The sequence below is a fragment of the Crocuta crocuta genome, unplaced genomic scaffold (assembly GCF_008692635.1).
Source record: "Crocuta crocuta isolate KB4526 unplaced genomic scaffold, BGI_CrCroc_1.0 scaffold72, whole genome shotgun sequence".
Lineage (NCBI taxonomy): Eukaryota > Metazoa > Chordata > Mammalia > Carnivora > Hyaenidae > Crocuta > Crocuta crocuta.
Window position 1 is genome coordinate 5,022,446 of NW_027529427.1, and position 134,748 is coordinate 5,157,193.

Consider the following 134,748-nt stretch of genomic DNA (forward strand, 5'->3'; position numbering starts at 1 on the left):
GTTCTTAAAATAGACTTTACTTTTAAGGACAGCTTTAAATTTACAGAAAACATTGAGAAGATAGTGCAGAGAGTTTCCATATAGCACCTGACCCCACTTCCTCTATTTTTAATATCTTACACATGTTAGTTCACTAAGCCTTGTTGATACATTATTATTAACTAAAGTTCATAGTTTAATTATTTATTTTTTAATGTTAATTTATTTTTGAGAGAGAGAGACAGAGAATGAGTGGGGGAGGGTCAAAGAGAGAGAGAGGGAGACACAGAATCAGAAGCAAGCTCCAGGCTCTGAGGTTTCAGCACAGAGCCCTACGTGGGACTCGAACTCATGAACTGTGAGATCATTACCTGAGCCAAAGTCGGACGCTTAACCAACTGAGCAACCCAGGTGCCTCATAGTTTATTTATATTTCCTTGGTTTTTACCTATTGTTCTTTTAGTTTTCCAGGATTCTGTCTGGAGACCACATTACATTATTTAGTCATCACGTCACTATGTGCTTTTCTTGGCTATGATAGTTTTTCATAGTTCCCTTGTTTTTGATGACCTTGGCAATTTTGGGGTGGAGGCGTCTAGACAGGTATATTGTAAAATTTCTCTCTATTGGAATTTGTCTGATATTTTTCTCATGATTTAACTTTAACTATTGTTATAAGTTAGGAGAGGAAGGTCATGGGGGTAAAATACCATTCTCATCACATAATATCATTGGTACATATTATCAGTATAACTTATGACTCTCAACGCTGATTTGTGTCACCTGGCTGTGGTGGTGTTTCTCTAGTTTCCCCATTGGAAAGCCATTATTTTTGCCCCTCTTTCCATGTATACTCTTTGGAAGCAAGTCACTATGCATAGCCCACACCAAAGGAATGGGAAGTTCCCGTAGTGTTTTAAACACTATGATTTTGAACAGTAGAAGTTTCCTAAAGGAAGCTACAGTAATATGATTAACCTACCCTCTTATTCTAACAAGAATACTAAGTATATCACACATTGAATACTCACTGATTGTAGCTACTGTCTAGGACGCCCGCATTATTCTGCTCCTACTTATTGAGTTATACACCTACCAGTCATTTCTATTTATTCCCAAACTTACAAATGCTAATTGTATTGGCCATTGTAACTACATTATTTAATTACTAGGAAATTCAATAAACTGTGAGTGATAAAATCTATATACCAATGAGTGAACCAGCCTAACTGATATTCATTAAGAAGCTTCTATGGTAGAGGTACCTGGGTGCCTCAGTCGGTTAAGTGTCTGACTCTTGATTTCAGTTCAGGTCGTGATCTCATGGTTCGTGAGATTGAGCCCCATTTTGGGCTCTGTGCTGACACAGCGGAGCCTGTTTGGGATTCTCTCTCTCCCTCTGTTCCTCCCTTGCTCGCTCTCTCTCTCTCAAAAACAAACAAATAAACAATTAAACTAAAAAAAAAAAAAAGCCTCTATTGTAATATTGTTTGTCCAAAAAGTTTTGCCTATATTCATTTATTTTCTCTGCTAGATTAATTTTAGAATCAGTTTGTGATTCTAAAGATACATGAAAAATTCTGTTGCGATTTTCAATTTTGTTTCTGTGAGGATGAAATTGGATGATTTGGAAAGAGCCAATAAAAAGGTCATTTTAAAATCACTAGTTAGGGGCGCCTGGGTGGCTTAGTCGGTTAAGCGTCTGACTTTCGCTCAGGTCATGATCTCGCGGTTCGTGGGTTCGAGCCCCGCGTCGAGCTCTGTGCTGACTGCCAGCTCAGAGCCTGGAGCCTGTTACAGAGTCTGTGTCTCCCTCTCTCTCTGACCCTCCCCTGCTCACGCTGTCTCTCTCTCTCTCTCTCCTAGGGGAAAAAAAAAAAAAAGATCTTGCCTTAAAAAAAAAATAAAATAAAATCAATATTTAATTAGAAATGGTTGGGACAAGCTTATCCCCTTATAACTTTGTACTATTATTGTTGGTAAATTGATTTCATATCTATTTGAACCTAACAAAATTCTATTTTATGCAGTTAATATTTATTTCCATTTGCCCATATATATTTCCTTTCTATGGCTCTCATTCCTTTCTGAATCTCTGTGCTTCCATTTAGAATCATTCCCCTTTTACCTGAAAAATTGCCTTTTGTTTCTTTTAGTGTAGGTTTGTTAGTAAATTTTCTCCAATTATTGCTTGCTGAAATTTCTTTACTTCACCTTTATTATTTTTAAAAAGATTTGTTTAATTTTGTAATGTTTATTTTTGAAGCAGAGAGAGAGGCAGAGAGACTCTGAAAATCAGCATGAAGCCTGTCGCAGGGCTCGAACTCATGAACAGTGAGATCATGACCTGAGCCGAAGTTGCATGCCTAATCTACCGAGCCGCCAGGTGCCCCTCAACTTTTGAAATACATAGAATTCTAGATTGCCAATTATTCTCTTTAGCCCTTTGAAGACATCATTCAATTATCCTCTAGCTTTTAAAATTTGTGTTGAGAAGTAAGGTATCAGCGTTGTTTTTGCTCTTTTGAATGTGATTTTTTCCCCTCTGTTGTTTTTAAGATCTTTACACCTTTAAAAAAAAAAGATTTCCTATAATGGCCCTAGGTGTGGATTTCTTTGGTTTGTTCTGTTTAAAGTTCAAAAGGTTTCTTAAACATGTGGCTTGATGTTTTATTTCCCTGGGAAATTATCATCCGGTATCTTTTCAAATACTATTTTTGCCTCATTTTCTCTCTCCTGGGATTTCAGCTAAATGTATACTAGCTCTTTCACCCATTTCAGTAGTCATATATATTCTTTTATTTATTGTCAATCCTTTATTCACACTTCTTCAATTTGGATTTTTTTTTACCTACCTTTCAATTAATCAGTTCTCCCTTTAGCTGTGTTCATCTAATCTAATTTGCTGTCCAATCTATTGCACTCTTAATTTCAGTTATTGAATTTTTCAATTCTAAATGACTACTTCCCATATAAAATCTTTTTTCGTATGTAGTTTTCAGGTCTCTTCCAAAGTTGTCATCTTTTCATTTGCTTTATTTTACATAATTTTTTAAAGTAGGTTCTACCCCCTATGTGGGGCTTGAACTCACAACCCTGAGATCAAGGGTTGCATGCTCTACTGACTGAACCAGCCAGGTAACCCTAATTTATTTGACATATTATTCATCTTTTTCAAAAAAAAAAGTCTGATAAATCCACTATCTGAATGCCTTGTGGGTCCAATCATATTGTCTGCTATGTCTCTTTCTGTTATTTTGAATGCTCATTTATTTGACAGGAGATGGGGATGTAGAGTACTAGGCAGATTTTTGGATAAAACATTGGAGAGATAATTTGACTTCCTAAATGCATAGAATTTATTGTTGTTGTTTCTTATCGACATTTAGATTAGGGCTGATCAACTAGTCCAATAAAAGGGTTAGAAGGCTTGAAGATGGGCTAGTGTTTGTGAGGGCTGGTCTAATTCTGGTTCACTACTATTCCTAGTGTATTAGCCTTTTGATATAACTAAAAACCTAATTTAAGTTTTTAGGCTAATTTACACTTCCCATTTGGGGAATTCTGAACTTCAAATACCATTTTCCAAAACTTAGATGCTGCTGAAAGTTCTTTACTTGGCTTCTTAGCCACAATTTTTGATGAAATATTTCTAGGGGAAGAGCCATATAAAATGTTGGGCTCATCAGTCTGGACTTCCTTTTTTCATAGGTCCTTATTGCTATAAATATTTGCTGCCCTGGTAGCTTTCCAGTGCCTTGAGTAGATTATTTATTTATGTGATGTTTAACCTAGCCCTTCTAGCTGTTCTCTGGGACAGGTTTGGTCTAAAGTAGGCTGGTAGAAGCTTCTGTTGTTCAAAGTAGGGAAGTTACAGCATTCCCTGATGCCATTAAAATAATTTTTTAAAAAATGATTTTATTTTATTTTATTTTGAGAGAGACAGAGCACGAGAGGGAGAGGGGCAGAGAGAGAAGGAGAGAGAATCTAAAGCAGGCTCCAAGCTCTGAGCTATCAGCACAGATCCCATTGTAAAGCTAGAACTCAGGCCAGATCATGACCTGAGCCGAAGTCAGATGCTTAACCAGCTGAGCCACCCAGGCACCCCACCTCCCCATTCCTGATGCCATTTTAAAAGTTATCTTTCACTGCCTTCTCAGTGTTTGATGTGATCATTGCTCTCAGTCAGGTTTTCTACACTTTTTGAGTAAGTCTCCTAGAGTATCATCCGTTTTATTTAAGTTAAAATTTATTGTTATAAAATGACATACAATATTCTCTTATAATTAAAATGTTAGTGTATCTTTTTGCCATGTTTCCTTTCTCATTCTTAAGTTTCTATAAATATATACTTTTTTCTTTATCAGAGTTGGCAAATATTTATCTACTTTATTCTGTTCAATAACCTGGTTTCTTGTTCTGTCAGTTAAGTTTGTGGTTTAAAACAATTTTTTAATGTTTATTTATTTATTTCGAGAGTGAGAGAGCACAAAGAGAGGAGGAGCATAGAGGGAGGGAGAGAGAATCCCAAGCAGGCTCTGTACTGTCAGAACCCACTTGGGGCTCGATCCCATGAACCTGAGCTGAAATCATGAGTCAGATGCTTAACCAACTGAGCTACCCAAGGGCCCCTAAGTTTACGGCTTTAAATTTTTTAAAAAAATTTTGTTCTCTAGAGGATCTCAGTATTTTTGTTTGTTTGTTTTTGTTTTTGTTTTGTTTTTGTTTTTGTTGTTAGAAAGTGAGCATGAGTTGGAGAGAGGAGCAAAGTGGGAGAGAGTGAGAGAGAAAATCTTAATAAGCAGGCTCTATACACAGCGTGGAGCCCAAGCAGGGCTGATCCCATGACTCTGGGATCATGACATGAGTCAAAATCAAAAGTTAGCTCAACCAACTGAACCACCCAGGCACCAAAGATCTCAGTTTTAGGCCAAATCAAGATGGCAAATTGAAAAATAATAAACAAATAAGCCTTCCCTTTGTTGTAAAAGAGTCAGGTTTCAATCCTAACTCTATCTTTACTATCTGTTTCATCTTAGGCAACTTGCTCCAAGTCTCTGAGCTTCACCTGTGAAAGGGGAATAATAATATCTGTTCTATAGGATATTGTGAGATAGTGTACAGTGCAAGTTATTATTTGACATGTGAACAACTGAGTAACAATATAATTAGAATTGTCATAGGGCAGATATCACAACTGCTGCCAAATATTTGAGATGTCATGTAAAGTGATTACTCTGACAATAATGGAATATGGAAGATAAGAGCTAAGATTTAATTAGACAGACTTGGATCCTGCCTCTACCACTCAGCTGTGTAAACTTGCACATGTGCCTAACATCTCTTAGCCCAGTTTTCTCATCTGTAAAATGTGAATAATAATAGGATCATTTCAAGGGCTAATCAATATAACACACACAAAGTTCTTAATGCAGAGCCTGGCAACATAGTCTTTAATACATTTTAGCTATTGTTATTAAATTGCTAATTCCAGAAGGCAGGGCTAGAAACAACAAATAGAGATCTCAATATAAGAAGGATGTTTCCAAAGATTAAAGTTATCAAAAAATGGAAAGATCTAGCATTGCAAGTAGTAAGTTACACATGAGCTAAACGCTCAGTCTCCAAGGTGTTTTCAGCTCTGAGATTCTATGACAGTATCAGTGTTCCAGATCTTCCCCTCTTTCCAGATTCCTAAACTCTCTGCCTTTGCTGTCTCACTTGGCAATTACTTTGCTATGCTACGTCTTCTTTTTGGCTCGTTTGTCTCTTCATTCATTTAATCACAGTGCAGGAAGCCCCATGGCAGATGTTGAGAATAAAGAGAGAAGTAACACCAGGATCCCCCTCCCCCAGGCTACTGATCAGCAGGCAAGAGAGACATTAATCAACCAGCCTTACTTACTACTGAGTGTGTAACTACAGCCTGAGATAAAAACCCTGAATATGAGAGAGCATGGAGAACCTGACCCAGACCCGCAGCTCAGGATTTCCCTGAGTAAATGACAGGTGAAGTGAGATTCACATGAATCTCAGGATGACTCATGATGACCAGGATGGCTGAAGTAAAACAGGGAAATGAGCAAGTCTTGTCTTAGATGTTCATCCACTGCTCCTAAATCTCACATCCCTTGACTTGGGCTTGTGCTGTTCTCACACCATACCCATTGCTCAGGCAATTCCTTAATGTGGGGCATCTCTCCCAAAACCATCCTCCCTGACTTGCCCCCACTAGTCAGAACCTACACATCTGGTGTCCCATTTCCTTAAGCTTGGCTCAGAGCTAAGCTAAGGTTAAGATGACACTTTTCTGCCATTAAATCTTCATATTTTATCAGAGGCTTTAATGTATTAAAGAAGTAGAATGAATAATGAGGTCATTCCAGCCATTCTGTCAGGCTTGTAGAAGGGATATTTTGGGGCAAAGAGCTTTTCTCTTCCTCTCAACTACCTCATGCCATGGTTGTATACTTGACCTACCCTGAAGTTCCACTCTGCCTCTCCACACCCCATCCCCCACCTCAAGCCCCTCCATCTTCCCACACCCACAGACTCACCACAATCAGCCCAGGCTCCCTCCGACACAAGCATTCACACTCACAACGTGCTTTCTGCAGGGTTCCAGGGGAAAACAGCAGACAAAGGAATCTCTTCCACCTGACCCAAAGAAGGAGACCTTGTCAAGGAAGGGGAACTTGTTCTGTTCAGCCTCTTTTCCTGGGTAGCAATTAGTATCAGCCACTGTCGACTCCTCCTTCAAGGAAGAGAGAACATAAGAGGAACCGAAGGGTGCCTGCCCTGTCACCTCTGTGTCTGGCTCAGTCAGCTTAAATCATCTGCCTCAAACCTCTCTCTTAGGCTTTGGAACACACAGAATTGTTTTGCTTTTGGAGCAAATTGACTATGAAATGATCAATCAATCAGAAGTGTTCTACTGAAATAGATGTGAAAGACTTCTGTCTGCTCTAAATCGCGCTATGATATTAACTGTTTGCTTTTTTTTCTCTTTCTCCTCATAAAAAAGAAATACAGGCAGTACCATTTGGTGGTGGTGGTATTGCTACTAATATTTTTATAAAGTGTCACGTTGGCAATGATTATCTGTGCACATGTATGTTCTGCCTAGAGTCATGGAAGAATCATTTTGTGTCACCAATCGCAAATTGACTGATGGGTGTGAGGGAGAGGAGCAAGGCTTGTAGTCTCAGAGAAGAAGTCAACCAGGGCTATTTAAAAAAAATAGGGGTGCCTGGCTTGTTCAGTCAGAAGAGCATGCAACTCTTGATCTCAGGGTTGTAGGTTTGAGTCCCACATTAGGTGTAAAGATTCCTTAAATAAATAAAAATCTTAAAAAAATAAATACAATTAAAAAATTAAAAAATATATTCCCAGGGTGGATAACCTACCTCTGGAGGATTTCAATAGGCTATCAATATAGGAATTGAGAGAAGTGGTAGGCAGTGTGGTGGACTAATGGTTTGGAGTGCTGGTTTGTAAAGCAGTGGAAGATATTTCATCTATATGCGGGATGAGGGCCTACAGGAGTTCTAAAAGAAAGCTCCAGAATTGATCTAATATGCAGAACATGGGATTTTGAAAGCAAGACATCAAAATCACTCAGTTCAGAGAAGAGATGATTGAGAAGTCTTCAAGGATGTGAATGAGCCTGTAATCACTGATGCATTACTGCTGTTCTGGAATCCAATATTGTTTTGAGATTCCATCAGTAGACATTTAATTGAGACATTTATGACCAGAATTTGTGCTTGGACCCTAGCCTGCACTGACAAGGCAACTAACAGCAAACATCGGAATTGTTAGTCACATCTTTGCTTAGAAGTAGGAATATGGAAGGATGCCTGGATGGCTCAGTTGCTTGAACGTCTGCATCTTGATCTCCACTCAGGTCATGATCTCACAGCTTCATGAATTCGAGCCCTGCATCCGGTTCTGCACTGACAGTGTGGATCTTGCTTGGGATTCTCCCTCTCTATCTGCCCCTTACCTCACTCTCTCTGTCTTTGTCTCTCTCAAATAAACGTATAGACTTTTAAAAAAGTATAGAAAATGAGAAATTATCTTTGGTTTTAAAAAGTAGGAGGGCATCACAAAGGAAACATCTGGGATGGGTTTTGAAAGGTGACTAAGAATATGCCAGGTAGTAAAGGAAAGAGAGGGGACCAGGGGTTTTAGGTAAAAGAAAGAGCATATGCAAAGTATAGCTGCTCTGAAGAACATTATTTGTTTGGAGATGAATAAGCAATTCTGTAGGTGAGTTCAAGCCCTGCATCGGGCTCTGTGCTGCCAGTGTGGAGCCTGCTTGGGATTCTCTGTCTCCCTCTCTCTCTCCCTGGCTTGCATGTGTATGCTTTCTTTCTCTCTATCTCTTTCAATAAATAAATAAATAAATAAATAAATAAATAAATAAACAAATAAACATTAAAAAAAAAGAAGTAGGGATATGGAAAAGCCACTTTCATAGCAGTCATTCTAAACATTCCTGAAGCAGGATTGCCTACAGGATGGGCTAGTGGAGAACACAGGTGGAAGAGTCTAAAGCCCCTCTAGACAGCAAAGAGCTGCCCATCTTCCTGTCTACCTGCCTGACATCCCCATCTCCTTCAAAATTTTTTGCAGATATGTGTTCATATATTAAAACGTCAAGTTGTACACCTTAAATCTATACAATTTTTATATGTCAGTAATATTTCAATAAAGTAGTTAAAAACTATGGATAGATCTTAGAGCTTAGAGCTAGGGGCACTGGGTGGCTTCGTTGGTCGAATGTCCGACTTCAGCTCAGGTTATGATTTCGCAGTTCACGAGTTCAAGCTCCACATCAGGCTCTGTGCTGGCTCAGAGCCTGGCGCCTGCTTCAGATTCTGTGTCTCCCTCTCTCTCTGTCCCCACTCTGCTTGTGCTCTGTATCTCTCTCTCAAAAATAAATAAAAATATTGAAAAACTTAAAAAAAATAAAGGCTTTGAGTTGATGGGTTATCAGACAAGTAAGGGATAAGAGGAGGTTCCAAGTCAGAGCAATATTGAGAATGACAGGCCTAGAGGGTAGGGATCCCTGAGCACGCATAAAAAATGTAGATATTGGGTGTCCAGAATATGCCTCAAATCTGAGAGACATGTTCCAGGAGGGAAGGCAGTGAAGCCAACAACCACTGATTTCAGGACTTTTCTGTGGACCCTGCAAGCTAGTGGGAGCAGAGTCCTTGCTGGCTGCCACTGGGTCATCATTCCAGGGCTAAGACTTGCAGCGTGCCCTTCCAATTGAGACCTCTTTTATCATTTGTGAGCACCTCTTGCCCTCTTGTGGGCATTTCTTTATAATAAAGTCTAAAGTTAACCCTCTCCCAGATTGCAATCAGATCATTTTGCTTTCTATCCTTTGTCACTTCATTTTACCCAATAAACATTTTTTTGCATGACTTCCAGATGTCATGGTTATGTGGATGCATAGTTCATTGCTTGGCTGAATAGATTCTCAGTAGTAGGTGGTAAAACCATGACGGAGGTATGCGTTGAGTGCCAGAAAAGTATAAAAAGTGATGGGGTGCCTGAGTGGCTCAGTGGGTTAAGTGTCTGACTCTTGGTTTCAGCTCGCATCATGATCTCGTAGTTTCATGAGTTCGAGCCCTGCATCGGGTTCTGCACTGGCAGTGCAGATCTTGCTTGGGATTCTCCCTCTCTATTTGCCCTTACCTCACTCTCTCTGTCTTTGTCTCTCTCAAATAAATAAAACTTTAAAAAAGGTTTAGAAAATGAGAAATTATCTTTGGCTTTGAAAAGTAGGAGAGCATCACAAAGGAGACATTGGGATGGGTTTTGAAGGATGATTAAGAGTTTGCCAGGCGCTAAAGGAAAGAGAGGGGACCAGGGGTTTTGGGTAAAAGAAAGGGCATATGCAAAATATAGCTGCTTTGAAGAACATTAGTTGTTTGGAGACTAATAAGCAGTTCTGTGGGCCTGTGTCAAAGGCTAATGTAGAAACTTAATAGAGACTGCTACTTATTGTACATTTACTAAGAACCAGGCACCATCTAAGTGCTTTAAGCATATTAACTAAACTAATTCTTACAAGAGTCATGTAAGTTTTACAATCCCCTCCTAACTGGTAAGGAAAAGAAGATAGATTAGAGAATAAAGTGATTGTATCTTTTCATGTAATTTTATGAGGAGAAGGATTAGATGGAGGACAGCGGGCAATGAACAGCTTCATTTTCAGGAAAGAAAATGCTTGTTGTTTAGTATTCAGGAAGCCCCTCTTATCAGATATTTGCCAATGGCTCTTAATACCTTCAACTTCCAGGAAAGGCGTCTTCACGTTTATGATCTAGGCTTCATAACTCTGATAAATCCAAAACATACACATTTAGGAAGAGTAGCTATTCATCTCTTGTTTGAATTAAAAGTGGAACAATTTGGGTACTAAGTAAGATATTTGTAAAAGCAAAGATACGTTTTTCTTTAAGTACATTGCTATCTCCCTTATTCAGAATTACTTGTTCTACAACTTCCACACCCTAGAATCAGGAATACTTCAGAACAGTGAAAACAGACATCATATTGACTATGTACTAAAAATGCATGGATGTTATTCAGACCCATTTCTTCTTACCGACATACAATTCTTATAAGCTATGATGCTTTATAAACTGCTTTCAAGTATATTATTTCATTTTAATTTTCACTCACTTTAATTTTGTGTACTTCCTTACTTTCTGGAAATATAAGATGTACCAGGCTCATTTGGGATATTTCTTGACCCAGTGCTAAAATTGACTATGTCTTCAAGAAGCCTGGCTCCTTTTTGGATCACCTGGGTGGCTCTGGTTAGGCCTCTGGTTTCGGCTCAGGTCATGATCTTACAGTTCATGGGTTTGAGCCCTCTGTTGGGTTCTGTGCTAACAACTCAGAGTCTGGAGCCTGCTTCGGATTCTGTGTCTCCTTTTCTCTCTGCCCCTCTCCCATTCACACCCTGTGTCTCTTTCTCTCTCAAAAATAAATAAACATTAAAAAAATTTTTTAGAAAGTAGCCTGGTTCCTTTTATTGGAAAGTGGTATTAGAAGCCAAGGTCTGGACACAAGATGTACTAATTGTTCCTGGAGCACCATTTTTTTTAGGCAGACCAAGGAGATACATGTGTGTATGCTAGCCCATGCATGAATACATGTCTATAAGTGTTTCTATGTATAACCATGCGTGAACATGAGTTCATACTAATGTCTCCAATTCTAATCCATTACCACATGATGCATTTAGCCCCCCCTTTTTGCTTGTCTGTAATCTCTCACTCCGATAGTAAAAATCTGGCCCCCACCACTCACTTTCCGTTTACTTACTTGTTCCTTACCAGGATACATGTTTAGCAGAGTCAGGATACAGTGTTCAGGTACAGTTTCTTCTGCTATTTGTCTTATAGAATCCATTTATTTCCCAAGTTATTTAAAGTTGTACATTACTTACCTTCTTTAATAAGGTTGTTTCATTCATTTGTTACAGTTATATTAATTTGATCACATATGGCATTCTGAAACCTCTGGAATGATTTTTAAAAATTTACATACATTAAGATTTATTCTTTGTGCTATAAAGATCTATGGGTTTTTTGACAAATAGTGTCATGCATCCACAATTAGTGTCATACAGAATAGTTTTACTGCCTTAAACAAACCAAACCAAACCTGGGCTTTATCAATTAAACCTCCTCCTTTTTCCCCAAAATCCCCAGAAGCCACTGATTTTTTTTTGTTTGTTTTTATCAGTGCTATAGTTTTGCCTTTTCAAACTGGCTGCTTTCATTTATGCAAGTCTTTAAGTATTTTTTAATGTTTCTTTTTGAGAGAGAGAGAGAGAGAGAGAGAGAGAGCGTGAGCAGGAGAGGAGCAGAAAGAGAGGGAGACACAGAATCTGAAACAGGTTCCAGGGCCTGAGCTGTCAGCACAGAGCCTGATGCAGGGTTCCAGTTCACAAACTGCAAGATCATGACCTGAGTTGAAGTCCGACGCTTAACCAACTGAGCAACCCGGGTGCCCCATCCATGTGTCTTTAAACTGAGAGGTTCATCCATGCATTTTTGCCACTTTTTGTCTCATTGGTTTTTTTTTGTCACTGATTACTATTCCATTGCATGGATGTACTATAGTTTGTTTAAATCATTCATCTATTAAAGGGCACTTTGATGTTGCCAGTTTTTGATGATGATAAGTAAAACTTCTACAAATATTTGTGTGCAAGTTTTGTCATAAGCATAAATTTCAAATCAGTTGGGTAAATATCCAGTAGCATGAATGTTTAGTTTTGTAAGAAACTGCCAAACTGTCTTCCAAAGTGTTTGTACCATTTTGCATCCTAACCAGCCATGAAAGAAAGCTCTTACTGCCCCACATCCTCACCAGCAACTGCTATTGTCAGAGTTCAGAGTTTCAGGCTTTCAAGTATGTGTGCAGTGGCTTCTCATTATTCTTTTAGCTGGAATTCTCTAGTGATAAATAATGTGCAGCATTTTTAATATGCTTATTTGCCATCTGTATGTGTTCTTTAATGAGGTGTCTGTACAAATCTTTTGCCTATTTTTAATTGGGTAGTTTGTTTTCTTATTGTTGAGTTTTAAGTGTTCTTTGTATATTTTGCCTATAAGGTTTTTTTTTTTTATCAGTTACATGTTTTGCAAATATATTCTCTCTGGTCTGTGGCTTTTTAAAAAATCTGAACGTAGTTGACACACAATGTGACATTGCAGGCATACAACATAGTGATCTGACAAGTTTTTACATTATGCTATATGCACCACCAAGTGTAGCTACCATCTGTCCTGACACATTACTATTATAATAACAGTGACGATATTCCTTATGCTGTGCTGTCGCCTGTCCTTTGATTCAACAATGTCTTCTATGGAGCAGAAGATTTTAATTTTAGTGAAGTCCAAGTTACCAATTTTTTTTTCATGCTTTTGGTGTTGTACTGTTTTATATATATTAAAGGATTTTCTATATAAGCAAACATGTCTTCTAGAAAGACATATCATTTTCCATTTAGCCAAACTTTATATCCTTTATTTCTTTTTCTTGCTTCTTGAGACTTCTGGTACAATGTTGAATAGAAGGGGTGAGAGATGTTAATTCCATCCAGTAAATTTAAAAATTCATATATATTTATTAAATATATTTCAATTTTGTTACTTCATTTTATCTTTTAAAATGTTTATTTATTATTTTGAGAAGGCAAGGGGCAGAGGGAAAGAGAGAATCTCTCTCACATTGTCAGTGCAAAGTTTGAGCCCACAAACCATGAGATCATGCATTACCTGAGCAGAAATTGAGAGTAAGACACTCAACTGACTGAGCCACCCAGGTGCCCCACAATCTGGCTATTTTATATAGTTTCTACTTCTCTGCCAAGATTTCCTGTTTGTTAATGTATTATTAGCATATTTTTCTTTATATATTTGAACATAGTGGCTTTAAAATTCTTACTTGCCAAATACAATGTCTATATTCTTTTGAGGTTGATCTCCATTGATTGCCTTTCTTTGGAAAATGGGTCACACTTTCATGTTTCTTTGTATGTCTACTTGTTTTGTATTATGCCCTGGGCATTGTATGTGGTAGAGATTCTGTATTCCTTTGAAGAGGGTTTAGTATTTGGTTTTAGCGGACAGTTAACTTAGGTGGACCCACGCTCCATGCCATGTGGCCCCTGAGTGTTGGCCAAAACCACTGATAAGTTATTTCAAGTTTAGCAGGAGTCTTTGTACCCTACTACATAGATTTGTAATTCAGGGACCAGCCAAAATTTATACAGATTTTGGGGCTCTTTCTTTGTGATTCTCTCCAGTCTTGGTTTTCTCCCTTCAATTTTCAGATGCTTGGGATTTCCCAAATTATATCTTCTGGTACTTTAAGCTAGTTAGGCCAAAGGCTGTTGATCCTAGTTTTAGCTGCCCTGATTGGGTGCTGACTGAGACTTTCCCTAGGACAAAAATCTGTAAAAAAAAACAAAAAACAAAAAAGGAGACATCCAAAGCAAAAGTAGACAAATGAGACTACAAAGAAATTAAAAGCTTTTGTGCATCAAGGAACGCGATCAACAGAGTGAAAAGACAATCTATGGAATGGGAAAAAATATTTGCAAATAATATATATATATATTATATATATATAAACATATATATTATATATATTTCTTTTGAGAGAGAGGGAGGGAGAGAGAAAATTGCAAACAGGCTCCCTGAAAGCCATGGAGCCCAATGTGGGGCTCAAACCCATGACCCTGGGATCATGACCTAAGCTGGAATCAATAGCCAGATGCTTGGGGTGCCTGGGTGGCTCAGTTGGTTAAGCATCAGACTTTGGCTCAGGTAATCATCTCATAGCCCGTGGGTTCAGGCCCTGCATTGGGCTCTGTGCTGGCAGCTGAGTCTGGAACCTGCTTTGGATACTGTGTCTCCCTCTCTGTCCCTTCCCAGATCATGCTCTGTGTCTCTCTCTCTCTCTCTCTTAATCTCTCTCTCTTTCTCTTGCAAAAATAAATAAACATTTAAAAAAAATTTTTTAAGTCAGATAATCAACTGACTGAGCCACTCAGGTGCCCCTGCAAATAATATATTTTATAAGTAGTTAATATACAGAATACATAAAGAACTCCTAGAACTAATGAGCCAAAAAAATCAAATAAACTGATTAAAAAATGGGCAAAGAACTGGAATAGCATTTCTCTAACAGAAATCTTGAATAGAAATATTATGCCATCTTTTCGCTTTGGGGCATATTAATGTAAATGGTATTGTGTTTTTAATTTCACATTCTAATTGTTCATTGCTGGTATATAGGAAAGCAATTGGCTTTTGTATATTAGCCTTATACACTACCACCTTGCTGGAATCACTTTTCTCGCTTCCCCCCCTCCCCCTAGGCATTTTTGGTGTATTCTTTCAGACTTCTTACATTGGCAATTTATCTTTCGCAAACAAAGACAATTTTATTTCTTCCTTCCCAATCTGTATACCTTTTATTTCCTGTCTGTTTATTGTTTTAGCTAAGACTTCCAGTATGGTGTTGAAAGGAGTGAAGAGAGGAGACATTCTTTCCTTTTTCTTGATTTTAGGAGGAAAATGTCCACTTTCTCACCATTAAAACATGATGTTAGCTGTAGGGTTTTCATAGATGTTCTTTATCAAGTTGAGGAAGTTCTCCTCTATTCCTGACTTATTGGTAGTTTAAATCATGAATGGGTGTTGGATTTTCCCAAATGCTTTTTCCTCATCTGTTGATGTAATCATGTGCTTGTTGATGTGAATGATTATATTAATTGGTTCTCTGATGTTGAACCAGCCCGCACACCTGGGATAAATCACATTTGGTCATGGTGTATAATTTTTTTTAAATACATTGGATTAAATTTGCTACTATTTTGTTGACATTTTACATCTGTGTTCATAAGATATATTGATCTATAGATTTTTTTTCCTATAATGTGTTTGTTTGGTTTTTGTATTAGAGCAATGCTGGACTCAGATTGAATTAGGAAGTATTCCTTCTTCTTCTTCTTTGAAGAGATTGTAGAAATTGTATAATTTCTTCCTTAGATACTTGGAAGAACTTACCAGTGATCTCATCTGAGCCTAGTGCTTCAGTTTGAGAAGGTTATTAATTATTGATTTAATATTTTAATAGATGTAGGTCTATTCAGATTGTCTATTTCTTCCTGTATGAATTTTGGCAGATTGTGTCTTTCAAGGAATTGGCCTATTTCATTTAGGTTATCACATTTGTGGTCATGGGGTGGTTCATGACACTTTATTTTCTTAATGTCCATAGGGCCTGTCTTCTCTTTCATTTCTTATATTAATAATTAGAATCCTTTTTTTCTGAACTAGCGTTGCTAAAAAAGATAAACTATATGATATTTTCAAAGAACTAATATTTGATTTTATTGATTTTCTCTATTGATATCCTGTTTTAATTTCAGTAATTTCTGCTCTGATTTTTATTATTATTTTTTCTTCTGTTTCCTTTGGGTTTAGTTTGTTCTTTTTTCTAGTTTTCTAAGGTGGAAGCTTAGACTACTGATTTTACATATTTCTTCTTTCTTTCATCTAACATATGCCTTCACGCTATAAATCTCCCTTGAGGCATTCCGTTGCTTTTTCAGCATCCCCCAAATTTTGACTAGTTATATTTTCACTTTTATTTAGTTCAAAAAAATTTTTAAATATATCTTCAGATTTCTCCTTTGACCCTTGCATTGTTTAGAAGTGTGTTGTTTGATCTTCAAGTATTTGGGGATTTTCCACCTATTTGCTATCAATTTCTAGTCTAATTCCATTGTGGCCTGAGAATAGATATTGTGTTAATTCTATTCTTTTAAATTTCTTAAGGTGTATTTTATGGCCAAGAACGTGGCCTATCTGGTGAATATTCCATGTGAGCTTGAGAAGAATATGTATTCAGTGTTGTTCGATGAAGTAGTCTATAGATGTTCATTCTATCCGGTCAATTTAGAGTGCTGTTGAGTTCAATTATGTCCTTACTGATTTTGTCTTCTGGATCCATCCATTTCCAAACAAATGGTGCTGAGGTCTCCAACTTTAATGGTGAATTTATCTATTTCTCTTTACAGTCTATCAGTTCTGGTTTCATGAATTTGATGCTCTATTGTTAAATGCATACACTTTAAGAATTGTTATGTCTTCTTATTATTTGCAATTCTTAGAGAAGTGACACCTTTTTCATTATGTAATGCCACTCTATATTTATGACAACTGTCCTTGTTCTGAAATCCGCTATCTCTGAAATTAATGTAGTTATTCCTGCTTTCCTTTGGTTAGTGTTAGCATGATGTACCTTTCTCCATCTGTTTGGAAAACTGAGGTTTAAAATGACTATTGACATAGTTGGATTAATATCTACTACATATGTTACTGCTTTCTATACATTGCTCTTGTTCTTTATTCCTTTTTGTCTTCCTATTTTTTCTGTCTTTTTATCTATTCCTATTTTTTTCTGCATTTTTTGCGATAAAAACATAACATGAAATCTATCTTCTTACACATTTGTAAGTGTACAATACTGTTAACTATATGCACATTGTTGAGCAGAAGCTCTCTAGAACTTTTCCATATCGCATGATTAAAAGCATAGACCCACTAAACAGCAAAGCCCAGTTCCCCCTCCCCCACACTCTGGCAACCACCATTCTACTTTCTGCTTCTATGGGTTAACTATTTTAGACACCTCATATAAGTGGGATCATGCAATAATTTTTCTTCTGTGACTAGAGTATTTCACTAAGCAAATATATCAGCATTCATCCATGTCTAGCATATGACAGAACTTTATTCTTTTATAAGACTGACTAGTATTACATTGTATGTGGATATCAGATTTTCTTTATTCATTCACCTCCTGCCTATTGTGAATAATTCAACAATGAACATTGCAAATATCTCTTCAGACTCTGTTTTACATTCTTTTGGATGAACACAGAAGTAGGATTCCTGGGGGGCGCCTGGGTGGCTTAGTCGGTTNGATCATACGATGAGTTCTATTTTTAATTTTTTGAGGATCCTCCAGTTTTCAATGCCAACTGCACTTTTTACTATCCCATCAACAGTGCAAGAGATTTCCAATTTCTTCCCACCCTTAGTCACAGTTGTTCTTTTCTTTTTATCACAGCAATCCTAATGGGTATGATGTAATATCTCATTGTGGTTCTGATTTGCATTTCTCTGATAGTTATGCTGAACATCCTTTCATCTACCTATTGGTCACTTGAATGCCTTCTTTGGATAAATGCCTATTCAAGTTTTTTGCCCATTTTTAAATCAGGTTATTTTGTTTTGTATTGTTTCCTACTTAGTTGTGAAAGTTCCTTTGGATACTAATAATTATCATATAAATGGTTTGAAACTATTTTATCCTATTCCATAAATTGTCTTTTAAGTTAATTATTTTCTTTGCTGCACAGAAGTCTTTTTTTTTCTGATGTAGTCCACTTGTCCAGTTTTATTTTTCCATATTCCTTCCCTTTTGTGTTTTCTATTATTCCATTTTCTATCCTTTCTTAGCATATCAACAATACATGTTTTTTGCTTGTTTTGTGGCTGTCTTAGAGTTTGCAGTATACATTTACAATTAATGCAGATCTATTTTCAAATAACACTATACCACCTCACCCGTAGTTCAAGTACCCTATAATAGCAAAATAATCCTAATTCCTACCTCCCATTTCTTTTTTATTTCTGTCACTCATTTCATATTTATATATAATATTATATTATATATACTCATATATTAATATTACAGATAATACAGTGTTGCTATTCTTATTTTGAGCAAACTGTTATCTTTTAGACGAATTAAGAAGAAAAATAAAGGCATTTATTTCACTTTTACTTACTTCTTCTCTAATGCTCTTCCTTTCTTTATGTGATTCCAAGTTTCTGATCGGCATAACTTTCCTTCTCTCTGAAGAACTTTTAACATTTCTTCCAAGATAGGTCTACTGTCAATTAATTCCCTTAATAATTGTCTAAGAAGGTTTTTATTTATTCTTTATTTTTGAAGTATAATTTTGCAGTATACAGATTTCTAGATTGGGGTTTTCTCTCTCAACCCTTGGAATGTTTTACTCCACTCTCTTCTTGCTTATGTGGTTACTGAGATGTAATTCTTATCCTTGTTTCCTTATACATAAAGAGTTTTCCTCCCTCTGGCTACTGTGAAGAGCTTTTTCTTTATTTTTTATTTTCTGCAGTTTGAATATGATATGCCTCGGTGTAGTTTTCATGGCATTTATCCTGCTTGGTATTCTTTAAGTTTCCTGGATGTGTGGTTTGATGTTTGATATTAATTTGGAGAAATTCTCAGTCATTATTTTTCAAATATTTCTTTTGTTCCTTCTTTCTTTTTCTTCTTCTTTTGGTATTCCCATTACACATACATTATACCTTTTGTGGTTGTCCTGAAGGTCTTGAATATTTTTTTACACTCTTTTTTCTTCTTCTTTTTCTGTTTTGGAAATTATTTCTATTGAGATAACCTCAAGCTCAGAGATTGTTTCCTCAGCTGTGTCCAATCTACTAATGAGCCCATCAAAGGCATTATTCATTTCTGTTACAGTGTTTTCAATCTCTAGCCTTTCTTTTTTATTCTTTCTTAAAATTTGCATTTATCTGCATACATTTCTGATCTACTTTATTCATTAGAGTCATTAGAATATTAATTGTAGTTGTTTTAATTCCCAGTCTGATCATTCTAACATCCCTGCCACATCTGAGTCTGGTTCTGATGCTTGATCCGTCTCTTTAAACTTTGTGTTTTGCTTCTTAGTGTGTTTTGTAAGTTTTCCTTGCTAGTTGAACATGATATCCTGGGTAAAAGGAATCGTAGTAAACAAATTTTTAATAATATGGTGGTGAGTGGTGAGGTGTGAGGGGAGGGGAAGACTCCCATAGTCCTATGATTAGGACTGTATTTTAGTGAGCCTGTGCCCTGGACTGTGAACTTCATAGGTGCTGTTTACTCCCCCACTCCCATGCCTTAGGTGGGACAGGATGTCTGGAGTAGCTGGAGTTTAGTATTTTTCTTCCCCCATGTGGAAAGTTAGTGTAAGTGGAGTTGGCTATTTACCTTCCCTAGATGGAGAACCAGAACAGGTTGTAGTTAGGTATTTCCCTTCCCCCACTGGATCACCTCTGATAAGACCTCAGTAGGCTAGACTCTGGTAAAATAGTTTTTTTTTCCTGAGGATAAGCCTCGAAGAACAGAATTCTCTGGTACATCTCAAAATGATCCCTTTCCTTTCCCCATGCCAGATGCATGAGGGGATTTTCCTCTGATACTCACTGTGAGTACCTGGTCAAGGTCCTGGATGTGAAACTGACAAAAAGGAGGGGCCCCCCTCTGAGGTTTTTCCTCTCAGACTTGTCCATCCTGAGCCTTTAGCAATTCATTGGTTTTAACATGTCCAACTTCAGTACTGACTCCCATGTATGTTTCTACTCTAGTAAGTTGTGATTTTCTGTATTTGCCTGTCCATCTCTCCAATTCTGAGAGTGGTACCTGGCCTTGTGACTTCGTTTCTCTGATGAATCTAAGAAGACATGTTGATTTTTTAGGTTGTTCAGCTTTTTCTGGTTGAAGGGTTGGAGTAATGACTTCTAAGCTCTTTACATGCCAAATCAGAAATCAGAAGTTTATGATACCCTTTCCATTCTTCATATGCACAAAGATCTGACTCATATTCCTTTTTGGTCTTTATAGTAGTCCTTAAGCAAGGAACTGCTATTCTGCTAGAGTGTTAGGTAGCAGATGAAATATAAGTATCACATGCCCACAGTGCATGGAGCTCACCAGGTTACTAATCTGCTTGCCCAGAGGAAATTATCTTAGATCAGTGATAGTTCTCAAACAAGAGAGATTTTTATCCTCTAGGGAATATTTGCAAATGTTACATTTCTGATTGTTACAATGGGGGAAGCTGCTATAGGTATCTAGTAGGTGGAGGATGCCACTAACCATATCTTCATTGAGCAGAATAGCCCCCCACCCCCAACAACAAATTATCCAGTCTCAGATGTCTATAGGCAAGACTGAGAAACCTTGTCCTGAGTTACCCTTGAAGTTTTCTTCTCCTACTCCCTCCCCATCTTCTGTCTTCAATAAAACCAGTGTTGAACCAAGCTGTTGCCTTGAATGCGTTTTACAGCCTTGAAATTCAACTATACTTTTGATTATTTTTAGGTCTTGTCACTATTATTAGGGTATGAGTCAAGATTCAACCAACATTACACTGATTATCTATGGCCTACCAGGCAGCATGCCTATTAACTTTCTCTTTTCATCCTGATCCATTCATCTTCATTAAATATTAATTGAGCCCTTAATACATGCTAGGTACACTACTTCAACATGAGGGAAGGACCGTTTTCCCTTTTACAGATGAGGAAGTTAAAGCTCAAAGGGGTTAACTGATGTAACCCAAATCATATAGCTCAGAACTGGCTTGTCAGTCAGGTACATATGCTGAGAGAAGCCACCATAGCCTCTCATCTGGGAGTTGTGGGTGCCCAGATGCTTTGGCTAATTGAGGCTAGCTAGTGTCAGCATCTGTCAAAGTTTGGGAAACTGAGGCAAGGTTGAGGAAGTGACACCATGAGCGGCAAAAAGAGGAATAGAACCCAATGTTCCAAGTCCCCACCCAGGTGCTCTGCAGGCCTCCCAGAGAGCATGAATGGGTTTTGATGGGGATAATAGTCTCTCTCCAAATACACTCACTGCTAGCCTTTCTTATTGAGCAATTCAGCTTTCAAATGCTCAGTACATTAGACCAAAGGATGGGTGTTTTGTCTTCTTTTTCCCCCTGGCTTTTTCTTTTTTGGGGAAAGCAATTTGCTCCTTTCTGATTTAGAATGAGATCTGGCAAGTAAGTGCTTGTTCTCCCTCCTTCCCTTGTCTCCCCACTCCCTCCCCACCCTTCAGTTTAAAAACAAGTTGTGGGGAGAGGGAGGGGGAAAAAGAACACAGGATCCATGCTAAGCAAAACTATTTGCATAAGCTGTACACTTGGTTCTCAGAGCCTGAGCTGATCTAACCTATGACAAATTCCTCCGTCTCGGCCACCTGCCAGCTGCGTTTTCATCGGGGCTGGCAGGACAACTGAAGTCTACATTCTGTACTAATTAACGACCTTCGGGGAGAAGACCACCAATTGCAATGCCAGCACACTTTGCTTGTTAAAGGGGACAGGGGGCCGTGTTGGACAAGGCCCAGGCTTTTTTCTTTAGGGTGGTGGGCGGGTAAGCAGGCCAGGAGGAGGGAGGGGTGGACAGGGGGGGGGGGGGGGGTNAGACAAACTCTAAGTTGTAGTAACAGTTGGGAAGACATCTGCACGCGCCAGAACATTGTCATGAACCCTGGCTTCTTCAAGGTAACTCTGTAGCAAGTAGGAAAGGGGCCTAGGAGTGTGGGGCTATCTTTTGGGGAAAAGACTTCTGCTGGCCCTGAGAGTGGCAGGCAGAGCCCATGCTACACAGGGCAGCCTGGTTTGAAAACATCAGGATTGCCTTATCTGTGCCTGCTAGTTACATCCACAGCGCAGATAGTCATCAGCTTTTGGTAGCATCACCTTGTGGTACAAGGAATAGAGATGCGGGTCTACAAGTCACGCTTCAAGAAAACATCTTCTCCCCCAGGATCCCATCCATTTCATTTTTCTTTACTATTGGGACTTCGGGGTATGATAAGAGGACATTCTCAGAGAACATTGGGATGAGGAGAAGACTCATCCATAATTTCCCCATCTAACCTGGCTGCTCATTTGTATATTGGCGAATGTCATATTGTCTTTGGCCACTTTGTGTGAATTCTTGTAGCCATTCTTCGTTTTCTTCTCCTGGATGGAGGAGGCCTCCAACTATGACATATTAGGGCTGAGGAGAGTCTATGAGATCATTTCACAGACCCTCTTGGCTCCAAGAATTACTCCTTAGACACTAACCCTAGATGGGTGATGGATGACACAGTAAGCTTTTAAAGAATGAAGGAGTGTTCCCCAGGGGCCCTGTTTGCCCACTCATATGTTGGATGGTGTAGGGAATCTCTTTGTCCAACAGAAATGCTTCTTGGCCTACGACCTCCTGCCCACCTGCCCAGCAGTGTCACTCCTTGATGGAGAACAGAGTCCTTGGTCTTCCAGCTCACCTCCTCACACCTCAACCTCCAAAGTCTGTGATGTGGAATTAGTTCCTTTCTTACAGGCACATCCATTTGAACTGTGGGAGGTAAAAGAAGGGCCAGTTGTCCTTTCTCTCAGGAGGAGCCTGGAGTAGAAAGATGGGGTGTCCCTCTGCTTACCCTTACTCCCTGTAGGCCCCCAACCACCCCCATAACACCAGCCCCATGCTTCATTAAGGGAGCACAATGTGTCCCCGTGGTCGCCTGCCAGCCGGGATGTCCTGTGTGACAGCAGATGCAAAGAGAATGAACAGGCGGCTGAAAGAGCTGGGGACAAAAAGAGCACATTGTCCAGAGCTCTGAAAGGGCTGCCTGAGAGGGGACATATGCATCTGAAAAAAATACCCCAGTGGGTCCCCCCCTTGCTGGCCTCAGCCCGCCCTCACCCAAACCTTCAACTGATGCTGCACAATGGCGTCTCCAGACCCAGCAGGGCCAGGCCAGCTCCAGGCTAACGGCAGACACAGAGGTTAGCCGGTGAGTGTGAGGCACAGGTTCTCTCCGGGAAATTCCCCATCCCTGTCCCCTGTCTGTCACCAAACTGCAGAAGACCAGAGCTGGGAGTGTCTGGAGAAACCACCTTGCCTCCCTCCCCCACTTTGTAGGTGAAAGAGGCTGAGTCTCAAGATAGTTGAGGTCAGGATTCCTGGGCACACAGGTCTCCCACTGCCTGCTCGGCTCTGCTTTGGGTGCCACAGCTATGGATCCAGAGGTTAAGGGTGGACTTTCCAAAGGGGTTAGATATTCTCACTAATCCTCCCCTCTGTTGCTCTGCCAGGGTATGGAGCCAAAACTCAGCTCAGGAAGTGATTGTGTCATACCCATAAGAATCCCAGGGCTTGGTTGGATTTCTGAGTCTGGGGCCTCAAAAAATGGGAGAAGAAGTAAAAACTAGCTTACAAACAGGCTGATACTTTGTGAGAGATGACTTCATGGTTTTGCAAAAGGAAAAGTGCATGGGTTTACAAGTCAAATGTAAGAGTCCATGTCCTCTATTCTGTTTTGTGAACTCGGACAATCCATGGAACTGCTGCAAGCTTCAACTTCAAAGTTAGAAAATCAGGACTAAGGCCAATATCAGTATCTTTGCTGATAACCAATTCTGGTACTAACAATCATACTAGCAATATCTTTCCTGTCTCTCCCAGGGGGCCACTTGAAGATCAAATGTGATACCATGAGTGAAAGCTCTTTGTAGACAATACGTCACTGAATAAATTAGAATATTATTTTTAACACTAGAAATCTTAGGGAAAGCTGTGATACATGGCCCAGGACCATAATCTTTGGAAGATATTTTCTAAGCAGAAATTGCTTCTTGACTTTTCGGAGGAGGGGAGGAGGACTTGATAGAAGTCAAGTTTCTTTTTAAAATCAATTATAAATTGATAATAACTCCTTTTAACCATAATGGCAAAGAAACTTTCTGTAAAACCAACTCTCCTAGTCAAGGAAGGTGTCCGTGGAAGCACTCAACCTTTAGCCTGTCTCCAGTGAATTTTATGACATGAGAAAGTTCCCCTCCACCTGGGGCCACTTCCTTTTTCCTTCTCAGCCCCTCCCAAGGTGTACTTAAGTGGACCCCACAGACTCAGACTGCATCCCCCGGAGAAATGAGCTCACCGGCTGTATGCTAGCAGATGTGGGGAAGTCTGTGTGGTCTCTCACAACAGCTGTTCAGAATTCTTTTCCCCTGAAAGTTTCCATTCTGTATATGGGGAGGTGGGCAGGGGGGAAGGGCAAGCCGGCAGGCAAGGAAAGAATGTCGGCTCTCCACCCTGTTTTGGAGCTGTTTTGTTTCTTTGAGATTTCAATGTTTCAGACACAGTGTACATGCTGGAAGATGTCATAAATGAGTTTGTTTTGTTCCAGATGTATGACACCAGGATCTCCGACTTGGATTATACATATTGTGTTGCCATGCCAACACACACACACATGCACACACATGCTAGTATCCCAAACCATGCTTAGCACTGGGGAGGGAACGAGGGGCCTCAGAGAAATATTTTTTTTGTCTCAAAGGAATTTCCCATTGTGAAGTCAAGTAACATAGTCCTGAATCAATTAGAGGCCTGGTAAACGTCAAGCTGCCCAGAACCCAGAAGGAGTGTTCTTTTTGCACAGGGCTAATCAGAAGAGTGTTGAGGTGAAGGTGGGACTTGAGCTGGCTAGAAAGGAGGGTGTAACTTGGGCAGAAAGGCAAAGGCTGAGCACCCAAACAGGGTAAAAGGATGCACAAGAAGGCAGAGGTGGGAAGAGCCACTTTCTCTTACCCATGAGCATTCCACATATGTCCAGAAGTCTACTTAAAGATTCCTAGAGCAGAGAAGACCAACTGGTCTATTCTTATCTCCAAATGGGTTCATGACCAAGTCATCCCCTCTCATTCGTAAAGCTTATTCCAGAATCTCTAGTAAGTTGTTCTGGAGTTTTACAACTGTAATTGTCAACAAATCTTTCCTCATATTTGCTTTTAATTCTTCCGGCAGCATGGTATTCACAACCTGAAAGCAAGTCTTAAATTCGCTTAAACCCATGGCCCCAAAGAGGTACTATGTATAGGGTGAAATGACCTCACTCAGCAAACAGGCTGTATGTTAGGCTGTAGGCATTCAGAGGTAAGTTAGGATTTTCTTTCCCTTAAGATGCTCATAGTGTAGTAAGTAATTAACGCATAGTGTCAGAAAGTCTATTATAAAATATAGGCAAAACGAATTCACCTGAAAATTACTAACCGTTTGCAGGTTGGGAGATGATAAGGAAGGTTGGATGGAGGAGGTTATAGCTGTGCTGGGCTTCAAAGGACGAATAGGGGTTTGGCAGGTAGACAAGGGAGAAATTGGCATTCTAGGCACAGGGGTCAGTAGGTATGAATATATGAGGGATGGACAAGCATCCCCTCCTTATTTCCTCCTTTACTGTCATAAAGACAATTTAGTATAAGCTAAAAGAACAAAAAATGAATGTCCAAACACATAAATAGCACAGCACTTCATAGAAATAAACCTTACAGGTGCAAGTGCACACAGGGTTTTTTATTAATTGGTTGGTGCCCAAGACAGTGTCTGAGACTCATGGTGAGGCTAAAATTCTTACCAGCAGAGTGTCCAGGCCTGTGAAGGCCATTTGATCATTCACTTAATTATAGACCACTCTGAGAAAAGGGATTCCTTTTTATTTATTTATTTATTTATTTAATAAATATTTTATTGTCAGGTTGGTTTCCATATAACACCCAGTGCTCATCCCAACAAATGCCCTGCTCTATGCCCATCACCCATTTCCCCCTCTCCTCTACCCCCTATCAATCCTCAGTTTGTTCTCAGTATTTAAGAGTCTCTTGTGGTTTATCTCTTTCCATCTCCTTAACTATTTTTTCCCCTTCCCTTCCCCTATGGTAGGGATTCTAGTGGAGGTTATGAAAGCTTTAGCTAAATCCATGAAAGATAGAATCATAACAAGAAGAGGGGTATAGGGTTGGTATAATGAGAAGGAGACATGTTTGTCTAGTGTGGCCCCTGGTCTCTTCTTAAATGTTTTTGTTACATAAAATAAGTCTGGTTTCCCTTCCTCACTGAGCTGGATGAGAAACACACTACAACAATAGTAACTATGATGGCAATAGTGACAATGGAAACTTACCACGGGCCACGCTCTGCTCTACGCATTTTGTATTTATTAACTCACTTAATCCTCACAATCCTGTGAGGTAAGTGTGATTATTAGCTCCTTTTTATAGACAAGGAAACTGGAGCGTCAACTCAAGCAATTTACCCAGGTTCACCTAGTTAAAGGTTAGCAGAGACTAGAGTTGAGCTTAGGTGGGGCAGTTCTAGAGCCCAGATCCCAATCATGACCTTCTGGGTCTTCTTCCAGTGATATAGGGCAAACCAGAGCCCTTTCCCTGCACCCTTGATGCTTATCTACTGAGTTTCAAATAATAAAAATCATTGCTGTTCTTATTATAACTGCCTTCTAGAAGTCCTTTCCTCCCACCCTCATTTCTCCCAAATATCAGAATAGGGGTGGTGGCAGAGGAAAAGTGGACACCCCAACTAAGATGCTGTTTGACGATTTGAAAGGAGTTCTGGGCATCTCTGTTTCCCTTTTTCTTTTGCTGTGGGGATTATAAGCCCCATTTTGACCTTTTGCTTTACCTCATCAAAGCCTTGAAAGAAAGATGTCTCCTTATATAGATGAGAAACTGAGGCATGAGACAACAATTCATGTACCAGTCATAAGACCTGGAGAATATCAAGGCAAGATGAGACAGGGACTCCTATTATATAGTCCCACTGACCACACAGCTCATGTCACTAGCCAGTGCAAGGTGAGAACAGATGGTGGCCATGTGGCGCATGTGCCTCTGTCCCCTGTTCCTGCTCCAAGACAGACTTTACACATCCATGAAGGCATTCTCTTCCACTGAGTTTGGATGCTGCTTCAGAAGACTTATTTCTCAGATGAGTGCTTCAAGTGGTCACTACATCTCAATCTGATTTGACCCATGAGGTAAAACCCCTTTGATACCCAATTAGCCAGCCATTAGCTGTTTGAAGACTAAGAGGTCCTTGGGCCCCTCCTAGATCTAGACCCAATGCATCATCTCTGAGGAGAGCTGGACATTTTCTCACTGCAAGGCTGTTGGGCTAACTAGTGTTTCTTTCCTGTTTTATGGGACTTGAGCTAGTGGGACAGAAGTCTGAACAGTGTCCTTACCTGAGGTTAGATAAATGAACTTTGACTGTGTGTCAGTCCCTGTTAAAAATAAGATCTAACTATCCCCAAAGCTTCTGCTTAGGAATGTGCAGAGTATATTCAGACTACAATGCAAATGGCACCCCAGAGGCTTGAGCAGTGCACAGTCTGTACCACTGTCCCTTGAGGCCCTCATGATTCCTTCCTCAGGCAGCACATAGTCTAGTTGGAGTAATGATATCTAAATAAACAACCATAATTCAGTCTCATCAGCACTATCGCGGATGCACATCCCGAGAATACAGCTAAGAAGGAAACCAGTATCTCTCCATCTGAGAGCTGGGAAAGTCTTCAAGCATAATTGCCCTTATAGCTAAGCATTGAACAATGAATAGGAGTTTCTCCAAGACGGCAGGAAAGAAACAGCATTCTGGGTAGAGGGGTCGGAATGCGGAAAGGCGTAAGTGCATGGCGAATGGTTTATTATGTGTGTAGAGAGAAGGGGGGTGGGGGGCTGCTGGGAGTTTGCTCACTCTGTTCTCAGACCACACGGGTGATGCCTGGGTGCCTGCAGTTAGATCAGGCCACTCCCAGGAATCTTCTTGTCTGTACCGCTCAGGGCTGTCTGGAGAGGAAAGGTCCTCAGAGACAAGCATGTCCAGTCAGAGAGGAGATGGAGGGATTTTTTTTTTTTTTAAGGCAAAACCCCCACACCTCAGTCCCACAGTACATCAGTGTATGAAAGTCAGAGCACCGATTCACGGCTTTCTGGGAGTGAGGTGAGAGCAAGGCTGTTCCCAGAGGCTCCAGTCTCTGTTTGTACAGACAGCATGGAATCTTTTCAAGCCATGACCATGTGGCATCCGCTGTTTCCCTCCAGGAAAATTCATGACATGGTGAGGAATGGGCCAGGCTGGTGTGCCAGAGAAGGGCAGCAGCTCTGAGGCCCTGCCCATTGTGGTGGTCAATCCACTTGAGAGACCGTAGCAGTTCAAAGCTCAATCTCAAGCTAAACATAAAGACAGGAGAGCGAAGCGAGAAAGGGCTTTTAGGGACCACCCCTTCCTCAAGTAAAACACTCTAAGGACAAATAAATCTACTCCTAAGCCAGATAAATCCCCAGGCACTTGGCCACTGAGGGAAGTGTCCAGCACTGCTGGCAAGGGTTCGCTTTTCTCCTGCAGCCGTGGGGGAAAGTGCAGAGGGCAAATGATGGCTGACCATCTGGGCCAGACGAGTCCATCAAAACTAGATTTGGGGTACCTGTAGCTGTTCCAAACGCTTCAGTGACTGTTCTTGTCTATGAGTAGAATCCGAAATCCTCAGTGTGGCTTATTTAGATCCATAGCTACTTCACTCCATCTTACCCCCATTTATCTGCTGCTCTATTGGCCTGTTCTCTCTCCCCACAAGCAGCTCTCCATTCCCTGAGGAGCTCAGTATTTCCTGAGCTCATTGCAGCCGCAGCGCTGCGCCGCCAGCCGGCAAAGCCCATCCCTCCCTTCTCTGCTGTTGAAAATGCAGTCTACCCCCCAACCCAGAGCTGACTCACATATTGCTCGTTCTGTACCATTAAGCCATGATCTTTCCCCTTGTTCTTCCACGTGACTGCATTGTGTTAGTTCCTACCTTATTTTGATCTAAGATAAATTCAATTTATAGCATAAAATTATGCATGGCTATATACCTTTCACTGGATTCCAAACTTCTTAAGGACAGGGACCAATCTCCCACAGTGCTTGTGTAAGTGTCTCACACTTAGTCATCATGTGCCTACCAGAAGAAAGGAGGGAGGGATGGGAGGAGGAATAGGTGGAAAGAAGAAACGAAGGAAGGTATATATATTTTTTGAAGATTATTATTTTTTTAAAAAATTTTTTGATGTTCATTTATTTTTGATAGAGAGTGTGTGTGAGTGGGGGAGATACAGAATCTGAAGCAGGCTCCAGGCTCTGAGCTGTCAACACAGAGCCTGACATGGGGCTCAAACTCACAAACCACGAGATCATGACCTGAGTTGAAGTTGGACGCTTAACTGACTGAGCCACCCAAGTGCCCCTGAAGACTACTGTTTAATGAGGTGATTTCTTTTTTCCATTTTTTAAGTTTATTTATGTATTTGAGAGAGAGAGAGAGAGATGAGAGAGAGTACAAGTGGGGGGAGGGGCAGAGAGAGTGGGAGAGTGAGAATCCCAAGCAGGCTCTGCAGAGCATAGAGCCTGATGTGGGGCTCGAACCCACAAACTGTGAGACCATGACCTGAGCCAAAGTCGGATGCTTAACCAACTGAGCCACCCAGGTGCCCCAAATGAGGCGATTTCTTATTCTTGAAGGCAGGCCTTACAAATACTGCCTTCTTGTATCTATAGAATCAATTCTGTCTGAAAGAAACCCAGTAAGCCAGATGTTTTCACAAAGATATCTATGTGTGATGTGGCATTATATATTGGAATACATGAAAAATGGCAGATGCTTTTCATAAAATGTTTCCTTTTTTTTCTTCAATAAAGATTTCTCAACCCCCTACACTGTGTGGGGCACTACACCAAAAGAGACCGAAACATGGGGGCAGATAGGAGCTATGTCCTCTAGCAGCTCCACGTCTATAGAAAAGGAGAAGGCATGAGCCAAAGATCAAATGCAAGGTCAAAATCCTTACACGTGGTGAGGGATGGTGAAGAGGGAGCTTTACCTCCAGTCTGCAGAGATGGGAAAGCGGGGCTTTCTGCCTTGAAGGTCTGGGGAGGAATTGCAAATCTGTTTGTTTATTGCCAGAGAATGCTTGCCTTGGAAACTGGAGAGTGCCTGAGATTCAGTCCCAATGATAGAGTGTCTCTAAACTGGGTCAGGGACAAAGACAAAAGACAGACGATACCATAAATAACAAACTTATAGGGCAGAAGGTGTCAGCTCAAGTATTTAGAGGCTCTCTCTGCAAGAGAGAGGGAACCAGGGATATAATCCTTGGACTAGAGGTTTAGGAAAACTTCAAAACCCAAAAGTCAATTAATTATTGAGTTCGGCATTTTTCTTTCTTTCCTGGCATATTACAACTTCTTCCAAATTGATTTCTCCAACTTCAGTCTCTCCCTGGTCTTACCTACCTCCACAGTATTGCAAGGTTAATTTCCTGGGACAATGCTTTGATCACGTTATTTTTCTTCTTACAAATGTAGCATCGCTCCACTGAAAAAGAATAGAAGTAAAATTTTGGTGGGCATTCAAAATCATTTTAGCTGCAGCCTGTTTTAACAAGACCTCCAAGTGATTCTGAGGCATGCTAAGATTTACAAATTATTGCCATATGGCTTATCTCTTCTCCCAAGGAAGTATATGGATCTCCTGAGGCAAGAGCCTTCCCTAGTATATGTCAGAGTTCCTCAGCTCAGAGGCTGGCACATGGTAGATGTTTTAGAATGTGGAAAGGTAACATGTATCTTCAAAGGTAGCTTGTCAAGTGGAGTACTGGGTGCAGAGTAAAATAGAGCAGAATTAGATGTGTTAATGGGCATTTGTTCACTTTTTCTATTTCCCTCCCTTTTATACCATGACTTATTTATTCCATAACTGGAAACCTGTACTTCCCACTTCTTTTCACTCATTTTGCCCATCACCCCACCACCCTCTCCTCTGGCAACCATGAATTCTCTGTATTTATGGGTCTCTTTCTGTTTTATTGTTTGTTTCTTTGTACTTAAAAAAATTCCACATGTAAGTAAAATCATATGGTATTTGTCCTTCTCTGACTTACTTAACTGAGCATTATACCCTCAAGATCCATCCATGTTGTCACAAATGGCAAGATCTTATTCATTTTTGTGACTGAGTAATATTTATTTTATATATACATACCATGCCTTCTCTACCCATTCATCTTTCGACGGGCATTTAGGTTGCTTTCATATTTTGACTATTTTCTTTCTTTCTTTCTTAAAATGTTTATTTATTTTTGAAAGAAATTGCCAGCAGGGGAGGGGTAGACAGAGGGGGACAGATGATCCGAAGTGGGCTCTGCACTGACAGCAGCAAACCCAATATGGGGTTTGACTCACAAACCGTGAGATCATGACCTAAGCTGAAGTCGGACACTCAACCAATTGGGCCACCCAGGTGCCCCATATTTTGGCTGTTTTAAATAAAGCTACAATGAACATTGGGGTGTATGTATCTTTTCAAGTTAGTATTTTCATTTCCTTTGGGTAAATAGTCAAGAGTGGAAATCACTGAATTTCTATTTTTAATTTTTGGAGGACCGGCCATCCTGTTTTCCACAGTAGCTGCTCCAATTTGCATTCCCACCAGCAGAACACACGGGTTCCCTTTTTTCCACACCTTTGCTGACACTTGTCATTTCTTGCTAGCCATTTTTGATGCTAGCCACTCTGACTGGTGTGAGGTGATATCCCATTGTGGTTTTGATTTGTGTGTCTCTGATGATCAGTGATGTTGAGCATCTTTCAGTGTGTCTGTTGGCCATCTGGATGTCTACTGTGCATTTGTTTTGAGTCTATTGGAGGAGACAGAATTGACGCATGCAGCAAGTGAGACTAATACAGTGCTAGTCTGCAGGGGGCAGTTCCTAAAAGCAACACAAGCAGAGAAAAGGGGATGAGCCTGGGTGGCTTACTTATATGTCTTTATACGACTGAACTCTTCCTTCACGGTGCTCGTTTTATTTCTTATCTGTCCAGGAGTAGGTGGCCAGCAAACCAGAGGAGGAGGAGGAGGAGGATGATGATGATGACGACGACGAAGATGATGATAATGATGATGATTATGATGATGATGGCAATCTATTACTACTTATGATAATAATAGCTAACCTGTATGAGGTGTCATAGTACTTTGTGTCATGTACTATTCTCAGCATTTTATATATTAGCTTATGTAACCCCCACAACAACCCAATGATAGATATCAGGGAGGGTTTGGAGTTGGAGAAATCAATTCGGAAGCTACTGCAGTGTGCTAAGTAACCCGATAGATAATGTTATTAAGCAGTTTTACAGGGGTAGAAACTGAGGCACAGGGAAGTTAGGGAAGATTCTACTGATTTGAAGCAACAGTCAGGTTTGAAACCCTCTGTGGACCAAAGGGGTTGAGAAGAGAGATCTGGGGTCCCAGCAAAGTGCAGGATGGGGCTTGAGACTAAACAGAAATTCATGGTGTCTTCAGCAGGATTCTTTCTGGATGGCTGCTGCTCCGTATTTGGGCTTCCATGAGCTTTCTGGCTCTGTGATTAGCTCGCTTTCCCTGCCTCCATGGGAGACCTTCCATTTTCTTTATCCATTCTGTTTTCACCTGTTTCCACCATCCCTGCCCCTTTAGAAACTCCAGATACTTCTAGGAGTGATATACTGGTGTCTCATCACCATCTTTTTCTTCCTTTGCCCCTGAATTGGATAGGCTCACCTTAACACTGAGGATCTTTGAGGACTCTCCTCCATCCTAGAATATTCTTTTCATTTCTTTTTTTCTATCCCATGAGGTATGGAACAACAAGGTCCTATCGCTCTTGTAATGGCTGGATTTTAAAAACAGATGCACAGAGAGTTAGAGTTCAGCGTGATCCCGCGGGGTGGATGCTTTGGGAGACTTGCAGCAGCTAAGTTTTATGCCATCTCTGACTTACTGTGTGACCTTGGGGCCAGACACTTGCCCTCTCTGTGTCTCAGTCCCCCGCGGTGGGATCATAATATCTACCGCCAAGCAGTGCTCGGAGCATGAATGAATTATTATCCTGAACGCCCTCTGAGCTTCTGGGACAAAGGTGCTATGTTAATACACAGTATCCCTCTTCTTCTTCTTCTCATTAGTATTATTCAAACCCAGATGGCATTATTATTGTTGTTGATTGACAGCCCCGCATAGCCCCATTCACGGGTGTCAGAGAGCCAGGCGGTAGTTAACACAAGCAAAAACCATGTTTAAAACAAAGCCCAAGGAACACTCCAATAGTGTGTGCCTTGGGTTGCTATTAAAGCCAGAGCAGCTGCATGGCATCACGGAGGGACAGGGCAAGGAAATGCATCCCAGAGCACAAAGAGGGGAAAGTGGGTCTTGACACTGATCATATAATCGTGCTGGGCTTTTATAGACACTGGGAGGCCTCAAACAGAATAAATGCTTGAACTTTATCCACGGTTTACAGGCAGCGGCTGTAAAGGTCTTTGTTTCTGTTGCTGCCATGTTAATGACCCAGCTTGGGGCGCTGCCGCCGCCGCCGGCCGCTTCTTCCAAAGAAAACAAATCAAAGTGAGTAACTCGATGTCCAGCAATGAGTTTTCCATTATATAAAAATAAGTATAAATCTTTCCCAGTTGGGCAGCCGTACTGCGACGTCGGAGGCTGGTAAAGGGGTCAAGGGAGCTAGACGCTTTGAACCCCTGAACCAGCGCATCAAAAAGAGGCTCCTTCTCTTTGTTAATTGCAAAATAAACAGATAAAAATAAACCGCGGTGTTCTGGCTCTGTGGACAGAGTTTGCACCAAAGGAGAGAGGATCGGAGGCAGCTGGGGAGGGGTAACAAGGTCCCTCGCTCTGGTTCTCCGTTCCTTTTCCATCCTGCCTACACTGATAAAACCCCAGGAGTAATTGACCCTCAACCAGCAGATACATTAATCTTCAGCTACAGGGCCCGCCTTGCAACACTGGAAAAGTTCAGTCAAAGTGGTATCGGGGGCAGATACAATTTAGTGCCTCCGAGGCTTTGAAAAATGATGGTCCATAAATATTCTGATTGTTTTAACAGAACTTGGGAGTCCTTGGTAGCATGAGGAAGCTGAAAAGTGGAGGCAGCATGCCTTTGCAAAGGTTTGGACAAAGCGGGAACTCCTAGCACATGGGAACACGGATGAACCAGCGTAGCTGGGGCGAGGAGAGGCGAGCATGTGAAAGAAAGCAGGGTGGAAGAAGAGGGAGAAAACAGGGGAAGCAAGAGAGAAGCCTAGGGGAGCTTGTCCCTGGTGGCGGGGGCGGGGGAGGGCCGTGAAGGGAGGGGCAGGGACAGAGTTAGTATCAAGGGAAGGAAGCTGCACATCTGTGGGCCTTGGATGGGGAGACGGATGATTCCTGAGGGGTGCTGGCTATAGGGTCTGGGACCCATCCCCTTCCCACCCCTATTCGTCCTTCAGACACAGCAGAAAGAACTCAATGTGCTCCTTGAATGTGGTAATCTCCCAAAACAGAATGCATCACCCCCAACAAAAATAAATGTGTTCCTTTTACCTGCACATTTATTGATTTTTCATACTCTTCTTCCTCATCAAATCTCTTTCCTTCTCTGGATCCTCCAGACTATCTCTTCTTTGCCACCAGGTGGGCATTCCACTATCCATCTGTTCACTCAGTCACCATAATGGAACCCTTCCTGTGCTACCTTCCAGAATCCAACCATACAAGGTGTTCTAGATGCTAATAAGGTAGGGTCTCTGTCCTGAAGCTGCTCTTTTCCCAGCGTCAGAGACAAACTGGTGCCGTGGTAAGCGCTTGAAGCATGGGGTGGGTCAGGGACAAGATCAGATGAAAGGGAGGTCATTGGATTGTGGGATGAGGAGACTGGAGGGCAGGGTGTGGGGTGAAGACCAGCTGGTTAGGAGGCTTTGTCATCTCCGAGGCAAAATACCACCTGGCCTAAGCTATGCCAGAAGGGAGCAAAGAAGACAGACCATCTAAAAAGGTGGAATCAGGGGCACCTGGGTGGCTCAGTCAGTTAAGCGTCCGACTTCGGCTCAGGTCATGAGCCCATGGCTTATGGGTTCCAGCCCCGTGGCAGGCTCTGTGCTGACAGTTCAGAGCCTGGAGCCTGCTTCGGATTCTGTGTCTCCCTCTTTCTCTGCCTCTCCCCTGTTCATGTTCTCTCTCTCTCAGAAGTAAATAAACATTAAAAAATATGATAAAATAAAAAGGTGGAATCACCTAAAGAGGAAGGTGTGGGAAAGGCAAGGCAAGGAAGCCTCTCAGAAATCTAGCAAGTGTAATTACCCCCTCCTCACCAGAAGCGTGTCTCTAACCCCTTCTTTATGTCTCTGCTTTTGCTGTCTCCAGCCCCATTTTTCCTCCCCCAGGCATGTTCCCAGCAATTGCAATCATTGTTCTCCATTCCCGAGCATTCCTTCTCCTTCTCAGATCTCACTTTCACCCCCATTTTCTCTCCTTTTCCACTTCCCTGCTCTTCCCAGGGGGCACCGCAGTGAGGGCCTCCTGCTCAGGGCTGCGGGAGCGAAGGATGGAAGCATTCTCCTGGGAAGCACGGACGAGGCAGATTGGAGCCCAGACAGGAGACAGACCCAGAGAGATGAAGTCAAGGGTGGATTTGAGGCAGAAATTAAATTAAATTAAACTGGTCTTGTTTCTTCTCTGACATAGTCCATTGGGAGCTGATTCAATGTGGTCCCTGGAGATTTCCACATTCCACAGTCCTAAATTTGGGATATCTTATAGTATGGGAGAGAATCTAATTCCCAAGAGGGCAAGAGGGAAGCTTCTCTTCCTCTTGTCCCCCAAGGAGTGGGAGCCTAGACTCCTGGTTCCAGACATCTCAGGAAAGGCCAGCAGAGGCTTCAGAGGGATGACAAGGAGTCATGGTTTTCCACATGGGTGGGTTCAGAGTGGTTTACTGATCATTTGCGAGATGTTCTGCTTGGCTATTGCTCATACATTATGTCTCTTCTACCTCTGACATCAACTTGTGAGGTAACTGTAATTAGAATTCCACCTCAGAGATGGAGATACCGGGGCTGGCAGGCTTAAGAAACTCAGGCATGTTCACAGGAGGCCTCAGCCAGCAGCCTTTCCCACTTGGCTGCGCACTCCTTCTGCGGCCAGCTCATGCTCTTCAAAAATAAAAGTAAAGCTCATAACCCACATTAGCCTAACGTACCTTTAATCTCACATTTTTTTCATTCTCTCTCCTAAAATGTTGGAAAAGGATCTCACTCTGTGGATCTTGCTCTCAGAGCATTTAAAATGTTCACCATATAATTATGATATTCTTCCCCAGATGAATGAAACATTTGGTATCCTGGAAAGGGTTGGTTGGTTGGTTTTTGGAGGATGACATCACATAAAGTCTTCCACTAACTTCATCTTCCAGAACCTTCCCAAGAGAAGCTCCTCTGAGGAACTGATCTCTGGGCTGATATGTCAGAACTCTTTCCCAGGATGGCCCCAAGGGGCAGATGTTCTGGAAGAAAACTGTCTGCCCCGCCCCTGCATGGAAGGGGACCAGAAGCGGCCTTGATGAGCAATGGCTGGAGGTATAAAGGGACAAGGGGGTTTAAAGTAGGGGTACAGAAGGTGACAGACAAGTGAAACACTGCTGTAATTAAAAAAATAAAACACATTAAAAACTATGAGAGCGGCTCTGGTACAGCAGAAGACAGAAACTAGAAGGAACTTGAGGAGAGTACTGCTAAGAATCTAAAAGATCTCCAAGAGACTATTAACAGCAGCCTGATGTCACTTGAGAAAGCTGTTGAAGATTAAAGACAAATGAGGCAAATGTAACTGGAAACTAGACAGAAGAGGACCCTTCTCCTGCAGTGGCAGGAATTTCAGCCACACTCTGGCCTGCAGTGATGCGGAAAATAGAAAAGGTACCTCGTGAACTGGGTGGCCTGGCTGAGATTTCCAGGCAGCGTTCAAGGTCCCCCGGGGCTTCTTCTTGCTGCTTGTATTGCAACCTGACAGAAGAAGGATACACTCGAGGGGGGAAAAAGTTAAATATAAAGGAAGCAGAATCTGCACAGTTTGACTGTCCCTTGCCTCCTCGAGCTGAAAAGCAATGTTAAACTAAGAACAGCTTCTGGACAAAAAATACAATTCAGGGAATAGTCAGAATAACACGCTGGAAAGATCAACTTGAGATAGTGGTGATAAAGTCCTTTGTGAAGACCCTGGAGAGGTTTAAACTTAGAAAACTGGTCAAAACCAAAAGCAAACAAAAACACAGAACTTTTAAGGACCCTTGGCTGCTTCAGCAAAAGCCCGAGGTACAGAATGGTTTATCATGAAGAGATTAGTGAATGTGGCCTCTTTTCTCCCCCTAACTGCATGAACCACAATAAGATTCACAGGAAGCTCCCACAGATTTAAAGAGAATTGTATAAACAGAAACATCACCAGTTTGGACTAAAAGAGACAAAGAAAAGTACCTCCCCAAAAAGTCTTTGGATCTCCAAACTTCTATACAGCCAAGAAAATTCATTAGCAAATATGGGCTACCTTTTACAGAAATGGAAGAATGTGATGGAGGGCAGAGCCAAGAGCCACAGAATAATTCCCAGGGCTTCATCTCTCATGAGGGGACTGGACATGTGTACCTTGCCACATTTCAGAGTTACTTTCAACTTTGCACTCCTATTTGCCTCCTGTTTTCCCCCTTTCTGGGTGGGAGTATCTATAGAGGCTATCCCACATCTGTGTGTAGGATTGAATGTTGGGTGTGGCAGAGAGGTACAGATAGCTGGTCCCTTTATTCTCAGGTTTTCAGATAGAAATGAGCTGTGCTGGAGGAATGGTGTCTATCTCTCTATGGAATATACCTTCCTTGGCACTTTGCACACTCTATTCCCCCTCCCTAGAGTTGTCTTCCCTTACTTCCCTACCTGGCTAACTCCTTCTCATTCTCTAAGATTCAATTCAAATATCAGCTCCTCCATGAAGCCTCCCCAGTTTCACCAGTTAAAGTTAGTGGCTAGGTTTGCTTTCTTTCTACAGCACTTAACATGGCCTTAATTTCTGTCTTCCCCACTGGCCCATGAGTTCAAAAATGGCAGGGACGTTTTATCACTTTTGTTGTTTACAGAAACCCATTGCAAATTAGTACAGATGCTCAGCACATATGTGATGGTAAATAAACGTGAGGCATATATATTTAAACAGATAGCATACAAGCTTTGAAGTGAGAGAGCAAGTTAAGAAAACCTAAATGGTGTGCTTAATAACCAAGGCATGGATGAGAGAAAGTTTGGTAAGTGTGGAGCTGCAGTCCTGTCCTGGAGGTCAGTGTCTTTGGTTTGGTGTTTGGAAAATCTGAATGTACTTGCCACATGGTAAGAGTATACAGTGAAGACATAACTTCATGTCTTTGAGGGGAAGGTGAGGCCCTCTGTTTTCCTCGGCATACAATCCGTGACTTCTAACTCATTCTCAAGTTCACAGAACATGGGAGAATCCCCACCAAAGATTTGGGAAATGTGAACATCAAATTCCCAAAGACCACCTCAGACCTAAAATGTTCTTTTTGGAGAAACCAACTTGAAAACAAACTTGTGTTAAGCTCCATGTGACCAGAAACTGGCTGTGTCTTCCTTTGTCACCAATGGGACATAGTATGCATTAGGAACATTTTGTTAATGGTTGATTATTGGCATATGGGAAGGAGGAAGAAGGGGAGGGAGAACGTTAAGGGATATTTTTGGGAATTTTCTAATGTAACTTAAATGAGAAGGAATTTTTAAAAATGAATTGCTTGGATTTCTGGAGTGGTTTTACATCACCAGAAGAGTGATCTACAATAGCCATGCTCTCAGACTTTTCTCCAGAAGGACCCTTACATTTGGATGTGACTCTTCTCCCCTAATTCTTAGTAAGGCTCATTCCTGAGAGCGTATGAAACAGAAGCCCCTGTCTCCTGCTGTCATGGAAAACTCCATCTGAATGCCAGGGAACCGGAGTCTTGAGGGCAGATGATTCATGTTGGGCCCAAAATAAGATTTAGTGAAATGATTGATATTTCTGTTCTTTTTCTGTTTCTCCCCATGAGAATCTTATAGCCAAGATGTAAGATTTATCACAAATATAAAAACTTCTATTTTGTTTGTGTATCCTAGACTACATAGAACTTAAAGTCAACGTAAGGAGTCACTCGCAAGATATATTTTAAGAGGGACTGATGAGGGCTCTTCCTTCACCCAAAAGTGCCCTGCAGCACAGAGCTGGCACTGTCCAATACAGTGGCTTTGTTAAAAGTTAGAAAGCCCATTCTTTCCTTCGGTAAGATGAGGCTCCATGCCAGGGTGCATGGCTTAGTGGATAGAGGGCAGAATGGGTTTACGGTGTCACCCACCCTGTTGGCTCTGAGTTCCATGGTGAGAACAATCTACACATTCCCGGATGAAAGTCCTGTTGTCATGGAGTCCAAAATTCCACCATTTGGATTCCATTCTTTATGACTGGATGAAAGTACTGTTCCCTCCTTCATCAAGCGCAAACGCCCTGCATCCTGACTACACACCTGGCTCCTATCAGCCATCGCTGCATTATTCTACCAGATGACAAGGATTCGTAGCAGAGACAGGGGAGGAGCCACCAGGCTGAGGCATGAGCTAGTGGAAGGCCCAAGGGGAAAGACGGGCTTGGAGGAGGACTTCAGTGGCCCTGTGAGGCTGAAGTTCACGGACAGAGAGTGGGAGTGGTAGGGTTAAATTGAAGGCTGGTCGGACCAGCCCCACATTCACCTATGTCCTTGTGATGGTTTTACGTGGCTACTAGCAACTTTAAAATTACATGTATAGCTTACATTATATTTCTATTGGACAGTGTTACTCTAGAACTTAACGCAGTGCCTAGCACCTAGCAGGTGCTCATATATAGGACTTGAAATGAATGAAATTAAATGTACCACAATTACATGTCTAAGAACTATGACTGATATGTTTTCCTTCGGCAGTACTTCTTTCTCTATTTCTTAGTCTCCTTTAATTTTTTCCAGTTCTATTGAGATATAATTGACATACGTCACTGGGTAAGTTTAAGGTGTACAGTATAATGATTTGATTTACCATTATTGTGAATCTTGTTCTCCTTTGCAAAAATTCATAGATACTCAGCATAAAAAATGAATAAGCCAAAAGATAACCCAGATATTTTTTCTGTAAATAAAAAATCCCCACGGGATGCCCAGGTGGCTCAGTTGATTAAGCGTTTGACTTTGTGGGTTCGAGTCCCATGGGTTTGAGCCCTGTGTCGGGCTCTGCTGACAGCTCAGAGCCTGGAGGCTGCTTCAGGTTCTTTGCCTCCCTCTCTCTCTACTCCTCTTCCACTCACACTCTGTCTTTCTCTCCTTCAAAAATAAATAAATATTTAAAAAATCCCCACATCCTTCTCCCTTTGCCCCTTCTCTAGGACATGGCCACAGTCTCTCAAGTATAGTGAGATAATTGGTCATACAACTTTGGATCCTTTCTGTAGATGGTGAAATTGATTCAGAATTCTAAATTGTCTAGGGGCACCAGCTGGCTCCATCAGTGGAGCATGTGACTCTTGGTCTTGGCATGGTGGGTTTGATCCCAGTGTTGGATGTAGAAGTTACTTAAAAATAAAATGTTTGAAAAAAATTCTAAACTATCTAAACTCTAAATCCTTTCTGAGGGCTTATCATGGATTCAAAGTTAATATCTATAGGAAATACAGCAGAGAGCAGAGGAAGTAGTTAGTGGTTTTCTGTTAAGTGAAATTGAACGAATAAAGTCTTGAGTCTGAATTAGGAATGTGCTGGGAAATAGAGATTTGGAGAAATTTTTAGGCTTCCCCCGCCCCGAATCACCAGGGAGATGAAATCTCCCATAAGTTTCATCTGGAGTTTTCAGGAAGCTGGGATGACTAGTGGAATCAGGAACAAAGTTGTAATGTTAACATGGGACGATTGCTTCTCCTCCTCGGCTCTTTTACCCACGGTTCCCACATGCAGCTTTGGGGTGACACAGCCCTGTGTCCCAGAGCAAGCCCTCTGTGACAGGTGGGAGATGGCACGTGCAGGAGTAGGCGGCCCCTCTGGGGGAGGAGGTGCAGGCAGGAAGCGGGTGTAGACGGCGCCAGAGGAGACTGTGGTTTTAGGGGATTTTTTGTTTGTGTGCTTAATTACTTGTTAGAATGGGTTTAGTTTCTCTCCCCAGAAGAGATACGGATTTGAGATGAATTTTAGATACTTTTAGAACAAAAATGCTACTCAGTTGAATTTCTGTTTTTGCCATAGCCATGCAACTGAGCTGGAGGAAAAGAAAGCCCAAGTATCCCGCACCCAGACTGAAACCCTTTTTTGTTTCTTCTGTGTCACAGAGCCTTCATTCTGTTCCTGAGGAAGAAATAGTATCCTGAAGGATTCCAGAAAACTTGGACAATTAAGTAAATATTTTTGCTCAAAAAACATGCCATTTGGTGCCATTTTCCTTGATAAATTATCTTCTCGTAGTCAAAAAGGGACCAAAAACACGTAACCCTTCTCCCGAGATAGAATCGTAATGAAGAGAAAGATACAATTGGGCTTTTATAGATGTTAAAGCATTTAAACATACTAGATCTTGAAGTAATTAAGCTTTTTTCCATCATATTTCTAATGTTCCTGAAATGAAAAAAGAAAATAATGCCCAGGCTAACATGTCTTCTCTTTTTAAAAGAATGCTGTGAAGTTGAGGAAGGAAATGATGCAGTTTGTCCCTAATCGTCTTGCCTTAATAGTTGTAAAGGCCACACTTTTACAAAAGTATGTTAGGCTGTCTTAACTGGCTTCATGCAGAATTAGCTTAATGGCTGTGATACAAGACAACCTTCACGGAAAACCTGTGTCCACTGCTTTCCCCTTACATTACAGTTGCTCAGACCAGACACTTAGATAAACAACAATTGACCGCAGAGGTAGCACTATGGCAATAAGTCCCATATCCTGTGTGCTCACTCAGTCTTGCACCTCAAATGATTCATTCATTCTTTCCTTTTATATGTATTAAGTGCATTGTGCAGAGAAGAAATAGAAATAACTGAGCCTGTAGGATCTGGAGCCAGCTTCCCAGTTGAAATGAGTTTTGATCAAGGTCTTAACGTTAAACGTGTGGCAGGAGAGCCATGCTGACAGAAGGAACAGAGGTGTGAAGACACAGGAGCATGAATGTTCAGGGAACAGCAAGTAACCCCATGTCAATGGAGTGCAGGATGCCTGGAAGTGGAAGTGGAGTGGATCTGAAATGCAAAAAAATGTTGAATGGCAGCCCAAGGAGTTTATATTTTATTTTTTATTAAAATTTTTAATGTTTTATTTATTTCTGAAAGAGAGAGAGAAAGAGAGAGAGAGAGAGAGAGACAGTGTGGGCAGGGGAAGGGTCAGAGAGAGAGGGAGACACAGAATCTGAAGCAGGCTCCAGGCTCTGAGCTGTCAGCATAGAGCCCGACGTGGGGCTCAAACCCACGAACCGTGAGATCATGACCTGAGCCGAAGTCGGACACTTAACCGACTGAGCCACCTAGGCACCCCATATATTTTAATTTTTAGGGAGAAAATTATAGGAAATTGATAGCCTGTCAATTTGGCTTTCCTTAATTTTGTATTCTCATACATTTCCTGTTCTCTAAACACAAAGCAATAAAAGACAAAGTGTAAAAACAAACATGATAAGATGCAACCAAACTCAAAAACAAGAAAAAAGTATCTTTATGGGTCACTGCAGAGCAGGGAGAGGGGATGAAGCCATGGGGTCGTGGGGCTCTGGGTCCAAATTAGGCAGCAGCAGAAAAGCCTAACTCCTTTGGGGCACAGGGACTGAGCATCTATGCACAAGATGATCGTGGCAGGCTAACTCCCTGAAGACAGGGTCTGACTCAGAAGCTATGGGGCCAGGGAAGGCAGATCCTTAGATCCCAGCCCCCAAACTAGGAACTTATCCAGGTTCTGCTACTGATTCTGTAATAATACTCTCATTATCACCATAAACCGGTGAAGGACCGAGGGTGCAGGGTCCTGGGTGAAAGCATCCACAAAACTTCTCAGCTGGGTGCAAGAGAGATTGAAACAAACAAAACAGAAATCCTTCCATGCAAAACGAGTCTGCAAACTTTCCAGAATATGTGTAGAAACGAGACAATCAACAAAATCAATACTTAACTCATGAAAAAAACAATTTTTTGAAGCAATCTGATAAGAACTCACTTAGGATGATTAAAGATGCTAAAAAGAAATTAAATACATTTACAATGAGCAGAAGTTGTGACACATAACAGGGAGAGATTGAACATGATAGAGTCAGTATCAATTACCTTTGGTTTCATCATAAACCACCCCAAAACTCAGTGGCTCAAAAAAACAAATCTGTATTATATCTTACAGTTTTGTGTTGACTAGACAGTTCTGATCTGAACTGGCTTAGCTGGAGCTGCGTGGTCCAGGGTGGCCTCATTTGCACATTTGGGGCCTCCGCTGGGATCACTGGGACAGCTAGGTGGCCTCTTTTTGTGCTTTCTCATCTTCTAGGAAGCCAGTCCAGGCTTGTGCACATGGTGATGGCATTTTCCTGCAGCCAGAAAAAAGGACAAGTTCCACTGTACAAGCTCTTCTCAAGCCCTTGTTTAAATCATATTTGCCAATGTCCCCTGGCCAAAGTGAGTCACAGATCTAATCCTAGATTCAAGGATGGAGAAAGAGACTTCACTTCTTGATGAGGAGAACATCAAAGTCACATTTCAAAGGGACATGCATGTAGGAATGGAATGAATTTGAGGCCGTTTTGCAAACCACCACATGTAGGAATGCAAAAGGATCTTCTGAAAATCTTGGACCTGAAAATATATTACTGAATCAAATAAGAAACTCAATAGGCAGGATAAATTCTTTGCACACAGTTTAAGAAATCATTAGTAAATTAGAATATATTACTGACAAATTCACCCAGATTTAGTAAAAGGAAACAAAGAAATACAAAATTTAAAAGAGAATAATAGTCACAGGCATAGAAGATTAAATGAGAGGTTGCAACACACATCTCTAATTTGAGTACCGGCAAAAGGAAAACTTGAAGGAGTGATGGAGAAGCCATTTATTGAAAGATAGTAGCTCGGAATTTTCCAGAATTAAAGGAGAACATGAGATTCAAATCAAAAGTGCACTTTGGGTGTCTAGCAGGATAAAGATATATCTTTATCATCCTGAAACTGTGTAATGTCATCAATTACCAGAGAAGATAAAATAGATTACTTATGAAAGACTAACAATTAGACCAAAGTTGTGTCTTAAACTTTATATCAGTAGCAATAGAAACCAAGAAATATTGGGGTCATATCTTCAAAGGGCTAAGAAAATTTATATTCAGCTCTCAGTCAAAATACAGTATAAATTTCAGAAATGAAAGGGCTGAAAATCTTGCCACCAGCTAATCCTCACTGGCAGAACTTATAGTCAGTTATATTTTGACAAAAAAAAATGGAAAAATTAATCCAGTATACAGAAATTAATGAAATATGTTACTAAATATAGTGAAGTATTGACAGTGAAAGTAATACTTTTTTTGTTTATAAAATAGTGAAAGTAAAGTTCAAAAGAATAACAAAATGATAGAAGAAGGAGTTTTATAGACAAATTTTTTACGTGATCAGAAAGAGAATAAAAATATTGAAAGAGTTAAAAAATATTAAAAGTTTAGATTTGTTAATTTTTTAAAAAAGTATATTATTGTTGACTGTTTAAGGATACATAGAATCATTTAAAGGATAGAAATGCATACTACAGGCAGAGGAAAAAATAGTGGTAAAACTTTATCAATCTAAAAGCACATAGAAAAACAAAAAAGCAAAGGAAAAGCAAATTTTAAAAAGATAAAAGAGGGGGTGATGGGCATGGAAGAGGCACTTGTGGGGATGAGCACTGGGTGTTATATGGAAACCAACTTGACAATAAACTACTTGTAAAAAAAATATTTTAAATGGAGCTTCTACCCAAATGAAGTGAATTTCTTAAATTATATAATAAACACCTGACCTTTTAAGATAAAAAAATAAAAAAAATAAACTATGAAAGAAAAAAATAAAAAGATAAAAGAAGGATAATAATAATTCATACTACTTACAAATGGATTAAAGCCAACAACTGAAGGCAGAAACTATTTAAATGAATGAGAGAAAGAGAGAGAGAGATACAACCAGAAATGACTAACAAGAAAGATGTACCTAAAACAATATCAAAAGGCTTGAAAATAAAAGCTGGAACAAAAAAAAAAAAAAAAAAGAAAAAGAAAAAAAAAAAAAAAAAAAAAAAGAAAGATTGTTCAAATTCCAAAACAATATTGAGCAGCAGTGTTAATATTATACAAAGTGGAATTTATGGCAAAAATAACAAATAGGGAAAAAGAGAAACACTATATAACAATAAACTGAATGATCCTCTAAGATATGTAGCAGTCATGATCTTGTATATACTGAACAAGATTAAAATTATATGATAGGGGGAAACTGATCATTACATATGTACATTAGGAGATTTTTAACATTTTTATAATAGAAAATAATAAATCAAATGGACAAAAAGTAACTCTAAGACGTTAGAAGAATATTTGAAGAAAAAAGTCTATCACTTTATCTGATATCTATATGTAGAGCCCTGAACACAATAAACATTATAATTTATTTTCATGTTAACATGGAGCATTTGTGAATTTGACTATATAACAAAGAAGATTTTAAAAATNGAAAAGAAAAAGAAAGATTGTTCAAATTCCAAAACAATATTGAGCAGCAGTGTTAATATTATACAAAGTGGAATTTATGGCAAAAATAACAAATAGGGAAAAAGAGAAACACTATATAACAATAAACTGAATGATCCTCTAAGATATGTAGCAGTCATGATCTTGTATATACTGAACAAGATTAAAATTATATGATAGGGGGAAACTGATCATTACATATGTACATTAGGAGATTTTTAACATTTTTATAATAGAAAATAATAAATCAAATGGACAAAAAGTAACTCTAAGACGTTAGAAGAATATTTGAAGAAAAAAGTCTATCACTTTATCTGATATCTATATGTAGAGCCCTGAACACAATAAACATTATAATTTATTTTCATGTTAACATGGAGCATTTGTGAATTTGACTATATAACAAAGAAGATTTTAAAAATATTTATTTTATTTTATTTTTAGAAAGAGAATGCAAGCAGGGGAGAGAGAGAAAAAGAGAGAAAGAGAGAATCTTAATCAGGCTCCATGTTCAGCACAGAGCCCAATATGGGGCTCGATCTCATAACTCTGGAATCATGGCCTGAGCCAAAATCAAGAGTCAGATGCTCAAGTGACTGAGCCACACAGGTGCCCATAACAAAGAAGTTTTTAATATTTTTCAAAGAATTTATATTATACATATTTTCTGATCATTGTGTGATTAAGTTAGACACCTGTAAGCCAGAGGGAGAGGATTTTTTTTAATGTTTGTTTATTTTTGAGAGACAGAGAGAGAGAGACAGAGTGTGAGAGCAGGGAAGGGCAGAGTGCTAGGAAGACCTAGAATCTGAAGCAGACTCCAGGCTCTAAGCTGTCAGCACGGAGCCTGATGCAGGGCTCAAATTCACAAAAGAGAAGATCATCACCTAAGCACAAGTTGGACATTTAACTTACTGAGCCACCTAAGTGTCCAGGGTTTTGTTCTTTTTTTTTTTTTTTAATTTTCGTGAGTTTATTTATTTTTAGAGAGAGAGAGAAAAAGAAAGAGAGAGAGAGAAAGAGAAAGAGAGCCCACAAGCAGGGGAGGGGCAGAGAGAAGGAGAGACAGAACCCCAAGCAGGCTCTACACCATCTCAGAGCCCAAGGGAGAGCTCGAACCCACAAACCCTGAGATCATGACCTGAGCTGAGATCAAGAGTCAGATGCTTAGCTGACTAAGCCATCCAGGTACACCCCAGAGTTTTTTGTATTTTTTTTTTTTAGTTAAAAACAAACAAACAAACATGTTTGGAAGGTTAAAAATGTCCTCCTATTTTAAATAGTTTTTGGGTTCAAGAAGAAATCACAGTGAAAAGTCCAAAATATTTTAAATTAAATGAAAATGAAAGGGTCACATATAAATGTGTGATACAGCTAGAGTGAAATTAAAGGGTATAATTGTACACAGATCTACATAATAATACATACTCAGCCCCTTCAAACCCATTACTATATCCTTTTTTCATAATCATTAAGGGGTTTGTATTTAATTTTCATGAATTGTTTTGTGTGATATTCTTTATTCTAATTTTGAACTATTCATCAGTGCTATGTAAAAAAAAAGGTGCAATTAGAACCTACAATTAATTTATAAAAAGAAAGATGAAAATTACACAAATATACAATCAATTCAACTCAGAAAAAGGCTAAAAACACTGGAAGGAAGGAGATAATAAAGCTAAAGCAGAGATCGATAAATTAGAAAACGAATGGTATAAAAAGATCGATGAGTAAAATTGGATTTTTTGAATAAAAAAGAAAACATCTTACAAGGCCAACCAAGAAAAAAAGGCATAAATAAACAATATTGTGAAGCACAACAAAAAGAACAAAAAAGAACAGAAGCACACCACATTAGGATATGGAATAAATAAACCATGGGAGAAAATACATAAGTGTATGCAAATTAATTTCAAAATTCAGAAGAAAAGGTTGAAGTTTATTTTTACAATGAGAGAGGGGAGAATACATACTGGGCGAAGTCAACGAACTTGGCCATATATTCTAGTCCTAGTTTGTTAAGGTTTAAAAAAAAAAATCTCAAGTCTGTGATAAATTATTTTCTTTTTTAATTTTTTAAAAAAATGTTTATTTATTTTTGAAGGAGAGAGAGTTAGATCATGAGCGGGGAATAGCAGAGAGAGAGGGAGACACAGAACCCAAAGCAGGCTCTAGGCTCTGAGCTGTTAGCACAGAGCCCGAAGTGGTACTCGAACTCACAAACCGTGAGATCATGACTTGAGCCTAAGTCAGATGGTTAATCGACTAAGCCACCCAGGTACCCCATGTCTATATGCTTTTTCTTCACCTATTGGGAAAAGCTTACCTTTTTCACCTTTCCCGTGAAGATGGTGGAATTGTAAAAGTAGGAACCAGAATCTCTCAGACTGAGATGCGCTCACTATCTGTGTGTTGAGCTGACCACCTCTGGACATCTTGAACATGAGAAATACATTTCTATCTTGTTTAATCGACTGTTATTTAGACTTTTTGTGTTATTTGCAGCCAAGCCTAATGCAAACTGATAGAAAAAGGAATACTTTAACCAAATGAAGAATATTTATAAAAATATATCACAAAATCACACATAATGGCACAGTAATGACATGGAGTCCCCTGGAGTCATGCCATGATGAGGCCTAAAAGGTAAAACTTCATAAAGATTCCTATCAGAGCCAAGAGGAGCCAGGACTGCTTACTGTAACTCCTTCTTTTCAATACTTTGCTGAAAGCCTAAGTAATACATTAAGATAAAGAAAATAAGTAACAGATACAAGAATTTAAAAGCAAAAGGAAAATTGTCCTATATTTGCAGATGATATGATAGAGATTTTTTTTTTAATGTTTTTTATTTATTTCTAGGAGAGAGATAGAGACAGCATGAGCAAGGGAGGGTCAGAGAGAGAGGGAGTCACAGACTGAAACAGGCTCCAGGCTCTGAGCTGGCAGTCAGCACAGAGCCCGACGCGGGGCTCGAACCCACGAACCGCGAGATCATGACCCAAGCGAAAGTCGGACGCTTAACCGACTAAGCCACCCAGGCGCCCCTGATAGAGATATTTTAGACAGACTTTTGGAACTAATAAAAGTGTTAGCTGGATATAAGACCAACAAAAAAATTAGTAGCCTATTTCATCATCAGTAACAGATAATAAGAAATATAATTTTTAAAATGTTTTATTCATAAAAATGTATGAAGTGCCTGTGGCAAAAATGAGGGAATAGTAGTGAAGGAAATGAAAAAAATGCCTGTTACATTCATTGGGTTGCTTTCACATGCTAGTAACAGATACCCACCCCAAAAATTTCTTAAATCGGACAATGTTTATTATTTTGCATAAGAAGAAACCCAGCATAAGTAGGGCCGGAGTTGGTTAATTCTGTCACTCAAAGATGTCAGCAAACACTCAAGCTCTTTCCATCTTTCTGCTGTATCATCTCCAACAGGGCTCTTATCCTCAGATTTGTCTTCTTGGGGTTGCAGGTTAGATGTCCTAGCTCTAGCCCATATGCAAGGTCCTCCTCACATAGCCCTGTTCTGAAGGAGGTAGAAGTATCTCTCCACACATCCATTATTATCAAACCTTTCTCTTTTTTAAAAAAAAAATTTTAATATTTTTTTAAATTTATTTTTGAGAGAGACAGAGACAGAGCATAAGTAGGGGAGAGGCAGAGAAAGAGGTAGACACAGAAGCCAAAGCAGGCTCTAGGCTCTGAGCCATCAGCACAGAGCCCGATACAGGGCTTGAACTCAAGCTGTGAGATCATGACCTGAGCTGAAGTTGGAGGCTTAACCAACTGAGCCACTGAGGCACCCCTATCAAACCTTCCTCATAAAGCTTCACCTTATGCCCCACTGCCCAGGAGGAAGTCATGAGTCATGCCTACCAGTAAGGGAGCTGAGGGAGCATCGCCTGTCTGCAGCCTCTATCATGGAGGCATGCTCTACCAACAAGGAAGGCATGTTGGTCGGGAAGGTTGCTGGTGAGTAGGCAACCAGCATACCCTGCCACACCTGGATAAATGGATGGAAGAACTCAATATCATTAGGTTGTCATTGTCAGCCTGCACCCCCCCTCCCCAATTTAAATCCATAAATTCAGTGCAGTGACAGTCAAAATCAAAGTGAGGATTTTTTCAAGGAACTTGAAAAGCTCATACTAAAATTAATATGGAAGAAAAAGGAGCCAAAAATAGCTAAGACAATTTTGGAGGAACAAACACTGGAGACACTTGTCTACTAGAGATCAAAACGTATTATCAAGTCACAATAATTAAGCTGGAATTGCTTTGAGGAGTCTGGGTGGCTCAGTGGGTTAAGCATCTGACTCTTGATTTTAGCTCAGGTCATGATCTCACAGTTGTGGGATCGAGCTCTATGTTGGGCTCATGAGGAGCTTGGAGCCTCCTTGGGATTTTCTCTCTCCCTTTCTCTCTCCATCCCTCTCCCACTCATCTCTCTCTCCCTCTCTCAAAAATGAATAAACTTTAAAAAATTAATTAAAAAAAAGATGGAATTGCTTTGACATAGAAACCTACACCAGTCGAAGATAGTCCAGACGTAAGCCTGAATGTTATTAAAAAACTTGATACATGAAAGAGGTGGCATTAATTCACCCCTTACATCACTGTTTCTCAAACATCAGCAGCAAAACCTATCACCTCCTTTGATAAAAATTAAAATCCCATGCACTCTTCTGCACTCTCAAAATAATATGCTCTCCCAAAAGGACTGACAGTAAACATATTGCCTATATATCACTACCAAGCAGAAATGTATTTACAAGCAAAGTGCTTTAATTTTTCTTTTCAGATAATGTCTGATGCTTTGAACCATGCTTCATTTCCTCCTAAGATTCTGAAATGTCCCCTCCCAACTGTGTTCGGAGTCTTCGTGGGAGACAATGGAAGCTAAAGAAATCTAAACCGGGGGCTGACGTGGTCAGATCTGCATTCTAGAGACAATGTTGAGTGGCAGAAGGATGGCATGGGAAAAGAAAAATAACATAGAACCCTACCCGAAGGGGTGTTTTTTTTTTTTTAATATTTTTATTTATTTCTAGGATAGAGAGAGACAGCTTGAACAGGGGAGGATCAGAGAGAGAGGGAGATACAGACTCTGAAACAGGCTCCAGGCTCTGAGCTGGCAGTCAGCACAGAGCCCGACGCAGGGCTCGAACCCACGAACCGCGAGATCATGACCTAAGGGAAAGTCAGACGCTTAACCGACTAAGCCACCCAGGTGCCCCCCAAAGGGGTTTTTAAAACCTAGCATCCTAGATACAAAATACACACGGTTGTAAAAGACAAAAGACCTTCCTATGGGAGCCCATAAAAGAGCACCCAGGGACTCACACCAGAGGAGTGACATCTTATTGTGGAAAGTGCCAGGAAACGTGAGCTGGAGGACTGAGCCGTGTCACTTGAGCACTTCAGGCTTCGATTTTCTCACTTTTAAATGTGGGAGAATGACAATACCTACTTCACAAAGCGGTTACAAGAATGAAATTACAAGGTCTATATGAAAAGTGCATTGTTGACTGTAAAGTGCTATCTAGATGAGAACCAATACAGAGCACAAAGATGCATATTGTATCTCTGAGCTCCAGGGCTCACTCTAGCAGTAAAATTAATGACATCAACTTCTGTCCTCCTTACCTGCCATAAATTCTTCATGTGAACAAGGTCACCGAAGGGCAGTTTTGTGACTTAGAAAGCAACATCAAACTTTCCGGTAGGAAAGAATCTTTGAGGTTATTATTTTTGCCTCCCACTCCACAGAGGAATCTGGTCCACAAATTCCTGCCCCGGGTGACCATCCTGCCTGGGCGTGAGTATTCCCCACGATGGCCATTGGTAGGCAGCGGGAATCACGATAGATGGAGCTGTGATCAGACTTTCCCCAGCCCCTTTCTATGCTCTTTATTCAACCTTCTGGAGCCAACACAACACTAATTCCCTCCCTTTCCCTTGTGACAGCTCTTCAAGGATTTAAAGACAACTCTAAGGACTCTCTTATCTGCCCTTCCCTGGGACAAACATTCTCATTATCTAACTGTCCCTTTCATGACAGGATTTTCTAGAGCCTTCACTCAACTCACTGGCCCCCATGAGCTGCTCACTGCTTTGTCGGTATCCTCTATAAAATCTGGTGTCACCTCCCTGCCACACCTCTAAATAGAAACAACCTAAATGTCTAAGAGTGAATCAGTGTAAACAGATTAAGACATATCTGTATGATAATAGATTGTCTAACTATTAAAACTGTGTTTTTAAAGGATATATAATGACTCGGTGAGATAATTCAGGATACAATGTTTCTTTTTAAAAACATATAAAACTACATAAGCCACATTTTTAAAAAGTTTATTTATTTTGAGAGAGAGAGAGAGAGAGAAAACGCAAGCCAGGGGAAAGGGGCAGAGGGAGAGAGAGAATTTGAAGCAGTGTTCACACCATCAATGCAGTGCAAAAGCTGCCCCGGGGCTCGAACTCACAAACTGTGAGATCAAAGCCTTGAGGCAAAGTCAAGAGTAGGACATCTAACCACCTGAGTCACCTGAGCACTGACTGGTGTCTCACATAAACCACATCTTTAAAACATTTCCCCCTTGCCTCCTTCTTACACTAAAAAAGACCTGAAGGATGCATACCAAAATGAAATCAGTAGTGATTCCAACTTATGAGAGAACTAGATTGCTTTCGTGTTCTTCTTTTTTTACTTCTCGACATTTCTAAGTTTCTTTTTTTTTAATGTTTTATTTATTTTTGAGAGAACAAGAGACAGTGTGAGCAGGGGAGGGTCAGAGAGAGAGGGAGACACAGAATCCGAAGACAGGTTCCAGGCTCTGAGCTGTCAGCACAGAGCCTGACACGGGGCTCGAACCGACGAACTGTGAGATCATGACCTGAGCTGAAGTCGGATGCTTAACCGACTGAGCCACCCAGGCGCCCCTCGACATTTCTAAGTTTCTAATGATTATATTTTGATCTTATAACTAAAAAAAAATTACAAAGGCCCACAAAGCTTAATATGAAGGAGAAATCTGGTGCCTAGGGCATACCTTGATGCCCTGAGGGAAGTGGCCCAATGGCACTCTCATGAGCCACGGGTGGGGAACTCCCATGCTTCCCTCTCTGTTGCCTGATGAACATTAGTCTCTTGTAGCCATGTCAGAACTTTTGGCTTCTGTTGAGCTTTTTGAGTTCAAATCCTCCAGACTTCTTCACATTAACCCTTGTCAATAGTTTGAATAACTGAGTTGTTGTTTTCTTTAAATCAAAATGAAAAACCTTCATTCCCCCCCACCTCACCCCTGTTAAATTCCATTGTGTTTGTTTTGGCTCCTTGTTCAGGCAGACCATATCCTGTTTCTGTCATGCAGTGTATTATTTATATTTCGTTTTGTGTCAGCCCACATTTATACATTGTCACATTGTGCATGTCATTGAAAGATTTTTAATGGAACCGGTCCCAAACAGAGACCAGAGGCATCTCATCCTATCTACCTCTCCTTGGGTGACTTGGCTCAATCATTTGAGGCTTTCTGGATGCCATGGTGTGCCCGGTTGTGCCTTCATCCAACTGGAGAGCATCTGGTCCTTATCTATTCATCTTACCATGAGAAACTTTGTCAAAAGCCTGGCTGAAAGATTCGCTCCCTTTAGAACAATCTAGTGAGCTTTGGTAACCTTGCAAAAAAATGTAAAAAAAAAAATGAAATGATGTCAGCATGATGTGGTTTATTCTATATGAATTTGTGCTGGCTTCTTGAGAGCACCACTTCCTTTTTGATGTGATTACAATCTAACTCTTTAATAACCCAGGTTAGGGTTTGCTGGGATCAAAAGTAAACTGAACACTGCAAACTTTCCTGAACCTACGTAGTCTCCCTTTTGACAACTAGGATAGTTGCTTGTCACTGTCACTTTGGCATCCCTCCAGAGATTCCTGAAAGATTACTGACAATGGTTCTGTGATTAAATCTACAAGCTCTTTCAGTCCCCAGGGATGTAATTTGTCAAGGCCTGGAGACCTGAGCTTATTTAGAGAAGCCAGGTATTTATTTTCTAAGGAGCTTCACACCTAGAGCTGCAATTTCCTCTTCACCATGTTTTTACTTTTTCCAGTTTAAAGATCCTTCCTGGAGATAGAGAAGATGGAAGTTAAGTAGGAATTGAGTAATTCTGCTTTGTATCACTCATCTGTTAGCATGACACCTTCTGCCTAAGCACTGGACCTGCCCTTCCCTAGTCTTCCTGCACAGAACATATTTGCAAAAGCCCTTTTTGCTGTTCCTGAGCATTTTTTGCAAGTCTCAGCTCCCTCTGAGCCCTGGACATGCTAACGTGGTGGCTATAAGCAAGTGACACTCTTTGCTTTTCTGCTCTGATTATGTGCCCCTCCTTCCCACTTTTGTAAAGGCTCTTTGAAAACCTCAAGAGTGTTGTGGAGCTTTCTCTTCTGGCTGGAGCGGGGGGGGGGGTCTTCCCTTTGCAGCATAGTCAGGATCACTGGACATCATGTTGTCTGAATTTGATTTAATTTGGGGAAGAATGTTTCTTTAATATATCCTCTGTCCTCCTGTCCTTAAAAAAATAAAACACAACAAAATAAAATAATAACCAAAAAATTCCTCTTCAGGTTTGCTTCCTGTCACAGATGCAAATGAGGTCTGGTAAGCAACTGGTATTGTAATTTTAGGCTCATTGTGTCCAATTTTCCTAGAAAAATGTATGATAAATGATAGAAATGTTGCTTAACTTGCTTCAAATAAGAATGTGGAGGAGCTGTTCTTTCCAGTTTATTGTGCAATGTGAAAGAGGGGAGAGGGCAGAGAATAGAGAAAGAAGGAAAATTAACACTGAGTGCCAACTACACTATTTCATTTAATTTGTATATCAATCCTGTAAGCAATGTCCTGATTTTGGAGATGGAAAAAATGAAGCTTAGTTTAAGGAACTTGAAATAACATTGTTTGTGATCTAATAGGTAGAGCTAAGAGTAGAATTCAGTCTGTATGATACTACTTCTCATTCTCTTTTTCCTGCATTATAGGTTGTAGGGAAAGCAGCTCACAGGACCAATTTAGCCCAGAGATGCGTTTTGTGGACCACACATCATTTAAAAAATTTTGAATATATTGCCAACATTTCCAATTTAGGAGGTTTTCCATCATCAAATTCCAGATTTCCAGCTTTGGACCTACATTTTCCCCCATGGCAACCACTGGCCAAGCTGAAGAGTGGTGATCCCTTTAGAGAGATCATTTCCTCTCAAGATCTCCATGATCTGCACTTCTTCCCTCATTTTTATTCTCTACTTGATCCTGCTAGGTATTTGGGTTTCCAATGCCCAGGGCCATGCTGCTGCTCCATTGTTTTTCCTGGTTTCGGAGAGAAAACCTTCAGCCACATGGAAAAGGAGCAAACGTTATGAAAATCACAGATATGTCTCTTACCCTCAATTCAGCCTTGTTATTCCCCTGGAATAGGGGCTCCCAGAAACTCAAGAGGTTCCAAAAAAGAATGTGCTATGTTACTCAGCTTGTCCAGGCTCCTACATTCCCAATAATGTATTCACTTTCTGTGCTGTGGTTTTTTTTTAACAACAAAGTCTAACAAGAATATAATTTAAGTCCTTAGAACCTCTAAGAATGGGGGGGGGGTAGATTGTTCTCATGACCGCTTACACAGGGCTCTCAGGTATAATCAAAGCTTACGCTCTCCACGAGTTTCTGGCTAAGCCTGCCATTCTAGATGGACACTACTAACAGAACATTAAAAATATTTAGAGGCTGGAATGACCAGGTAGTGGAGGTAACCTAGGCCGAGAATCAGGAAACCTATTTCATAGTCTTGATTCTGTTATTAAAGGACACCAGCGCATTGGTATTATAGTAATACAGACTTGAGAAAATAAGTTCTAAACTAGGGCTGGTAGATGAAATGAAGAATATAGGAGGATATCTGAAAATCATCTTTAAAAAATTATTTCAGAGGAAGAGAGACAGAGAGTGAGGGTGGGAGAGGGGCAGAAGGGGGGATGGCGAGAAGGGGGGGCAGAGAGAAACTTAAGCAGGCTGCATGCCCAAGACAGGGCTTGGTCCCATGACCCTGGCATCATGGCCTAAGCTGAAATTAAAAGTCAGACGCTCAACTGACTAGCCACCCAGGCGCCCCTGAAAATAATCATCAAGGGAGAAATCCATTCACTCATTCAAGACACAATGTCCACTAAATGTCAGGCATATTTTAGGCAATGAGGGTTCAGAAGTGAACAAAACAGACAAAAATCCCTGCCATCACAGGGCTTACATTTTAGAAGGGAAAGGTAGACTATAAAAAGAAAAAAAAAAACCAAGTAAATATACATAATGACAGTTGGTGATTAGGCTGTGGAAAAAATCCAAGCAGGGTAAGGGAGTTGGGGAGCTTTGAGACTAGGAATGGGGCTGTTTAAATAGAGTAAGTGGGACATCTTCAATAGGAAGACAATATTGGTATACAAACCTGAAGAAGTAAGCAAGCAAGTCATAATAGATATTTGGAAAAGAGTACTTGGGTAGAGGAGAGAGAAAGGGAAGATCAGAGGTAGGACTATGCCCAGCATGTTTGAGATGGAGCAGAGGCCAGCATAGCTCGAGTGGAGAAGGCAAGGGGGAGAGCATTTGGAAATGGGGTGCGACAGGCAACAGGGTTTCAGACCATGGAGGGACTTGTAGACCACTGTGGACACTTTCATCTTTGTTCAAATCATCATGGGAGGCAGGGAAGTGACAAGCTCAGTCTATACAGGATTGCTCTGAGAGCTCTGTTGAGAATAGCATGTAGGCAGCCAGGAGTTAGGAGCAGGGAGTTAGGAGGCCATTACATGGTGGCTGGACTAAGGAGGTACCTTGGAGGTGGTGGGTCATGGTTGTATTGTGCACATTATGTTGAAGGTAAAGAGAAGAAGATTTGCAGAGGATCCCAATAGAATGTGAGAGAAGAGAGGAGGAAGTGGTGGGAGGAGGGAGATTGGTTTCTAAGATTTTAAGCACCAGCAACCAGAAGGATTCCATAAACTAAGATGGGGAAGGCTGTCAGGAGAGCAGGTTTTGGTATTGAGATCAGAAGTTCAGTTTTGGATGCCTTCAGATGTCTCTTATACATTCAAACAGAGATTGTGAATGGGCAATTGGATATGTGTACATGCAATTTCAAATGTGGGCATTATAGGCATATTGATTATATTTAAAACCATGGATGAATGAGGTCACTCAGGGAGTGAGAGTAATTAGAAAGAAGTCTAGGGACTGGGCCCTGGGCATTTGAACAGTAAGAAGTGGGGAATAAGGTGGAATCAACAAAGCAGGTTGAAAAGATGTATCCAGGAAAGAAGAAGGAAAATCCAAAGAGGGTGGCTTCCCAGAAGCCAAGTGAAGAGAGTGTATTAAAGAAGGATGGAGTGATCAATTCAGTCAAATGCTGTCAAGGGGTCAGGCACAATGGTTACTTGGAATGACCACAGACTGCAGTGGTGAGGCAAGTATTGGTGATTTTGATAGGAACAGTCTTGGCAGTGGTGACATGCTTTGGAGGGTGCCAGAGGGTAAGATGCTGTGAAATTCTAATGAGACCAAGTTCAACAGAGAATATGGGAGAAGAAAGATCGGAGACTATGAGCATAAACAACTATTGAAAAGAGTTTTGCTATGTAAAGAAGAGAAATGGGATGGGAGCTGGAGGAGGAAGTGGGGTTAGGGAAGGTTTCCGGTGTGTGTGTGTGTGTGTGTGTGTGTGTGTGTTTTAGGTGGGGCCATGTTTGAATGCCCATGGGACAGTTCTAGTAGAGAGAAGAGAAGTGATTCTTCAGGAAAGACAGGATAATTGCTAGAACAATGTCTGAGTAAATTTTCAGGATAGGATCTGGTGTGTACATGGAGAAGGTGGCCTTTGCAAGGGCCAGGGCTAGCTCATCCATGGCAGTGGTATAAAGATGAGATACAAGGGCACTTGGGTGACTCAGTTAAACATCTGATTCTTGATTTTGGCTCAGGTAATGATCTCAGGGATGTGAGATCAAGCCCCATACTTGGTTCCACATTGATAGCACAGAGCCTGCTTGGGATTCTCTCTCTCTCTCTCTCTGCCCCACTCTCCCTCACACACACAAATACTCTCTCTCTCTCAAAAATAACTAAAATAAACATTTTTTAAAAGAAAAATAAAGGTGAGATACAGATATGTCAGTTCATGGGGTGACAAAGCATGTAGCTATAGCTGGCCTAGTCACCAAACTGAAAATGTGCAGGACAGGGAATACTTAGAAAGCCAGGCCCAAAGGCCCATGGAAAGGTTGATAAAGGATAGATGTGTTTTACTCCAGAAATGAATCTGAAAAGGCACCAAGTGGAGGCATCCTCTAAGTCATGAGACAGAATAGACCTGAGGGTCACAATTAGCTGGTCTACTTCAGGTGCCATGACCATAGGTATTTCCCCTTTGTCAAGCTTCTTTTTTTCTTTTTTTAAGTTTATGTATCCTTGACACTGTCCCTCATAGAGACTCATAAATGCAGTTCTCTTCAACGCCCACACCACCATGAAGTTCAGAGATTCAACATCTTCCAAGGCTAGGGGCCCTTTAGGAATTAAGGCCAGCATGATCTTCTTTAATCCTGACAGTTCCACCTCCTCAACATTCTCCTTCTCCAAAAGCAAAAATAATATTTGGGTCCTTGATGGTCAAGTGGTGGCCTTTTGTCATGCACAGAGTTTCTCTGTTGTTTTCTTCCTCCTTTCCAAGAATATTTCCATTTACCAGTTCATTAAAGAGTATGATAAGGATACAGATGACCATCTAGATGGAAGAAATGCATAGGGCGAGGTATAGGGAAGGGGTGTGGAGTTTCCATTCTATCTAGAGATATTCCATTCTCTTCAAATCTCCATGTGTTCACCAACCCAGAAGCTCTGAGGGTCACAATTAGAAATGAAAACTGTGGGGTCTGCCATCTGAGCTGATGGCTAAAAACATGATATGGGATGAGTTCACTGAGAAAGAAAAAAGAAGAGCACAGGCCAAGGAGTGAATGTTGTAGGACACCTGCACTTAGGGAGACTTCCATGTGTGTGCATGTGTGTGTGTGTGTGTTGGGGTGGGGAAGGCAGCAAAGACAGAAAAAGGGCATTGCTTGGTTTGTCAGTTCTTGTCCAAGGGAGTGAAGACAACCCAGCATGCCAGAGAGGATGGAATGAAGAGTATTTCCAGAAAAAAGGAATCTTTATCTGGGTTACCAGCCTCAGGGAGGCCCCAGGGCTGAGAAAGGGGTGGGAAGGTGGCTTAGGAAAGTCACCAGATTTGAGAAGAAGGTCACTAGCTTTCATGGGAACAGTGGATGAAGTTGGGCAGATGCCCAGTCTCTGGGGCTTAAGATGTAATTGAAAAAGGAGGTAGAGACACTAGATGGGTATAAGGTTTTACACTTTGAAACAGTGTTCTCATGAAATGAACAAACTTACATGAAAAACTATATAATGTCTTGAGAAACCAAGCAAAACACGTTGAGGGATATCTAGGATGACATGAGGAAAGGGACCCATGGAGAGGGCAAGAGAACCTTGGAAGCTGTGGTGTGCGGGCACGGTCCTCAGAGTGTTCTGACTAGGCCGTCCTTGTAGCAGAGCTGGAAGCTCCGTGGGACAGGCAGAAGGTTGCAGGCTCTTGCATCCTCCTAAGATTGCACACAACAAGGAAATGGGAACGCAACATGTGCTGTGCCCTAAAATCCCCCGGATCTGTGTTTCGTGGCCTTGAGGCGACTGTATGAAGACACTGAGTCTTCTGTTGCTTTTCCTTATTCATTTTCTGAATTACTTTTCCCACATGCCTCTAAGGTGGCTGTAAATGTGTGTCTCTGAGGGGTTTTCTAACAGGCTCCTAGTTCACAAGAGAAGTCCAGGAGTTTATTCTTGGAGATGGCACCATCAGAGATGGACCCTACAACTTTTGGAGAATGATAAATATTGTACTTTGGGTCCTACAACATCCTCCTAGCCATGTCTTTATTGACATAGGCCTTTATTGACACTGAGCCAAAAACTTCAGCCACAGTAGGATAAAACAGCTTCATGCTCCTCTACTCCAGTTTGCTCCCTGACACTCTTATGGAAGGTCTCATGAAGCCTTTAGGGTTGAAGCACCAGTGATCATTTTTACTTTGGAAAGAACTCGTGTTTTTCTTATATTTTAAAGATACATGTTTCTATTTATTGATCCATGAACACATTTCTGTTTTTTTAATGTTCACTTATTTTTGAGAGAGAAAGCACGAGTGGGGGAGGAGCAAGGAGAAAGAGACACACACAGAATCTGAAGTAGGTTCCAAGCTCCAAGCTGTCAGTGCACAGCCAGACTTGGGGCTCGAACTCACCCACCTTGAGATAACGACCTGAGCCAAAGTCGTCCCGAAACCGACTGAGCCGCCCAGACGCCCCCATTAACACATTTCTTAATACGTATATTACATTAAGGTGCAGGAAATGAAGCTTAAAAAAAAAAATCACTTCTCCACTTAAGGCAAAAGTCATTTTCATGAAATACAACGGAGATTCCCAAGTACTTGAAATATGGAAGTCACAGGGCCACGCACTTGACCTGTATCACCAGATTGAATCTTCAAAACAAATTGATGAGATAGGTATTTACTGTCGCTATTTTATAGATGAGGAAAGGGAGCCTCAGGGACATTCATGGGCCCAAGAACAAGGGCTGGCGAACGTGTTTTTATACCACTGGAATCCCCTGATGGTTTTTAGTCAACAGTTGTTTTTCACTTGGCGACCTCGCTTTCACCGTTGTGGTCATGAGGGGTTTCCCTGTAGGAGGAAGGCCACTAGGAAATCCGTAGGGTCCCTTTTCCTCTTCCCCCAGTGACGCCACAATTCTCAGGGAGCGTGGACCACCCCCGCCTTCCTTGCCGCACTGAGAACCTCTGTGGGTAGAGGGAAGCCCAGGCAGCAATGGAGCCCCCTGCTGGTGAAGAGCTGGATGCGCAGGCGGCTCAGAGGCGCGCAAAGCAGGCCAGGTCACACTTCCTGCTCAGGATCCTCTTGGGCCTTTACTAGAAGTGTGACCTTAGACAAGTGGCAAGACTCTCTGGGCCTCCGTTTCCTCAGGTGGAAGGAAGAAGTGATCTCACCCTCCTCTCTGGGGAGGTACAGTGGGAAAGGGGAGTGTGGGGGTGGGGCAAAGGAGCCCCACCCAGTCATTGGAGACCAAGCTGGAAGAGAAAAGGAGAAAATGTGGGGAAGCCATGGTCCAGACAATGGGCTGACTTGGAATTTGCAACCCGGTGAAGGCGGGGGGATGGGGTCAGGGGCTCAGGCATGTGAGAGATAAGGTTGGCTTCACAGGGATGGGATTTGCCGAGGAAAGTACTTTCCTTGATTTGAAGTGACAAGTGCTCTTGACAGTGTTCTTTAAGGGAAGGAGATGTGGCTTCGGTGGTGTGATTTCTGGATGACTGTTACTGGCGAGCAGGAGTTTATGTTCCCACGGCTGAGGATGCATCCAGCAATGCATGTGGCTGGGCTGTTTCTTCACACGCTTTTACTTTTGCTCTCCTGTAAAGAGTTCCAGTGTTATCATTATGTTTAACAGTTATAAACACTCCCATTTATTACGAGCTTTCTAAGCACTGGCTTTACTTGTATTTGCCTGGGAAATTTGTGCTTATCGCCCCCAACCAGGGGAATGAGCGAGCTGTACAAACACTGTTTTATAAGCCTCAGGCTGGCTTGTTAGTATGCAGCTCTCACTATATTAGTACATGATTCAGCCTCCCAGTTCCCGACTTTTTCCTGGTGTTGGAAGATGGCAGGGGTACTGATTGCCAGAGAACGTAGCCTCTTCTCAGGTGTGTGGGGAGGTTTCAGAAGTTTAGGGCATGCCCCTCAGGAACAAAGATGTTTGCTCCCTTCTACATTCACGCAGCCCCTTGGCCCCAGTGGATTCACAAATCACCGTCATAGCTTTCTCTTACCACACAACCCTTATCTGTTTCTTTAGTGGTCTCTCCCCCAAGACAGAGAGCTTCTCGTGAGCAAGATCTAGATATCCTTTCTATATCTCCCCGTGCCTAACACTAGTGTCCCCAGTAGGGTCTGGTACACAGGGTATGCTAAGCGTGTGTTGAACACAAAAATGACTTCTTTTCTCAGCTCTATTTCCGGCATGCTTTGCGAGCAGCTCCTTTTGGAAAGACTTTATTTTTCCTCTGTCACAAACTCATCTCAAGGCTTCCCTCACAACTACAGAACATGTTGGCCCTTGACCGACATGGTTTTGAACTTCACAGCTCCAGATACATGTAGATTTTTTTCCAGTACAGTCTTGTAAATGCATTCTCTTTCTTAGGGTTTCCTTAACATTTTCTTTCCTCTAGCTTACTTTTTTGTACGAATACATGCACGTAATATAACATATTACATATATATACACACATTACATGTAATCTAATATGACATATAACATACAAAATATGTGTAAATGGATTGCTAGGGGTAAGGCTTCTGGTCCACAGGAGGGGATGAGTAGCTGAGGCTTGGGGGAGTCAAAAGTCATAAGTGGATTTTTCTTGTGCAGGAGGTTGGTGCCCCTAACTCCCAAACTGCTCAAGAGTCAACCATATTTTTATGACAGTGGTGTGATTTTGAAGTGTTCTGTTAAGACTATTCATGACAATTTATAATTTACTACCAACAACTATTTCATAAACAGTCCTCCCTGTCCATATTTGCTGGGGTGTGCCTGATGTTATGTAGGACACACAAAAGTAGTGTCTCCATTACTAAGAAATGTAGCTGTACCATCTATTAGATGAAATATAAATGGGACACCCAACCCAAAACTTTAGGCTGTTAGCCAATAGAAGAAGGGTTAGATTAGAATAGGATGGTCACCAATGAGGCAAACTTGACGCTGAACCAGTTAGTTGTCCATTCAACAACTTTTCTCAAATCCCATAGCATTTCCCCGTAGGGAGGAAAGTGAGCTAGTTTGGGCTCCGTTACCAATTATGTACTAAAATCATTTTCTTGTCTTAAAATGAAATGTGTTCTAGTATTAAGCTATGTGGGCTCACCTTACCTTCCTATGACCCCTAAGATAAAAAAGAAATGTCTGCGTATTAGATTATTACCTAAATGTTCTGATTAAGAAAAACTGGCAATGGCTTGGAATTCATTCCCATCAAACTTTTTGGAGTGTCCCCTGGACAGTGCTCAACAGGGAGAAGGGAAGAGGGAGGAAGGGAGCAGCCCAGGACACGCAAATCAATAACAACACAGTTCAACACGCACAACCCAAATGCCACGAGGATTATCGTGGTTAAGTGGCAGACCAACTGCACTGAATGCATCAGAGATTTAGAGAGAGGAGAGCATTGTGCCTGGGGGTGGTTAGGAAACACTGCTTAGGAGAACTGGTAACTTAAAGGGCCGGTGAAAGCCCGCTGAAAGAGGTGGCTGGGGATCACAGATCACTTTTCCCCTTTGGGAAGTGGCCTTGGAAAAGGATGGAAGGGCTAGTGCACCTGGAAGACGGTATCGCTCATCCAAATGGAGAGCAGGCTTGCACCTGGGTGGAGGGGACACAGCCAGAATGAAACGCTGGGGCCAGATATGTCAGACTCTGAGCGTCACACTAAAAACTTTGGATTCTAAACCAAAATATATCTTCCAAATTAAAAAATAAGGGGTGGAACAATTTTTACTGAGAGGAAATTGAAAGCCAAGATAAATGAGAAAAGCTAGTAAGAAAATGTTAGATTACTTGAGACATAGAACAGAGACCATCAGACCTTGAAGGGCCCTTCAACATCATCTGGACCAAATGCCCTATTTCACAGATGGGGACGTTTCAGCTGAAATAAAATCAAAACCTACCCACGCTCACTCAGCTAGTGAAGGGCAAAGCCAGAGCTAGAAACTAGTGTGGCGTTCTTTTCACCCCCCTTAATAAATTCAAATCTCCAGACTTAGACAAATCACATCCCAGGTTGCTCAAAGAACTCCCAGAACCATTGTCAATAATCTTTGAAAAAGCATGGAGAATAGGAGAACTGTTAACAGACAAGAGAAGAACAAAGTTGTCCTGATTCTCAAAAAGGGGGAAAGGGGCATATTATAAAAACTATAAGCCAGTCAGCTTGACAATTATCCCTGGCAGAATTCTAGAACAGAATTTTAAAAAGCTATTTACTCCACAAACATTATTATAATAATAGAAACGAAGGGGGAAATAACCCACAATTTCCCCACTTTAACCCATCAACTGAACAGATTATTAAGTAGACTCTTTGTAAGTCTTTAGAAAAGCAGAGATCACTCAGAGCCAACCCGAAATCTCAGAAAACAAAACATGTCTTCATTTATTCCTTTTTGGATAGGGATATTAGACTGGCAGAAAGAAGAGGCATCAAAACCATACTTGCTTTCAGCATGGCATCTGACGAAATCTATCATAATCACCTTGTGGATGAGACATGACCTGGCTGATAGCCAATGGGCACAACCACGGCTGGTGTAAGAATTATACCTAAAGACTGCTGATTAGTACATATGTCAGCCTGAAGGGAAACCATGGCGGCGAGCCCTGGAGGTCTCTCTTTTACATGTCCCTGACAGGATTTTTGTCTGTGTCTTACAGGAGATGCTTATCAGATTTTCATATGACATGAACAAGGAGGGATAGCTAACAAGAAGGATGATTGAGTAATAATAATAATAATAATAATAATAGCAAACATTTACTGAACACTTGCTATGTTGCATGAACTGTGTTAAATATACTTTTCCCACAAAATTATCACATTTAAATTGTACCACTCTCGGAGGCAGGTGGTAAAATTAGACCTCCATTTTATTTTTTATTTTTTTAATTTATTTTTATTTTTTTTATTTTTTTAAATATTTTTATTTATTTCTAGGAGAGAGAGAGACAGCGTGAGCAGGGGAGGGTCAGAGAGAGAGGGAGACACAGACTCTGAAACAGGCTCCAGGCTCTGAGCTGGCAGTCAGCACAGAGCCCCACGCGGGGCTTGAACCCATGAACCGCGAGATCATGACCTAAGCGAAAGTCGGACGCTTAACCGACTAAGCCACCCAGGTGCCCCTAGATCTCCATTTTAGAGATGAAGAAACTGATGTTTTCAGTGACCAAGTCACTAGCCCAAGATGACACGGTTCATGAGCAGAGGAACAAAATTTTGAATCCCATTATGTTTGGCACTGGAGTCTGAATTAAATGAATTTATGTAATTTTGACAGACCACAGCCAGGAGCTGAAATCCATACCACATCACAGAGCTGAATACCTGCATTATAATTTAAAAAATAAATTTCATATACAAGGATTGGGCTGGTCTGACGTATCATGTCCATGTGAGTGACCTAGGAGCTGGCCACAGGCTCCAAAAAGAAAACAGTGAAGAGAGTTCACCAAACGTGGGTCCTCTTCATAGAAACACAGTGTTTGAATCAAGGCAGCTAAAGGGCCTGCTGGCTATGTGATCAGAACATGTTTTAAGATATTTCAGAAAAAGGCAACCAAAATCAATCCAGAAACCATGTTGTATGAAACATGGTTGAAGAAAGGGATGCTATTTTAGTCTGAGAAGGCCTAAACCACCACATATTTTAAAAAACATTTTAAATGTTTTTTCTTTATTTTGAGAGAGAGAGAGAGAAACAGAGAGCAAGCAGGGGAGGGGCAGAGAAAGAGGGAGAGAGAATCCCAAGCAGGCCCTACGCATGAGCACAGAGTCCGATTCAGGGCTTGAACTTACAAACCATGAGATCATGACATGAGCCAAAATCAAGGGTTGGTCACTTAACTGACTGAGCCACTCAGGTGCCCCTAAAGCATCACATATTTAAAAACAAATCATATGAAAAAAATGCTTGGAATTCCTTTAAAAAGAAGAATGGAGATCTACAGGTAGAAGTTATAAAGAGTCATGCTTTGGCTCAACCTAAAGGACTTTCTGTTGGAATTCTCTCGAAATATAATGGGCAGTTTCTCAGAGTGGCCAGTTTGCCATTACTATAAGAGTTTAAACAGACAGACCGAGCCCTTGTTAATGTGGAAGAGATTAGTGTGGGAGCTGGGAAGAAGACAGAGGCCGCGTAAGCTCCCTTCCAAGTCAAAAATTCTAAGACTCCACTCAGATATTATCTTAGCAGAATTTGGTTAGCGGTCATAGTTCAAATAGTGAATAACTTATCAAATGGTCCATCAGCCAACCCTGAAACAGATCCCAATATGTTCAAGCAATATGGTTAGTTGGGAAACAGGAAAGTTTCTACTTTAATTCCTAATTGAATTTGTAGCTACCTGAATTTATATCAGCATTGTTTAACTGGCAAAGGCCCATCCATATCAGAACAAGAATGTAAAACTTATCGCTTTTAATTATAGTACAGTTGAGCCTCTTGACCACCTATCTCTTTTTGACACTATGTAGTTAAGAGATCTATTGTTTTTTTTATAAATGCCTTTACTCCTAAATACACATTATACCACTTTCATTTGGTCTTGACCATTTGGTTGATTTGGGGTAAAGCAGCACAATTAGATTACTGCTACTCTAGACAGCTATTCTTAAATGTGCTTGACAAAAGCTGATCTTGCCCACCCAGAAACAAAGGAATTCTCTGGCTTATTAGAAAGTTTGTGCTCGCCTTTTTTTTTTTTTTTTTTTTTTTAAATCAGAGCCATTCTTGCCTGTGTTTCAGCGCCATCTAGTGATGAGATGAGCACACTTTCAGTCAGGGAGTAAAAACCCGGTTTCAGACAGTCTGTGAGGGACCACCATTCCTTTCTGCATCCCAAAATATTTGGAGTGGAAGAAACCTCAGGGGCCAAATATTTAACAGGCTTGTATCATCGTATCATCGAGGCAGGCCTTCCCCACGATCCTGCCCAGAGATAGTGATTTTTAGTCTAGTCCCAGAGTAAGTATTCACCCAGGAGATCCCAGGCTGAAAGAGATCCTCCCAGGAAAGATGAAAATCAAGGAATTGAATGGTAGAGGTCTGATTTTTTCCTATTTCTTTTTAGTTTCTTTTTTTTTTTTTTTAGAACTCATGGCAAGTGAGGACAGGCAAAGGCATGTGACTCGAGACCTGCGGAAATGCTTAGAATAGCCTCAGGGAGTGGGAATAGATCTGGAGTGAAAGCATGAGATAGGAAAATGCACAAGTGCCCTTCTATAGAGGGGAGGAACTTGACTTTCTTCAAGGCAATGATTTTTGAGAAGTGGTTCCTAGGCAAATCTTGTTCAACTCTATAGCAATGCTGAGCCTTGTCTTAAAACCATTTCACATTTAACCCACTGGACTTTGGAGGGAAGGATATTAAAGGCATTCCTATTCCAGTTTTAGGATTATTCAGGATCATGGACAATGTTAGGAGTATCCTATCAAATAAGAATGTAAACATGAGAGAAGCATCATCTACAAATGCTAAATGTAGACAGAGGGATTTGGATTACATGTTTGCTAGGGTTCCTTTTCTACTCTAAGAGTTTCTTTTTTTTTTTTTTAATATTTTTTTATTTATTTCTAGGAGAGAGAGAGAGACAGCGCGAGCAGGGGAGGGTCAGAGAGAGAGGGGAGACACAGACTCTGAAATAGGCTCCAGGCTCCGAGCTGGCAGTCAGCACAGAGCCCGACGCGGGGCTTGAACCCACGAACCGCGAGATCGTGACCTAAGTGAAAGTCAGACGCTTAACCGACTAAGCCACCCAGGTGCCCCTCTAAGAGTTTCTTATTCTGTGATTTGAGTCCATCCACAAGGTCTATAAGGAGTGCCTTTGTGTCAGGGGTACCTATCCTAGAGGGCCATAGTTTGACATAGTAAGAGCCTCCTTGATTCTTTAGTTGCACAGGTGAGTCAAAGCAAGATGATCTAGACAGGAGAACTGATTGTCCTTCTCAGCTCCTTCCTGTCCTTTGCATTCTTTGGATGGTTTGTGTATTTACTTTATATCTTTAACAACTCTTACATGTAACTCTCTTTTTAGTTTCCTCCAGTAGATTAAAAGTTCCTCAAAGGCAAGGGGTTTATCTTTTGCTTCCTGATGTCTGAGCATCGTGGCACTGATACACCTTAGCCCAGCATCTGATTTGTCTCATTATGACACCAAATCATGGACTGTGAGATCTGGCGGCAACATTGCAGATCACCTGGTCCAATTATCTCATTTTTTTAGATGTGAAATTGAGGCCCCCTAATTGGGATGTGACTTGTGCATTATAACCCAGCTAGTTAGGACCAGAGTTTGGATCAGCCTCTGAGTCTCCTGACTGTTCTAGACTTTAACATGTCATCTCAAGCTTCTCTCCCAGGATGGCAGGGAACACATGCCTCCCCATCCTTAGCAGGAAACAGCCACAAGCAAGAAACTGCTTCAAACAGTAAGTATTGCCTTCTAATGTATGTGAATATTACCTTCTACTGCATAATATATACGTGTTTGTTTCAAGATACAAACGTTAGAATTATTGTTTTCTAATAAGGAAAAGGTAGCGAAGGTATAATGGGAAAGAGTCATTTCCTTGGTGTAATGCTTTAAGCAGGGGAGTCAAAACAAAGTTGTAACTTTGGGTGGAGTGCTTGGGGTTTAGGATTGGTGGACATCTTTCTGAGTGTGGTTCTGGGCTCCCTAAAGCTACGTGAAGGAGGACAGAGGAGGCTAAACCATGGATGTGAAAGCCACGATCCTGTATTTTCACAAAATGAATTGTTGTAACAGCTTTTCTTTGAGCTGTAATTCACAAATCACATAATTCCTCTATTTAAAGTGCATAATTCAATGGTTTTTAGTATAAAGGTGCTATATCTTGAGAGAATGGGAAGAAAGTATGAGAACAGCCAGTGATTAGTGTGTTACAAACACACTTCCTCCACACGGTGACTTTTAGAGTGGAAGGAAAGACAATAAATATCTAGTTTTTAAATGCAGTGTATGCTCTGTCCTCCCTTCTAGTGATCTATAGGGCATTATTAATCCATAGAAGCACCCCTCTATTGCTCACCAACTCCCCCTCCCACACTGAACCAAAGCTCTATCCACAGATGTTTATTTGATTTGCTGGACGAAAGCAACGGACTTCACGGTGAACTTGCAGAAAGTCCTCAAGTTGGTGGAGGAAGGATGCAAAGGGTCAGGGAAAGGGATGTAGGCAGTAAAGCAACAAGTAACACTACTTTTTTTTTTTTTTTTTAATAAAGAAGAACATAAATTTATCCTGGGAGAGTACTTGAATTCCAATTGCAACTGGGTAATCAGGTCTGGTGTCAGAAGTAGATGGGTTGAAACGACATTGAAAAGTGGCATAGAGTAGTAATTAGGGGCACAGGCTCTTAAGCCAGGCACCTAGGTTTGAATCTTTGGTCTTGGGCGAAGGTCATTAATCTCCCTGAGGCTCACTACTCTTACATGTCAAAGGGGGTAATAAGGGCACCTACTTTATAGGGTTGTTGTGTGATAATTATATTTGTAAATATATACAAAGAGCTTATCACAGGGTCAGACACATACTTTGTGCCATGTAAGTATTTGCTAATTGTTATACCAGGTCCAGTTCAATCTGCACATCTTACCTGCTCCCCACTTTCCAAACACACACACTCAGACACACTCACACTCACACTCCTTAGGAAATTTCCACCAACTGTTCCCTCTGTATGGAATACGTTTTGCCCAGATATTCGTCACATTTGCCCCCTTACCCCTTCCAGGCTTTTCCTCAAATGTTACCTTCTCAATGAGGACCATTCTGATTACTCTCAATATCCCTTACCTTGTTTTTTTCTTCTTCTTTCTGTAGTCATCACCCTGTAAAATACTACACAATGTACTTACTTATTACAATATATTATCAGTTTCCTCCCACACCCAGCCCAAGCCTTGCCTGGCCCCCCCTAGCATGCAGATTCCACAGGGACAGGGATTTTTCTCTTTATTTGTTCACTGATATATCCTAAAAGGCTAGAGACAGTGCCTGGAACATGGGTGGTTGGTAAATATTTGTTGAATGAAGAACTGAAGAGTAATTCATATTAGATAATTTGTTCTAGTTTCTTGACCTCCCAGGCCATGCTCATTAGGAACAAGAGAAAGCCCCACATGCCTGGAATGACCTAATGCGGGCAGGACACCGTCCGGCTGCTCTTTCTATCACCTAAGGCTTTTTCTTGCCTCCCTGTCTCCTAATTTTTAATAATATTTCTCATGGAAGTGTTTTCCTGCTTTCTGCTTTTAACCTCAAAGCTTCTCACACTCTTTTCTAAGTCATTTCTGTTGTCCCTTTCCAGATCAGCCCTATCAAGTTCTTCTTGACAATGTGATGACCAAAACCCTAATGTGGCATTCCTGGAAGGAGAGCCCCAGCCAGGAATGTCACAGCCCCAGAGTCTTTTCAGAATCTCCATCCTCTAATTAGGATGGCCACACATCTCAGCTGCTGCTTTTGACTGCTGCTGTGAGCTGCATGTTGATGCCTAGCATTGTGCCCAGATAATTTCCCCGAGCAGCTAAAACTAATAATCAGTGGTATTTTCAATAGAGCCTTGCCATTTAGTGGGGGGAGTTATTTAGCACTTCATTTTTTTTTCAGTTGAATTTAATTTCTGGTCATGTTTCCTAATTAGAAAGATTTACGGGATTCATTTTGATTTTTTGAAAAATTCCTTCCCAGGAATGCTTATCTCAGCTTCAGCAAACGTTTCATCTGCTTATTTCACCTCTTAATTCCTGCCGGGGTTGTTAACACATCAGACTTCAGCAGAAGGGCTGATTCTGGGGCTGCCTCATTGTTGGCTCTTTTTCAGGCTGAGCCTGGGTCTTTATGTTCAAGGCTGATGGGCACAAATGCTGCTTTTTCTCCCTTACTCTGGGTTCCCTCTTGTGGCCCCTTGGCTCTCCTTTTGCACCTTCTTCCGGTCTCCGGCTCCTCCTTTTTGTCAAATCCAGCCTTGTCGTCCATGTGCATTTCGAGTGCTCCCCTCTTTCTGGCTGTAAATGAAGATTTAAAAATAAAAACAATTATGAAAATTATATTAAAATTATAAGTGATGCTATATCTTGCATCTCACTAATTGGTTCTCTTTTCTCCCTCTACTACTGTCTTTATGTGAGATTTGATTTTCACCACCTTACCTTGCCACTCAACTAATGGTTTTCTGATTTTTTTTATGCTTTCCAGTGATAGGTCTTCACTGCTCCTTTTCTTCTTCTCTCTCCTTTCCCCTCAGGCATTTCCTCCCTCCTCTTTTGACATTCAAAGATCTAATACACTCAACCAGGTGGAAGGGGGGCTGTAATCACTCAGTATCCTTGGGCTGGGGTTAGCATGGCTCTAGACGCTTCCACCCAGAACACACATAGAAAACACGAAAGATAAAGTAAATTGTCTTCTGTTTGTTTGGTCTTCCTGAGAATGCCAGTGACCGTGGTCAGTATGCATAGTTTCTACTGCTGTGGCACTTTGCCCAGAGCTGTAATGTAACGGGAAACATTCCCAGTGCCAGACCTTGTGTGACAGGGAACATCTCAGGCATTACATGCAGAGAGTAATCCACTGACGGCTGAGAGGTTGAGCTCCAGTGATTGGGCCCATCCTTGGGAGAAGTATGGAAGAGTACACTCAAGTTGTTTTCTGTGAGGATATTTTAGAAAGTCCCAGATCCACTGCATTTCCTCAGCCAAATAAGAGGTGGATTATTAGTACAATTTCAAAGCTGTAGATTGGTAACTCTCTCATCCTTAAATTACCTACTTGGGCCATTTTGGTAACTTGGCAACTCAGGTAAACCTGAGAGGCCAATTCTAGTGGGATGGGATCAGCAAGACTTTGGCCAGTTGTTGGCATATGAGAATACTGAGTCTAAGGAAAGCTGGAGAGCCACAGAATTTAATGTGAAATTTCCTAGTTTTCCTAGTTTTAAAATGGCAGCCACTTACTCCTCAAAATTTAGATAGTCTGTGTGTGTGAAAGCTCATTAGCTATGAGTTTATGACCCCGGGACTAAATGATCACTAAGGTCCCTTCCCACTCTTGCTCTCTCAGTGGTCATAAATCAAGAATGACGGGAAAAAAATTAATACTAAAATTTGCACAGTTATTTTCAATTTGTGAAATATGTTCCCTTCATTTTACTTTGAGATATAGCAGTTTATATTTTAAAAGCTGATATATATTCAAACAAGTTGTGTTCTTTCCATTCCATTCTTTGATCACCAGCGCTGGCAACTCGAAGACTTCAAACCCCACAAAAAGTGAAGGACTTGGTCCTAACTTGCTTTATAAAAATCCCCACCTTTGAAGAGGAGCTAAATACTATTCACTTAACAAAACTTGTTGGACACAAAAACACCAGTAACAATGGGCCAATTTCATTAATTATAAATAAATTTTAATCCTAAATAACAGAATCCAGCAGTGTATTCAAAGAGTAATGAACACACCTAAAGGATGGTTTATTTCAAGTATGTAAGGGTGGGCTGGACATTAGGAAATCTAGTACAGTTCATTATATTAATAAGTCAGAGTAAAAAGTGAATATAGTAATAGAGCTTAAGAGACAGTTCATAAAATTTAACCTCCTTTCCTAATTAAAGCTTGACGAGAATTAGAGGAAGTTTCTTTAGAAATGACAGTGTTTTCTTAAGATTTTATTTTTAAGTAATCTCTACACCACAATCCCAAGATCAAGACTTGCATGCTTTACTGACTGAGCCAGCCAGGTATCCTAAGATGACTGTAGTCAAAGGACATGAAGAACCAACTAGGAACAAGTGCTTATCTTTGCATTATAGACTGAATGCTCATTATCTTGTCCTGTCTTCCTCAAAAGTTTTCTGAGGTTTTGGCCAATGCAATAGGGAGAGAAAAAAACTGCATTATTTGCAGGTAAAATGATTGTTGACATAAAAACTCAGAGATCAGCTGGCAAACTATTAGAACTAATAAGACATTTTCAGTGAGTAGGGATACAAACGAAATAAACAAAAATCAATAGTTTTTCTAACTTACAGTAATGAAAAATATCTCATTTGCAGTAACACCAAAAAAACTATAAAGTATCTGGGAACAAACTTCACAAAAATTGTGCAAATCTTTGTGAAAAAATTTTTATGTATTTGAAAATATAAAATACCTAAATACATGAAGAGATGTATTCCTGAATGGGAAGATTCATGATTTTGAAATTTTTGAAAAAGAAGAGAGAGGACTTGCTTTATGAAATAGCAAAAATGTTACAAAGCAGCAATGATTATAACTGGGACATGGCACAGAAATGAACAGATAGTTAATACAATAGATAAGAATGTTCAGAAACAGATATGCCCTCCCTGCACACATTTAGTTGTAATTAATATGCCCCTTCAGAGCAGTGGGAAAAAATGGGTTATTCAACAGATGATACTGGGGCAACTGGTTAACCATTTTGTAAAAAGTGGGAAAAAATAAGGTGAAGATACCTGTCTCAATCCATTTACAAGAAGAAATTAGAGATTTCAAATTTACACACTGTTCTCAAGTATGGTTTGGCAACGTGTACCAAAATTTCAGTAATCCCTTATTAAACAATTCCATTTATAACAACTAATCCAAAGAAGTAAATGGACAAATGTACAAGAATGTTTATTGCTGCACTCTTTAGAAAAGCAAAAATTGAAAACAACTTAAATATTTATCGCAATGAGTCATTTCAAATGTGTGTGTGTAAGATATACATACAAACCTTGGAATGCCATGTGTCCACTTCAAAATGATGAAATAGATTTAAATGCACAGGAGTGAAGGCTATCCATACGATATTAAGCGAGAGAACCAGGTTCTAAATCTATAGGTATTCCTTGATAAAAAAAAAATTTTTTTTAATGTGTAGAGCTATATAAAAGCCCAGAAAGATATTTAACAAACTGTTTCTTTTTCCTTTCCCTTGGATAGATTCTGTTCTTTGCCCAGAAGATTCTCCCCATCTCTTAGAGCTCTTTAAGAGTTCAATAGTACATCCTTGAGGTCTTAGTTTAAACCATATACGTGGGAGGAAGGAAAGCAGACACTCTATCCTAGGTAAGCTGCTCTCATAGAACCCTGTACTTGCCATACTACCTACAAACCATACTGCACATTTTTATTTACCTAAATTACTTTTTCCTTTCTTCCCTAAGATTCTAAGCTCCACGGGCATGGGCTGCATATGGAGCAGTCTCGCACGCCAGAGCCTAGCGCGATGTCTGGGAAACAACGGTCGCTTATTGAGCTTGTGGTTGGTGTTTTAAATGATCTCACTACGCCCTTAGGTGGGTACTGTTACTATTTCCATTGTGAAGAGGAGGAAATTGAGAGACTGTGAAGTTTATCCCAAAAGCCATTGGCCACTCTGGGATTAATTCTCAGGCCTGTCTGATTCTTGGCACTCACTACGTAGTGATCAATAAATACCGTTGGAAATACAACCGGCCACAGCTTGAGGATCACTCGGGGGAAGAAGTTGCCGTGGAGACTGAGCCCTGGAAAGGTGGTTGGAAGAGAAGCCCTTTAATTTCCCTTACGCTCCGCTTACACCCAAGCCCCGCCCACCGCGGCCCGCCCACCGGCCCGGAAGGGAGGGACTGGGGCAGAACGAACTTCCGGGGGCGGAGCGGGGCAAGCGCTGGTTGGCCGGCTTCGGGCGGAAGTCGGGAGGGTCGGTGGTCCGAAGACGCTGGCTTGTGACAGGGCGGGGTAGAAGGAAGGCTATATAAAGGTTGCCTCTCCATCCCTTCGCTCCCGGGGACCCTCGGATAAAACCCAACACCCTGGTCCCGCGGCTAGCCCCTTCCCCCAGGCTCTCTCCGCTCGATTTCGCCACCGTTATGTGGGAAGCGAATCCGGTGAGTAGCCGGGCGGGACGGGGCGGACCCAATGGGCGGGGTTGAGGGGAGAGGGGCGGGAGGGGGTTCCCGGGAACTGCTCCCCCTCACCCGCTTCAGGCTGGGTGTTGAGTTCCGGGACCCCGAAGATCCCGGCCCTTGTGGCTTCTACAGTCTCTGGCTTTTTGAATGGTGGAGATGATTCTGTGGGATCCCCAACGCATTATTTCCTTCTGTTACAATTATTTATTGGACTAGCTGTGGTTTCTCTGACTTCCCCCGTTCACTCTCTTTTCAAACTTTGTGTTTTGCTTCCTGATCGGAGTTATGGGGCTTCGGACCTGTTACTCTTCCTTTGCCTCAGGTGTACCTGCCAGTCCCATCTGTCTAAAGCGAGGGGATTCAACCCCCCGTGTCTTGAATGGGCCTAGGAGGAACCATCAGTACTCCTTTTCCTTTCTTGGTGGACAGTCATTTCAAACTTGAGGGACTGAGTGTATGTTCTAAGCCTTTAGATGGGGAAGTTCTTAGATAATTTTTTTTTCCAGTGGACAGAACTGATGACCTGGGACTTTTCAGCTGCAAGTCTTGTCTCTCTCTTGTTTGACTCCGGTATTTGGATTGTGTCTGCCTGTATTTTTGTCTGCTTTGCTTTTTATACATTTATTTAATGTGCTGCCCTCAAAGAGTGGAATCTGTTTGCCGATTCCATTAATCTGTTAGAGTTGAAATCGCCTAGTAACATGGCAAACGTACACTATATATGCTGTACGAGTTGACAGGGGAAATGGCAGAGTCACATTTTACCAAATCGTTGGACTGTGTGAAACCACCCCTATGCAGAGATAACTGCCGAAACTTACTTACAGCCGCGTTTTCATATTGCAATAACTCTTTTGCTGTAATCACTTATTTTTTTCCCATTTCTGGAATATATTCTGAGGTGAATTGGAGAGTTTGTCAGTTAATTCTGTTATGTTTTTTAAGTTTTTATCCAGTAGAAACTAGTCTGTAGGTCCACATTTGTTGGTTGTGTATTGTGGTTACATCCCAGCCCATCATGTCATCCTCTTGAGATTTTTTTTTTTTTTTTTGGTTCATACATACAATTGTGCAGTACAGGCCACATCAAAGGAAAATGATTGCTGGTGTTTGATTTCAGCAAAAATAATTTAGAATTATGAGAATGTGTTCTCTGCTTTTATATTCATTTTCACTATCATCAACAGTCTTCATTGTATATCATTGTATGTATATGTGTGAATGTATATGTGTGCATTCGGTGTGTGTGTATTCAGTTTTTATTCACAGTCCCTTTCATCTTGGTTTCTCCGTACAAACTTTTTAGTCACCTCAGTATGTCTTGGTCAAATTCTTCACTATATGGTAAGCTCTAGATAGGCAGGGATTTTTGTCTGTTTTGTGTATTTTTGTATCCTCAGACTAGAGAACAGAGCCTGGCACTTAGAAGGCACTCAATAAATAACTGTTGAATTAACAAAGGTGACTGGATTAGTACTAGAGAGAGTTCTTGGCTCCTACTGTTCACTCTGCCTCCTTCGTCACATATAAGCATCTGCTGTTGGCTCATTTGTATGTTTGTAAGGATTATAAAGGAATTAGTGAATGTCTCATAAATTTAGTTTGTTATATCATCATCTCGTTTCTTTGTTTCTTCTCACCTTACCCTAATGATTTTGTTTGATTTCAGTAGAACAGACTGACTTTTTTGTTAATAGTGGTGAACCTTCCACATAAAATCCCACATTCTTCTTTGATTTTTATCATGCTGCCTCAGTATATCTTAATGCTACTGTGTTTTCTTACTAGTACTGGTTTTCTTCTGATGAGCGTATGAATCCCATCAATAAGGACAAGTTTAGTTTTTGAAAATACAATCAACATCTGTATGTGTGTTTCTCTTTAACTTATTAGCTTATATTAATACGAGAGGACAGTTTGTCCAGCTGTGGTCATGGAATGAAAATTAATTTTAATGTTACCCTAAGCCAATCACATTGGGAATTTTAAAAAACCCACAATGTATCCTAAAGATAAATGCAGATGAGTTTTGCATTATACAGTTGAATTTACTATAAACTGAAATTCCTGTTTACCATATCTAACCATTGAATGAAATAATAAATTCTACTTTGTGAAGGAAGGCCCCTGTGAACTGCTTTAATCAAAGACTTCTGCCTAGTTTCTCCCTGCATATGTTTGGTAGCATATATGGCCTTAATAGACCACCTGTGAACTACACCATATACCTCCTGTTGCAAATATACCTTCTGTATGATACTGTGTTCTACTCACAAGTGGCTTTGAGATAATGTTACACTGATGCTTGCTATGGTAATACTCTGGAGCAGCTGCCCTTTCCAAGTGAAAAGTCTCCATGACATGGTTCGAGTGTGGAAAATCACCACTGAGCTTGCAACATTTCCTCAGGGGTTGGGGGTGAGGGGGTGGGTGGGTAAGATAACCAAGGAGTTATAAATAAACTTTGTCTCAGTACAAAATTTTATTTTACTTTTCAAGACAGTAATGAGGTCAGTGCTATCTACTCAAGCTTTTCACTGACCAGGCACCTTGAGGTAAGCATAGTGTCCCTGCCAAGGCAGATCTGATTGACGGAAGCAGCAGGCACACTCAGTTCTGATATGAGCTCCTGGCAGTTCTCCATCCACCTGGGGGAGGTAACCCTTGACTAATGTCCCCCAGTTTAGGAAAGGGGCAAAGTCTGTAGAGAGGAATTGAAGGGGTTGCCGTCACTACCTTGACTCTGTAACTCTGACTTTATCCTGCTTTTCTCTGCCCCCTTGTCATTATCTTATTCCTCTTTTCTGGAGTTGGAATGAGTAACCACTGTTACATACGGAGGAGTTTCAGTTTCCCTTTGTCACACGGAGAAAGGAAACTGAAAAATGACAAACATCTGTAAGGAATCTGAAAGGAAACTGAAAAATGACAAACCCATTTATTGAAGCATTGAGACCTTACTTTCAACAATAAACTCTTCCATAACTCCTTTCCACATATTACTCATACTCTTAGAATCTGATGAGTTAGCTAAGTGAGGGGAAAATGATTTTCTCAAGATCACACAGGTGAGAGAGCAACAGAGTTATATGAGTACTTACGTCCTGTGCTACTACATTCCGTTGTGAGGTGGTAGCAGTGGTAACATTTGTGTATTGGTGCAGTGCTTTACCTGCTGAGCCATCTTTTTCTCTGTTATTTTATGTTCACAGCTGCCTCCAGACTCCCTTGGCACTGTGATTCTTCTCTCTCCTGTCAGACTTCTTGAAAGAATAGTCTTAGGCTTTTTGTTACCCTCATTCATACCTCTCCTCCCCCAGCCCTACCTCTACCTCTACCTCTACCTCTAACACCTTACTGGCTGATGGTCACCGAGAATTTTCAAACCAGCATGTACAGTAGTGACCTTTATGCCTCCAGCCTCTTCTTTCTGCAACATTAATACACTAGAGGTGTTTCTCAGGATTCTCTCTTATTTTTCTGGGGCTGTGTATTCCTTTGGATTTCTTTTCCTTTCTGTGATTTATATCTGAATAATAATCTTAACTGCAGTGCCTTCTTCTATCCCTGAAATGTTCTATTGTTAACTTTTGTTTTCTCTCAGCACATCCTTTTTTTTTCCCCTTGTGAGCTCCAAGGCTTCAGATACTACTGTAGTGAATGCCTGCCAAATGTACATTTCCAGTCCTGCCCCTATTCCGGCCCGACTCATAGATGCCTCTACTGGTTGTCTGTCTGATAGTTCCCACTGTCAACTATAGGTCAAAGCCAGACTGCCAGAGAAACCAATCATGGATTCATTATTTCACCCATTCAACAAATATTTACTAAGTGTCTACTACATATAAAACTACTACATATAAAACATTCTAGACACTAGGGAGGAGGATTACAGACATGGATGAAGCCAGAATCTGCCCCTAGGGGTCTTGCAATATGGTTTGGGGGAGAGAAGGGGGTACCAGAGCGTGCGGGGGACTAAGGTTTACTAGCGTAAGTTACATTTGAGCTAGGTGTCAAAGTTATAAGTGGTCTTATGGGAAGGTCAGGGGAGCAAAATGCCCATAAACCACCAAGGTGAAAGAGAACAACAGGTACAGTTAGGATAATGGAGTGAAGTGGGAAGAGTTCATACCTGATGAGTAGAGTCTCAAAATGGGCATTTTCAGAGAATGAGGATGGAGAGGTTGTAGGTAGTGGTAACTAACATCTGTGTACTATCTCTTCTGAGTCAGGCAGCGCCCCTGAGGTTTGGGGGGAGGATGAAGGTAGGATTTGTTCCTGGAAATGGAAGTTCTACAGCAAATGTAGTGTCTTCATAGATCAACATAAGTCATGGGTCCATATACTGATGATCTGTATCTTGACATTCTTTGTAATTGCCCTAGTAGTGGATTAAGTTAAGCCCAGAGAGTAGTGTGAGCTCAGAGAGTGCCAGTGCTTGGTGGCTGAGGCAGTGGTAAACAACGTATGTGCACACTGAGGTCATCTAATACCTATGTGAGGTAAGAATTAACAAATCATTATCCTTACTTTTTCAGTGATGATACTCAGTCTCAAAGTTTGGTGAACTTTCTGGATAAGCATGGAACCAGGTTTTAAATCTAGGACTTTCTGGCTCCAGAACACACACTCTTGACAGTCTGACTTAGGAGATGGGATTTCAAGTGGGTAGAAAAGGACCTTTGAGAGGAAGCTGGATGGCTCAGTCAGTTAAGTGTCTGACTTTGTCTCAGGTCATGATTTCGCAGTTTGTAAGTTCAAGCCCAACATTGGGCTACCTGCTGTCGCCACAGAGCCTGCTTAAGATCCTCTGTTCCCCTCTCTGCCTCTCCCTGCTTCCTCTCTCTTTCTCTCTCCCAAAAATAAATATATACACATTTAAAAAAAAAGAGGGGCGCCTGGGTGAGTCACTCAGTTAAGCAGCTGACTTCAGCTCAGGGCATTATCTCACAGTTCATGAGTTCGAATCCCACATCAGGCGGTGTACTGACAGCTTGGAACCTGGAGCCTGCTTCAGATTCTGTGTCTCCCTCTCTCTCTGCCCCTCCCCTGCTTGTGTTCTGTCTCTCTCTCTCAAAAATAGATAAACATTACAGATTTTAAAAAAAGAAAGAAAGAAAAGGACCTATGAGAACACTTACAGGGAGTCAGAGAGAAGGAAGGGTTCCTGAGCTGCAGAAAGTCAACTTTCTGTGGCACTGACTCCCATGGGTTTTTTTAATTTAAAAAAATTTTTTAAATTTATTTCTGAGAGAGAGAGAGAGAGAGACAGCGTGAGCAGGGGAGGATCAGAGAGAGAGAGATACAGAATCTGAAGCAGGCTCCAGGCTCTGAGCTAGCTGTCAGCACAGAGCCTGACTCCCATGTTTTTAGAACTTGTTTCTAGTGGTTCAGCACCTGAACAGGGGTAGGGAAATGATATGGCCTCCTCAGGATTTGCATGGCACATACAGCACAAGGCCAAGGAAATGAGTCACACGTATTTTGGAGTCTCAGAGTTTGGTATACAGGCTGCAGGCAGAAGCTTGTAACAGGTTTGAAGGATGGGGTGAGGGAAATGCTGCGCATGACCCACCTGGTCTAAAATTCTCAAGCAGAATGTTGAAGTCTTTGGCTGATGCAACTCACCTCCTAAGAGTTAGGTCTGCTTTTGAAACAGTATCTGATAACACTCCTCTATTTATTGAGCACCTACTGTAAATCAGTCCTACACCTCTGTGTTTGCAGTGGTGAACAAAACAGACTAGGCCCCAGCCCTCATGGCTTGCAGTGTAGTTCAGGGAAGCAGACATTAAGCCAATAATTACACAAGTAACATTTAACGCAATTGCAGTAAATGCTTTGAAAGAAAAAGAACAGTGAGGGCACCTGGGTGGCTCAGTCAGTTAAGCATCCAGCTCTTGATATTGGCTCCGATTGTGATGTCATGGTTCCTGAGATCAAGCCCCGAGATGGGCTTTAACGCTGACAGTGCAGAGTCTGCTTGGAATTTTGTGTCTCCCTCACTCTATGCCTCTCCCCCACTCATTCTCATTCTCTCTCTCTCTCAAAAATAAATAAAATTTTAAAAAAAGCAATGACAATGAATCATAGAGGGAGCTAATATTGCTATTATTATATTGAGAGACCAGGTAAGTCCACTCTGTGAAAGTCACTTTTACAGTGATCTGAAGGCTTGAGCAAGAGTCAGCCAGGTAAAGGTTAGATGGAAGGCGAGGAGGGTTGTGTAGACAGCAGAAATAGTGTGAGCAGAGACCCTGAGGCAGAAAGGAACTTGGTGCATCAGGCAGAGAGAAGCCATGTGTGGCGGGAACCCAGCGAAGCAGATGAAGCCAGTAGGTAGGCAGGACCTAGCCAGGCATGTTTAGGATTTTGAACTTTGTGCTTAGAGGAGTGGGAAGCCATTGAAGGGTTTTATATAGGAAGTGGCATGAACATATCTGTGGTTTAAAAAAGGCCATTCTGACTGCTATGTGGAACATGAGTTCTGTACTAGGAAGTGTGGTAGGCAGAATAGTGACTCCCCAAAGATAGCTACATCCTAATCCCTAGAAGGTGTGAACATGTTAGATTGCATCGCAAAGAGGTTAAGGTTGCTAATCAGTTGACCTTATGATTGGGAGAGTGATCATTTGGATTATCTAGGTGGACCCAGTGTAATCACAAGCATCCTTAAAAGCGGAAGAAGGAGACAAAAGAAGTGAGTCAGAGAGAGATGTTACTATGGAAAAATAGTCAACATTGCTGGCTTTGGAGATGAAGTAAGGGGACCACAAGGCAAGGAATGTGGGTAGCTTTTAAAACCGGGAAAGGCCAGGGAAACAGATGCCCCCCTACAGCCTCCAGAGGGGAATCAGTCAGGCCCATACTGATTTTAGCCTAGTGAGTTCCATGTCAGACTTCAACATAGGTGTCAGATAATAAATTTGTGTTGTTTTAAGCACTAAGTTTGTGGTAATCCCTTCCAGCAACAATTGAAAATTAATTAGGAGGGGCATCAGAAAGGCTGTTGGAAGACCACTTGGGGATCTATAGTGTAGTCCAGGCTAAAGTTGAAGTTGATCTGCACTAAATCGATGGTAGTGGGGAGAGAGAGACAGAAGTGGATCAGTTCACGCCGTGCTTTGGATGATGAGTGACAAATTTCTGGCACAGGCAGCTGGGAGGAACTGATATGGGGAGATTGGGAAAGTAGAAGTTATGGCTAAGATCAAGAGTTTGGTTTTGGGCCCATTCTAGCTTTAATGTGCCTGTGAAGCACTCGAGCAGGGAAGTCAAAGAGGTTTTTGGCTATTGGGTAGTTGGGTCCAGAACTCAGAGAAGACTGAACTAGAAATGGCAATTTTGGCCTTAGTCTGTGTAGATGGCTTTTAAAATCATGAGAGTGAGTGAGACTCCTAGGGCATTGTTTCTCAAACTTTCAACACCCATGCAGATCACCAATTTTAAATAAGAAAAGTGGTACTTAAAGAATTGTTTTCAGTATTGAAAAGGATGATATTTTTGCAGTCTCTTACAAAGTATGTATCTAACTTGTTGACAGATAGCTTGAGACGTAGGTTAGATCCAGACACCCTGAATCCCCCCCCCACCCCCTCCCCGTATTTCTATTAAATTGGGAGATTCCATGCTATAGTTCTAGATTGTCAAGATTTGCAACTGGTGTTTTCTGGCTCTGTCACTGTTTGGGGTTGCCAAGACCAAACGCAGATTGAGAAAGTATGAGAAGATTTCTCCCTGAAGACTATTCCTAATGCTCCATCAGTTGCCAGATTGACACACTTAAAAGATTAAGTAACTGTAGGGGTGAATGTTTCAACCAGCCTGAATGTTTGGAAGATAGGAGCAAATGGATTCTTAGTCATTCTTTGATTACTTCTGTCTCTGGAAAGTATCTGTTGGTGTTTTGTTGTAACATTTGGATGTGTTCTTTATATATCCACAAGCATAAAATCATTCTCACTTTGCTGAGTGAAGAAGGCCATTCGATTCTGGGAAGGAGTCACACCCTAGCAATTCAACCATATGCAGCCTAGTTTCGTGACCAGCAAATCTGGTATCTTGTTCTCCTCATTAAAAACTGAGATATTTTGGCCTTGAGGTAATGGTTCAGGTTATTGAAGCTGCGGAGTATATTTTAGCTAAGCAGTCCTCTGGAAATCAGGAATGGTTATTAGTATTATCAGCATCACAAAGAAATATTTTTATCTGATCTGTCCTTTCGGAAATTCTTGTCGGCACTTTTTTCCTCGACGCCCTTTACAGTCGAGTAGGAAGGGTCATTTTGCAAACACTGCCATTTCTTTCCACACAGCCAAGAGCACATACTGAGTTGTCAAGGTTTTCTGACACTCAATTTTCATTATTTCCTTCAACACTCAATTACAATCACAAGGCATATTGTTGACTTCTAATTGTTCCATGTGTCTAAAACTCCTTTCAGTAATGTGGCAACACCTTTTCTTGTTGTTTGTATAGCTCATGCTCTGTTGGTTTTGAGCAGGTTGCACCTTTTCCGTCCCATGTCACAGCTCACAAAAGCATCATCGTCCAAATGAAAACTGTCTTCCCTTGTGCTATGAGTTTTCACTGATAAGCAGAACAAAAAGTTAGAGTACTTCTACCTCATTACAAAGTACATATATCACAGGGACAGTTTTGTGTTTTTTTCCACAAATAGTTTATTCAGTTTTAAAACAAAATACATGCTGAAACACTCATGTGATAATAATTGCTCTCTCATATGCCATTGATACTATGTGACTTCCAGCAGAGTCATATAATAAAGAAATTTTGTCAATAGCTGTTCCTCNGGCTAACAGCTTCTTAGGAATATTAAGACCTTACCTGTTTTAGCTGATGAATGCCTCTTTAGTTTTGGTCTCTTCTCTACCCTATCAACAAAGTAAGTTGATTTGAGGCTTTGTTTGAAAATGAGGTGAAAGTTCACTTGGTTCTACCCCACCATATTTGCTGAACACTAGCTGATATGCACTGATCAGCAGAGACTGAACATACTGACATAGCAAGTTGGTAACTTTAAGGAAATCCATGAAAATCACTATTACTCATATATTTCAACTTTGCAAAATGTATATGAACAAATTTCTTTAATTTTTCCTCTGAAAGTGCCTGTGAACTACCTCATAATTCTTGAAAACTGACCATGTTTTTAAGTTGCTGAGAAAGACAAGAAAAGGGGCTAGGGCTGAGCCCACAGAGCCTAAAAGTTACAGGCAGATAGATTTTGTGGTGAAAAATGTAAGACAATCTAGAGAGTATGATTTCATGGAAATTAAGAAAAGAGTAATTCAGGACAGAGGATAAGTTGTGGAATGTTACTGAGAGGTCAAGTAAGATGAGGATTGATAAAAGAATGTAAGATTTAGCAACATGAAGTTAGGATTGGAAATCTTAGCAAGTCCTGTTTGCTTGCTTGTTTGTGATAGTGGTGGGAGGTATTGGGTCAGAGGCTAGAGAAACTAAATTAGAGTGAATAGAAAGTGAGGAAAAGATGTGTGTAGCAAAGAGTTCTAGTTAATCCACCAATGGAGATGAAATGGGATCCTAAAAGTGTACTGAATCCAGAAGAAGGTAGAAAAAGATGAAAAGGGAACAAAGAACAGAAGGAACAAGTAAAAAGCAAATGGCAAGATGATAAACCTAATCATTAATAATCATACCAAAGTAAACACTGTAAACATTTCAGTTGGAGCAAAGATTGTCAGATTAGAATAAAAAGACCAACTCTAAGTTGTCTTCAAAGAAACACACTTTGAATATAAAGACGCAAGTAGGATAAAACTAAATGGAGAGAGGTCTATGGTGCTGACAGCAGTCAAGAGAAAGCTTGAGTGTTGTATTAAAGTAGGTTTCAGGGATGATATCAGGGTAAAGAATGTCATTTCCTATGATACAGAGCTCAGTTAATCAGTAACAACCCTAAACATTTATATACATGATAATAGACCTTCAAAATACATGAAGCAAAACTCATAGAACTGTAAGGAGAAATAGACGAATCCCATTATCGTTGGAGATTTTACTACTCCTCTCTAATTGGAAGAATATGTAGGTACAGATGAGCAAGCATATAGAAGACTTGAACAACACCATCAACCAATTCATATTTATAGACCATTACACTCAACAACAGCTGAATACACATTTTTTTTTCAACTATACAGGGAACATTTCACGAGATAGACCATATTCTGGGCTGTAAAATAAGTCTGTACATTTAAAAGAATTCAAGGCATATAAAATATGCTATCTGATCAAAATGGAATTAAATTAGAATTCAGTAAAAGAAAGATCTGTAGGGGCGCCTGGGTTGCTCAGTCGGTTAAGCATCCAACTTCAACTCAGGTCATGATCTCACAGTTCGTGGGTTCGAGCCCTGCATCAGGCTCTGTGCTGACAGCTAGCTCAGAGCCTGGAGCCTGCTTCGGATTCTGTATCTCCCTCTCTCTCTGACCCTCCTCTGCTCATGCTGTCTCTCTCTCTCACACACACAAATAAATAAAAACATTAAAAAAATTTTTTTCTTTAAAGAAAAGGTCTGTAAAACCAACAAGCATTTAGTAAGTAAATAACACTTTAATCCATTGGTCAAAGAGATAGAAAGTATGAAGATAATATATCAAATTTGTGATATGCTGCTACAACAGAATTGAGAGGGAAATTGATAGTTAAATTGATGCCTATATTGGAAAAGAAATGTCACAAATCCGTGACCATAGCTTCCTCCATAAGAAGCTAGAAAAAGAAGAGCAAATTAAACTCAAGCAGGAGCAAGGAAATAGAGTGGAAATCACTGAAATGAAAACAAAAAAAAAATCAATGAATGCAGAAGCTTTTTTTTTGTTTGTTTGTTTTTGAGGAGCATCAATAGAATTGATAAACCAGACAGATCAGGAGAAAAAGAATACAAATTATCATTATTAACAGGAGAGGTGACATGGCTACATATTCTGCAAACATTAAAGGGTAGTAAGGGAATGTTATGAACAATTTAATGTCAATATGGCAACTTAGATGAAATGGACATAGTCTAAGACACGAACTACTGGAGCTCACTGAGGAAGAAATAACGTAAATAACCCAAAATCTATTAAAAGAGTTTAAATTTATGGAAAAGTCCTACCCAGAAAGAAAACTCCAGGCCTAGATGGTTTTCCTGGTAAATTCTAACAAACATTTAAGGAAGAAACAATACTAATTCTGCACAAGCTTTCAGAAACTTGAAGAGAAGGTTATACTTCACAACTCATTCTGTGAAGCCGACATTACCCTGATACCAAAGCCAAAGATATCACAAGCAGCTACAGATCAATATTCCTAATGAACCCACCGATAAAAAAATTTTAAGCAAAATTTTAGCAAAATGAATCTAACGTATAGGAAGGTTAATGCATAATTACAAAATGTTGTTTATCCTAAAAATGCAAGGTTGGTTTAATATTTGAATAGCAATCAATGTAATTCATCATTGAAACAAACTAAAATGAAAAAGAATATGATCATTTCAATGTATGCAGAAAAAACATTTGGCAAAATCCAGTATCCTTGGTAAAAACTCTAACCTAGTAGTGGAAGAGAACTTGCTCAGCTGGATAAAGGGTGTGCAGAAAAGGGCTATCTCAACAGGCCTGGGGTGCTCAAACCATGTACATTCTCAAGAAAGGCCTGAGCTCTTAGAATAATTTGTCTAATAAGTATATTTGCATGCCTGAGATATTGAGCCATGCTATGCCAGTTTATCCAGATAGTTTATACTGGCAGTGTGATTTATGGTGACATTTGCTTTCTCTTTGGAGGTCTGGAATGTCTGTAGTTGAGGTCAGTCACGTAGGGTGCTCAACAGTTACATGATTAACTCCTAGTAAAAGTCTTGGACATGTAGGCTCAGGTGAACATCCCTGGTTGGCAGCCCTCTGTATTCGTTGTTGCATATGGTTGCTGGGAGAATTAAGTGTGTACTCTGTGACTCCATTGGGAGGGGACACTTGGAAGCTTGTACATGGTTTCCTCTGGACTTTATGCACTTTTCCCCTTTGCTTATTTCACTCTGTGTACTTCTACTGTAATAAACTGTAACCATGAATAGAACAACTTCTGAGTCCTGTGAGTCCTTCTCCTATGTGCCTGACAGTGATTGTGGGAACCCCTGACATAAGGGGCATCTACAGAATACCTGTATCTAATATCAAATGTAAGAGTGAAAGAGTGAATACTTTCTCACTTAGATCAGGAACAAACAAATAATGCCCATTCTTTATTCAGCATTGTACTGGAGATTATGATCCATGCAATAAGGCAAGAAAAAGAAGGCATGAGAAAGAAATAGTAGGCATCTATATGCTAGAACAGTGTAAGGCAATCTCTTTCTCTCTCTCTCTCGCTCTAGAAATGCCTATGTAGAAAATCTTATGGAATGTCCAAAAAGCTAGAAGCCATAAGGTTTAGTAAGAATGCTGAGTACAGGATCCATGTACAAAAAATAAGGTATCTATATACTAGCAACATTCAACCAGTAATTGAAATTTCAAATGTAATTCCATTTACAATAATATAATAAAATGTGGAATACTTAGGCATGAAGCTTGTATGAATGCAAGCCCTGTACACTGAAAACTGTAAAATGTTACTGGAAAAAAGTTAAAGAAGACCTAAAACAAGTCAAGAGATATGCCTTGGGGTGCCAGGGTGGCTCAGTCTTTTCAACATCAGACTCTTGATTTCGACTCAGGTCAGGATCTCACAGTTGGTGAGACTGAGCCCTGTGTTGAGCTCTGCACTGACAGTGCAGAGCCTGCAATAATTCTCTGGCTCTCCCTCTGCCACTCCCCTGCTCATGCTCTCTCTTTCTCTAAAAATAAATACATAAACATTAAAAAAAAAGTATTGAAGAGATATGCCTCATTCATGGGTTGAAATTCTCAATATTCTTAAGATGGCAGTTGTCTCCAAATAGACAAATCAAAATTGAAAGGACCGGGGCGCCTGGGTGGCTTAGTCGGTTAAGCGTCCGACTTTCGCTTAGGTCATGATCTCGCGGTTTGTGGGTTCGAGCCCCGCGTCAGGCTCTGTGCTGACTGCCAGCTCAGAGTCTGGAGCCTGTTTCAGTCTGTGACTCCCTCTCTCTCTGACCCTCCCCTGCTCAAGCTGTCTCTCTCTCTCTCCTAGAAATAAATAAAACATTAAAAAAAAAATTAAAAAAAAAAATTGAAAGGACCTAGCAGAGCTAAGAAGTTCTGAAAAAGAACAAATTTGGAGCACTAACACTACTTGATTTAAGGATTCGTTGTGAAACTACAGTCATCAAAACTGTAGTATTAGCAGTAAAATAAAGAAAATGATTATTGGAATAGAACAGAATCCAGAAATAGACCCACCAACATATAGATAACTGATTCATTGTTTCTCAATAGAAGTAAGATTAAGTGGAGAAAGACAGTTGTTTGATGTTTGCTCAGTGGCTGTGTTTAAGCCTCTTGTGCCAGTGGAGGCTTGCACCCTGTGTTGATCCATCCATGTGCAGCTTAGGAAATGTTTTCAAGCCTGTCCCATGACCTGCTGTGATAATTTCTGGGTAGATACAGCCTGGTGATTGTACACAGCCTTCCTGACTCTCATGGCTAACTGTAATCCCAGGAGGGCTTTTCTTGATTATCCCTGGTTCTCTATATTAAATTTCCATATGCTCTACCATTTGGCTTGTATCAGAGCTTTGGGCCTCTTAATGGCTTTTCCTCCTATATTTCCATTATTTTCTATAATGCTCTTTCACATGAGGTTGTCTATTTTCTGTTCCAAATTAAGTCAATCTCCTCAGGCAGAGACATGGAGCTCTTTGTCCTTACCTTTCCCCCTCACTAAAGCCCTGTGCCACTACACCTGCGGCTTGGGTTGGGAGTGACTTTTCCCATAGTGATTGACACCTGCGTTTTGGGTAGAAGGGGTGTTGGTACCCCCGGGTCTTCTTGACTTGCTCCTTCTGACATGGAACTTCTACCTTATGAGTAAACTAGTGTGGTAGCAATTGGGGTTCAGTATCTTTAACCTACTGGGCCTGGAGTAGAGTTTCCACCACATCAGCTTGAGACTGGGTGGAGGCACCCAGAGGTCGGTCCTGTCTATGGCCTGCTCGGAATAGACCTATTCCCCTAGGCTGATGGGGATGAGAAACAACAGCAGCCTGCCCCTTCCAGGATGAAACTAGCCCAGGACTAGGATCTGGAGGGAAAGGAAGCCCCTGTCTTCCTGTCTGCACAGGCCTGAAGTAGATCTTTTGTAACACAGTGCTGGGGAATGGGGGAATGGAACGGATCTTGGCTCAAATGCCTCAGACTCTCACCTGTTCTGAGATTTAGTAGATTGTTTTTGTTTTTGTTTTTGTTTTTTTTTAATATTTTTATTTATTTCTAGGAGACAGAGAGAGAGACAGCGTGAGCTGGGGAGGGTCAGAGAGAGAGGGAGACACAGACTCTGAAACAGGCTCCAGACTCTGAGCTGGCAGTCAGCACAGAGCCCGACGCGGGGCTCGAACCCACGAACTGCGAGATCATGACCTAAGCAAAAGTCGGACGCTTAACCGACTAAGCCACCCAGGCGCCCCTAGTAGATTGTTTTTGAATAAGTGTTTGTCCATTTGTTGTATGCCCTTAGAGACTTTACATGTTTTTGTTCGTTTCCTTTTGTTTTTTAAAATAATGCTCACCAGTTAAAATGCAGTTTTGCTGGGAAGTTCCACTGAACTCCTTACTGTCATTCCAGAAGTTCCACCTTGTTTTTAAAAAGCATTTATTTACTTAAAAATTTTTTTAACGTTTTTAATTTTAGAGAGAGACAGAGTGCAAGCAGAGGAGGGGCAGAGAGAGAGGGACACACAGAATCTGATGCAGGCTCTAGGCTCTGAGCTGTCAGCACAGAGCCCGACAAGGGGCTCAAACCCACGAACCATGAGATTATGATGTGAGCTGAAGTCGGACACTTAACTGACTGAGCCACCCAGGTGCCCCTTGTTTTTAAGCTTCTAATAGCAGGCTTTGGATCTTCTTTTTAGACAAGAAGATTTCTTGTCTTCGAGACAAGAAAGTTTTCATTACCAAATATTTTCTCAAGATACTATGTTTATACTAACAAAATATATTTTGTTCACTGTAATAAACTTATCAGAAAACTTTTAACTAATCTGGAAGGTGGCATTATTTTTCTCGTATAGACTGGGATTTTGACTTCAAACTCATTTTCCACATAGCCTTTTTATTTGATGATCCAGATTGACTGTTCCCAGGCTCCATAAATATTCTCTTTGGAATAGATAGCATTATAGACAGATATACCCAGCATACCCACTGCACTTGAAAATTTACAAAATCATTTTCTACTTTATACTAGCTTCTTTTCTTCATAGACTGGTGTGCTGGAAGCATCAATCCTGCCAATTAAAAACTGAACATTGGCATGATGGCTGAACTAATTTGTTCAGCTAGCATTTATTAATTGCCGACTCCACGACAGACAGCTTGCTTACATTCCTTTTATTGCCTATAAATCTGTTCTAATCTAGATCCATTATTACTATGGTTAGTGTATTGTAAAGTTATTAATTTAAACTTGGCTTACTCTTTGAGCCTCATTATACAGAATAGCCCTTCCTTTGGAGGAGTAACTTATTATAGAAAACCATAAGACTAGTCTTATGAACTAAGTCTTTGGAAAGAGCCGTAGTGTCTGAGAAGTAAAGCAACCAAATTAAGCTTTGGCAACGGAGGAGAGAAGGAACAACTATCCATATATGAAAATGGGGCCATGGGGTTGGCAGTTTAGGGAAGAACAGATGCTCAGGAGGCCTTGGGTGTTTCTTTAATCTCCTGTGTACTGCTAACTCTATGATTCTATTTTTTATTTTATTTTGTTTTGTTCCAAGGTTTGTTTATTTTTTTTTAAGTTTAATTTTTGAAAGAGACAGAGGCAGCGTGAGTGGGGGAAGGGCAGAGAGAGAGGGAGAGACAAAAAATCCCAAATAGGCTCCCCACCTCCAGTGTACAGCCTGACATGGGGCTCAAACTCATGAATCTGAGATCATGACCTGAGCAGAAACTAAGAATCAGGTGCTTAACCTAAGACTGAACCACCCAGGCGCTCCCCAAGTTTTTATTTAAATTCCAGTTGGTTAACATATAGTGTAATATTAGTTTCAGGAGTAGAATTTAGTGATTCATCAATTACATATGATACGCAGTGCTCATCACCACAAATGCCCTTCCTTAATACCCATCACCCATTTTAGCCCATCCTCTTCCCACCTTACCTCCAGGAATCTTCAGTTTGTTCTCTGTTGTTAGGAGTCTGTTTTATGGTTTGCCTCTCTCTCTCTCTCTTTCCCCTATCATCATCTGTTTTATTTTGTTTCTTAAATTCCATATATGAGTGAAATCATATGGTATTTGTCTTTTCTCTGACTTATTTTGCTTACCATGATACACCCTATCTCCATCCATGTCATTGCAAATGACAAGAACTTATTGTTTTTATTACTGAGAAATATTCCATTGTGTGTGTACATGTATGTTTGTATGTTTATTTGTTCATTTATATGCATATCACATCTCATTCATCAGTCAATGGACATTTGGCTCTTTCCATAATTTGGCGATTATTGAAAATGCTATTATGAACATTGGGGTGCATGTGTCTGTTCCTTCAAACCAGTGTCCTTTGGGTAGATACCTAGTAATGCAATTACTGGGTCATAGGATAGTTCTATTTTTAACTTTTTGAGGAACCTCCATACTGTTTTCCAGGATGGCTGCACCAGTTTGCATTCCCGCCAACAGTGCAAGAGGGGTCCCCTTTCTCCACATTCTTGCCAACATCTGTTGTTTCCTATGTTGTTAAATTTAGCCATTCTGATGAGTGTGAGGTGGTATCTCATTGTGGTTTTGATGTGTATTTCCCTGATGATGAGAGATATTGAGCACCTTTCATGTGTCTGTTAGCCATCTGGATGTCTTCTTTGGAAGAATATCTGTTCATGTCTTTTGCCTATTCTCAACTGGATTATTTGTTTTCTGGGTCCCGAGTTTGAGAAATCCTTTGTAGATTTTGGATACTAACCCTTTATCAGATATGTCATTTTCAAATATTCCAAAGGTTGCCTTTTAGTTTTATTGATTGTTTCCTTTGCTGTGCAGAAGCTTTTTATCTTAATGAAGTCCTGACAGTTCATGTTTGCTTTTGTTTCCCTTTCTTCTGGGGATGTGTCTAGTAAGAAGTTGCTAAAGACAATGGCAAAGAGATTGCTGCCTGGGTTCTTCTCCAGAATTTTGATGGTTTCCTATCTCACATTTAGGTATTTCATCCATTTTGAGTTTATTTTTGTGTGTGGTGTAAGAAAGTGGTCCAGCATAATCTTCTACATGTAGCTATCCAGTTTTCCCACACCATTTATTGAAATGATTGTATTTTTTCCGTTGGATATTCTTTCCTGCTTTGTCGAAGATTAGTCGACCATATAGTTGGAGCCCATTTCCAGGTTTTCTATTCTGTTCCATTGTTCTATGTGTCTGTTTTTGTGCCAGTATCATGCTGTTTTGCTCACTATAGCTATAGTAAGGTAATTTGAAGTCCAGAATTGTGATGCCTGCAGCTTTAGTTTTCTTTTTCAAGATTGCTTTGGCTATTTGTTGTCTTTTATGGTTCCATACAAATTTTAGTATTGTTTGTTTTAGCTCTGTGAAAATTGCTGGTGGTGTTTTGATAAGTGTTGCATTAAATGTGTAGACTGCTTTGGGTAGCATAGACATTTTAACAATATTTGTTAAATATTTGTTCCAACCCATGAGAATGGATGTTTTTCATTTCTTGTGTCCTCTTTAGTGTCTTTTATAAGTGTTCTATGATTTTCAGAGTACAGATCTCCTTACCAATTTGGTTAGGCTTGTTCCTAGGTATCTTATGTTTTTCTGGAGTGATTGCAAATGGGATTGATTCCTTGATTTCTCTTTCTGCTAGCTCATTATTGGTGTATTGAAATGCAACCAATTTCTGTACGTTGATTTTGTATTCTGAGACTTTACTGACTTCATATATCAAGTTCTAGCACTTTTTTGGTGGAGTCTTTCAGGTTTTCTACGTAGGGTATCATGTCATCTGTAAATAGTGAAAGTTCAACTTTTTCCTTGCTGGTTTGGATACCTTTTATTTCTTTTTGTTGTCTGATTGCTGAGGCTAGGACTGCCCAGACTATGTTAAATGACACTGGTGAGAGTGGACATCCCTATCTTGTTCCTGACTGTAAAGAAAAAGCTCTGTTTTTCCACATTGAGGATGATATTAGCTGTGGGTTGTTCATATATGGACTTTATGATGTTGAAATATGTTCCCTCTATCCCTACATTGTTGAAGGTTTTTATCAAGGATGGATGCTGTACTTTGTCAAGTGCTTTTTTTTCCATCTGGTGAGAGGATCATATGGTTCTTAGCCTCTCTTTATTAATTTGATGTATCATGTTGATTGATTTGCAAATATTGAATCCCCTTGCAGCCCAGGAATAAATGTTACTTGATCGTGGTGAATGATTCTTTTAATGTACTGTTAGATTCGATTTGTTAGTATTTTGTAAGAATTTTTACATTTATATTTATCAGGGATATTGGCCAGTAATTTTCTCTTTTAGTAGGGTCTTTGTCTGGTTTTGGAATCAAGGTAATACTGGCCTCATAGGATGAATTTGGAAGTTTTCCTTCCATTTCTCTTTTTTGGAACAGGTCGAGAAAAATAGGTATTAACTAATCTTTAAATGTTTGGTAGAATTTTCCTGGGAAGCCATTTGACCCTGGACTTTTGTTGGTTGAGAGATTTTTGTTTACTGATTCAATTTGTTTGCTGGCTCTTAGTCTGTTCAAATATTCTATTTCTTCTTGTTTCAATTTTGGTTGTTTATTTGTTTCTAGGAATTTATCCATTTCTTCCAGACTACCCAATTTGTTGGCATATAATTTTTCATAATATTCTCCTATAATTGTTTATATGTGGTGTTAGTTGTGATCTCCCCTCTTTCATTTGTGATTTTATTTATTTGGATCCTTTCTCTTTTCTTTTTGATAAATATGGCTAGCAGTTTATCAGTTTTATTATTTCTTTCAAAGAAGCAGCTCCTACTTTCATTGATTTGTTCTGCTTGAGTTTTTTTGTTTGTTTCTATATCTTTATTTCTACTCTAATCTTTAATGTGTCCCTTCTTCTACTGGCTTTAGGCTTCATTTGTTGTTCTTTTCCTAGCTCCTTTAGATTTCAGGTTAGGTTGTGTATTTGAGATATTTCTTGTTTCTTGAATTAGACCTGTATTACCATATATTTCCCTCCTAGGACCACTTTTGCTGTATCCCAAAGGTTTTGGATGGTCATGTTTTCATTTTCATTTGTTTCCATGTATTTTTTAAATTTCTTACCTAATTTTCTGTTTAACCCATTCATTCTTTTTTGTAGGATGTTCTTTAGCTTCCATGTATTTGTGGTCTTTCCAAATTTTTTCTTGTGGTTGACTTCAAGTTTCATAGTAGTTTTGTTGGAAAATATGCATGGTATGATCTCAATCTTTTTGTACTTGTTGAGGGCTGATTTGTGACCCAGTATATGATCTATTCTGGAGAATGTCTCATGTACACTCATAAAGAATGTGTATTCTGCTTTAGGATGAAATGTTCTGAATATATATGTTAAGTCCATATGGTCCAGTATGTCATTCAAAACTACTGTTTCCGTGTTGATTTTCTGCTTAGATAATGTGTCCATTGTTGTGAGTGGGGTGTTAAGTCCTCTGCTATTACTGTATTATTATCAGAGCTCCTTTATGTTTGTTATTAATTGTTTTATGTATTTGGGTGCTCCAAGTGGAGGGGATAAGTATTTACAATTGTGAGATCTTGCTGGATAAACCCCTTTATTATGATACACTGACCTTCTTCATTTCTTGTTACAGTCTTTGTTTTTGTTTTTTTTTTAATGTTTTGTTTATTTCTGAGAGAGACAGACAGCGTGAGCAGGGGAGGGTCAGAGAGAGAGGGAGACACAGAATCCAAAACAGGCTCCAGACTCTGAGCTAACTGTCAGCACAGAGCCCGACGCGGGGCTCGAACCCACGAACTGTGAGATCATGACCTGAGCCGAAGTTGGACGTTTAACCAACTGAGCCACCCAGGCGCCCCTACAGTCTTTGGTTTAACGTCTAGTTTGCTTGGGGTGCCTGGTAGGCTCAGTTGGTTAAGCATTGAACCCTGCGTTGGGCTCTGTGCTGGTAGCACAGGGCCTGCTTGGTTCTCTCTGTCTCTCTCTCTCTCTGTCTCTCTCTCTCTCTCTCTCTCTCTCGCTGTGTGCCCCTCCCCCACTCACACTTGTTCTCTTTCAAAATAAATAGATAAACATTAAAAAAATAAAATCTATTTTATCTGATAGAAGTATGGTTACTCTGGCTTTCTTTAATGTCCATTAGCATGATAAATGATTCTCCATCCCTTCACTTTCAATCTTGGAGGTGTCTTTAGGTCTAAAATGTATCTCTTGGGGCACCTGGGTGGCTCGGTCAGTTGAGTGTCTGACTTCAGCTCAGGTCATGATCGCATGGATCGTGGGTTCGAGCCCCACATGAAGCTCTGTGCTGACAGCTAGCTCGGAGCCTGGAGCCTGTTTCAGATTCTGTATCTCCCTCTCTCTCTGACCCTCCCCTGCTCATGCCGTCTCTCTCTCAGAAATAAATAAAATATTTTAAAAAATTTTTAAAAAATGAATCTCTTGTAGGCATCATATAGATGTATCTTGTTTTTGTTTTTGTTTTTAATGTTTATTTACTTTTGAGAGAGCATGAATGAGGGGGGAAGCAGAGAGAGAGGGAAACATAGAACCCAAAGCAGGATCCAGCTCTGAGCTGTCAGAACAGAGCCCCATGTGGGGCTCGAACTCATGAACCATGAGATCATGGCCTGAGCTGAAGTGCTGAAGTTGGACACTTAACTGATTGAGCCACCCAGGCTCCCTGATAGGTCTTATGGTTTTTTGTTTGTTTGTTTGTTTTTGTTTTTTTATCCATTCTGACACTTTATATCTTTTGCATTTAGTCTATTTACATTCAGAGTGATAATTGATAATGCAAATTTAGTGCCATTGTATTCCCTGTTAAACCATTGTTTCTGGAGATTTTCTCTGTTCCTTTCTAGACTTTTTCGCTTTTGGGGTTTCTTTCCCACTCAAAGAGTCCCCTTCAGTATTTCTTGCAGGGCTAATTTAGTGGTCATGAACTCTTTTATCTCTCCCTTATTTTTTTAATCTCTCCCTTCTATTCTGAATGACAACCTTGCTGAATAGAGTTTTCTTGGCTGCATATTTTTTCCATTTAACATGTTGAATATATATCATGCTACTCCCTTCTGGCCTACCAAGTTTCTGTGGAGAGGTCTGCTGCTAACCTTGTCTTCTCTTGTAAGTTAGGGATTTCTTTTCCCTTGCTGCTTTTAAGATTTTTTCCTTATCTCGATATTTTGCAAACCTTGCTACAATATGTTTTGGTTGTTGGCCTGCTTTTGTTGATTTTGTTAGACATTCTCTGTGCCTCCTGGAGTTGGATGTCTTTTTCCTTTCTCAGATGAGGGAAGTTTTCAGCTGTAATTTGTTCAAATAAACCTACTGCCCTCTTTTCCCTCCCTTCTTCTGGGACTCCTGATATGAATGTTATTATACTTTATTATTATTTTTTTAATGTTTTATTTATTTCTAGGAGAGAGAGAGAGACAGACAGAGACAGACACAGAGAGACAGAGAGAAAATCTTAAGCAGGCTGCACACTGAGTGTGGAGTCCGATGTGGGGCTTGACCCAATGACCCTGGGATCATGACCTGAGCCAAAATCAAGAGTGGGACGTTCAACTGACTGAGACACCCAGGCACCTTGATCATTTTATTTTCTATATTACTTATCTATTCCCCTACTTCTTCGATCCTTGTGTTCATTACATCCAGCCAGGTTTGCATATTGCATTTTTGTTTTGGCCTAACTAGTTTTTAGGCTTTAATCTTTGCAGTAAGCAACTTCCTGGTGTCTTCCACATTTTTCTCAAGCTCAGCTAGTATCCTTATGATTGTTGCTTTAAATTCTGAATCAGGCATATTACTTATATCTGTTTGGATTCGATCCCTGGCCGTGACCTTTCCTTGTTCTTTCTTTTGGGATGAATTCTTCCATCTTGGCATTTTGTCTAGGTCTATGTCTTCTTCTCTGTATTAGGAAAGCCTGTTATGTTTCCTGTTTGTGAGGCTTTATGAAGAGGAGGTCACATAGTGTCCAGGGCCTTGTGCTTCAGGGAGTTTCTCTGGTGTGTGCTGTGTGCACCCTGCTTCTGTGTCGTAGCTGCTCTATCCTTCAGACCAGTTGTCTACGGAGGCTCTCCTTGCCTACAGCGGGCAGTGTTTGGATCTTGGCCAGAGTGTGGCAAATTTTAAGTAGGTGTGCTCTGGTCTCCTTGTTAAAAGAGGCCAGATCCTATTTCCACTAGAGGTAGGGCTTTGCAGCATGCTATGGTCAGTAGACATGGTGGGTGTGGGGGGGTGTTTGTGCTGTCCTTCTGGGGGAGGGGTCCACTGCTCTGGTTCTCAGGCTTATTTGCCCTAGTAAAGAAGCACTTGCAGGGTGCAGGGGGTGGGACTTGGTGTAAGCGGTTTAGGTCACCACTGTTGGCACTGTGCTGTTTACTAAAGCTAGTTTATGCTGCAGGGCCAGGGAGGGAAACGGCACCAGCCCTGTCCCTCACACTGGAGAGGGGAGTTTGTGCCCACCGCTGTCTGGGAAGCCCTCCCAGAAGAGCAAACAGTCTCCCCTGTATCCTAGGCACCCTCAGATCCTTGCCTTCACCCTGTCTGTGTCCCAGCCATCTGCTCACACAGCAGGGCAGTGCACCTGTGTTCTATCCCAGGCAAGCCCACTGAGTTTTAAAACACCAAATTTTAGGGACCCAATGTGGCACCTGAACTGGTCCTCTGGGAAAGGGTCTCGCTGGGCTGGTGCCGGTTTGTCCTAGAAAGGCAGTGGCACTGATGTGCAGGAGATTGGAGTTTACAGTAAAGCACAGCAAGAAGCTGGTGCCCAGGTTAGCCACCCTCAACAGGTGTGTCAGCCCTTATGCTAATAAATGGGGCAGTGCAATGGCACCTGCTGGCTATTTTGTACTCTGGGAGGCACCACCACCTCTCCCAGATGCACTCCCAAAAGGGACAACCGTCTCTCCCAGTATGTCCAGGGGATCCTCAGATCACTCTATCTGCTCCTGGGCCTCTGTCCTCCTTTCCCACAGGAGCACCACAGTGCCTACCAGGCTCTACACCAGCCACAGCGTGGACTTCTAAAACTCCAGTCTTTGAGCCCCACTGTTTGTAAAAATTCACCATAATCAACCTCTCTTGTTTTCCCAGTCTTTGGCTTTGGGAAAGTGTTTTCCTTTTATTTATTTATTTATTTAGATTCAAATTATAATTTAGTTTTTATTTATTTTTATTTTTTTTAAATAGTTTATTGTCAAGTTGGTTTCCATATAACACCCANGTGATCGCTTCTGTGCTCCTTTCCTTCTCTCTCCCTCTCCATGAGCAGGGCTCATTCCCCTCCGCAGCACGCGTGAGCCTTCTCTCCCCCAAACCATGTCTCTGCACCTCCTACCTCCACAGTGTGGCCTCTGCTCCCCACTAATTGTGCCGTTTGTTCTGTCCTCAGATTGATTTTTTGGGTGTTCAGAATGATTTGAAATTTTCTAGCTATGTTTGAAGGATGAGGCAAGCCTAGCTCTCCCACTAACTCTATGATTCTTGACAAAATAATTGCATTTTCTCTGCTTCATTTTTTCCCTAACTTTGGAAGATAGTGACTTCTCTTGTGCATTGGGTTAGGGAAGACAAAAAATTTTGTGGAATTTGAAGTGCCTTAGGAATGTTGACTACAGTGGCACCTGCCTATAGTGTTGCCCTCTCCAAAATAGGGATAAATATGAGTCTGTCCTGGGTCCCACCCAAAGCTATTTATGATGGGAAGTTCTGGAAGGACTTTGGTAAAACACTTACCATTGTACCCTGGCTTAGAGTGTGATCTTAGGGACAGTGTGACACAGCAGAGCACAAGTGATGCATGTATACTGTATAAAGGATATTTTCTGTTTCCTGTTTCTTGTTTTTATTTCCCTCTTCTAGTAAAGAAAAGATAGAACCCATAAGCCAAATATTTGCCTTAACTATTACCTTTAAACTCATCCTTCTAAATTTTGGGAATTGTTTTCAGAAGAAAAAATAAATTTAGGTCATTCTTGGTTTCTTTCTCACAGTAGAATGGACAAATGATGTGAACAATAATAGAAGCAAGAGCAGGAGCTGGGAATAGTTAACGTGAACAATTGGTCTGAAATTTTATTTTATTTTTTAAATTTTTTATAGTTTATTTTTTTTATTTTTGAGACAGAGAGAGACAGAACATGAGCAGGGGAGGGGCAGAGAGAGAGGGAGACACAGAATCTGAAACAAGCTCCAGGCTCTGAGCTAGCTGTCAGCACAGAACTCGATGCGAGGCTCAAACTCACGAACTGCGAGATCATGACCTGAGCCGAAGTCGGACGCTTAACCGACTGAGCCACCCAGGTGCCCTTGATCTGAAATTTTAAATCATTGCCTTTATTTTCTGATTAAAAGGTATAAGGCAAATAGTGGGTTCTGTACCTGAAGCTCTTGACCCTAAGGTGTTCTATTTTTCATTTCCTAGCAGCCGGTCAACTTTAAAACATGAAGGAAAAATCCAGAAAATAACCGTAAAGCATTCCTTGGAGAAGTTTCCAAGCATGAATAAAAGATAACAAGCCCCCTTCATTGAGTTCAGGTACTGTATTTGGTTCTTCACTGCATTATCTCTTTCATTTCTAACGAGAGCCCAACGAGGAAGGAGCCTTTAATTTCCATTTTGTGAAGAGACAGCTGTGGTCTAGATGAGGTAATCAGAAACTTATCCCAGGTTACACAGCTTCTGGAAACAGGATGGACCATTTTAAGTGATGAAATTTACTCAAGTAGTTATATATTCTTTGTAAAAAAAAAAAAAAATCAAAGATGTAGGAAATAAAAATTTTTAACAAACCACCAATAACCATATGTTTATATGTGTGTATATGGCTAAACACACACACATACACACACACACACACACACACACACACACACACACACACCTGAAAGACACATACTAAGTTGATAGTCTTGGTTAACCCTAGGGAAGGAGGTAGAGAAGATACCAGAAATGGAACTGATGATGGTCAAAAACGTTTTTAGCTTTATCTTGAGCATTCTGACTCTTTGCAAGGAGAATGTTTTCATATATTAATTGTGCAAAGTTAAATTTATTCAAAAACCCCGAGGACACATAGTATCCAGATAGTTAGTCTTCTTTGACTAACCTCATTGCCTTTTTTCTGGCGACCGTCTCTTCATCCCAGTCTCTACCCAAGAATGTTTAAAATTTTTCAAAGATCATGTGTATGTGAGTTACTTGATATAGTGACAATTATAAAATCATTTATGATGAAGTACAAGGCAGTATATTAATGGTAATTAAGGCATAGGCCCTGGATCTAGACTGCCTGGGTTTGAATCCTGGCTTCCCTATGGTAGACCTCTCTGTGCTCCAGTTTCCTCATTTATAAATTTGGGATAATAGTACCTATTTTACAGGATTGTTGTGACTCCTAAATGAGCTATTATCTGTATAGTACTTAGTGCTTAGCATATTCTAAGAGCCACATAAGAGTTACCACAATTATTTGTATTATTCTAACTCTTAGAAAAAACTATGATAAATTGTATGTATATCCAGACTTTCTTCTGTGTGTGTGTTTGCCTGTGTGTGTGTGTGTGTGTGTGTGTGTGTGTGTATGTACACATACATACATGTACATCCACATACATTCATGTAGGTAAATAGAGGTGAATTTTTTAAATTAAAATTGGATTATACTATTTGTGTGTATTGTAGCCTTCCTTTTTACTCAACATTATAGATTGCAAACATCTTTCCATGCCATTAAATGAAGTAATGAATGTTTAAAACAAACCTCAGGTGTATTTGGTTTTAACTAGTGTGATACATGGATTTTTTTTGACCAAATATGTGAACATATGGTAAGACAGAGATTTCTTGGCTCTATACGGAGAATCTGGAGTGCTTATAGATATTGAGATAGCTTAATTAAATCATTGAATGGGCATTGCTGTATCTTACCTAAGTGTATTATTATTTTTTTTATTTGGTAAGGAGTGATATTCAGCCTTTTTAAATGTTTGTCTTCAGGGGCGCCTGGGTGGCTCGGTCGGTTAAGCGTCTGACTTCAGCTCAGTTCATGATCTCATGGTCATGGGTTCGAGCCCCGCGTTGGACTCTGTGCTGACAGCTCAGAGCCTGGAACCTGTCTTCGGATTCTGTGTCTCCCTCTCTCTCTGACCCTCCCCTGCTCATGCTGTCTCTATCTCTCAAAAATTAAAAAGAATTTTTTTTAATGAAAAATAAAATAAATGTTTGTCTTCAGAGTCTATATGCCAGAGAGAATCGTATTATTTTTTTTTAAGTTTATTTATTTATTTTGGGAGAGAGAGAAAAAGACTGCAAGCAGGGGAGGGGCAAAGAGAGAGAGGGGGGGAGAGAGAGAATCTCAAACAGGCTTCATGCTGTCAGTGCAGAGCCTTGATGTGGGGCTCAATCTCACAGACCATGAGCTCACGACCTGAGCCAAAATCAAGAGTCGGATGCTTAAGTGATTGAGCCACCCAGGCGCACCAGAGGATGGTAGTTTTGAAGTGTCACCATTGGAAGGACACTTGCCATACAGTTCTTTGTAAGAAAAAAATGATGTATAAAGGTACATTGATTGTTAAGAAACGTATGTATATTTCTTCTTCTGCCCCTTTCTGGCTTTTCAGGAGATGTTTCACAAAGCAGAAGAATTTTTACCCAGAACGACAAATAGCGAGGATGAGATGGACACGTCAGACACCCAGTGGGGCTGGTTTTACTTGGCGGAGTGCGGGAAGTGGCACATGTTTCAGGTACCTCCTTTCCAGAATGTAGCACACGGGCTTCCGATTCACTTAGCATCATGCTGCTGACTCACACAGTAGCAGTGCAGACCTGGAAGGAAATCAAACCTTAGGGAAATCAGATAGCTTCACTAAAAGAAAAATGAGAAATTCTTCTAGTCCTTTTCCTTTTCCTGTCCCCAGGTTTTCTCAATCACGTATTTAGAAGCAGTTTGAGTTCACTGTGTGTACAGAGGGTGAATGTGACTGAGTTGCACGGTCTCAGTATGGCTGAGCAATTCCAAGTTCCATTTGGTGTACAAGGAGGAGAAGAGAGCAGGCCCTTAGTAAGCACCTTGTGTCCGCCAGGTATCATCTTAGATGTTGCAGGCATATTTTCTACGTTAGCCTCACAGCAGCTCTGAAACAGATGTTTAACACTGTCTCATGGTCAAAGACAGCAAAACTCAGAAAGGTTAACAGAATCTGTCCAGAGTCACATACGGCTCGTGAATTTCAACCAGTACCCGAAAGCTTGGTGGTCTTTTCTGACTTAGAAGCCTACCTAAAGAAGATCTAATTTGAGCCAGTTAGGAAGTTGTAATTATTGAAATCATTTGTAGGAATTGTAACGATCTGGAAAGAGGGCTTCTCACCAGTTGCTGGAGTTTCTTTGCTGGAAGTCCTTACACCGTTCTGCACACACTCGCTTAGCTGCGATTCTCCGTGTGTGTGGGAACTAGAATGTGCGCTCAGTCAGTTCCCCTCGTCGCTCCAGTCTCTGTCTCTGTGACCACAGAACCGCCTCTGTGGCCAAGCCATTGATGTGAACAGCTGGTAAATGACACTCTCTGGTTTGTCTTAAAGCCGGATACCAACATTCAGTGTACAGTTAGCAGTGAAGATATCGAAAAAAGCTTCAAAACAAACCCTTGTGGCTCCATTTCTTTTACTACTTCCAAATTCAGCTACAAGATAGACTTTGCAGGTATGTTTTTACCCCTCATAGTTGTGTGTTTTTAGCATATTGATACAGTAAAACCTACAGTTGTGAAGATGAGAATTAGTTGATGTATTTGTGAACAGTGAAGTAAATCTCTTTTGTCATACACAAAAATCTCTCTTTAAAAATTCAAGATTTTAAATCTTCTTGCACAACATTACCTTTTATAAAGGAGTATTTGTATGCTTATAGATACTAACGTATGTAGAGATTGTCGTATCTTTTGAACTTATGTAACTCTTCTCCCCTAAGGAACACGAAACACTTTTTTAGCTGTTGTTTTGTTCATCATCCTATTAGCCTTTTGAAATAGCTGGGGACCTTTTCATTTTAAGGATCCATCTGAGAAGTTAGGTGACAGAGTCATAGGTAGCTGGTGATAGTTTTAAGGCCAAAGTTCACCTGAACAACCCATCTCTTAGTGTCTTTGCCAGAAAACAGTTTCTTTAATGGATGTTGCCTTTTGCCATTTTCTGATTTCATTGGCTCTTTCACAGAGCAGCTAGCTAATCTGGAAATCAGCCCTACTTTGGATTTCATCCATGATCTATAGGCATGGTTTTAAGTATCCCATAAAAAACCGGTTGGATTCAACTCTTTTAGTTTCAAGCTGTTGGTTTTAGCTGTTTGTGGCAAAGAGGCATACAAGACCTAGAAGGGAAAGCTTTTTTTTTTTTTAAGGTTTTTTTTTTAAGTAACCTCTACACCCAACGTGGGGCTCCAACTTACAACTCCAAGGTCAAGAGTCACATGCTCTACTGACTGAGCCAGCATTGTGCTCTGGGAAGGCTTTCTTAACAAAGCATATTTTGGCTGCTACATGGCTCAGTCATCTAGCTGTTCCCTCCCAGTTTCTATGAGTTGTGTCTTTATGACAGGGTTGTGGTGTGGTGTGGTAAGGTGGTGACACCTTAGGAAATTCCCTTGGATGAGCTAAGGCCCAGAAATGGTGAATGGGATTTGTCCAGTAAGAGGTTGATGCAACCAAATCTCTAATGATTATTGTCCCCCCAGAGTTTTTTTTTTTAATTCTCAAGAGTTCAAACCATTATATTCTTCCTCGCAACTAACCATAACTGCTTTTTTATGACATTAGCTAAATAGGCTGCCTTTAAGGGGCCCTGACATTTATCTTTTTGTTGCAGTCTAGACAGAAGGTATCCCTTAGATCTTTCAGACATCTTGTGCACAAGTGCCAATTTGAAGCGATACTAAGACATAGTGATATGCACACACATCAGGCTTCGTGTAGAGGATGAAATTAATCAACACATTTAACTCAGCAAGCCACATGTTTCTGAAAGAATATTTGCTAATTAAAACTATATTTTGGGGAGAGCTTTCTCTCAAACCATGCAGTTTGTTAAAATATCTTTATCAAAGAATAGGAGTCACATTTAATAATTTAATTTCACCAACCCCTCTATATGATGATACTGCATCAAAGGTATAGGCATCAGCATTTCGAATGTACTATTTGCAAAATTAGCTCCAGCTGCTCTGCCATAAGCTGACTAAGGTGCTCTTGGTAAAAATGGTGAAGAGGAAACTCAGAATGAGGTGGTAGAAGACACTGCAGGCTTTGCTCCTTGTGCTGACATCATCTTGCTTTTTCCTGCATAGCGGTGATGCCGGTGTGTGTGCGGAACCTTAGAGAATCCAGAAAGGGCAGGGCATACTTTATATTTTATAGCATTTGCCTGGATGGGCAAAGCTCTTTATTTTGGAATGGAATGATGCCAATTAGATAAGATATACTGACTGGCATCTCAAAGTAAGCCTTTGTACTAAACTTGGTGGGAACGAAGACATGGATCTGGTAACATTGGCACAGCTGAGGCACAGAAGGGAGAAGAAAATGACACCTCCAGTTAGTTATCAGTCTCATCTCACTAGAACCTTTTGAAAAAAGCACGTATTTAGCCTAGTTAGGTTTTCTGTCGTTGGTTTTGGTATATGATTCCGAGAAGACCAAAAATGTACCAATTTTTGAAATTCTGTCAGTTCTTTCAGTTTTATAGTGGTAATTATCTTTTAATCATTCCCAAAAATTTTGGAGCAATCAAAGTACACTTCCCATTTCATAAACCAGCCAGAAGGTTCAGTACTATAATTTTATTCTCTTTCTAGTACTCTTCATTTTCCTAAGTTGGGAACTCTTATACCATAGCATCAGCTTAAGCTAAGTGTGCTCCAGAAAGGTGTGGACCCTGCATACTGAGCGGTCTGAGCCTAGCATCCTGTGTGTGAGCTTAGACCTCACGATGAAGCCGTGCTCCCTGAATAGCACTCCTATGATGTGATAAATACATGGGTGGTAAAGTGTCCTTGATACACTGTGCTCGTCAGCGCCTCCCCAAGTGCCATGGTTCCGGATCACCACGTGCTGTGGCTACACATCTTTGTGACTATGTATAGCACAGTCTGTTCCCACCGCTTAACTAATATCTTTGTCTTTGCCTACAGAAATGAAGCAAATGAATCTCATCACCGGAAAACAGCGCTTAATAAAAAGAGCCCCCTTTTCTATCAGTGCTTTCAGGTATTGTAAAGAGAATAGGGGTGGAAAGAGTGGGCTTTCCTCCTCTTTTTTAGTATTTGATAGAGGAACAAATAGACTGAAAATGTTTGGGTAGGTTATTTAATGATCTTGATGTTGATCTTTTCATGACTGGATTTTGCGTTAGTTGATGAAATACAGTATGATGATTGTCTGCCCTTGTTGCCTTTCCTGTTCTCCTCTTCATTTCCTCTTCTATATACACATTTTTCATTTCTTTAAGATGGTTACAGAACGCCATATGGTCTCTGCTATAAATCCTTAAAATAGCTCGCTGAAGTAGGTTTGAATTAACTTGCAAATACTCTGACAGAGCCATCCAGTGATATGGGCTAGTTATAGCTTCTAGGCAGTTGCCCCCTTTTTCTCTCCCTCCACTTATCCCCACTGGGCAGCTCCCAGGAATGATTCCAAATCTGTAATGACCACAGGAGACCTAAAGAAGGTGCGAGCTCAGTGGGATGGCAGCACAGCCCTCTACTTCTGGGTCTGGGTCGCACATTGTCCTGTTTGCTTTCTCTGGTGGTACACAGCTCTAAAAGAGAGCTGTAGATGCCAGAAGAAAGTAAGTGTTTATTATTCCTGTGAATGAAATTGAAGGGGGAAATCTTTGAGAGTATACCTCCTGCTTTTTGTCATGATCCCTCAAGCAAATATTGCTGTTCAAAGAACATAAAATGAAACAGAAAAGAAAAAAAATAGGAGCATGTGAATTGGAGATACCCCTTTGCTCTTTCTAATGAGATATTTTGAAACAAGGGGTCAAGTAAGGAAAGAAATGCTTTAAGTTTCTATCAGTTTGTTTCTTAAGGCTTTTGGCTCATATTTTTGCATCCTGATTTAAAAGTTATTCAAGTACTTCTATAACAAATGCCCTAGACTAGGACTTCTATGGAATGTGGAGGATATTATTTTCTTACCACCACATCATATCTTTATTCTTTGGCACAAGGAATGTAATAAAGGAATTGCTTAGTGTCCAAGGATATTTAATCTAGGAGAAAAATGGGACATAATAATGGAAAATGTTGTTGTAATTGTACCTTATTACTTCTGGTATACTTTGGTGGGGAGAAGCCACAATACTATGGGGCTGAACACTTTTCTGTCACAGACGATACAAACCAGAACAAAGACAGGAGAGGGAGAGAATTAACCAGAATGGAGGACAATAAGCAAGGTAATAGCAGAGGAGAACAGTTAGGCAGTGTTAGAGTGATGCAGGTAAGTGGGTGCTGATACAGAAATGTTTAATTATTCATGGCAGGAATATATCAAGTGTGTATTACACACAAGGTGAATAGCTCACATTTCCTACCGGCCAGGAAATTACAATTATTTAAGGCTATGCTCTACATAAAAATTTTTTTAAAAAGTCAAAAAATAAAAACCTTTCCCATAGCTAAAATTTACTCCAGGCAAAGTAAAAAAAACAAAAACAAAAAAAGCAACAACTGGGAGAAGTATCATTGCTTATTATTGTAAAGGGCTCATCTCTGTAATATATGAAGTACTCCTAGAAATTTCTGAATAGAAGACCAGCAACTCATTAGAAACATCTGGCCTCACACAGAATCAGAGAAACACAAATTACACCAGACAGTTTTTTACTAGCAGATTGTCATAAATTCAGTTTGATAATGTACCTTTTTGGAGAGGTGGGGAAGTAGGGATTCTCTACATTTCTGGTGGTAATGATGTTAATGAGCATAACCTTCAGAGAGGGCATTTGGGCAGTATCTGTCAGAATCCTAGTATCTGTCAGAATCCTAAAAATTCCATTTCACAGATGTCCTCTTACAGGTACACTAGTAGACAGGTAAAATGGCAGAAGGTCAACTTGTGGTTTTGCAGCATTCTTAACAGTAGCAAAAAGTCAGAGACACACTAAATACCATCAACAAGGGACTTGTTACACAAATTATGGTATGTCCATACCATGGAATTCTCTGCATCTGCAAAATAGATTGCACTCATTCATTCAACCAGTAGGTATTGTGTGTTTACCATGGGCCAGGTTCTGTGGTAGGGACTGGGAATGAGGTTACTCTCCATCTACTGATGCAGAAAGATCTTTAAGAACATATTAAGTTGGGGGAGAAAATGGCTGCAAAACAGTCCCATAAGTTTTATGCTGCCATTTGTATGTGGGGGAATTTGGCTTGTGTGAACCTAAAAAAGTCAGGAAGAATACCCCAAAGACTAAAGAACAAAAACAAAGCTGATTACTTGGAGTTAGGGCAAAGGTTGAAAATTGGACACTTTTCACTGTTTGCTTCTTTATAGGTGTGAATTTTCAAATCATCTGATTGTAGGATCTTTTCAAAAATTAAAATGAGCTTTAGAAATTAAGCTAAAGATAGGCTTGAAATTTATGACTTTTTTCTAGTAACCTTCAGTCCCCAGGGAGGACTAGTATGTCCTTTTCAGCCTTTTGCCATTAAGCCCTCCAACTTACTCTTTTTCTGTGCTCCCATCCAGTGGCTTCAGTGTGGTGGGCAGGTTTTCAAAGCTTCGCTGGCTTCACTGCGTGAATCAACGCAGGCTGTGTATGAGGAAGAGAGGGCAGTAAGCAGAGAATGGCTTAGGTTTGACTTAGAGCTTGAAAGACATTGCATGCATGGCTGAGAGGTTTGGGTTTTATTTGATAGGCAGTATCAATCTTTTAGAGGGTTTTGTTTTGTTTTTAAATAGAGAGTTTCATTTCTTCTTGGAAATTCCTTTCCTTTATCTAAAATCCTCCTTACATTTTAAAGGAATTCTGACAATTAAAAACAACAACAACAACAAAAAAATGACAGCATTAAACAACTGTTTTTGAAATTTTGATGTTATTTAAGATTGGATGTTTTCCACCCAAGTTGTCAATTCTGCACCTAAAAAAGTAGTACCCAGGAGACATGGAGTAAATATTAGAAAGTGAAGAACCTAGAGCTTCATTTCATTGCTTTTGTCACAATGTCCCAAATGTGAAAATTCAGCTTTGGAGAAAAGGTGAAACTAAAGCACTGACAATAATTATTATCAACTTCTAATATTTTGTCTTGTCTTTTGCTGTGTAAAGTTATATCTGTGAAAACGAGGCTATCCCCATGCCCCCACACTGGGAGAATGTGAACAGTGACGTGCCCTATCAGGTAAGAGCAGAGCTGATGAACCCCACTGCGGAAGAGTGGAAAGGGCCCCAGTAAAACTATGCAAACTTCTTTTTCCAGCTTATTCCTTTGCACAATCAAACACATGAGTATAATGAAGTTGCTAGTCTCTTTGGGAAAACAATGGATCGCCACAGAATTAAAAGAATTCAGAGAATTCAAAATCTGGACTTGTGGGAGTTCTTCTGCAGGTGAGACGGTGTCCAATCTGAACCCTCTCTTTGGCCTCTAAGACCTTCGTAGTCTTAGAGATAGCGAAGCTCAGATGTCTAACCGGACTGCCCCTCAGGTGTCGCACCAACTGTGGAGTTGTGCTGTGTTTTTCTCTTGGCGGTATCTCGACCCTGTCTGTCAGCGCTCCTCAGCACTCTCGGGGAGTGACACAGAGCTGCCCTGGAGGTGAAGGTCAAGTTCTCTTCCAGCCCTGTGAGCCCACCTCGGAGGGCAAAGACCCTCTCTGCTTTGCAGGTGCAGAGCTGTGCATCCTGGCTGAAATCTGCATTAGAAGGGAATGTAGGGAGCTCGTTAGTTTTGTTGACATTACTTTGGTGATGCAGACCTGTATGTGGAATTGGAAGTCACTGGAAACATTGTTGAACTCATTTATTTATTTTTTACTTATTTATTTTTATTTTTTAGAGAGAGGGAGGGCACGTGTGCCAATGAGAGAGGGGCTGAGGGCAGCGGAGAGACAATCCCAAGCAGGTTCCACACCCAGCCTACAGCCTGACTCGGGGCTTGATCCCACCATCATTAGATGATGACCTGAGCCCAAATCAAAATTTAGTTGCTTAACCGCCTGAGCCACCCAGGCACCCCAACATTGTTGAATTTTTTAAAAAAGCAATCACACTATCTTGTCTCTAGTCATTTGATTATTTTGTTTTGAAGGACATTGTTGACTATACTTTCAAATGTCCTGCTAGGTCTAAAGTTTAGGTAGTAGATTTAAAATCTCAGTTGACTACTTAATTTAGGGTGTAAATGAGCCATTGGATTGCTCAGTATACACTTAAGCTAAAAATAAAGCCCATTACTGAAAAATAAGGGCTTTCAGCTTGTATTCTTTATAGTCTTGAGTCTTTGGACCAAGCCAACTTTATTTCTGACAGTAATGAATTTAACTGAGTGTAGAAGGTTTTATTATGTCTTGTTGAGATGAAATTTCTTTTGTTGAGGAAGATAGAGGCCTCTCTCCCCTTTATTTTTATTCTCTCAGTGAATATAGTAAGTTTTTCTTAAATGGTCTGATGAAAACTTAATTCATTATTCATAATCAAGCCTCTGAAATGGAGTTCAGTTATAACTGAACTCATAATTTGAGTTGTCTCCACTCAATCTTAGTGGTAAAAATGTACCAGTGAATCCCCATGTTTAAACATTGTATATACTAAGAATTTCACTGGAAATAGTATCACTCTGCCTATGCCTCTCATGATTTTATGGAATGTGAGCCTATAGAAATCTGTGAAGGTGAATGAAACTGTCACCTGCTATGACATTAGAAAATACTGGGTCTCATTGTAAGGACAATCTGTTATTTTGACATCTCCATTAAGAACTAAAATCCTAGTCAATCTCATTGTCATGTAACCTATGACTGATTGTGTAGGCAGTGAGGCCCACACAAGTCCATCAGGCATCCATTTCCATGTCGCCCAGTCCTTTTTCCTTTTCTTTTCTTTTTTTTAAAATTTTCCTCCTTTCTTCTAACAAATATGTCAGAGCACTTACTTTATGACGTGCACTTTCTGAGGCACACGTGGGACATAGCAGTGTACAGGACCATAACTTAGACAAGGAGCCAGGCAATTGCACCATAAAATGAACATGAAAATGAAGATGAGTAGTTAGAGAAGAAGGTAGAAAGGTAGTCAGGAGGTTGAGCATGGACGAGTTTGTAGTAGAGCCATTGGAATGGTTGTGTGATTTTCTTCAGTAGTGAAGAGCTTAGCATAGTTTGAGTCCTGTAATATTCCCTGAAGGTTTAGCTGCAGCCCAAGAGGTCCTAGGGCTCAATATGAGCCTTTCCTGAACCCTAAGGTCATAGTATGTGAGGCTGCACATTTCATGGGTGCCTTATTAGTTGGCACTAGAATAAATTATGCTGTGGGAATGCAAAGCTTTGCCCACCCCCTCCCACTCTGCCTTCAACTGGTCTATATGCCACGTCCAATCCGGTGACTGAGCAGATTTTCAATGCCCACACTAAGAGAGACTCAAGTGAATTTTCAAATCAGAAATTATTTTGATGTTTGTCAGAGAAATAGTAATGAGTGATTATCCTGATTTTGGAGTGGATTCTAGGCATTACTGATGGTGAAGCTTGACCTTAGGAAGATGTACACTAAACAAATATTTACTTGGGGAAAAAGAGTACAAATTCACTAGTGCTCAGCAAACTAAGAGGACTGTCATAGTGGTAGATGGCTGAGCCCCTTAGACAGTGTAACTTGATTTCTGCAAAATGGTTGACAGAAGTTCTTATGCTGGAGGCAAGATAGAGAAATGTATTCCAGTGGTAGTTCAAAGAGAAAAACTAATACCCAATTAAAAGTCTTGGGCAGAGAGTAACTTGAGTGGCATGCATGCTTTCTTCTTGAGACCTTCAACATTTCAGTCGATAATTTGGATAGAAATGTAGAAGGCTTGCGAAAGCTTTAAAACTAGAAAGGGTAGCTTATTGTGTAAATGAATTGCAAGTAGAAAGACCTTGGAAAATTGAAGCAGTCAAAACAAATTATCTTTTTTTAAAAAAAAAAAAAGATTTTTTTTCCTTGCTTAGAACAGCAACAAATGTGCATCATAAAAAAAGGGAAAAAAAGGCAGTACCTAAAGGTCTAAAAAAGAAAGTCAGCAAATCTGTTCATAGCAAAAACATGCTGGATTTTTCTGAAGTGAGTATTTGTTTCATGCATATCCTTCTAACATCATGCTTCATGATCTGAAACACCATCACCAGTAGATCAAAGCATATACACTGAAAATTTTTTTTAGATTTTATTTATTTATTTTGAGAGAGACAGAGACAGCAAGAGGGGGAGGGGCAGAGAGAGAGGGAAAGAGAGTGTAGAGCCTGATGCAGGGCTTGAACTCATGAAACCACGAGATCATGACCTGAGCTGAAATCAAGAGTCAGACACTTAACCGACTGAGCCACCCAGATGCCCTTGAAGTTTTGATACTATATTGCCAAATGACTCTTGAGAAAGACCATTTCCATTTCTCTCATTTTCAAAAGTTTATTTAATGTGAGAGAAAGAGATGGAGAGAGAACAAGTGGGGGAAGGGCAGAGAGACTCCCAAGCAGTCTCTGCGCCATGTGAGTCTCCAACTCACTGTGAGATCACGACCTCAGCCGAAATCAAAAGTTGGACGCTCAGCCAACTGAGCCATCAGGCGCCCCACCATTCCTCTCATTTAAATGCAAGTATCTTTCCCCCACGTAGTCACTAAGCTGCATGTTGTTTATCAATTATGTATTTTTTCAAATTACTATATCAAGATTAAGTTTAATCAAAATGAATCTACTACATTAGGTTTATAAATGAGTTGTACAAATATAGCAAGCCAAAAAGAGATCCGGTTTGAGAAAGTCTTGGGGTTTCTGAGTACAGAATTATGGTTTTATTGTTGTTTTTTTTAAAAAAAATTTAATGTTTTATTTATTTCTGAGAGAGAGACAGCATGAGCAGGGGAGGGTCGGAGAAAGGGGGAGACACAGAATCTGAAGCAAGCTACAGGCTCTGATCTGTCAGCACAGAACCCGACGCGGGGCTCGAACCAACGAACCGTGAGATCATGACCTGAGCTGAAGTCGGACGCTTAACCGACTGAGCTACCCAGGCGCCCCCAGAATTGTTTTGAGTGACTACAAATTCATGCCACTGCTCCAAAATGAATGCAGTGGTGTGGCAGTAGAGCCAGTGCTGGCTGATGGTATCTGGAGTCTTTTTCTATTTCTTACCAACATTTATAAATTAGAAGGTATCCAGCAGATTCTTGTCAACTAAAGGCTGTCCAGGATAGAACAAGGTGTGGAAGCCATACTCTGAGAATGGGAATGGATGGGATGGATCTTTAACCTTGAGTAGAAAGCCTAAGTCAGTGGTTATGTTGTGGATAATCGCAGAGTTGTGTGTAAGAGTGACTGGAATTGTTCTGTGCTTGGGAGAGAATTATTGGAACCAATCAGTGAACATTAACAAGAAGGCAGATTCTGGTTCAGTGTTGGGGGCACGTACTTCCTAACCATTCTAGCTGATCACAGAGAGTTGTGCTGTCTTGCAAAGCGTGTACCGGAATGAATTGAGGCAGATGTTAATTAGCGATTTATCAGAGATATAATGAGTGGAGGGGATTTTTTTAATGAAATATTTAAAAAATGGAAATGCTACAGTTAGTTCATGGACACCCTTGTACCTTCCAGTGAGATTTTAACATTTTGATACTTGTTACATCTTTTAATATTTTCTTCATCTTTGTATATGTGTTTTTTCATTTTTTAATGTATTTTAAAAATTTATTTGTATTAATGAAGTTTAGTTGACACACAGTGTTGTATTAGTTTCAGGTGTCCAACATAGTGATTCAACAATTCTACACATGACTCGCTCAATGCGCATATGCCCCATCGGTCACCATAGTGTTATCACAGGATTATTGACTATACTCCCTGTGCTGTGCATTTGATCTCCCTGACTTTTTAGTTCTATATTTATTTGTTCTTATTTGTTTATTTTTATTTGAGTATAGTTGATGTATATATAGTGTTACAATAGTTTCAGGTGTACAGCATGGCGATTCAACGTCTCTATGCCTAATGCTCTGCCCACCACAAGTGTAGCTATCATCTGTTGCCACTTGAGGCTGTTACAATATCATTGGCCATATTCACTATCCTGTGTCTTTTATTCCCGTGACTTATTCATTCCATGACTGGAAGCCTGTATCGCCGTCTCCTGTTCACCCATTTTACCCAGCCCCCACTAACCTCCTGCCCTCTGGCAAGCATCAGTTTGTTCTCTGTATTTATAGGTCTGATTGTGCTTTTTGTTTGTTTATTTCTTTGTTTTTCTTAGATTCCACACATGAGTGAGATCATATTTGTCTTTCTCAGTCTGACTTATTTCACTTAGCATAATACCCTCTAGGTCCATCCATGTTGTTGCAAATGGCAAGATCTGATTCTTTTTCATGGCTATTTAATATTACGCTGTGTGTGTGTGTGTGTGTGTGTGTGTGTGTGTGTGTGTGTGTGTATACACCACATCTTCTTTATCCATTTGTCTATCAATGGACACTTGGGCTGCTTCCATATCTTAGTTATTGTAAATAATGCTGCAACAAATATAAGAGTGTCATATTTGGGCTTTTTTAAAGATACGAAGCATTACAGATACAGTGATGGATAAACACCCATCCCCATCCTGTTCTGCTTTCCTCCTGAGGCTGGTGTTCTGCCTTCTCGTCTATGTTTTTATATTTTTTACTACCTATATGTGTTTGTATACAATATACAATATTGAGTCATATATCTCTTTCTGCAGCATTCTTTTTATGTTCAACATTATTTTTCAACAAGAGTTGCCTATGTTAGTACATGTAGATCTGGTTTGTTTTAATTTGAATGTATGTATATATAATTATTCATTTTTCTATGAAAGAGCTTTAGGCTGTTTTTAGTTTGTTTTTTTACTGTTACAGTCAGTCTTTCATTGCATATGTTTTTATGTGTTGGAAGAGATTTGTCCACTGGGAAGCGTGTTGAACTGGATTGGTTAATATTCCTTCCAGCCCTATGATTCAAAATTCAGTTCAATCCAACCAGCATTTTCTAGTCTCTGGAGATAAAAAGATTAAGGCATGGTCCCTCCTCAAGGGATGCAATGTGTAAAGACTCTCTGAAGTTTATATTATTTAGTTGTTTATTGTGTCATTTTTAGGCATCTGTAAAGCGTGGCTGGCTTAGGCATTCTGTTAGCTTGACTATGATGGGGCATCATCTGGGATATCTATAGTTTTGGTATAATTTTCAACCTTAAGTCTCAGTTTTAACTAATAATTTTTGGTAAGATGATTATGTGTCCAAGGGCATTCAGGATTATTTCTTTTCCAGAGCTGCTTTGTCCACCTTTGATTTATGTTAAAGAAGTGTTTTCTGTTTTGCCCTTTTTCATTGAACTTGGCTCTTCTGAAAACTAATAAATGCCACTTATGGTCTCTCTGTGTGTCTTATGCCTATGTGTATTGTGTTCTTAGGAAAAAGGCTCAGCTCAAGAAGAAACGAGGCGTGCCTCAGATTAATGAACAGATGCTCTTCCATGGGACCAGCAGTGAATTTGTGGAAGCCATTTGCATTCATAACTTCGATTGGAGAATAAATGGTATACATGGTGCTGTCTTTGGGAAAGGTAATTATCAGAATTCCAAGCCCAGTTTGAGTCCTAGGAGTGAATCTTGTCCCTTTAGAGATAACTGATTGTTTTATAATTCAGGAGTTTGATAGTCATTAAGTTAGAAGATAAACTGTACTAGGTTCCTGGCACACCCTCAAAGTTTCTGAGCCACAGAAAAGCCACTTCCTGCATGTACAAGGTGGAAGTAAGACTTTGACACTTCTACCGGGTTAAGTAGCTCCCCAGTCCCAGTCATTCAGACGGGACAGCATGTCTGTATTGGCTGATTTTTGCATTACATTTAATTTCCATGTATAAATCCTATACAGGTATGCCTGCATACCAAACTGTTTTATGTCAGATTTATAAAGAACTATAAAATAAATTGATCACATTGTGCCCAGGTTTAGGTACTAGTATGTTTTTGTTCATTTTGTTTTTTAGAAAATGATAGGTAAGGATATTAACGAGCAATAAGGAGTAATGGGGGAATTCCTCACCTTTTTTTCTAATGTCATCAATTTATACCTACTACTCAAGCAAATTAAGGTGAGAGATGAGGAGAAAAGGTAGGGGTGAATGTTTATTTTTCCGGTCCTTACTTTGTACCTTATCTCCAGTTAGAGAGCTGGCTACCACTTAGGATCAAGATATGCTACATTTTTAAAGAATAAATTAATTTTTAAAGTAGCTACTGAAAAGGGCATCCCATTGATCTCACTGTAAGAGGATTAGAAAAATGTTACCGTGAATCCTCAGCACTGGGTAATCTGAGACTTTGTGATTCGTTTCCCAAATATTTTAGAGTAAATATTCCCTTCATGATGTCAGTCTCCTAGGCCTACTGTTTCAGAAGATTTGATGCTTCATTGACTTTTTAGGCAATGAACCTGTGTGAAATTGTACTTCCAGAGTGTCTAGATGTGAATAGTGTTGCACTCTTCAGAGATCTTTTTGTGGTTGTGGGGTGGTTATTATCTTCAGAAATATTGATTTGTTACTCTGTATCCTAGAAATGTAGTTTCTTGGATTTTGAAATAATCTCCATAGACCAGTAGTTCCCACTGTGCTCTTCAGAGCTCTCTGGATGCTGGGTAAGGGCAGCGGGCTAAGGAAAGCAGTGGAGGAAAATAGAAATGGAAGGGAGATTCAGGCAAAGAAAACTCAGGTCTTGCCTTACTTTTAGTCACAGAAACAGTCTGTATCTGTCTTACATACTGGATCTCTCTAGAAGCTTTCTTTTGAAAATAGAAATCAGATAGCTAAGTTTTGGTGGAAGTGGGAGAATGGTCTGTGTAACATAGCTATTTGTGGGGCCGTCCACAGCCACTGGAATAGAAAGTCCATGTGGCTTTCTGTTCTTTCCTTAAAGATCCACAGGTGAGGACATTGCACATCTCCTTTTGTTACACGATTTGTGTGTCTGTTCCCCTAACAATTAGAGTGTTTTGCTTGTGTTTCCTAGATCCTTCATAGTAATCTTGGCTTCTTCTGGTCCTTTTTGTTTAAGGAACCTATTTTGCTAGAGATGCTGCCTACTCCAGTCGCTTCTGCAAAGATGACATAAAGCACGGAAACACATTCCAAATTCATGGCGTCAGCCTGCAACAGCGGCATCTGTTCAGAACGTATAAATCTATGTTTCTTGCTCGAGTGCTAATTGGGGATTACATAAATGGAGACTCCAAATACATGCGACCTCCTTCCAAAGATGGGAGCTATGTGAATTTATACGACAGCTGTGTGGATGATACCTGGAACCCAAAGATCTTTGTGGTGTTTGACGCCAACCAGATATATCCTGAGTACTTAATAGACTTCTGTTGATTTCACTTCACAATCTCAGTGGGCGAGGACGTTCTAGTCTGTTTTTGCAGGAAGATTTGCTCTCTTGTCTAGCCACTAAATGTTCACTATCTGATACTTTTGAAACAGATATGGAAAAAAGTGGCATCCATATAAAAAGACACACTGACTTAAAGGTTGGTTTTCTGTTGTTCTGTTTTTGTTCGTTGCTCGTAGTTTTGTCTGTTAAAGACTGATAACCGTTGCCATTTTAACACAGAGGTGAAGATAGCACCCAAAACTGAATCAGCTGGATCTCAATTAACATGATCATTCAGAGTCTGTAAAGTTTATGTGTGTGTTCTATTTATTCATATATATGTTCAAAAAAATAAAAAAAAAAAAAGACATAACTGTGTCCCTTCAGAGGAATTGATCCTTTGTAAATTGAATTCTGAGAGTATTATCCACCAGTCAATATGTTGCCTTTGTTGGTCTTCTGAAGTGGGAATTTTAATTTTTTTTAATGTGTATTTATTCTTTGAGAGAGAGGCAGACAGAGCATAAGCAGGGGAGGGGCAGATAGAGGGAGACCCAGAATCTGAAGCAGGCTGCAGGCTCTGGGCTGTCAGCACAGAGCCCTACACAGAGCTTAAACTCATGAACCACAAGATCATGACCTGAGCTGAAGTCATACGTTTAACCGACTGAGCCACCCAGGCGCCCCATGAAGTAGGAATTTTAAACCCTGAAGCAGTCTGAGTACCTTGGGAGAAATCAGAAATAGAAATGTTATTTACGGTGCTTCCAGACCAGCCAAAGGGAGAAAGTCAAGGTAGAGTCTCCTGCCTCTGATTATGTCTGGAGAGCAGGCTGCAGTCTCAGACCACTCAGGTCATTCTCTTGTCCCCTACATTGACATTGACAAATGTTACAGAGGGCAGTTAGCCCACAGTTCATCCACCAAGGCTCTTGAATTCTCAAGACTTGCTGCACACTGTTTATTGCACCTTCAAAGTGAAACCCCTTTGTTTTGGGGTCACTGCAATAATTGATTGTAAGATTTCTTAGCTGCTCCCTACCACACACAGCTATTCAGCGATGATTCATGATATTCACATTTTAAAGTTGTGTCTCCCCATCTTGAGTCCTTGCACAAGGCATGGGGTACTTGGAACAAATCTGGTGGAGTCTTTTGAGTAGCAAAATGACAATCTGCGAACTCTTGAACAGTAGCTACAGTTCATAATCATGCCTAATGCAAGTTTGTGTATCTGTTTCATCTGTTTTGCTATTATTCTATTATGAAGAAGAATAGGTAATGTTGGAACAGCTTCCTACCCCTATAGATACTCTGGCAGAGACTAGACAACCCCTTGGCAGAAATGTCATATGAGAGTTCAGGTATCAGAGGGGAGAATTGGCCATATAATTGCTGATTGTCCATGGTTCTACCTGAAGAAAAGAACACTTATATCAAGCCTAGCCAGAAAATGGTTTCCTAACTCAGTCAAATAGTGAATTCTCTCTCTCCATTACCTCATTCAGTTTTGACCTAGAGGTTGTGAACATAATTTAACTTCTCAGGAAAAAGCCAGTAAATGTCCATGCCTGTGTGGCTCGTTTCAATCATTTGAATTGGGAAGGCATCTAGAAGTAATAAAAATAAAGAGAATGGAGCAAGATTAGGCCTGGTAATTCTTCAACTGCCGTAAACCCTAGATTTTTATTGTAGCCCAAAGTACATGTAACTGTGCAATTGAAAGTAGGTAGTACACAGGAAACCGTTATGTACAGCACTCTGACACCACGCAGGAACAAAGATTTCCTGACCCAGCTGTACACACTAGCAGCCACCTCCATGAAATGCTGCAGATATTTAGGAAGAGCCCATTTTAGAAACACGCAGAGGTTATCATGGAAATAATTGGAGGAAAATCCCTAGGCAACGTTGTGAGAGGCTCTAGACTCTATCAACAAAAAACAACTAGAGATAATCAGGATTTTGATCTTGAAAATCTTTTTGTTCTAGGTATTTGTTATTCACACACACAAAATGCTACAGTATCGCCCACTTCAACATGGATGTCTTCTTTTCAATTTAACACGATTGCTCTTCCCATCACTCGAAAGGAACAAGTGTTGTAGCATTTGGGTGTTCTTCTTGTAGATGTGCAGATCTTATCTCGAGGTGTGACTGAGCCCTGGCTTGAGGTCTGCAAGGCAGTCTCTCTGAACTCTGAACTTCCCTTGCTGGCTCACATGTTGCAAGTAGAGGGCACCACAGTAGACTTCGCAAGGAAGAATTCTTCTCTTCTTGTCTGACTATGTAGTTCAACTCTCCTTTTATAAGAACTGATTTTGATCATTTTTTTCAGTGTGATAGTGTAGCATTAATTGATGTTAAAATTCTGTTTGTTTTGGTCAATAGATTGGGTTGAGAAATCGTCATTAGTGTGAAAAACAGACGGGACACAGCCAGCTGCCACCTTTTCCTCTTGCTCTCACGTAGTGTGTGTGGGGAGAGTAAAGAGAACCTGTTCCAGATTCGTGAATAAATGATTTTTTAAATTCTATGTTGAATAAATTCCAGCTGATAGTGACTTTTCTTTTTCACTTTGGTGACATTAGTCTCAGGGTAAAAAAAAAATGTGTTCATGAGAAACAGTGTCATAAATCTTGCAGTTATGAATAAGCAGTTTTTTTTTTATTATTAGTGCAACTTTCGTTTCTAGACTGTTACGGTGATGATAAAGCATTTGGAGCCATTTTTGTTATGTGAATATGTTGTTTTTACATGTGGTGATTAAAGCTTTCCGTAGCAGGCTCGGTTGTCTATGTATGCCATATATTTGTTTCTGTGATTTCTGCGTCTCATCTCCACTTTGCATCGTTTAAGTCTACATTTGTAGCTCAAACTTGATGGGCCCTCAGGAAGTTTGTTATCACTAACTCTTATGTAACCCACTTACCGATGGGGGAAGTCTCTTGTTCTTGGTTTAAGTCATTGTTAGTAATAGCTAATCAAATAATCTGGGAAAATAATTTACTCTACTATTGGGAATTCCAAAAGCGATCAGGGCCAAGTGCCTACAGTCAGAGCCTTTTACTCTCAGTGTGCTCCCCTGCCTCAGAACAGCCATTCTGGAGGGTGTGTCTATATTCACCTGAGGCCCATGTCTCCTGTAGCTCATCTAGCCTCCAGCCACTCCTGGTATGCCCACAGTAAGTTTTGAAACAAGGTGGACATTTCATCTAATCTTCAAGCTTTTTTTGGCAAAAAAAAAAAAGAAAGAAAAAGAAAGGAAGGAAGGAAGAAAAGACAGAAAAAAGAAAAGAAAAAGGAGCGGGAGCTGTCCAAAGCTGTCTTAATTTTAAAGGTGAGAGAAATGAGAGACGGAATGATCAGGGCTACCTGTGCAAACAAAGCAGGTTTCCTGTTCGCTACAATCATGTCACAGTCTGTGCAAATGTTGGCCTGTTGTTAAGGCTCAGTGTGATAAATATGCAGCTTTGATGATGTAAAAATGTGACATCTTGCCAAGTTTTGTTCCTAGGCCATCTGGGATTTGAGGTCCCCTCCCAGGTCACCAGGAGCAGCACTGGGAACAGACTGTCAACGGCCCTGGTTGCATTGTGGCCTCACGTCCATTCTCCTTGGGGAAGGATATTCTGTTTGCTTTTAAATAAACTTTGTATTTTGTTTAAAACCCAGGGAGAATCTATTTCTAGGTGAAATTACACATTCTGTACTTATAAAGAGGAAAAATAAAAGGGAATGGAAAATAGCCAGGAAAGGAAAAGCAGACAAAGCCTTGTCCAATATTAGTTTTCATTAGAAACTTGAGCAAAAGGGTTTTACTTATTTTTACCCCATTGCACTATATGCAGGAAGAGGTTTGGTGAAATGAGCCCGACCTGCCTCATTTCCTAAGAATAATTTTATGACGTCACTTGAGGTGACACTGGTGGAAGAAATGAACATTTCCAAGAACCACGAAGCGCACCAATAATTGGGGGCTGCCTGGGTTTTGTGAGTCATATGTAAGGACAAGTGAGTCCTACATATCCAGGAAGATATTCTGATCAGGAAGATATCCATTCAGCTTTACATTTTTTGCAGAGCGGTTCCCTTCTCACATTCCAGAGACCGCAGGCTGGAAGGTGGTGGAGAGCGTATACAGTCTCTCTCTTTCCTCTGCCTCTGCCCGCTTCCCATGCTGTGCCTGACCCATCCCAGGTAAAAAGGTATCTTGGTTATCCAAACGCTGAGACAGAAAATTCCCTGCTGTTACTGATTTAAGTCTCCTGCTATCAAATTACGTAATCCATTTTCTCAGCTCTAATTGCTTGCCTTTCATTCTTCAGCACTGCAGGCTGAGAACTTGGCTTTTATTTGAACTTTCTCACTGTATGGTGGTGTAGCTAGGAATTTAACATTGGTCTTACTCATTTTTAAGTGGCTTCTCATGAGGTGAAAACACAGGGTAATGCCAGGGACATTTGTGTTTCCTGCAGTTTTTTAGCCTTGCTGTATCCTCTACCAAGAGGTTATACAGGAAACTGATTCTGACAGACTCGGTTTATGCTGACTTCACTGTGGCAAGCCAGCTTGGGAGAATCACAATCCAGGATTTCATTCAGGTCAGTTTTGCAATATTAATTATAAATCTAGATTGTACTTCTTGTGTTTCCTTGTTCCTTTAAAAAAAAAAAAAAACCACCTTTTCCTGTAGGGCTCATTATGCTTTAATGTCTCCTGGATACCAGGTGGAAGCCACAGGCATTGTAGGTTCACGTTTGATTAACATTCTTAGAGGATCAGTGTTCAAGCCCAGCTCCTCCTCCTTATTCCTTTAAGAAGGAGATCAAGCACCATCTTGGGAATTGCTGATCGGAGTTTTATTTCTAGCTTTGATGTTTCACTCAGCTTGACCTTGGATAAATCAGCAGAGGGGAAGTTTCACTTTTCAGAAGGTGAAGTTTAGAAGGACTCTTGTTAAAAGTAAAAGGCCTGACAGAACATGGCTAGATTTCTCTTGGCAGCATCTGACCTGCCGGCGGATGGTGTTTGAGTTTGGGTCAAGAAAGTCCAGCAGCAGGGGTGGTGATGCATTATGAAGCGAGAGTATGGAGTAGGAAGGGAAGCTTCTTCCTGAACCTCTACTGCTATTCAGCCCCCCTTTCTCTTTCAAGTTCACAACTCAGAGGTCGTGCAGTGTGCCAGGTGGTTGACAAGTCATGCACCACCTCTGCTGTCATGGAACTCACGTCTAGCGGGGAGGACATACACTAAACTGTACCAGGAGCAATGGGCTTTACTGAAGGGGAAGTTCAGGCCACTGTGAAAGCCTGTCACAAAGGGAAAACTATCCTAGAGAATTTGAGAAGGCTTCCCTAAGAAGTGGCATCTGAATGTGGAGACCTGAGAGATGAGTGGGTGTTAATTAGGTGAAGGATTGATTTAAGTCCCACCAGCCATACCCAATGGGGCCACGTCAGGCTTTCCGGAGATGAGAAGAACAAGGTATGGGGAGAAGACACGTTGTACTGTTTTTATCATTAAAATTAAGGTGACAGACTTAAAGCCACTTGAAGAGTCAGAATTGTTGCCTCCAACCCCACACCTGGCCCTGGGAATCAGCCTCAAGGGAATCAGAACCCGCACTAAGGGTCCGTGGAGACAGGAGCAGCGATGGTGTAGATCTTTATGCAACTCGCTAGGTGAATCAAGATGCTTGTTAGGTAGCTGTGCACATTCTTGCCCCTGTGCCTTTGCTTATGTCTTGCTGCTTCCCCCCAGAACCCACACTTGCATTCCTCCCTTCTGCCTTCAGAGTCCCATCTCTCTGAAGCATGGGCCCTGGAGTCAGATGACCAGGTTGAACACTGGTTCCACCACTTACCAGCTATCTGACCCTGGAGAGGTTTCTCAACCTCTCTGTGATTCAGTTTCCTCATCTATACATGGGAATAATAATAATGCCTACCTTATGTGATGAAATAATGCCTGTGGAGTGCTTTGATAATGCCTGGCATGTAGTAATGAGCTTCAGTAAATGTTTGTGGGTATTGACCTATAAGACCCTTCGACTTTTAGGAAGTGTTCTGTAGCTAATTCAACCCTCCAGATCTGGGATTCTTACAGGATTCACATTACACTTGGAGTTAGAGGCATACGTTTTTTTTTTCCTTAGCATTTACTTGGCCTTCAGCCAAAGACCTCCAGAAACAGTCCTGTAGTTAAACAAGTTGGGTTGCAGTGAGAGGGAACACATACCATGAGGAACCATGGAGTGTCCCAGTAAGAAGGTGCTAGAACTTCTTATAGGATTTGGACTCTGGTTGCTTAATTTGGGGGAGCATCTAAGGAAATGGGGTTTTGCCCTAGATTGGACGCTGTCAGACAGCAGGGTGAATCCTTGATTGAGTATGTCAGTAAGCCTTACCTGTCTGCCTGGGCAGACAAGGCAGGGAATACACTGTACTTTGTAAAGCAGTAGCGATCTCTCATTTTGGCTGAAAGGTGGGATGTTTGGTATTGTGCAGGCGGCACAGTGACCTCGTTTTTGTGTGTGCTTGGAAAGAATTATGAAGTGGGCTTGCTTTGCCTCATTTTATCATCGACTCCAATAACCTTGTCTGGGGTTTGAATTCTGGAAGATGGTTTAGGGTCTGTAGGAGAATAGCATGACTTAGCACGAGTACCAGGCCAGCTTCCAAACGTCAGCAGCTGATCTCTTTTTCCTTCTCAACTTGTTAAATAACTGTTTTGTTTGGGTTAGTTTTCTTCCTTCAGGGAAGTTATATGTGAATATATTCATTCATTCAACAAAACACTAAGGGAGCATCTATATCTACCACATGCCAGGCACCATGCTAAGCATAGAGCACAATGGTAAAAACCCTGCTTTCGAGGAGCTCCAGGTCTATGCGAGAGAAGATAAGACTGCCTGCCTCAGTCAGTCATTTGGATTGTTTTGATGGTGTGAACGCCTTCTTCAGCTTTCCTATTAAAGAAGTTCTCTGGCCTGGGTCTGGATGCAGTAACAGTAAGCACCAGCCCCGTGAGACAATGTTAGAAGTTTAAGGCCAAATGTTAGAAAATCTTACCTTGATCTGTAACCCCCTCCCAGTCTCTTCGACCACTTGGATCCACATCTAATATTAAAGGCACAGAGGAGAAGTTTTCTGCACGTTCCCGGTAGCCCCTCTACTTGGTCAACACGAGAAGCGTATAAGCGAACTCTGGATTCTTACTGAATGACTACTCATCTTTTTCTCAAAAGAGTATTCTCATTCAACAAGTAATTTAATGTGGTTGTGTTTTCTGAATGGCTTTGCTATTAACATAGGCCTATGTTGTGTGGCTGGAGAACAGAGACTGTCACCGGGGGTTCCTAGGTGGGTGGATGCTATTGAGATGAGAGCCACATACACTAGAGGGCAGCACCTTCCTTCAGAACTGGCAGCAGGACCTGGGTGCCGAGTTCCTGTCTCTGCATTTTACAGAGCAGGGTGAAGGGACCCTCCAGAAACCATCTCTTCTCTTCCTCTGCCACCAGGGTGGGACAGCCCCCACTCAGGTCCACCCGGTTACGCCTTTGTCCTATTTCTTGTAATTGCTAGGAAAAGGGGCGGGGGTCTTTCTCAATCGTGACCTCTTCTAATGTTTTGGAGTCTTGCCTATTTGAAAGCTCTTCTTATACAATCATTCACATGCTATTGTTTCATCTCATTTTCTTTCCTTTTTTCGTATGAAATTTTATATAATCCAGAAAATAATTATTAGGTACTTTCTGAATCCATAAACACTAAGACAGTTACTCTTAAAACCTTACATCTTGAGGCATAAAATGAAATATTAATAAAATAAAATAAAATAAAATAAAAGTCTCTGGTTCTCTAACTTCTTTCTGGCCCCCCCTACAGCTCTTTATGTACCTGTGGTTCTGTGTGCTGAGTATGCTCTATATCATCTGTAAGTTGCAGACCCCAAAGTTTCACCATCTTCTTTACACAGACATGACACTGTTTCTTACCATTGTAAAGCTAACACCTCAGAAAGCAATATGCACATTCATTGCTCTTTATAAAATGTGTGCCAGAAAAGAGAGGCCATAAACTTGGCTTGAACTTGCAATCTATGACATACCAACACACGTTTCTGAAATACTTCTCTCAAACTCTGAGGAGTTGAACTTGGTGCACTATAATTTTTACAGGTATAATTGCATACTCCTCCTATGGCCCCAGGTGGGTGGAGGGTCATGATAATTCACCGCTGTGGAGGACAGAATGAATGGACTCTCTGAGGTTGTGTTTTAGTGCCAGAGCTGGCATAGACCCCAATCGCAAGCACTGTGCTTACCTGTCCAGGGATTCTTTAGCATAACTTTGTTGCAATGTGGCTATATTTGCCTGATCTTAGCACTGATTGATATCCTTCAAAAAAAAAAGGTATATTTTAAGATGAACATTTTGAAAATAATATGTCATGTGTTTAGCATTTTGTATTTGAAAAGCAATGTGCCATAATGAAAAAACATAGATTTTAGAGTCAGATCATCCCATGTTAGAGACCCATCCTTGCTACTTTCTGCCCATTGTAGCTGGAGAAGTTGCTGGTCTCCTCTGAGCTACTGTTTATCTTTACTCCTTTTCTTTCCCTGATGTTGGGAGAATTACCTGAGGCTGTGTGAGTATGAAAAGCACTTAGCACTGGCATAGGCTAGTTGCTCAACAGTGAGATGTAATTTCATTACAAGTTGCATTGTTCCGTGAGGGGGGAATCTGTTAGGCAACAGTGGAAGGGCCAGAAGGTGTGGGAGAAGTCATTCTGTAGTGCTGTAGTGCTGCAGAGCTCAACACGGTCCTTCACCTCTCCAAGCCATAAGAAACAAGGACTGCAGGAAGGAAGAGGCACGGCACAGAAAGTCCAAGCAACATAAATAAAAAGATTATCTATGATTTAGATTCCTTGCTGCCCATCCATGCCCTCACGTCCAGACAGATCTGTATCCCATCGATTCCAGACAGTCCTAGTGGCCTGGGAACAAAGCAGCGTTGTGGGTAAGGATAGCAGGATGGACGCTGGATATCCCTTCCAGCCTGAGAACCTGTTGAGAATGCTTTGTACATCTTCATACTCAACAATAGCAACAATAGAACCTAATGCTTTGGCTTCATCTAGATTATCAGAGACTGCAGTTAAGTAACCTACCCTCATTGACTTGAGTCCAGTCTTGGCTCTTCCGTCACCTTGGCGAGACACTTTCTCCTCCTAGGCCTCAATCCCACATCTATAAAATGAGAAGGGGTCTAAGGCCCTTCGAGCTCCTTCCTCTGTGACACACAGCCTTCACTCTCTCAAAGCTGCCAACAACAAAATATAAGATCAATTCTGCAAAGCAATTTATGTTCAGAGTTCTCCAGGTTAGAGTCAGTATTGGATTGGAAAATGGAAGCTAGAAAGAAAACTAAATAATAAACAAAATATACTAAAATAAAGGGCAAAATACCAAAGACTGAGGGTACCTTAATTTTTTAATATTTATTTATTTAGAGAAAGAGAGATAGAGCATGCACAAGTGAGGAAGGGGCAGAGAGAGGGAGAGAGAGAATCCCAAGCAGGCTCCACACTGTCAGTGTAGAGCTCAATGAGGGGCTCAATCTCCAGAACCGCGAGATCGCGACCTGAGCCCAAATCAAGGGTCAGATGCTTAACCAACTGAGCTACCCGGGTGCCCCGGCAGTGTAGTCAAAGGTGTTTTACAGAAAGTTGACCCTCTTGCCAGATTACCTGGAGAGTCCAGTTTATTCTTTTAAAAAAATTTTTTTAAAACATTTATTTATTGTTGAGAGACAATAAATCTCTTTTTTAATGATTTTTACATTTTAATGTCCATTATTCAAAAATGCCATGCTTTGTTTACTTAATATAAGAAGCTTCCGGTAAAATACATTAATTTTCTAATTTGAACCATGGACAAAGTGTTAGTGGAATTATGTTAAAAAAAACATTTTTAAAGGACACATTACATGTTCAGTTACCCCGAAATTAAGGATCTTTATTCAGGTGATTGCAACTGAAGTTATTCTTTCTCAGTAATTATGGCTGTCACTGGAGGTAATTTAGGTTTACTGAAAGAAATTTGATTAACATATGAAGTTAAATAAAATGAATTTTATGACTTTTAAAATAAAATAAAATAAAAAATAAATAGGCTCTTCTCCAGATAGCAAAGGAGCTCAAGAGAAAGGCAAGGACTGGAGACATAGATTAGAAAGTCATGTTTGGATAAAGTGGTTGTTTAGCCTTGGGAGCAGACAACCTGGTCTCAGGTAAGTGTAGAAGGTGGCCAGAGGCAAGGACGGAACCTTGGAGAAAGCCAACATCTGAGAGCGTTGAGAGGAGGAACCAGCTGTTTCACACTTGGGCCATCTCTGATTTTACCCAGAGCTTCCAACCTTACCGTCCTCAGTGGGGAGAAGGCAATCTGGGAAAGCCCTTAAGGTGTCACTAGCTTTCCTTTTTAGTTTATTATTTTTTAAACTGCTCTAGGCCACATCTTCTGAAATCAGCCTCCTGTAGCTTTCAGTCACGGGGGCGGCGAATCCTTCTTTAGAATGTTCTTGCCTGTATTTGAAATCTGTGATCTCATAATCTTGGGTCTTCTCTTTCTCAGGGTTAAACCTCTCACTTCCTCCAGCCATTACTCATAATACCAGATTTTACTGAACTCCTCAAAATGTCAGTCCACATTGCTTATGAAGGGTGGTATCTGGAACAGACATAGTGTTTCAAATATCATGTGCCTAGCACAGACTACAGTGTAACAAGATGCCAGGGTTTGCCATACCGAACAACATACTGGTCGCACTCTTAGGAAATATTGCACTTGTGAGCAACCAAAACATCCTAGGTCCTTTTTCTCCCCTAGAAATTGCTGGGAAACCAGACAAATAAAAACTATAATTTTGTGATTGCCTTTGAGCCTAAATAAATGCCTTGACCTTTGTCCCTGTTATTTTGAACATGCAAGAATGATCATTGTAACATTATCTATAAGATTAAATAATTGGAAACAATATACCTGACCAAATATAGAGGAATTTTAAATATATGACAGTATATATATAAGATATAATATCATGTCTGTGAAAATGATCTTTCTGAAGTACATTTAATGGCATAGGAATGTGTGTAAGGCATATGTTAAGGGAAATTCTGGACTTAAACCCTGTGTAATCAATTCTTAAAAGTCCTTCCACTGGCACTCAGGAGGATGGGAGGGAGTGTCCCTGCTCAACTTAATCCTATTGATGTAAGTCTACTTTTTCAACTTCAAGAAATATGTTGGTCCTAATTGCATTGCCCAACAATTCTTGTCATCCAAAACTCGGTCTGCCAGGAAGAAGGTATAAATGATTATATTATTGGGCAAGAATAGAGAGCTGCGGTCAATATCCAGGAATGCACTGAAGTTTTGAATCATAGTAACCAGGACCTACTGGGATTTTTGACTTAAGCAATATATAAAGCTCTAACAATGCATTAGTAGAAAGTACATGCAGACCAAAGGGCTTCTTAAAAGACCATTTCAAGGGGTGCCTGGGTGGCTCAGTCGGTTAAGCATCCAGCTTCGGCTCAGGTCATGATCTCGTGGTTTGTGGGTTCGAGCCCCATGTCAGGCTCTGTGCTGACAGCCAGCTCAGAGCCCGGAGCCTGTTTCAGATTCTGTGCCTCCTCTCTCTGACCCTCCCCTGCTCACGCTCTTTCTCTCTCTCTCTCTCTCTCTCTCTCAGAAATAAATACTGAGCTTAAAAACTAAATTTAAAAAAGAGCATTTCATCCATCTTTCCCCCTCTAGCCAAATTTGGTGTTACACCTTTTAGGAAGAACCTCGTAACCCACCATTCCCATCAGTGGCCTATAAGTCAAATGTCTTGAATTCGGTTTGTGCCTCAATATAGGATTTTGACCAAAACGCTCAACCAAAACTCTTGCTTCCCCTGTCTGCAAAACGAGATTTGCTTTATGTGAAGTTCCTCAAGTTAGTCTAATGTCAGGACAAGATGTAGTTCTTAGAAGAACTGTTGCATTCAGCTGTAGCAGAAGGAAGGTAGATTAGAACAAAGGCATTTTCATCTCAAAGAAACTCAGATGGCAATTGAGGAGCCCTGACAGCACAATATGGAAATTAGGAGAGAAAAATCAAGAGACAAAAGGTGGAAATTCTGACAAAGAAACCAAGATGCATGTTCATGGATATTTTCATTTTGATGATAGCAAAAGAGTGATATATTTGCATACCATGTAAATACTGTGCGTGCTTAACAAAAGTCCAGTTTCCTTTCATAGAGTTCTTGAAGGACAGGAGAGATCCATTTTTCTGAACACCAGTAGACAGGGAAATGATTGATGCGCTGCCTTCTGAATACCTCTTCAAATCTGATATCTGTAAAATAGTTGAATTACTGGGAGAGAAGCTGAACAAAATACAAAGAAGCTTCATGGTCAAGGTAGGTCAGGAGACTTAGTTCTCCCTCTACCTTCTGAATTCTTGCCCGAGATCCCTGTAAGGAAAGACAGACTAACAAGAGGAAAACAAACAGAAGCTTAGTAACATATGTACCTCATGTATAAAGGGGAGATGCTCAGGGAAAAATTAATAACTCCCCTGAGGTGGCTTAGAATTCAGGCTTAAATACCATGTTAATGGGGAAAGGGGGTGGGATGTAGGCCTCTTAGGGAAGAGTAAATTGGTTTTAGGGGAGATGAATGAATGGGCCCTTAGAAGAGCAGATGGGAGGTATAAGACTTTGTGACACAGTTTATCTGGGTGTGGTGTTAACTTCTAGTCTCCTCTCCTGTGATGAGATTCAGTCTTCTGTGGTTGATGAAACTCCCAGGGAGGAGATTCGTGACAACTGAGTTCCTTTTGGAGGATCTGTCTTTAAGCAGATAGGGTTGTTCAGAAAACTCCTCTCCTTGTGTTTGCCGTTTTTTGTTTGTTTGTTTGTTTGTTTGTTTTTTGGAGTGCCTATAGTTCAAAATAACACCTAAGCAGCATATTCTGAGGTGGGGTATTCTGGAGCAGCATATTCTGCTACCCTTCATTAATATTTGCAAGTAGAAAAGGAATTTTTGGATCAGAAGGTATTACCTGAGCAATGGGCATTATTACCCTAACAATATTCAGTACCTCATAGTTTAAAATTAATGCCATTTGAGGCATATTTCCTGAGGACTTCGCAGGTAATAAATGGATGTCTTTTTTAAACAACTGTAATGACATCAACTTAATTAAGATCAAATTAAAATATAATATAGGTTTCTCTCTTTACTCCTCCTTTTACCACCTGCTTCTCCCTCAGAAGGTGACTGACTCTAAACAGGAGCAAACTCCACTTATCTTTTAACACTGAGGTTTTAACAGTGATGACATGTTTCCTGGGATGCATCATAGTCTGGCTATTGCCCTGGAGAAGATCACGGCCACCTTACACCTGCCTACCCCAACACCTTGTCCATGCACAAAGGCAACTGCACTGGCCTCAGGGTCGTTAAATTACACAGGAACTCATTTGCCGTGAAATTGGAGTACGATCTCTGCATCCTGTTTCCTCAGTCTACCCATGAAGGGTAATCGTATCTAGAGCCCAAAAGGGACTTACTAACAGTCTCTAATCCCCTTCAAGGTTATTATGCAGAAGATGGTGGCCAGCTACTCTCCATTTTCTCTGAGAGCAGACCAGGGGGACCATATTTAAACCACAATATAAGATGTTTTAGTTAGATGTCAGGAAGAATTGACTGTTACTCTTTTAAGACAGAGAATTGGTAACCAAGGGCAGCTCTGAAATCACCTGCCTTGAGGATCTTTAACAAGAAAGATAGGCAGGTGGACTAGGCAGGCTGCCAGGGCAGGTGTACAGAGAGGCCACTTTTCATCGATTTCCTTAGGCAGATGTGCACTCGTCCTTAGAACTTGTCTCATGAGACTGATCCCAAGGTGGGTCCATTTCTCATCCTCTCTACCAGATGCTAACAGTGTTTAGGACAAGGAGAAAGTCTGGCTTGGCACCTTGAACATAGTAGACATTCAAGATAGATTTCTGGAGTGAATGAATTAAATTCAGATGAAATTTACCTTTGTAATTCCTCAATTCCTTACCTTCCTTTCCACCACTTCCTCCTTTCAGAACGCTTCCCAGCTCAAGCAATCTCCCAAGTCTCTTCCAGCTGAGAAATTTTAGTAGTCTCAGTTTCCTTGTGTGGGCACTACACCATTTTGCCTTTCTTTGGAAACACAGATCTTATAAGTCATACCTGAATCTGAATTCCTTAATAATAGAATAATTGCTTCCAATTGTACACATTATTTCAATTAATCCTCACAACTCTGTGGATTAGGCATCATCCTGATTTACAAATAAGCTAAAGCTTAGAGAGACTGTGACACATTCAAGGTCAAATAGCTAACAAGAATGTAGACTCACATCTGTCTGACTCCAAAGCTCAGCATTCAAACAAGGCCATATGAGTTCTTTCATTCAGGAAGGGAGAGGTAGGGGGGTGTAGGGAGGGAAAAACACAGAGAGAGAAACAGAGAGGCAGAGAGAGAGCTCCCAAAGACATTAGTCCTCAGTGATGGGATAGCAACTCCCATTCTCTGGGGTGAAGGAGATATAAATTGAACCTTACAAGGAACTAAATTCCTGCCACATTCCAGAGCAATTCTGGAATCCTGCCCCCTAAGCCTACCTGACCTTACACCAGCTACTGCTTATTGTCTGCAAAACGCAGGCAGCTCCAGTTGTCTCCTGGGATACTGGTCTCCAGGTACCAGAAGCTATGGAGTTGCTTAGGGCCCTAATATTTGAGTTTATGTCACTGCCTTGCAACCTTAAGACTCTAGCATTTCATCCATTGGCAGAGTTACCTGCCAACCCTCCCATTCTGGCACGGGAACCACCGGATTTAGGATCTCTGTCAACAGTGCAATTTGACAGTTTATTTTCCACTCCTTCAGTTGCATTTCGTTCTGATCTTGGACCATTAATCCAAGGGGGAACTTCTGATCAGACTTGGATCACAGACCTTCAAGGCTGTGATCTATTTAGCTGCCATATTGGAAGTAAGAAATACAGAAACCTGTAGCACACATGGCCCACAAGGCCTTGTGCACTAAGTTCTCCCAGTGAAGTTCTTATTGTTTGGCCATATATTGATCTTCCCAGACTCCTTTTAAAGAAAGTTGTAAATCCCTCCCATTCCGTCCCTGCAACTATGGTGTAATTTACTGGGGAAGTGTGGTTTAATTTGCACATAATTTTCTTGGATCAAATACATCACCCTAAGGCAATTGTCTTTTGAAGTTTTGTTATTACATATGGAAAGAAGATGGTCCAGTTATCGCTGAGTGGAGACTGGCCCTTTCTACGGTGGGAGGCTGAAAAGGGAAGACGTGTACTTGCGATGGCAATGATCCAAGTTTGCAACAGCTGAGCATCTTCCATGCATAAGAGACACTGAGCGGCCTGAGCTGGAACTTGGAACACCTGCTGTGGAAGAATAAGAAACTCTGGGGATACATCTACTCAACTTTCAAATTGTCATATCCAAGGTGGCATGGCACAATGACTAGGAATATAGACTCCGAAGCCAGGCAGCCTGGGTTCCAGACCTGCCCGGGCACCAGCAGGCTTTGTGACTCCTCTGCACTTCAGAGGAGTCACTGGCAAACTGGCCCTTCTCCCTGGAGCTGTTATGACTGATGGTTACATGAGTTGTTGATGTTAAGTGCTTGGGACACACCTGACATATAGTAAGTGCCCACAGCTAACACAGCACCTCGTGCCCAGAGGTTCAGTGAAGGCTTAGGAATGACAAGCAGCACATCCCACTGCTCGCCTGTGATCATCCTGGCAGGGGACCCCTACCACTAGATCAGAATGACAAATTGTAAGTAGTTGGAATGACGGACCAAGCAGAGAGTGAAATATCTTTCTTTGAGGTTCTTATAACAATATTGACTCTCCTGAGTCAGGGATTCCCGCGTGGAGTCCTGCCTATGAACAAGGAGCTGGAGGCTTGGGGAAGAAAAGAGCCCTGCGTGCTCTTCCAAACAAGAGAAGCAGCTGTCCTCTGCTCACCTTGCAATGCTCTTGTCTATATTGTAAACAAGCCACTGAGCTCCACTAGAGGGCGCTGTGTCAAGAGTGCGTGCAGGGCAGCCTAGAACCCCTTAGGCCTTCCCAGCAGGTGTGCCAGCCCCGCCCCCCGCACTTCTCATGTATGGCTTTGGTCTCTGCTGTATTTTTCTTCCTGGTGACTTTGAGGTCCCCCCTCCCTGTCTTCCTTCACCCTGTGTCTTGTGATCCCAAGGCTCTGACCAAGAATTGTGTAATTTACCAATGCCCGACATTTAGATGTCATAGAAAACATGATTCTGTGATCCACTGGGAAAAGCTGTAATGTAAGCATTACATCTGTGGCAGATCCATTTAGCTTCAGTATGTCTTCAATATATGAGTTTTTATGCATGTATACACGTGCACATATACACTCGTGCATGAACTTTATAAGTGATTATACGTATATACCTTTTAAAGCCTATGATGTCTGTACTCATACTGCCCCTAAAGTATAAAAAGTATGAAGTATAAAATGTATAAAGTATAAAATGCCTTGCTTCTTTTTTTTAAAGTAGGCTCCCCACCCAACATGGGGGCTTGAACTCACAACCCTGAGATCAAGAGTTGGATGTCCAACTGAGCCACCCAGGTGCCCACTTGAATGTCTTGCTTCTTATGCTGCCTGAAGCTTTTGGTTTTGTGTTCCTTCTACATTTCCATGACTGAAATCTCCAGAATACTCCCATTATATCAAATTCTTCTAGTTCAATGCTTAGAAGAGAGAGAAAGAAAAGAACAATTTGTCCCATCTCATATTTTTCTAACATGAGATGCTTTATATTTTTCAGAAAAGAATAACTCTATCAGCTTATGAACTTGAAATTCCTACCAAGTATATTAGTTGACCATAGTTTTTCTTTTAAAAAATGTTTATTTATTTTTGAGAGAGACAGAGAGATAGAGAGACAGAGAGAGCACATGCACGAGTGGGGGAGAGACAGAGAAAGAGAGGGAGACACAGAATCTGAAACAGTCTCCAGGCTCTGAGCTGTCAGCACAGAGCCTAATGTGGGACTTGAACTTGGAAACGGTGAGATCATGACCTAGGCCGAAGTCAGAGGTTTAACCAACTGAGCTACCCAGGCACCCCTACCATAATTTTTTTGTTTATTTTGAGAGAAATAGAGAACAAGAGAGGGAGGGGCGGGGAGGGGGGGAGAGAGAGAGAGAGAGAGAGAGAGAGAACCTCAAGCAGGCTCCATATTGTTAGCACAGAGCCAATGTGGGGCTCAAACCCACAGAACCATAAGATCATAACTTGAGATGAAATCAAGAGTTGGAAGCTTAACCAACTGAGCCACCCAGGTACCCCTAGCTGACCGTATTTTATGCATACCTCAGTTTTGACATTTGCTGAGTAGTACATCATCCCTTATCTCCACCTTGGGTTCCCTATCTTCCAGATTCTGTGGTCTTTAAGAAAAGAGGTGGGTGCTTCTCAACCTTCCCTAACAGCACTCAAAATATAATTAGTTAGGGGCACCTGGGTGTCTCAGTCAGATGTGTGTCTGACTCCTGAGTTCTGTTCGGGTCATGATCTCATAGTCATGGGATCAAGCCCCATGTTGGGCTCTGAGCTGAGCATTGCGCCTGCTTAAGATTCTCTTTCTCACTGCCCCCTCTCCCTGCTCCCATACCCTCTTTTTAAAATATATATATATATATATATAATTTATTAAATGAAGTAGTGATGT

General features: G+C 40.8%; 1 protein-coding gene and 2 long non-coding RNA genes across 9 annotated transcripts; 2 read left to right on the forward strand and 1 right to left on the reverse strand.

Annotated features, from left to right (window-relative positions):
* The first annotated feature begins 34,854 nt into the window (after nt 1-34,854).
* On the forward strand, nt 34,855-41,550 carry LOC144227377 (uncharacterized). The gene is made up of 3 exons (XR_013333925.1): nt 34,855-34,909; nt 36,524-36,686; nt 41,491-41,550. It is a non-coding gene; the product is annotated as an uncharacterized LOC144227377 (long non-coding RNA).
* A 19,481-nt stretch (nt 41,551-61,031) lies between these two features.
* Nucleotides 61,032-73,797, reverse strand: LOC144227522 (uncharacterized). The gene is made up of 4 exons (XR_013333949.1): nt 73,695-73,797; nt 70,881-70,962; nt 69,749-69,783; nt 61,032-61,504 (listed from the first exon to the last, which is right to left on the reverse strand). It is a non-coding gene; the product is annotated as an uncharacterized LOC144227522 (long non-coding RNA).
* On the forward strand, nt 68,263-119,677 carry PARP11 (poly(ADP-ribose) polymerase family member 11). 7 transcript variants are annotated; one of them, XM_077759174.1, is made up of 11 exons: nt 68,263-68,359; nt 73,904-74,029; nt 74,128-74,259; nt 99,654-99,767; nt 101,855-101,980; nt 102,818-102,938; nt 105,420-105,495; nt 108,578-108,650; nt 108,729-108,859; nt 114,930-115,081; nt 116,577-119,677. In XM_077759174.1, the coding sequence occupies exons 5-11, from the start codon at nt 101,858-101,860 to the stop codon at nt 116,891-116,893; spliced, it is 993 nt and encodes a 330-aa protein (XP_077615300.1). In that variant the 5' UTR covers nt 68,263-68,359; nt 73,904-74,029; nt 74,128-74,259; nt 99,654-99,767; nt 101,855-101,857; the 3' UTR covers nt 116,894-119,677. The 7 variants fall into 7 exon arrangements, with proteins under 7 accessions (XP_077615300.1, XP_077615302.1, XP_077615303.1 ...); XM_077759176.1 differs by having other exon boundaries at nt 99,657-99,767; XM_077759177.1 differs by lacking the exons at nt 68,263-68,359; nt 73,904-74,029; nt 74,128-74,259 and adding an exon at nt 74,294-74,477 and having other exon boundaries at nt 99,657-99,767.
* The last annotated feature ends 15,071 nt before the right edge of the window (nt 119,678-134,748 follow it).

Excerpts from the sequence above, each read along its gene's own strand:
- PARP11 (XM_077759174.1), top strand. The coding sequence starts at position 101,858 with ATGTTTCACAAAGCAGAAGAATTTTTACCCAGAACGACAAATAGCGAG. Across the intron at positions 102,939-105,419 it reads CTACAAGATAGACTTTGCAG|AAATGAAGCAAATGAATCTC; the intron begins GTATGTTTTTAC and ends CTTTGCCTACAG. Across the intron at positions 115,082-116,576 it reads TGGTGCTGTCTTTGGGAAAG|GAACCTATTTTGCTAGAGAT; the intron begins GTAATTATCAGA and ends TTTTTGTTTAAG.